The 124,131-nt window shown below is 26.4% G+C and overlaps 26 protein-coding genes across 26 annotated transcripts; 15 read left to right on the plus strand and 11 right to left on the minus strand.

The window, feature by feature from the left end:
* Positions 1-920: 920 nt before the first annotated feature.
* On the minus strand, positions 921-1,817 carry OCT59_000238 (uncharacterized protein; the record flags this gene model as incomplete). Its single annotated transcript, XM_025325923.2, has 1 exon — positions 921-1,817. The coding sequence occupies one exon, from the start codon at positions 1,815-1,817 to the stop codon at positions 921-923; it is 897 nt and encodes a 298-aa protein (XP_025178758.2).
* A 6,092-nt stretch (positions 1,818-7,909) lies between these two features.
* Positions 7,910-9,334, plus strand: OCT59_000239 (uncharacterized protein; the record flags this gene model as incomplete). Its single annotated transcript, XM_066138694.1, has 2 exons — positions 7,910-8,975; positions 9,072-9,334. The coding sequence occupies 2 exons, from the start codon at positions 7,910-7,912 to the stop codon at positions 9,332-9,334; spliced, it is 1,329 nt and encodes a 442-aa protein (XP_065988166.1).
* Positions 9,335-10,353: 1,019 nt separating this feature from the next.
* Positions 10,354-11,799, plus strand: OCT59_000240 (uncharacterized protein; the record flags this gene model as incomplete). Its single annotated transcript, XM_066138695.1, has 1 exon — positions 10,354-11,799. The coding sequence occupies one exon, from the start codon at positions 10,354-10,356 to the stop codon at positions 11,797-11,799; it is 1,446 nt and encodes a 481-aa protein (XP_065988167.1).
* A 4,757-nt stretch (positions 11,800-16,556) lies between these two features.
* Positions 16,557-19,088, plus strand: OCT59_000241 (uncharacterized protein; the record flags this gene model as incomplete). Its single annotated transcript, XM_025317202.2, has 5 exons — positions 16,557-17,648; positions 17,735-17,943; positions 18,010-18,638; positions 18,716-18,764; positions 18,830-19,088. The coding sequence occupies 5 exons, from the start codon at positions 16,557-16,559 to the stop codon at positions 18,882-18,884; spliced, it is 2,034 nt and encodes a 677-aa protein (XP_025178754.1). The 3' UTR covers positions 18,885-19,088.
* An 8,113-nt stretch (positions 19,089-27,201) lies between these two features.
* OCT59_000242 (uncharacterized protein) lies at positions 27,202-29,934 on the minus strand (the record flags this gene model as incomplete). The annotated part of the gene is made up of 6 exons (XM_066138696.1): positions 27,202-27,872; positions 28,188-28,736; positions 28,824-29,184; positions 29,260-29,441; positions 29,542-29,611; positions 29,698-29,934. The coding sequence occupies 6 exons, from the start codon at positions 29,932-29,934 to the stop codon at positions 27,202-27,204; spliced, it is 2,070 nt and encodes a 689-aa protein (XP_065988168.1).
* Positions 29,935-31,964: 2,030 nt separating this feature from the next.
* OCT59_000243 (uncharacterized protein) lies at positions 31,965-33,682 on the minus strand (the record flags this gene model as incomplete). The annotated part of the gene is made up of 1 exon (XM_025325922.2): positions 31,965-33,682. Exon 1 carries the CDS (start codon positions 33,603-33,605, stop codon positions 31,965-31,967), a length of 1,641 nt encoding a protein of 546 aa, XP_025178752.1. The 5' UTR covers positions 33,606-33,682.
* A 332-nt stretch (positions 33,683-34,014) lies between these two features.
* Positions 34,015-35,667, plus strand: OCT59_000244 (uncharacterized protein; the record flags this gene model as incomplete). Its single annotated transcript, XM_025325921.2, has 1 exon — positions 34,015-35,667. The coding sequence occupies exon 1, from the start codon at positions 34,036-34,038 to the stop codon at positions 35,665-35,667; it is 1,632 nt and encodes a 543-aa protein (XP_025178751.1). The 5' UTR covers positions 34,015-34,035.
* Positions 35,668-37,731: 2,064 nt separating this feature from the next.
* On the plus strand, positions 37,732-40,305 carry OCT59_000245 (uncharacterized protein; the record flags this gene model as incomplete). Its single annotated transcript, XM_025317201.2, has 1 exon — positions 37,732-40,305. The coding sequence occupies one exon, from the start codon at positions 37,732-37,734 to the stop codon at positions 40,069-40,071; it is 2,340 nt and encodes a 779-aa protein (XP_025178750.1). The 3' UTR covers positions 40,072-40,305.
* A 4,233-nt stretch (positions 40,306-44,538) lies between these two features.
* Positions 44,539-46,869, minus strand: OCT59_000246 (uncharacterized protein; the record flags this gene model as incomplete). Its single annotated transcript, XM_066138697.1, has 2 exons — positions 44,539-46,691; positions 46,770-46,869. The coding sequence occupies 2 exons, from the start codon at positions 46,867-46,869 to the stop codon at positions 44,539-44,541; spliced, it is 2,253 nt and encodes a 750-aa protein (XP_065988169.1).
* A 918-nt stretch (positions 46,870-47,787) lies between these two features.
* OCT59_000247 (uncharacterized protein) lies at positions 47,788-48,948 on the plus strand. Its single transcript, XM_025325920.2, has 3 exons — positions 47,788-48,089; positions 48,185-48,298; positions 48,373-48,948. The coding sequence occupies exons 1-3, from the start codon at positions 47,920-47,922 to the stop codon at positions 48,776-48,778; spliced, it is 690 nt and encodes a 229-aa protein (XP_025178747.1). The 5' UTR covers positions 47,788-47,919; the 3' UTR covers positions 48,779-48,948.
* A 379-nt stretch (positions 48,949-49,327) lies between these two features.
* Positions 49,328-50,128, minus strand: OCT59_000248 (uncharacterized protein). Its single transcript, XM_025317198.2, has 2 exons — positions 49,964-50,128; positions 49,328-49,896 (listed from the first exon to the last, which is right to left on the minus strand). Exons 1-2 carry the CDS (start codon positions 50,095-50,097, stop codon positions 49,422-49,424), a joined length of 609 nt encoding a protein of 202 aa, XP_025178746.2. The 5' UTR covers positions 50,098-50,128; the 3' UTR covers positions 49,328-49,421.
* A 4,064-nt stretch (positions 50,129-54,192) lies between these two features.
* OCT59_000249 (uncharacterized protein) lies at positions 54,193-56,617 on the minus strand (the record flags this gene model as incomplete). The annotated part of the gene is made up of 7 exons (XM_025333259.2): positions 54,193-54,218; positions 54,290-54,387; positions 54,450-54,495; positions 54,587-55,254; positions 55,329-55,525; positions 55,600-55,906; positions 56,019-56,617. The coding sequence occupies 7 exons, from the start codon at positions 56,615-56,617 to the stop codon at positions 54,193-54,195; spliced, it is 1,941 nt and encodes a 646-aa protein (XP_025178745.2).
* Positions 56,618-59,006: 2,389 nt separating this feature from the next.
* Positions 59,007-59,719, plus strand: OCT59_000250 (uncharacterized protein; the record flags this gene model as incomplete). Its single annotated transcript, XM_025310789.2, has 2 exons — positions 59,007-59,018; positions 59,153-59,719. The coding sequence occupies 2 exons, from the start codon at positions 59,007-59,009 to the stop codon at positions 59,717-59,719; spliced, it is 579 nt and encodes a 192-aa protein (XP_025178743.2).
* Positions 59,720-60,841: 1,122 nt separating this feature from the next.
* OCT59_000251 (uncharacterized protein) lies at positions 60,842-62,698 on the plus strand (the record flags this gene model as incomplete). The annotated part of the gene is made up of 1 exon (XM_025325919.2): positions 60,842-62,698. The coding sequence occupies one exon, from the start codon at positions 60,842-60,844 to the stop codon at positions 62,696-62,698; it is 1,857 nt and encodes a 618-aa protein (XP_025178742.2).
* A 4,132-nt stretch (positions 62,699-66,830) lies between these two features.
* Positions 66,831-67,177, plus strand: OCT59_000252 (uncharacterized protein; the record flags this gene model as incomplete). Its single annotated transcript, XM_066138698.1, has 2 exons — positions 66,831-66,843; positions 66,915-67,177. 2 exons carry the CDS (start codon positions 66,831-66,833, stop codon positions 67,175-67,177), a joined length of 276 nt encoding a protein of 91 aa, XP_065988170.1.
* A 106-nt stretch (positions 67,178-67,283) lies between these two features.
* On the plus strand, positions 67,284-67,896 carry OCT59_000253 (uncharacterized protein; the record flags this gene model as incomplete). Its single annotated transcript, XM_066138699.1, has 4 exons — positions 67,284-67,338; positions 67,432-67,503; positions 67,623-67,675; positions 67,756-67,896. 4 exons carry the CDS (start codon positions 67,284-67,286, stop codon positions 67,894-67,896), a joined length of 321 nt encoding a protein of 106 aa, XP_065988171.1.
* Positions 67,897-68,317: 421 nt separating this feature from the next.
* Positions 68,318-69,196, minus strand: OCT59_000254 (uncharacterized protein; the record flags this gene model as incomplete). The annotated part of the gene is made up of 3 exons (XM_066138700.1): positions 68,318-68,556; positions 68,711-68,738; positions 68,813-69,196. The coding sequence occupies 3 exons, from the start codon at positions 69,194-69,196 to the stop codon at positions 68,318-68,320; spliced, it is 651 nt and encodes a 216-aa protein (XP_065988172.1).
* A 1,103-nt stretch (positions 69,197-70,299) lies between these two features.
* On the plus strand, positions 70,300-70,638 carry OCT59_000255 (uncharacterized protein; the record flags this gene model as incomplete). The annotated part of the gene is made up of 1 exon (XM_066138701.1): positions 70,300-70,638. The coding sequence occupies one exon, from the start codon at positions 70,300-70,302 to the stop codon at positions 70,636-70,638; it is 339 nt and encodes a 112-aa protein (XP_065988173.1).
* A 1,134-nt stretch (positions 70,639-71,772) lies between these two features.
* On the minus strand, positions 71,773-72,624 carry OCT59_000256 (uncharacterized protein; the record flags this gene model as incomplete). Its single annotated transcript, XM_066138703.1, has 4 exons — positions 71,773-72,032; positions 72,143-72,307; positions 72,499-72,516; positions 72,615-72,624. 4 exons carry the CDS (start codon positions 72,622-72,624, stop codon positions 71,773-71,775), a joined length of 453 nt encoding a protein of 150 aa, XP_065988174.1.
* A 277-nt stretch (positions 72,625-72,901) lies between these two features.
* Positions 72,902-74,144, plus strand: OCT59_000257 (uncharacterized protein; the record flags this gene model as incomplete). The annotated part of the gene is made up of 3 exons (XM_066138704.1): positions 72,902-72,991; positions 73,060-73,761; positions 73,848-74,144. 3 exons carry the CDS (start codon positions 72,902-72,904, stop codon positions 74,142-74,144), a joined length of 1,089 nt encoding a protein of 362 aa, XP_065988175.1.
* A 201-nt stretch (positions 74,145-74,345) lies between these two features.
* On the minus strand, positions 74,346-75,983 carry OCT59_000258 (uncharacterized protein; the record flags this gene model as incomplete). Its single annotated transcript, XM_066138705.1, has 5 exons — positions 74,346-74,359; positions 74,437-74,481; positions 74,547-74,822; positions 75,354-75,411; positions 75,483-75,983. The coding sequence occupies 5 exons, from the start codon at positions 75,981-75,983 to the stop codon at positions 74,346-74,348; spliced, it is 894 nt and encodes a 297-aa protein (XP_065988176.1).
* Positions 75,984-79,060: 3,077 nt separating this feature from the next.
* OCT59_000259 (uncharacterized protein) lies at positions 79,061-79,878 on the minus strand (the record flags this gene model as incomplete). Its single annotated transcript, XM_066138706.1, has 2 exons — positions 79,061-79,473; positions 79,875-79,878. 2 exons carry the CDS (start codon positions 79,876-79,878, stop codon positions 79,061-79,063), a joined length of 417 nt encoding a protein of 138 aa, XP_065988177.1.
* Positions 79,879-85,762: 5,884 nt separating this feature from the next.
* OCT59_000260 (uncharacterized protein) lies at positions 85,763-89,169 on the plus strand (the record flags this gene model as incomplete). Its single annotated transcript, XM_066138707.1, has 5 exons — positions 85,763-85,984; positions 86,119-86,185; positions 86,503-86,678; positions 86,763-87,096; positions 87,167-89,169. The coding sequence occupies 5 exons, from the start codon at positions 85,763-85,765 to the stop codon at positions 89,167-89,169; spliced, it is 2,802 nt and encodes a 933-aa protein (XP_065988178.1).
* A 9,539-nt stretch (positions 89,170-98,708) lies between these two features.
* OCT59_000261 (uncharacterized protein) lies at positions 98,709-100,956 on the plus strand (the record flags this gene model as incomplete). The annotated part of the gene is made up of 2 exons (XM_025333253.2): positions 98,709-99,116; positions 99,256-100,956. 2 exons carry the CDS (start codon positions 98,709-98,711, stop codon positions 100,954-100,956), a joined length of 2,109 nt encoding a protein of 702 aa, XP_025178734.2.
* A 6,013-nt stretch (positions 100,957-106,969) lies between these two features.
* On the plus strand, positions 106,970-108,511 carry OCT59_000262 (uncharacterized protein; the record flags this gene model as incomplete). The annotated part of the gene is made up of 1 exon (XM_025325916.2): positions 106,970-108,511. The coding sequence occupies one exon, from the start codon at positions 106,970-106,972 to the stop codon at positions 108,509-108,511; it is 1,542 nt and encodes a 513-aa protein (XP_025178732.2).
* Positions 108,512-111,332: 2,821 nt separating this feature from the next.
* OCT59_000263 (uncharacterized protein) lies at positions 111,333-112,470 on the minus strand (the record flags this gene model as incomplete). The annotated part of the gene is made up of 3 exons (XM_066138708.1): positions 111,333-111,349; positions 111,412-112,092; positions 112,296-112,470. The coding sequence occupies 3 exons, from the start codon at positions 112,468-112,470 to the stop codon at positions 111,333-111,335; spliced, it is 873 nt and encodes a 290-aa protein (XP_065988179.1).
* Positions 112,471-124,131: the final 11,661 nt, after the last annotated feature.

Below are 124,131 nucleotides of genomic sequence, written 5' to 3' on the forward strand. Positions count from 1 at the left end.
AATAGTAGTTGTAATGATTCTACATGTAATATTTCATTCATCAACAGAGATCTCAATTTAAAAGGTTTAATAACCTTAATAATTTGTTGAACAAAATCAGAATTTAAAGAACGACAATAAAAAATATGAGCAGATTCTAAAACATTCAATTGATTAAAGACCTCTTGTAAGACAGTAAGTATATTCTTAAAATCAATGTAATGAAATATAATTGTACTTAATTGCTAATTCGGTTAAGATCAGCAGTGTCCTACTATGTAAAATTGGGGAAATTGGTGCAAATAATAAAAATAATTATCATATGATCTAATAATCCAATTTTGATGAACTTTTTTTTGTTCTGTAAGTCTGGATTACCTTTATAAAATAAAAATAATTTCATTGAAATTGGACCATTAGGTTGTGAGATAATCACAAAAACATATTTTACTGACAACGATCAGATTCCATTAATAACAAAGCAGACAATTATCTCCTGATTCAGTGATCCAATTTCGATAAACTTTTTTTTGTTATTTAGATCTCAATAATCTCTACATAATAAAAAATTTTTGTCAAAATTGGGCCTCTAGATCGTGAGATAATTGCGAAAACATATTTTGCCAGACGATTTTTAGATTCATGATATGGCAAAATATATCTTTGTGATTATCTTCCGATCTAGCAGTCCAATATTGACAAACTTTTTTTTATTGTGCAGAAGAGGTTAAGACCTAAAAGACAAAAAAAAATTATTGAAATTGGATCACTGAATTAGGAATCAATTCTTTTTTTATGATTTACTAAAATTTAGTCATAATAATAATATAAAATACTTTTTCACGATTTTCTTATAATTTAGTATTTCAATTTCAATAAATTTTTTATTTTATTGAGAAAATCAAGATCTATAAAACAAAAAAAAGTTCATTGAAATTGGATCATTGGATCAAGAGATAATTATTTTCTTTTTTTGCCCCGATTTTACATAGTAAGACACTGCCGATCTTAACCGAATTAGCAATTAAAGTATTTGAACAATTAGAATTTTTTAATGATAAAAATGAATTATAATTAGCATTAAATTCAAATGAAATTGTTTTGAGATTATGCTGTGAAATAATTATTTGTGATATACAATTTTCAATTAATGATAAATCATTAATATTATCGGTGCTGGGTAAATAACAAAAATTAATTGATGAGATTGAATTGCAATTAGAAGAAAAAAATTTTAAAAAAGGAATGATATTTATAGTAATTTTAAATGACATATCATAAAGCAATAATGTTAAATCTTTGATATTGTAAGTGAAATTTGGATTTTGTAAAATCAATTCCATAGTATCATCACAATAGCTATCCAAAGTAGATATTGCATATTCAAAAGAATGTAATATTCCTTCATTTTTAATGAAAATTTCAAGTAACGACTTACAAATTAATTCTCCTACTTCATTAAGATCATCATCATCCACTAAAATATCAATCCACTCTTTAACAGAACGATAAGTACCCTCATAATTTAAGTATTTAATGAAACTAGGATAATTGAACAATGTATTATTTGAACGTAATAAATCATATTTAATTCCATATTCATTAAATTTTGCTTTATCATCTTCATTTGATTTACTTAAGTAAATTTCAATGAAGTGGCAATTTTTGGGATCATGCTTTGAAAATGGATCTTCCCATAATAATGGAACCGCTAAACGACACCATAATCTATTAACTAAAATACACGAATATAATGTTGAAAAATCATTTCTGAAATGTTGTATAATTTCATTTGTTAATTCGGGTAAATCCCCTGAAAATATTTTTGAGCATACCATGTTTGTGAAGGAAAAGGAGTAACTTTCATTTTTAAAACGGAATAAATTTATCAATTTTAGTTAGGTTTGTTGTACTACCCTATAAAAAGGCAACAATAGAACCATTAATGTGTAAATTCATTCCATTTTGGATATTCCGGCATGCTGATCTCATGTGATCGAATTTTTATTCAAAGATCATTTGATTGAGTAGACGATTTTTACTATAAACAATTTTAATAATAAGCATTAGACTTAGGAACCGATTTTATTTTTGAAAATTGAATTTAAAATGGGTGTAACCCTATAATAAATAAATGTCCAGATAATATTGCTGGAAATTAAGCATTTTTTGTCCTTAAGTAATGAGCATTCTGATTAGAATTTTCATATGCCTGGAATATGTTCAAATATGCATAAAGATTTTTTTTTATCAAAAATTTCCTATTTTCTTGTACAAAAGTATTTTGTGCAGAAATTAGAAAAAAATTAGTTATTCATGCGCCACATTTCTATGGCTGATCGATGATCGACGTTATTGTCACGGGAATTTTAGACATGGGAATTTTTTTATATATAGTTTATTTTATTTATTTTATAGTTTAATATATATATATTTTATATAGTATAGTTTATTTATATAGTTTCAGTTATTTATATGATGTGGCTTATGGCTTAGTGGGAACCAATTATGGCTGTGATAGGCGACTCGTACGATGGACGATTTAGCCGGAAGATGAGTCGTATTTTGGACGATTCGGACGAAGGGTGAGTTGGCCAAAGAACTAATCGTCCCAATTTTCGAACAATATTTAAGGGAAGAATTTCCGCTGAGGTTTTAAGGGCAGTGATTTTCGGTTATTAACACTTAGATAGAATCTTGGGAATATTACAGAGGCAGTAATATTGTGAAATTCTTTTGTATTTGTTAATAACCGATCACTCCAATTTTTATACATTTCGTTATTGTTTTTATTGTCAATTTATTTCCGATTGTTATACATTCGATAAAAATACACTGTTTATAGTTTTATTGCCAATTATTGACGAACCCTCTCAATTTCTTTATGATTTATTGCCGATTGTTGTCTATTGTTAGCCGTATTCTATAAATTAGCCTGCATATATTTCTGTTACAACACTTCCGAACTGCACAAATCGGTGGTAACATTATTATGAGTCTTTAATCAAGTTGGACTACACAAAAGGATGTACTACTGTATGTATAAGAAGAACACAAATTTCGAGCACATTTAGAACATCTTCGTCAATAAAATTTATATAGTTTGTCCAAAGCTCCGCATCCGTTAAAACAAAAAAAAAATGATGCAAAATAGTAACATATAACGTCAATCTCGCGTGGATCATGTGATCCAACTAAATATTGAAAAATTTTAAAATGTAAACTTCCCTAGTACTTCCCTCCTTCCTCTCTTTTTCTCTTTTATAATATGGCATGTTCAAAAATTTTTTCAGGAGATCTACCTGAATTAAAAGTGAAATTATACAGTATTTTTAGCAACTTTACCCTCATGTAATATTTTAGTTAAAAGAATCTTTTTAAAAACTATCGCTTTATTGAAGAAATTTACTTAAAAATAAAATACAAAATTAAATAATTTTATTAATTATATATATTATAAAAATATTAAATATGTATTAAAATTTATTTTTATTTTCTTAATAATGAATTCAAGTTTTAAGATTATCAATTATTTAACCTAAAGTAGAATGTATCAATTCAATACTTATAGCTAGATCTAAAATTTCCAAACATTACGTGTCACCTTAGATTACTTCTATTCTCATTGACACACTTAAAGGAAGTTATCATACATTCAATATATTTTGATGACGATTTTTATATTAGATAATTTTAGTGGTTTAAATGTAAAGCTTGCTTTTTCATAATCAAACATTACACGGAGCGCTGTTCTTTTAGTAATTAAGTAATCAATATTCACATTAATAAATTGAAATACAACATCTATTTTTTAAAATAAAATACGCAGGTCTTTATTTATTAAAATTATAAATGATTACTTATAAAATCATATGTACTAATATATAAATCAAAGAATTTTTGAACAATAATATTATATAATTTAAATTCATTTACTTCGTCTTTTGAAAAAAATCCAAATTCATCCATAAATAAATCATTATTCTTAGAATATGATTTTAAAACAGCCAAATATTTAACCCTTTCCTCCTTCATAATATATTTCTTTATATAAATTGTAAAATCTTCAAACCTAGTATATTCAACTTTACTCTTAATTAATAATTTCTAAATATAAGTATTTTGTGAATTTTTTAAAAATATTTCCAGATCATTTGTCTTAAAAGCAAGTGATAAACATAAATATTTTAATTTAGAAGGAAGAACCTGTCCTAAATTTTGTAATACAGTTGAACTTAAACCAGTATAATCATCGTGAAAATCTACTTCAATAGTAAGGTAATTAATATTATATCGATTATTTTCAATGAATGGATAAATATTATTATCATCAGATATACCCAGATTAAAATATCTAATCTTTGTACAATATTTCATAATTAATTTAAATGACTGTCGTTGTTTTTCATCATATTCATTATGCTCTCTATATCCGTAATGAAATCCAAAATTTTCTAAACAATCACTAAATTTTTGTAACAGTAATTGTAATGATTCAACATGTAATATTTCACTCATAAACAAAGATCTCAATTTAAACGGTTTAATAACCTTAATAATTTGTTGAACAAAATCAGAATTTAAAGAACAACAATAAAAAATATGAACAGATTCTAAAACATTCAATTGATTAAAGACCTCTTGTAAAACAGTAAGTATATTTTTAAAATCAGTGTAATAAAATATAATCGTATTTAAAGTATTTGAACAATTAGAATTTTTTAATGATAAAAATGGATTATATAAAATAAAATTAGATTCAAATGAAATTTTTTTGAGATTATGCTGTGAAATAATTATTTGTGATAAATGTGTTTCAATTAATGAACTACTACAAGCAGGAAAATTAACAACAATAGATGAGATTGAATTGCAATTGGAACATAAAAATTTTAAAAATGGAAAAATATTTCGAGATGAAATAGCATTAACAATTAATATTAAATTTCTCATATTGTATGTAAGATTTGGATTTTGTAAAACCAAGTCCATATTATCATCAGAAAATCCAAAAGTATAATGATTAATTCCAAAAGAATGTATATTCACCTCATTTTTAATGAACACTTCAAATAAAGACCTATAAACTAAGTTTTCTAGCTTATACCTTAGCTTATTATCATATTTAACCACTAAGGAATCAATCCAATAATTAATAGAACGATAAGTTCTATATGTATCTAAGTATTTAATAAAATTAAGATAATTGAATAATGTGTTTGAATGTAATAAATCATATTCAATTCCATATTCATTAAATTTTGCTTTGTCATCTTCATTTAATTTATTTAAGTAAATTTCAATGAAGTGGTAATTTTTGGGATAATTCTTTGAAAATGGATCTTCCCATAATAATGGAATGGCTAAACGACACCATAATCTATTAACTAAAATACATGAATACAATGTTAAAAAATCTTTTCTAAAATACTGTATAATTTCTTCTGTTAATTCAGCTAAATCTCCTGAAAATATTTTTGAGCATGCCATGTTTGTAAAGGGGGAAAAAGTCAAAAGAGTTTGCTTTCATTTAAATTTATCAATTTTCGGAGTTGTACAATTTATTTATTATTCCATAAAAAGACAACAAATGAGCCAAAAATAATATGTGGATCATTCCTTTTTTTAAAAAATAATTCCGTTAATTCCGGCCTAGTGATTCGATCCGTATCCGGGCCCATCCGGTCGAACCCGAATAATTTTGATATCCAGATAATCGCGGTTTTTATCCGGATAAATATCCGGTTAAAAAATATCCGGTTTTGACCCGAAATCCGGAAAATAAAAAAAATAAATAAATTTTTTTTTTTAAATGTTAAGATTAATTTTCTTTTTAAATTTTTATTCAGTGAAGGATTGAAATCAATTCCCAAAATGAGAATTGATTCTCGGGTCAATCAATCGTGATTTAAGTTTCAATTCTAAAATTCGGTTTATGATTTTAACTTATTGATAATAAAGCCATTTTGTGCAACAATCTTCTTGATCACGGACAAAAAAAAAGTTCACATTTTTTCGAAAAATTCAAACCTACAGCATAATTTGGGCAAAATTCATAGTGCTGACGAAAATTAGAGTTTCTAACCGTAATTGATTTACAATTTAATTTATGGAACTTAATAGTAACTTAACTAAAACTTATATCATGAATTTAATTTAATATATGCCATGAATTTTCCAATTTATAAAAAAAATTAATATTAATTCTATCCGGATTTCGGTTTCTATCCGGATATATCTCATAATTTCATCTAATAATTCAGGTAAATCTCCTGAAATCATGTCATATTGCAAATGACGAGAGGAAAAGGAGAAAATTGTTTAATCTATGTCGGTAATATAAATTATCGGAATCATCAGAATAATCGGAATTGTAATTCCGTTAGTCGTAAAAAAGTAATATGTCGAATAAGGAATAACTCATCATAAAAACAAATATATAATGCTATTATTATTATTTAAACATTGTTCCTTGCTTTTTATTAAAAAAAAAAAATAAATAAATAAAAAAATGCCCAAATACAAATTCCCTATATCCATTAGAAAGTCTGTATGGAGTGATACAAAAACAATCGGTATTCCAGTTTTGCATAATTGTTACAAAAATTTAAACGAAACGCACGATTTTATTTACTACTTTTTGGCTTAGTCGCAGTTGATCATAATTGCCGCAGCAAGAATGATTATTCGTAACTAAGTTTTAAGGTTTGTATGATCTCTAATTAATTTTTTTGTTTTTACTTATTTTAATCTATCATCAAATTCGGATATATTGTAATACATACTGTATATTGAAACTTAATCCACTTTAATATTTTCCTAATTTTTGCCAACCGTAATTATATTAATACTTTACTCATTTATAAAATAAAACGTCAAAGAAAATCAATTATAAATTAAAAGCTTACGCCAGAAAATTTTATAAATTATTCTTGAATCGCAACTCTCCCGAGAATTTTTTTTCGTTCAATCGGACTTTCATCAAATAAATCAAACTTTTATTCTTTAGTTATTTGTCATCCTAAGATATAGTCATAGCTATTCCATTTTTGTCCTAGCTTTTTTGGTTATCCGTCGATGATTACTTTACCATAAGCTTTCACATATCCGACATGATGTCACTTAACCATAAAAATCACTATTCATGTGATCAAGCATCACGTCAGACGAAGTTAATAAATTAATTTTTACAAATCGTTATTTATTAAAAATTTATGGTCATATCCCATAAGCCTAAAATAGCGTCCGTCACAATTCACAAACGAGAATTTATTTCACCACTGAAAGCAATATAATATTTTTTATTTAATTTTATATAAGCTTTAATAATTACAGTATATTAATTAAATAAATTACGTAATTTATAAGAGTAAAGCCTGCTTTAAGTTTATGCTTAAGGTTAATATATTATTGAGAAAAAATTGATACATAGAAAAAGGAATTTTTTTATTAAAATTTTATTGTCAATTCTTCGAAAATTTATTAAAATGTCCATTGTAAATTATTAAAATGTTCATTGTAAATTTATACAAAAAAAATATAATTGTTCAAATAAGTTTTTTGTTATAAAGAAAACCAGTAAGAAAAATAAAATAAAAAAAATAAAAAATAATCTTTTTTAAAAAAAACTTGGCAAGTCATATGACCGATACCAACTCGACGGGTCAACCTTCAAAGCTTCAATCTAACCAAATATAATAATAAATAATAAATACTAGATTGTTTTAACTATAATAAATATGGAATAGATCAGGCGCATTTGATTACCAAATTGTCATTTAATAATGTGCGGCTATTACGTCTTAATGACGTTGAAGTAACTGTACGTCATAGACGTAATTAAATTTGCAACATAATACAAATTTGCGAGCAAAAGTATTTAAAATCCTAAATCATATTTTCAAAAAAAAAAATTTTTTTTTTTCAAAAAATGACGAGAGGGTATTCATTAGAAAAAGATTTAAGATTACTAATAAATAATCCTAAATACAGCGATATAGAAATTTTATGTGAGGATGAAAAGAAATTACATGGTTGTAGAGCTATTTTAGCAGCAAGATCTGAAGTATTTGACAGATTACTTTATAATGGAATGAAAGAAAGTCATGAAAATAAAATTTCTTTTCCAAAGATTAACTCTGCCGGAATGGAGATTATATTAGAATATACTTATACGGGATCAGTTGAAAAGGAATCTTTAACAAAAGATAATATAGTTGAAGCATTTTACGCTGCCGACTATTTTCAATTACCAGACCTTCAGGATTTTATTACGAAAATTTTCGAAAATACATTAGAAAAAAATAAAAATGAAAATTGTTCCCCAGAATTACTTTCTAAATTCGCAGAAAAAATACCATTAACAGAAGATAATAGTTTACTAAATCTACTAGTTGAAGCAGTAGCAACTATTCCATTAAATACAATTGGATTTGATCGATTGTCTATTGCAGGTCTTAAATATCTTTTATCTTGTACACATGAAAAAGATGCTCCTTTTGTAACTCCAGAATATGAAGTTTTTCGGTATAGTGCTATTCTTGCTGCAAAACAAGTTTCTAATTGTGCATATAAAGCTTTAATGAAACAGTTACCAACCTTGGAACAAATTAAACTAATAGAAAACCCAATGCAAGTAGAAAATGAAAATAAACTTGTTACCGATCATCAAAAAGTTGCTAAAGAATTGGAGCCTCTAGTTAGTTTCATTGATTTTAAAAGAATTGAAGGTCAAATTTTGACCGATATCATTGACCCGCTAGAAATTATCTCAACAAAAATAATTTTAGATGTTTATCGGCAAAGAGTAAGATCAAACATTTCCAATATAAATAATATTCGAGGGGTACCTATACCAAATTATTCCAATTATGTTTGGGATGAGACAGCATGTGGTTCAAGACTTATTATTGAGGATAACGGAAAAGTTGTATATGCACAAAATAATTGGTTTGACCTCCAAAGTGTTAGAGCTAAAGTGGCATTTGAAAATAAAGGTATCTTCGAATGGGATGTTATTATTGAGAAAAATTGTGTATATGCTTGGGTTGGAGTATGTTCGTTAGAAAATTTTAATTATGAAACCTTTGCAGGATATCAATCTACTGGATGGGTATTAGGTTCCGATGGTAGTTATAGTCATGCAAGTAATAGAATATACAATAATTATCCATCATTTGGTGATGGCTCAAAAATTACAGTTCATCTGGACATGAATAAAAGAACTTGTGCTTTTACGATCAATGGTACAAAATATCCAGCGATATCAAGTTGGAATAATTTACCATCAAAGCTTTATCCAGTAGTAACATTAAAATACCCTGGTCGATTTCGAATTCAGCCTCATCAAAAATAGAATAAAATTTCTGTCATTATTTTTAGCTATAGAATTTGGGAATTAAAAAATTTTTTTAGTAAAAATGATATTAGCTTTATTGTTATTTTTCTTTCTTACTTTATCGACTGAACCACGTTCCCAGCGTAAAAATCAATAAAACTTAAAATTATAAGAATAAATACTTTCTCTACAAGTTTGATTAGGGTTGTTATAGAAATAAATACTTTTTCTACAAGTTGATTAGGGTTGTATACCTTGTAAAAGTTAATCTTAGCAAAAATTGGCATTCAAACTTAATGTTTACTCCCTAAGTAAACTTGCGGAAAAAGTAAAAATGTATATAGGATTCAATTTTTGGTGTCTTTATCTAAGTTTTATTATGCAGCCAAATAGGATCATGTTGTTTTAACATTCTAATATTTTTTAGATAAATTATTATTGCGTAAATATCTTTGATATTTTTATCGCATTACGTTATATAGATTAATTATCACATATTTACTATGCCTTTCATATGGAACATGATCTTGGACGTCTGCATAATAACACAGTTATTAGGTATGGTGGTTAAAATATCATTCGAACTGCTTCGCAGTTCGGTGATATTTCAACCCCCCTACCCAATAACTATTACTTATTTTATAAATTTTCTCGTTAACCGGATTATCATCTATTTTGGAAATGATCTGCAAATTTTGATCCCGTGCCGATGATTTACGTTGGTGAAATATTTTGATCAGCTCATTTAGCTAAATGATTTAGAATGTAAATATGACATAAATATTTTGATGGGCTAATTCATGAAAGCAAAATTCTATTTTTAGTTCGATTATTCTCATTTATACATGAATGAATTAATGAAAATTTTACGTAATATTTAATACTACTTACTTATTAACCGCAGTTTACTTTGTCTAATTACTAAAATTGGCAAGTCTAACTTTTTAAATTTTGTACCCAAACCTTTATATATAAATATCCCTTTCAAAATAATGTTTTTCTTAAAAATATATATAATATATATTTAACTTTAAAAAATGACGAGAGGAGATTCATTAAAAGAAGATTTAAGATTATTAATAAATAATAAAATGTATAGTGATATAGAAATTTCATGTGAGGATGAAAAGATATTGTATGGTTGCAGAGCAATTTTGGCTGCGAGATCTGAAATGTTTAACAAATTGCTTTATAATGGGATGAAAGAAAGCATTGAAACAAAAATTTCTTTTCCAGAAATTAATTCTTCTTCTATGGAAATTATATTGGAATACCTTTATACAGGATCAATTAAAGAAGAAACCTTAACAAAAGATAATATAATTGAAACTTTTAATGCTGCAGATTATTTTCATTTATTAGACCTTCGGAAATCTGTTGAAAATATTTTCATAAATAATTTAAAAGAGAATTACGCAAATAGTTGTTTACCAGAATTATTGTCTAAAGTTGTAAAAACAATGTCATTAACAGAAGATAATATTTTTCTAGATTTACTAATAAAAGCGATATCGGCTATTCCATTAAATACTATCGAATTTGATCGATTATCTATTGAAGGTCTTAAGTGTCTTTTATCCTATACACATGATAAAGAAATTCCTTTTGTAACACCAGAATATGAAGTTTTTCGATATAGTGCAATACTTGCAGCAAAACAAGTTTCCAATGATGCGTATCACACTATTATGAAACAGTTACCAACCTTAGAGCAATCAGAACAAATGGAACAATTAAGCCACTTAAACTCATTACAAGTGGAAAAAAAGCTTATTGCCGATAATCAAAAAGTTGCTAGTGAATTGGAGCATTTAGTTGAATTTATTAATTTTAAGCGAATCGAAGGTCGAATATTAGTTAATATCATTGAACCGTTAGAAATTACTCCAAATGAAGTTATTTTAGACGTTTATCGACACAATACATTATCAATTAATTCAGATTCAAATGATATTCGAGGAATACCAATATATAGGCTTAATGATTCTGACCTTGTTTTTGATGAATCTGTATGCAGTTCAAAACTTACTATTGAAGATGGTGGAAAAGTTGTTCAAGCATCGGCTAATTGTGTAAAACATCAAAGTGCAAGAATTAACATGTTATTAGAGAATAAACGTATTTTTGAATGGGATGTAATTGTCGAAAAAAATTGTAGGTTTATATACATTGGAGTATGTTCATCAGAGAATTTTAATTATGAAGGATTTGCAGGAAGTCAACCTACTGGATGGGTAGTAGGTTCATGTGGTTCATGCTGTAATTCCGGAGTCTGGACAAATAATTATTGTCCATCACTCAAAGATGGTACAAAAATTACGGTTCACTTAAATATGTATAAAAGTACTTGCGCTTTTACGATCAACGGCATAAAATATCGGGAAGTACCGTCATGGAATAATTTACCATCAAGGCTCTACCCTGTAGTATCATTACTTTATCCTGGTCGACTTCGGATTCAGCCTCATCAGAAGGAAATTTGATCTGATTCGAGGTCTTATTGAAATTTTTTTTTTCTACATCTAATGAAATGAAAACTTACAGTTCAAATTCCAAGAATATTAAAAATATTCATCAAATTTCCTCATATATAAGGTTGTATAAAATTCTTAAAACTTTAAAATTACCCGCTCCTTTTCATCACCAACAATCTCCAAAACCATTTTCAGTAAATATTCAGCTATTTGGATGACCGCCATTAGAGTTGTCCGTTGGACTCCATCACCCTCATCAATGGAGAGTTTGTCCGTCAGGACTATTTATTGTACGGAACTAGATAAATTTTTAGTACCGGTTTAACCCATGTATTTTTCCTTCCTTCCATCTACGTCACTATAATTTAGCCCCTGCTTATTTCCTTTTATGTTTTGTATCACATTTTTTGTAACGCTTTATTTTTAGCAACACATTTTTTAACACTTTGACACATTTTTGTAATTATTTATATATATATGTAAACGTATTAAGCGACGGACCCTCAACGGTTTCCGTTTTCCTAGTTTTATTAATTGTGAAATGGGACATGAATAATTTGTTGGTAAATGCAATTGTCGGTGCATACAGTAGGATATCGGGTTTGACTGTACACAGATTACATACAAATTCCAGTCGAGCTTTATAGTCCAAAATTGAATTGTTTTTTATTTAAATTTATTCCTTTTTTTGTGTTGTAGATAATTCTGTTTTTATTAGAGTATATTTGTACTGTAATTTTATTGTTGTTTATTAATAATTTCTTAAATAATAAAAATTATTTTAAATGTTTTTACAGAAAAATAAAATTAAAATCAAATTTTTGTACATAAAAGCTAACTATTTTCAGACAGTATATTAGTCCAAAATACTACCAGTTATATTGTACTGTCACAAGTAATCTTGCAATGATACTTTTACGTTGATCTGGTTTTTAGGTAACAAAAAAATGAAAGCCAAAGATTAGTTTCATAATTTTATGCAGAATTCCATCTCGAATATAAAAATTGTTGATCACATTTCCCAAGCGAAAAATTATTAAAAAAAATGCTAACGTAATATAAAATGGTCAAAATTAAGTAAATATTTTGCCCATAAATTTTTTTGAGAAAATTATCCATTATACTTAAGTAACATTTTTATTAAATTTAATACTTCAAAAGACAAATTTGAGCATAGAAATAATAATAAAATTTCAAAATAACTCATCCAGATAGGAAAATACTAATCCTATATTCAAAACAATAGGTGACATTTCCCCCACCATTATTTCGCTGGGGACTGTAACAATAACGATAACTATACTTAGATAGACTATTATTGTAATGTATTAGACTAACAAATAGACTTTTATTGCGCTGAATTTAGTTTTGCTTTTACGTTGAAAAAATGATGTTTGTTGTTAGTAGTAAAGTTACATACAGTAAAGTATTAGGATAAAGAAAGAATTATAATTATCATTAGCTGAATGTACAAGTAATACAGTGCATTACCTCTATACTCGATCAGTAGCCTATAGTAATAATTAGTCAACTTCAAATTCTTAAAAAAAAAATTTTTATTAAATATTTAAAAAAATTAACCAATAATTTTAAAAGTTTATAGCTTAAGCTTTAAGAATTATTGTTTAGTTTATCAAAAAATAATAATGGTCGAGCCTTAGCATGATAATTTAATTATAACGTCTAAACTTGAGACTACAATTTTTGTGTAAAAAATTTTAAATTAACGTAACATGATGTATTACGTAGATTATAATCATTTTTGTGTAAAAAAAATCATTTTTTTTATTTTTTTAAAATATGCTATGAAAAAAGAAAATTGCTAAAGCTGCGGAGGTAAGAGTTAAGTTACGAATAAATCATGGAAATATATGGATATTTATAGAAATGGAATTACTGGAAAGGTAGATGAATATGCTGCTGTTAAAAAGTATAAATCACATCGTCATGTACCTGATACAATTTAAAATGAAATTACTAAATTATATTTTAACAGTAAATACTAAATAATGTGATTTGCAAATACTAAGTTATGATTGGCTCTTATTAATGTCATGTGATGCATACATAATTTGAAAAATTGAGAATTTTTTTTTAATAAATCGATTCCTTTTTATGTATAGAATTTGTTTTTTTTGTTTGAATAAAATCAGATCACTAGATTAAATTTTATTTTAATTTTTCTAAAAGTTGAGTATAGAGGTAACGCACTGTAGGAACTTTTTATATATATAATTTATAAATATGAATCAAATAATGTTTAAACCGTTAATAAAATTCATAACTTAAATAAGAAATTATTTTATTAACCTTAGAGTCAAATATCATACATAATATAAAAAGTATAATATACATTTGATAACTCCTTTCGACCATATATAAATATTCTATAAAATGATTTCTCACGCCAAAAATCATGCTATTTAGTGTATATTTAGTAACATGAGAAATAAAAACAATAAAAACTTGTAATAAATTTAAAAATATGTAAATAATTTTTAAATAATTCAAAGAACGTAAATTTAAAAAGGGATTTAATTTTACTCATAAATCATAATATAATTTGTATAAAATTTATGGGTGGATTAAAACTGAAGGCGGAAATATGATATTTTATGAAATTCAGGACTGTAATTTCTTTATAAAAAGAAAGTAACTCTGAGTAGGGATGGGGTCTGTTCGATTACGTAATTTCGAGCGGTTTTTGGAACCGATCAAAATCCTGTGGGTTTCGAACTTATACGAGCCAAAAATCTTATTGGGAATAGAGAAACACTAATATTTTTACAATAAATAAAAAAAAAGAAAATTTATAAGTCAAAACAATTTTTAATAGCTTTTAAAAATTGAACCGAACCGGTTCAAAATATGATCAACATCAAAATTATGATGATCATGAACAACTATTGATTGTTAACCAATCAAAATTTTTTTAATGTATAATCAACATATGTTCAACTTGTGTCTTTAATTTGCTCATATTTTTCTTAATGGGAACCGACGTGGAACCGACGGCAAACCGAAATGGAACCGAACGAACCGTCCCCATCCCTAACTCTGAGACCAAGTTATTGATAATTATATTATAACGGAATATTTAATAATATTCACATTTCCAACTAAATATTTTCAAGATGAACCGAAATTTTATTTTTGTCTTAAGTCATGATATAAACCAAGGTCCCGTAGGTATAGACTTTTAATAAAGATTTACTACTACTACAGAAGATGTTTCGATACCAAGAGTCTTCAAGCAACCATTAGAATTATTATTTTTTTTAATAATAACTGAAATATAGTATAATTTAAATCTTTCTTAAAGCTTATTTAGAATTTAAAAGAAGATAAATAGTAGGCTTTAAATAATATGAATTTTTATTAAAAACTTATTTAAATTGATAAATCTTATTTTAAAAAAAATTTAGCGTTTGTATATTTTGAATAAATTAAATATCCGAATAAATAAATATTAATTAATATAAGTAAATTAGAATGTTTATTTCTAACTTTCATAATTATTAGCTGTAATTTGTTCGTCGTGTTTACAGCAGGATTAATGAGTTTAAATCATGATGAAATTTCTGATATTAATTTTATTATTTTTTTTTTGGCTGGATATTTTTTAAAAAAATATTTATTTCGATTACATCACAGAAAAAAATTAGGAAAAAGAAAGTAAAAAAAATTAACCAAGAAAAAAAATATTATTAGCGCTTGCCGTAGCACCGCCGATCATTGACCAAACCTAAGAGGTGAAAGGTACAAAGAAAAAAATATTACTATATAGAAATAAAAAACAAGTAAAAATAAAAAAATTTGTTTAAGGAAAAAAAAATGGCTTAAAATAAAAAAAAAATAGATATTCTTTCGGCTTCTTGTCAAAAAAATTTTTTTAAAAAAAAAAATCAACGTTCTGCTAATGGAAATAAACTAAACTTTTTCGTTAGTATACTTTTTTTCGTCAGTATTATAAAAAGTCTGATCGAAATTTCATTAACTGGAACTGGATTACATTCATGACCCCATTAGTATATCATGCGTTTCACATTATACAATTCAATTTATTTATACGGGTCAGGGAATTTTGTTAATATTTTAACTTTCTATAAATAATATTAAAATGATATACTAGTAACAGCACAAAAAATTGGCATTACGAATATTTTTTTTGATATATTTAAGGGAATACTCTACCCTTTAAATGATGTTTTTGCTTTAGCAAAATCATAAAAAAAAATTTGATAATTTACGAGATTTTACAGTATTCAAATTTATAATAGTATTTATTATGACGAATCGACGAAGCTCTGGAATAAAATTTTTATACGTCCAATTGGCCTTACAAAATAATTTTTAAACCTTATTTCATATTTAGAATTCTTTTTACCCATTATTGTTCTAATTCTCTTTGTTTCTTTTCACTTTTTTTTTCATTTCCTTTCTTAATTTGTGTAACATTTTTGTTTCCATTATTACCTTCTATGATGAAATGATATTTACGCCTAATACCTAAAAATATTTCCGCTAGTTGATCTTACTAACTAAATAAGTAAAAAAAATAATGCCGATGCGTCATCCTTATGCATCTGCTCTTCGATAAAGTATTTCTAAATTTAAAAACGAACTTTCCATAATAATTCAAAATTCCATAATTAAACAATCATTTCAAACTATATAGATAAAAATATAAATAAATATCAATAAAATACGTTCAAATTTTCCAAATTCATTATTGTTATCGATACTTGATTAATTAATATAGTAAAATGGAACTCGTAAATACAAATGATGAAATTTTTTTTGACCCAACACCAAGATTAAAATCTAGTCCTATACCAATTAAATTTATTTCTTTTAATAGTAGTGATGAAAATTGCTTTAATTGTGGAGAAACATATACTGAGACACATTTTGCTCAAAAATATTGCAAAAAATGTTTATCGCATTATATTAATGATATAACTGATTATAATGGTATATGCTTGGACGTACATTACACAATGGAATTGGAATGTAATAAACATGAGATAATCAAGACAAAAGTACCACAAAGTATTCAAGAATGCTGTGGAAATTGTTCGATAATTCCATTATTTAAGCAAATAGAAGGATATTTAAGTAAATATAATTATCTTGATAACAATAGTCTCCGCATATACAATAAGGTGATTGAAAGTGGAAAACATTGTCAATTATGTGGAAAGTCATTAGATAAATATATTACAAAAGAATTTAAATTATGCTCAGATTGTTATCTAATTTCATTTGAATGGATAGAATCAACCTTGGTCAAAAAGAAAATTTTAATTCTTTACTTACCATGGTGGCACAATGGTTTGTTATGTATAAATTGTAGGTCAGAATTAATATTTACATCAGATTGTCAAAAGTATTGTGACAAATGTCTTATAATTTATATTGGGTGCAGATATTGTTTAACAACAAACATTATTTATGGACTTACAGACCAAACTCAATGTAGAAAATGTAAAAGAATATCACTCATTATATACAGTAATGTAGATAGAGATCTCGTTGTTTTCCATCTTAATGATAATTATATATATGACAATTTAGATTTTGATTATATTGCAAATATTGTAAAACCAATTGATAAATATTTTGAACCACAAACTCTATTTAGTTCTATTATTAAAAAACAAATTGTAAAAAATGAAAATATAAAGACATATGGGTGGATACCATATTCTCAATTTAAAAATATAAAAGAAATGACAAAAGGGGGATATGGTATTATATATAAAGCAACCTTGTTAGGTTATAATAAAACACTAAAAACAGTCATTTTAAAAAGATTTGAAAATTCTAAAAATAATATTAAATATTTCATAAATGAGGTGAATATTTTTAAATATTTTCGTGAACGATTTTTTACTAAATTATTTAGTCTTTAATCCTTACTTAAAATTTTTAAATTTAATAGTTAAAATCAAATCAACATTGTTCCAATAAGCTGATTTATAATTATATAATTGATATTTATGGCTTTACAATGGATCCTGAATTAGGTGATTATATATTAGTTATGGAATATGCGTCAGAGGGAGATTTACATAAGTATTTACAAAAGAACTTTACAAATATTGCGTGGAATAATAAAAAACTTTTTATTTTACAGCAAATTTTAACAGGGTACTTATATTTTAAATGCATTCATTATATTCTTAAATTAAGTTATTAACATTTTTTTTTATTTAGGCTTGAATATATTCATAATAATGAATTTATACATCGAGATTTCCATAGCGGAAATATATTATTAGATTTTAAATGGAAAATTGGGGATCTGGGATTATCACAATCTGTAAATAATGAATCATCAAATGATGAAATATATGGAGTTATACCTTATATTGCACCAGAAATATTTAAAGGATCTGCATTTTCTAAAGAAGCTGATATTTATTGTTTGGGTATGATTATGTGGGAACTTACGACGGGTTGTAAACCTTTTGCTAATGTTAAACATGATATTCATCTTATTTATAAAATTCTTGATGGAGAACGACCCAAAATTACAGAAGATACACCAGAATGTTATGCTAATTTAATGAAAAGTTGTTGGGATCCTGATCCAAAAAAAAGACCACCGATAAAAGAAATTTATTTAACTCTTGGTAATTGGATTTATGAAAGTAAATACAATGAAGAATTTGTACAAGCTGAAGAAAAAAGAAATAAACTGATAAAATTAAAGAAGATTGGTCCTGAATTTGCTGAAAAATATCACCCAAAAGCCATATATACAAGTAGGCCATTAAGTGCTTTAATTTCTAAATGTTTATCCACAAATTCATCATCAACAATTTCATTTGTTAATAATCAAGGTACTACTATAAAAAATTTAATTGTAATTAAAAATATTATGTACAGTAATCTTTAAAATGCATGTTATTTTCTTTAGATTATAATTATATTTCGAAAGAAAACGAGCTTGATATAGACATTGAAAGGTATTTACAATTATATTTTTTAAATGATACACTACTAATTAAATTAATATTAATTTGTAATTTAGTTTATCATCGCAAAATTTAACAGTTCAAAATCCTTCAGCCTCATTAAAAAAGTGAAACAATGAAAAATTAAACCTTGAAACATATGATAAAATAGTGGTAAATATACTTGTTGTTTATTTTTTTAAACTCAAAATATTTTAAAGTAGAAAAACGTATTAAAACCAGTAGTTAATATTCGTTGTATTACATGTATTAGGCCTTTTAAATTATATTATATTGATTTTTACGTATTTATAATAAATATCATTTATTTTATTTAAGAAATATTCGTGATTAAACTAAATCCCTAAAAAAATAAAACGTAAAAAGTCACAAATCCTTTAACTGCTTAGTTAATTGTAGATATTCCTATCAACTAATTTTTACTAGTAAATTTTATTACCATGTGTAAGATTATTATTATTAAACAATTTTAATTACAAATTTTTAAGATCAACTTTTATTATAGATAAAGTCTAATATCGCGAATAAATTTTTATAATTTGTAATAAGATTGGAAATTTTTATTGAATACTCGAATCTAAATTTTAGCTAATAAAGGGACTTTAAATTGTACTATCATCGAAATATTAATATTTTTTTCTTAATATAATAAAAAAATCAAAATCAACATTAAAAAATTGAATAATTTAAATAGTATACTAATTCATTAAAAGTTTATTGCAATACTGTAATATTTACTAATAACTTAAAATTAATTATAAGCTAAGAAATTTATGAAATCTTACTATTCTAATCTTAGTGCTATAGATAATTTTTCGGTATCTAAATGTTTTTGAAAAAATTCTTTATCATTTGCATCAATATTAGGATTATTGTGATTTTCATAGAAAAAATGTTTCGTTACTTGTTTTGTATACCATCAATAACTAAGGATCATAATTTATTTTATTTGATATTAACTATCTTATAAGTTTCTTAATAATTTAACGTAAAATCAATATTTATAAGTTTAAATAAGATGCTATTGTAAAAAATTTACGTCGCTTCTTGTCATACTTTCTTGAAGTTAAAGATGATTATTCTTTCAACTTGTTTTAATAAATTCATCTATAACGAATGGAATAATCTGTCGTGGTTTTACAATATTTATGACATAAATTTACGTTAGGATACTTAATTTTCGTCTAAATTAATATACGGTAGTATTGCTTATTTATAAATTTAATAATTTGAATAATTTTATTAAAATTATTTAAATTACAAACTAAGAATTTTGTAAAACATTTAACTATTCTAGTCTTAGTGTTTAAATAATCCAAGATAAAAATAAATGATAATAATTTAAAAAAATGATTCAAAATCCATCTAAAGTTAAAAAGTAACAAATTGTAAATTAACACCCAAGTAGGATTTTAAGGCGATTTTTTACTTTAAAAGGCAAAAATTTTGGTTGATCATTTCATTTCAGTCAGATTTTCACCAAAATTTTCTATTCCGTTTTTGAAAATCATCCACATGCATAGTTGCCATGGATACAAAAAAAATTGCCTTTTTCGTAAAAAACTCTCAGTTTAATCTTAAATATTAGTACAGTACTGTACATGTACATGTACAAGTACAAGAGCAAGAACATGAACATGTACATGTACATGTACAGAGAAAGTGAACATTCACTATGGAAACTTTTTGCGCTGAGTTTAACTGTGCTGCTCAAAAAGAATGTTAACTTGACAGATCATGAAATAGTATGTTGATCATTTTTTATTAAAATGTGAAAAATTTTTTTTTTTTTAATTAAAAATGTCAAAAACTTGATTAAAAAACAAAAAAAAATTAAATTTTTTAATTAAAAAAGTCAGACTTGACGTTTTTTGTTATTAAAAATAAAAAAAAAATGATTTTATTAATCAAAAATGTCAGACTTGACGTTTTTTGCAAAAAAAAATGATTTTTTTTTAATTAAAAACGTCAGACTTGACGTTTTTTGTTATTAAAAATCAAAAAAAAAATATATTTTTTAATTAAAAACGTCAGACTTGACGTTTTTTGTTATTAAAAATCAAAAAAAAATATATATATTTTTTAATTAAAAACGTCAGACTTGACGTTTTTTGTTATTAAAAATCAAAAAAAATATTTTTTTTAATTAAAAACGTTAGACTTGACGTTTTTTGTTATTAAAAATCAAAAAAATATTTTTTTTAATTAAAAACGTCAGACTTGACGTTTTTTGTTATTAAAAATCAAAAAAAAATATTTTTTTTAATTAAAAACGTCAGACTTGACGTTTTTTGTTATTAAAAATCAAAAAAAAATATTTTTTTTTAACTATAAACGCCAGACTTGACGTTTTTTGTTATTAAAAATCAAAAAAAATATTTTTTTTAATTAAAAACGTCAGACTTGACGTTTTTTGTTATTAAAAATCAAAAAAAAATATTTTTTTTAATTAAAAACGTCAGACTTGACGTTTTTTGTTATTAAAAATCAAAAAAAATATTTTTTTTAATTAAAAACGTCAGACTTGACGTTTTTTGTTATTAAAAATCAAAATAAAATATATTTTTTTAACTATAAACGCCAGACTTGACGTTTTTTGTTATTAAAAATCAAAAAAAATATTTTTTTTAATTAAAAACGTCAGACTTGACGTTTTTTGTTATTAAAAATCAAAAAAAAATATATTTTTTAATTAAAAACGTCAGACTTGACATTTTTTGTTATTAAAATCAAAAAAAATGATTTTTTTTTAATTAAAAACGTCAGACTTGACGTTTTTTGTTATTAAAAATCAAAAAAAAATATATTTTTTAATTAAAAACGTCAGACTTGACGTTTTTTGTTATTAAAAATCAAAAAAAATGATTTTATTAATCAAAAATGTCAGACTTGATGTTTTTTGCAAAAAAAATGATTTTTTTTTAATTAAAAACGTCAGACTTGACGTTTTTTGTTATTAAAAATCAAAAAAAAAATATTTTTTTTAATTATAAACGTCAGACTTGACGTTTTTTGTTATTAAAAATCAAAAAAAATATATTTTTTAATTAAAAACGTCAGACTTGACGTTTTTTGTTATTAAAAATCAAAAAAATATTTTTTTTAATTAAAAACGCCAAACTTGACGTTTTTTGTTATTAAAAATCAAAAAAAAGTGATTTTTTTAATTAAAAACGTCAGACTTGACGTTTTTTGTTATTAAAAATCAATAAAAAATATTTTTTTTAATTAAAAACATCAGACTTGACGTTTTTTGTTATTAAAAATCAAAAAAAATATTTTTTTTAATTAAAAACGTCAGACTTGACGTTTTTTGTTATTAAAAATCAAAAAAAAATATTTTTTTAATTAAAAACGTCAGACTTGACGTTTTTGTTATTAAAAATTAAAAAAAAATGATTTTTTTTTAATTATATTAGTGTACTTTTGGATATAATGGGTGAGTTTATTTTAAAAGCATACTAATACTACTAATAAATTAATAAAAGATTTTTTTATAACAATAGATTGTGTTTAGTGAGATTTATGAAAAAATTTTATGAAATTTTTTTTAATAAGAATAGCTTTGTATAAAAAATTTTCTAGAATTTTTTTTTAATAACGATATATCAGCATAGTAGTAATAGTACAATAGGGTTAACTATACAATAAATAGATGTAATAAATTTTTTGGAATTTTTTTTTAATAACAGTAAATTGGTATCATATAATAGATGATATAATAAATTTTTTTTGGAATTCTTCCTTAATAACAATATATTGGTATAGCACAATAGATAGATATAATAAAAATTTTCTGTGATTTATTTTTTAATTTCAATAGATTGGTAACTTATTAACGGAAGTTAATAATTTTTTTACAGTTCACAGTAACACTAATATTACTTTTTTTTTTTAATCGCAGCGCATTTGCAGTTTTATTAAAGTAGAAAAATAAAAGAATATGTATACATAGTATGATTCTAAAAGCTACTCTAATATAATTAAACTACAAACCACTCGTCATACGTATAGTACCCCACGTGTGCACTGTCGAGTGATCGTTAGACTCAGTAGGTAGACAACATTTGTAATGCGTTATCTTAGCCAGACGGCCCTATCTTCAACATAGTAACACTAATATTACTAATAAGTAATGATAATAAAAGATTTTAATTACATTTAATAAGGTTAATAAAAAAATTTTTTGAGATATAATAGAATGGTATAGTACAATAGATAGATATAATAAAATTTTCTGGGATCTATTTTAATAATAACAGATTGGTATAATACAATGTATAGATATAAAAAAATATTTCTGAATTCTTTTTTTTAATAATAGATTGATATGAATATATTTTCTGGGATTTTTTTTTAGCAATAAGTCATTATATCAGTATAAAATTTTCTGGATTTTTTTTAATAACAATAGATCAGTATGGTATAATGGATAGAAATAAAAAATTTTAAGGATTTTTTTTTTAATAACAATACTAGATTGGTATAGTACAATAGTTACTAGATATAAAATTTTCTGGGATTATTTTAATAACAATAGATAGGTATAGTACAATGGACTAATTTAATAAATTTTTTTGTGTTTTTTTTAATAACAATAGATTGGTAATAGACAACTGATTATTAATTTGTTCAATTAATAATTGTTTTTTAGTAAGATTTTTTCCAGTAATACTACTACTAATAGGTATTAATAGTTAGTTTAATGAGTTAATAAAAGATTTTTTATAAATAGATTATATTTAATGACATATAAAAAAATTTTGGGAGATTTTTTTTAATAACAATAGATCAATACAAAAAATTTACTGAGACTTTTTTTAATAACAATAGATTGGTATAGTACAATGAATAGATATAAAAAAATTTTAACTTTTTTTTTAATAATAGATTGATATAAATATATTTTCTGAATTTTTTTTTAACAATAGAGTCAATAAATCAATATAAAAAATTTTTTTGATAACAACAGATCAGTACTATATTATAATGGAGAGATATAAAAAATTTTTTAGATTTTTTATTAATATAATAGATCAGTTTCTGGAATTTTTTTATGACAAATTAGTATAGTACAATATATAAAATTTTCTGGGATTTATTTAAATAACAATAGATATGATAAAATTTTTGGTGATTTTTTTTTAATAGCAATAGATTGGTAATAGACAATTATTACTGTGACCAAAACTGATCTGATTTACCAATTCATTATCAGTTCAGTTTTTAATGTTTTCACAACATTTTTTATTGTCTATTACCAATCTATTGTTACTAAAAAAAATAATCACCAAAAATTTATCATACCTATTGTTATTAAAATAAATCTCAGAAAATTTTTTTATTAACCTTATTAAATGTAATCTATTGTTATAAAAATCTTTCATTTATATTACTTACTAGTAATATTAGTGTTACTGTGAACTATAAAAAAATCTTACTAAAAAACAATTATTAACAAGTTAATTGTCTATTATCAACATATTGTTATTAAAAAAAAATCCCAGAAAATTTTTTTATACCAAACTATTACTAAAAAGAAATCTCATTAAATTTTTTATAAATCTCACTAAACACAATCTATTGTTATAAAAAAATCTTTTATTAATTTATTAGTAGTATTAGTATAAAACTCACTCACTATATCCAAAAGTACACTAGTTAGTAAAATGCAAATTGTTGATCAAAACTTTATGTTGTACCCCACATAAATTTTATGACCTTGAGGCGTAGTATATTACTACCATTTATTATTGTACTTTCTATGCTTAGTATTATAATTTAAAAATTAATAATTTACTTTTTATTTATTTTTTTTTTTCAGCGAATACAATTTGTGTTTGACAAATTTGATTGTCATATTTAATGAATAGATAGTATCCTTGATTATTGATTAATATTCAAAATAATTTGATAAACAAAATCAATGATTGTAATTCAATAGACTATTAATTTGTTGTTATTTTTAAATCTTATTTAAAAAATTAAATATAAACATGATTGATGAAAAGTCAATTTAGTTATTTTCAATTGAATTTATTTTAAATAAACAACGTGGCGAATCATATCTAAGGGAAAAATTTCTTAATTATTTTTTTTTTAAGATGTAATGATGGAGTCGCAAATATAGGTTTAAATAAAAATATATGGTTTAATAAAAAAAAATAAAATTGAATGAAAGAAACTATTACGTAACAATTTAGTGTAATAATAAACTAGAAAAACGGAAACCGTTTAAGTCCTTCGCGTTGCATAACTCGCAAGTGTTACGTGATCTACGTGTCATTTATTTATTTGGCATATTTCGGGTCAAATAGGCATGTTCAAAAAAAGGAAATAAAATTGTCGATTGTGACAGGGACAAAAACGGGGGTTAAACCAAATTTTGCTAGTTAGATAGGCATAATAAAAGGGCAAATAAAAAGCGTTAGGATGCAAATCAATTAATTAATCGGCCTGGTTGTTCCGATATTTGTCGCATAATACATTTACGTAATAATTATATAAACATTTTTTTTTGAAAGTTAAAACAGCTGATTATGCAGCTGGACATGTAGTAACCTTGTAGTAACGGCGGATTATGACGTTTCTAATTGATAATTTTTGTTTACATTACAGGATGAACAAAATATTATTAAACTTATTTCATTTTTTATAAATATTTTAAACGAAGACATAATCAATTTTTTAAAAATTGGGTAAATTTTCATTCAATAACATTAAAACTAGATAAGACAATAAAATTTATTAAATATTAATACTAAATTGATTCAATTTTATTTTATTATTTTTTTAAAATCATCATCATTTAAATAATTTAATGCCGATTCGTCTAAGAACGGCACTGCGTTGCTAAATTTGCCAATTTTGTGCTAGAACACAATCCTCAAAAAAGGATATTTTCATAGACGACATATTAACTGTAAATAAAAGTCATATGATATACTGAAAAAATACGTTCATATGCAAAATAATGAATTTACTATGTACGCGCGTCACATTTACACCTTAAAATATAGGAAATTTTAATATTTTATTTTGATATATTGCGTTATTTACATTAGAAAAATATAATTTTTAGCTTTCAAAGTTGTTTTTAAAGATTTTTTGAATCTATTCCACGCATGAGATGTGAAAAACGCTTTTTTTTATTATTGCTATTATTCCCGAATTTTATTAGTAACGCAGTGCCGATTATTTTAGACGAATCGGCAATTAAGTAAATTGTGATTAAATTATAATTGAATTTTCCCATATTAATGGTATTGCTAAATGATATCATAGTTCACCTGAAAATATCTTTGAACAAGTCATTGTAAGCAAAGAAAGTAAAAAGAAGTCGGATAAATTATATTAATGTTCAAATGTTGATTTCAATATTGTCGTACAATTTTAATCAGGTGCGTATTTGATGTACTTTTTGAGAATCAAATCATATAATTACCCACACTTATAAACAATAATTTAATTTCAAAATATTTCCTGACTTCTCTTTTTAATTTATGTTTGCTTAACTGTATACACTATCATACACATATGCAATAACAAATAAAAAGTATTTGGAAAGGTACTTTTATTATTTATGTTATATATATCAAACACCATAAATAAATTTCAATTGAGTAAAATTTTTTCGTATGAATAGTATTTTTTTTCTTCATATGAGTAATTATATTTAGTAATATTAATACACTCTAACATTGCATAAGCTAAATATATTTATATGAGTAATTTTTTTGCATAAAATAAGTTAAGTCAAAATTGTATTACACAAGAGGCAAGAAGAAATGTATTAGTTATATATAAAAATATTTTAAAATTATATGTTTAATATCTAAATGAAGTTACATTACATTAACTTTTTTTGGTTTTCTCAATATTATGTTGCCTGTTGCCAAGGAAAAGTAATTAACCCATCTGATTTCAACCCATTCTGATAATAAAAAACATAGGATGCTTTATGTCTTTTATGGATGTACTATCAAACATGATGAATAACTAAAGTGAATTAATAAATGAAGAACAAGATCCAATCATTTGCTAAATATCACAAAAACAAAAGCATCATTACAATACAATAAAAAGAATATCAATATTATAAACTTGCTTTATACAAATATTTTTTACAAATTTAATATTTTAATCCAAAATATTCAGCATCTTAGAAGCTAAAAAATAAAAAACTGAAAAAAAAATTTAAATAGAGTATTACAAATAAGGTATCATAGGCCATAGCTTACAAATTATGAAACAAATTATTAGTAATTAATTTAAACTACTTTAATATATATTTGAATATAATTATTGAATAAATTTTATTGTTGATACATAACAAATCAACTACTTTTAAGTATAAAAAAATTTGCTATAATTTTATTTTTTCAATTTCTATTCTATATTGTTAAAAATATCGAAATCAGGTATTGCATTAATTCTGACTTTTTTCAGCTGCTTTTTTGTATAATTCAATTGATTTAATTTCATCTTTTTTGGTTCCTATCCCATATTTATAACAAAATGCAAGTTCTTTTATTGCATTAATCAAACCTTTTTCAGCTACCTTTTTATATAATTCAAATGCTTTGATTTCATTTTTTTCAGTTCCTATTCCATTTTTATAGCAATATGCAAGATTATATATTGCAGTAATTTGATCTTTTCCAGCTGCCTCTTCAAATAATTCAAATGCTTTAATTTTATTCTTTTCAGTTCCTATTCCATAATAATAGCATTTACCAAGTTCAGATGTTGCATCAACCAGACCCTTCTCAGATGCTTCTTTATATAATACAAATGCATTAATTTCATTTTTCCCAGTTCCTATTCCATTTTGGTAGCAATACCCAAAATCATATATTGCACTAATCTGACCTTTTTCGGCTGCTTCTTTGTATAATTCAAATGCTTTGATTTCATTTTTTTTGGTTCCTATTCCTTTTTGATAACAATATCCAAGATTGTATATTGCATTAGTTTGACCATTTTCAGCCGCTTTTTTGTATGATTCAAATGCCTTATTTTCATTTTTTCTAATTCCTATCCCATTATAATAGCATTTTCCAAGTTCATATGTTGCATCAATCTGGCCCTTCTCCGCCGCTTTTTTGTATAATTCAAATACTTTGATTTCATTTTTTTTGGTTCCTATTCCATGATTATAACAATATGCAAGATCCTTTATTGCATTAATGTGACCTTTTTCAACTGCTTCTTTGAATAATTCAAATGCTTTGATTTCATTTTTTTCGGTTCCTATTCCATAGTAATAGCATCTTCCAAGGCTATATTTTGCATTAATCCAACCTTTCTTAGCTGCTGCTTTGTATAATTTAAATGCTTTAATTTCATTTTTTCTAGTTCCTATTCCGTGTTTATAACAATATGCAAGTTCTTTTATTGCATTATTAATCTGACCTTTTCCAGCTGCCTTTTTGAATAATTCAAATGCTTTGATTTCATTTTTTTTTGTTCCTAACTCAAATCGATAAAAATATGCCAAGAGAATTAAATTTTGTTGTTTTTTCTTATTATCTAATAAATAATTAAATATTTCATTTACATTTTTATTTTTTAGTAATATATGTTGCTTAACCAATTGAATATAATCATTTTTATAAATTCCTTTTTGAATGGCTTCTTCATAAAGCAAAACCAATTCATTAACTATGACTTCATTTTCATTTAATTTAATATTATTTGTTATTAAATCCTTTTCTTCAATTTGCATTTTATCATATTCATCAATTAATTTATCAAATTTAGATTGTAATGAATAATTAATACTTAAACTTAATGAATTATCATTGATACTACTATTATCATTATTAATTACTATATTACTTTCAATAATATTTACAGTTTTCTCATAAATTTCTGTTTCATTTGTGTTCAAATTAATTAATTTCAGATCAGAAAATACTTGCCGCATATCTGGTCTATCATCTGGGTTATTTTGCCAGCATTCTAGAAAAGTATTCGAAAATTAAAAATTAGTAATAATGAAATTAATTAAACTAAAACAATTTATTAAAATGTAATAGATAATTATACTTTTATAAATATTAATATAATCAATTGGAGTATCAGAAACTGGAGTTTCTCTTTTTCCATTTAAAATTTCTAAAATTAATTTTGGTTTCTGATAAAGTGCATCATAAGATTCGAACGGTAATTGTCCAGTTGATATTTCCCATAGAAGTACGCCAACACTGTATACATCCGATTTCTTACTTGCTTTATAATGACAATTTTTATCATTGTTATTTGTTTGCTCTTTAAAATTTTGTGGATCGATATAAGGAATCATTCCAAAAATATTTTCTGGGGTTGATGATACTTCCGCTATTCTACGTGAAAGTCCAAAATCTGCTAATTTGATAATATTTTGATGAACTAATATATTATCTGAATGCTATTTTATAAAATAAAAAATAAATTTAACATGTTTACATTTAAAACGTGAATAAAAAATTATTTTAATACTCACTAGATCGCGATGAATAATATTTTTTTGATGAATACACGAAATTGCATCGGCAATTTGGATAGCAAATTGTAATTTGATGTTCCAATCTAATTTTGAGAAATTATATTTCAAATAATTTCTTAATGTACCACTATCCGCATATTCAAGAATGAGCAAATAATTTAAATTCATATTATTTTTACCTAAATTAAATAAATAATATAAATTTATTATTTAAAAGTTAATATGTATAATCATTATTTAACTAAAAAAAGTAAATCTTTTAATAAAAAAAAAACTTACTTTCTTTTTTAGTGATACCAAAAAACTTTATAATGTTTTTATGAAAATTGAATTTATGCAATAATTCTATCTAAATATTATTTTAATGATTAGCACAAATAAACTGCGGATATTCTTTTTTTAATATTAAATAATAAAAATATTTTGATTTTATACCTCATTAGCAATTTCTTTCATAAAGTTATTATTTTTCAAAGATTTTAATGCGACAACAGTATCAGAACTCTCCCAAGTAGCCCGATAAACTTCTCCAAAACCTCCAGTACCTATACAACTTATATTTTGAAATTCGTTATAATCATGGTAATTAATATAACTTTTAGCAATTCCATCCTCGATCCATTGAGCCCATTTATCCGCATAAGCATTTTTTCTATTGGGTACGTTTGCCATTTTTTCTATAAGAAATAAGAAATCGAATCGAATTTTTGTTGATCAGACGATTATATATGATTCGGTGTATCACAAATGAAGTCATATGAAATGTTGAATAATGACGGACTGATCAACAGATCTGCACAAATAACTTGATAGAGTTAAAAGATTATTTAAATCTGTACATGATATCATAATTAAATAATAATAGCAAATTCATTCTCCAAGTTAAGTTTAATGAAATATTAATTTATACCATAGCGATCATCTCCTAGAAAAAGGTGTTAGAACTTGAGTTGGCTCAACACGGGCGTATTGTTTGTGTTTCGCACATTAATTTATCCTTTGTCCATGCATAAGATCGCATGTATCTGATTGGATACAGTAAATCACAATAAGAGAAATGACTGTAATAAATAAAGATAATATTTAAAGAGACAAACATTGAAAAGATTTGTAAATAAGAATAAAAGAAGCGAAAAGGAAGAATAGCTAAATATCTAGAATTTAAAACTAGAGTAATGTAAAATTCTGATGGAAAATTTAAAGTAATTTTAATTATCACACCAATTAAAAGACGAGAGAAAAACTTAATAATTCTGCATCGAAAGACATTGTTGGGATGATTTTGGTAATCTGGCAATCAACTCTCCAACTCATCAACCCAAAAAAAAAAAAAATCGAAAGCTCTTATAGTGTCTATGTAATATCCATGACTCCATATATAAATTATAAATTTATTATATAAGTTTTATAGATCTGTCACTACCTTTTAAAAAACTAAGTTTAGCCATCCTTCAATACCATCTATATAAAATATTTAAAATTTTTTATTACATAAATTTCATTATATAAAATTTTATTACACGAATTTCTTTAATTAAATTATTAGAAAATTTAACCTTTTTTATTTAAAAACTACTTTTTTTAAAAAGAAAAAACTCTTTTATTCTTTTAAAAAAAAAACAAATGTTCTTTTAAAAAGACAAACAATTTTTTTCTTTTAAATCGGTCCTGATTATTCATTAACTTTACTTTTCCTGAAGAAAAATTCATGGACTTAGTTCAATTTATTCATCATTTGGGAAATTTCCTTCTCCTTGTCTTGCCATCGGCCTCCTGCTCCTTAATCTTTTTGATTTCTAATCCCTTCCCCGCCGACTTCAAAACTTATTCCATAAGTTAAAACATATTCCCCGATCAAAATCCTTTCCTTTAAGCCTCCTTTATACTTTTTTCTCTCACACTTCTTATTCCGTTCTAATGCTAACATTGATCTGACCCTGACCCTGACCGCTGGATTCTTTGATTCTGCTGATAATACTGTAAAAAGAAATTAGCGATATTATAACCAACATCATCGCAGAACTACAATACCCACGAGCTAAGGCCACACAAATTCAATTTTTCGGTTCACGTAACATTGAAATTTAAAATTGACCCGGGGACCCGGGGTTTATTGTTTATTAATAAAAAAAAGTTTATATATAAAATCGTGACATCCGATTGGTTGATTTTAAAGGGGAGAGTAATTAAAGAATTTACAGAAGTTCTCAGCCACGTGATAAACTTACCCTCCAATAAAATTACGTACTGATCACGTGATAAACTTTTTATATATAAACTTTTTTTTATTGAAATTTGAAAAAGTGACCCGACCGGGTGAAGTGAACCAAAAAATCGAATTTGTGTGGCCTAATTGCATAGTACTATACCGCTCCAAAAAATTCCCAACCAGCCCACTGTAAGACTGCGGTAAAAGTGTAAAACTGGTATTCAAAGCAAGCATGATATGCCCCAGCCGTGCATGAAAAAGAAGTATTAAAAATAAATATGGGAGAGGAATGATGAGAGAAGGAAGGAAAGAAGAGTGAGTGATGGAAGTCATAAACTCATAATCAAATAAATATGATCGCCTGAGATTCTTACGTCACGTCAATGGGCACTTTATTAAAATCTACAAATCAATATAATATATTGTATAAAAAAAAATAAAAACAACAAAAATTTTTATTTAATATTTCCAAATCCGATTTAATCGGAATACATTAACTACTAATACATTTTTCTTTTAAATAATAAACAAATTCAGTACTTGAAGAATAATAATTTTGAACCTTAATATTATATAATTCAAATTCCTTTACTTCATCTTTTAAAGAGAATAAATCAACATCTTTCACCTTAAAACCTAAATATTTAACTCTTTTCTTTTTCATAATATATTCTTTTATATAAGGTAAAATATCAACACTTTCACGCATCCTAATTTTAATACATAATCTATTGATAAAAATATTTCGAGAATTTCTTAAAAATATTTCAAAATCACTTGCATTTTCAATAAAAAAATTTAAATTTAAATATTCTAATTTAAAAGGAAGGATTTGATCTAAATTTTGTAATACAAATAAATTAGCATCAATATAATAAATTGAAAGGTAATTAAGATTTTGAACCAAATTGAATAATAATAATGAATAAATATTTTGATGATCAAATCCGAGTAACTCAAGAAATTGAATCTTTTTACAATATCTTGTAATTAATTCAAATGATTTTCGTTTTGTATCATTATTCATTAATGGCCCAAAACTAACATTTTCTATATAATTACCAGATTTTTGTAATAATAATTGTAATAAATCAATATTTGGTAATTCCTTCTTCATAAATAAAGTTTTTAATTTAAAAGGTTTGGTAATATCAAGAATTTGTTGAATAAAAGAATTTAAAGCTTTACAATCAATAATATGAATAGATTCTAAAACATTTAATTGTTCAAATACTTCATTAAAAGTATCATTAAAAACAATTTTACGAAAAGTAATTATTCTTAAAGTATTGGAAGAATTGGAATGTTTTAATGAAGTAAATAAATAATTTATGGGATTTCTACTTGAATCAAAAACAATTTTTTTGAGATTGTTTTGGGAATTAATTATTTGTGATAAATGAATTTTATTAAAATTCTTCGGATTATAACCATGACCATAAAAGTTATAATAAAGTGATGAAATTGTATTAATTGATTTTAAATAAGGAATAATTGTTGTTATATTTATACGTGCTGAGTAAATGGTTAAATTTAAATTTTTGATATTATGAATGAAACTTTGATTTTGTAAAATTAATTTAAAAGCAATATTAAAATAATCACAATCATCATTTGAAAAGATAAAAATATCAAAAGTATTTAAATTTGCTTCTCTTTCAATAAATATTTTAAATAATGATTCATATATAAATTTAAAAAGATCATATTCTGGATATGATTGTAATGTAATTTGATTTGATTGATTTCCAATTTCTCCAGTTGATAAATTTCTAACTGTTATAGCCCACAATTTAATAATTGAAATAATATCCCATGTATTTAAATGTTTAATGAAACTAGGATAATTGAATAATAATGTATTTAAAGGAAATAAATTTTTATTAATACCATAATCTTGTAATTTTTCTTTATCATTTTCATTTAAACATTTTAAATAAATTTCAATGAAATGATAATTTTTAGATTCTTTAATTGAAAAAGGATCTTCCCATAATAATGGAATCGTTAAACGACACCATAATCTATTAACTAAAATACATGAATACAATGTTGAAATATCATTTCGTAAATATTGTATAATTTCATATGTTAATTCGGGTAAATCTCCTGAAATTATTTTTGAGTATGTCATATTGTAAACGAAGAGAATTATTAAATTTTAAATTATGTCAAATTAATTTAATGACTGAATTAAGATTCGTTCGAGGGGCATTAATTGTAAATTATGATTCAAGAGATACTAATGCAACAATATCTTCGGATAAAATAAACAAAGGTGCCGTCTCGAAATGGTAAATTTTATGTTCCAGAATTCCGATTACGCATGTCGCACAAAACTTCTTAATGTTGATCATTCTCGAATTGTACAAATAATGGTCAAACTGCGGTGGCGTTGATTTCGTGTAATGTTGATCAGCAGAAATCACGTAGAAATGACTTAGCCACATACGTAATATAACTTACGTAAATCAATTGTAAAACATAATAATGTAACGAAAAACAAATAACCATCAAAATTATTCCCCTTTTTTTTCTTTCTTAATTAACTTATTTATAAAATTATGGCATGTTCGAAAATATTTTCGGGGGATTTGCCTGAAATAACAAGTGAAATTTTAGAACATCTTCGTAATGATTTTTCAACATTATATTCATGTATTTTAGTTAATCGATTATTATGTCGTACAGCAATTCCATTATTATGGGAAAATCCATTTTCAATACCTACACAAAATTGTCATTTTATTGAAATTTATTTACATTATTTAAATGAATCAGATAAAACAAAATTAGATGAAATTGGATTTAATAGTAATTTAATTCCTTCAAATCCATTATTTAATTATCCTAATTTTATTAAATGTTTAAATACATTTAGAATGGTATTTTTTATTGAAAAATGGACAGTTAGAGCCATATCAACATATAAAAAAACTAATAATTCTTACACTTATTCAAGTGCAATAAATTTTAAAAAATTTTCAAAATTAATTTATAGTTCATTATTTAATATATTTATTAATAATGATGTTAAATTAAATATTTTTGAAACTGAAATAATTACTGATAAAAATTATGAATTTTTTGAAAATGTTATTGAAATAATTTTACAAAATCCAAATTTTATTTATAATATTAAAAATTTGAAATTACATATTTATAATATAAGTGATGTAAATTTATCAAAAATTAATTCTTTTTTAACATTTTTATCATCAAATTGTAATAATATTTCATCACTTTATTTAAGATTTCAAAATATGTTTATTAAAACTTTTTCTCATATTATTAATTCACAACAAAATCTTCAAAAAATTTCTTTTTCTTGTAATATCGTTCCTTTACATTTATTATTATCATTAAAAAATTCTAATTATTCAAATACTTTAAAAACTATTGTATTTTATAGTGTGGATTTTAAAAATACAGTTAATTTAACTGAAGTATTTGAACAATTAAATGTTTTAGAATCTATTCATATTCTTTATTGTCATTCTTTAAATTCAATTTTTGTTCAACAAATTATTAATTTATCTAAACCATTTAAATTAAAATCTTTATTTACAAGTGAAATCTTTCCTATTGAATCTTTTCAATTATTATTACAAAAATCTGGTGATTATTTAGAAAATATTGGTTTTGAATCTTTAACAAATAGTAATGAATTATTACTTCTTATTAAAACTTATTGTACAAAAATTTCTATTTTTGAATTACGTGGTCTTGATAATCAAAATACTCATTCTGCTCTTAATTTAATTAAAAATGTTAGTCTTAACCTTAATTGCCTTTTTATTGATAATTATAGTAATTATGATGATTTAAGTTCTATTATATTACGTAATTTAGGAAAGATTTTACCTTCTAGATTAGAATATTTAAATTTATCTTTTAAAATTAAATTGGATGATTTTAAAATATTTTTAAAAGATTCTCAAAATATTTTTATTAAAAGATTATTAATTAGAAATAGGATGTTTAAAGAAAGAGTAAATATTTTACCTTATATAAAAGAATATATTATGAAAAATAGAAGAGTTGAATATTTAGCTATTGATGAAATTCTTAATAATGATAAAAAAGAATTATATTCTTTAAAAGATGAAGTTAAAGAATTTGGTTTATATAATATTAAAGTTCAAAGTTATGATAATTTAAATATTTGTTGTTATAAATATATAAGAGATATTTAATAGAATATAGATTTTTTTTTTTTTTAATTATACTGTATTTCTTGTTTGTTGATTTTGTGATTTTAACATATATTAATAAAGCTATCATATTAACTTTGGTAAAAAAATTTTAAAATCTTTATAAGATGAAAAAAGGACAAGGGAAAGAGAAAGATATTTTGATAAAAAATTTTTTAATGTCTTGGTAAAAAGAACGAAGGAGGATAGAAAAAGGTAGGAAAAAATATCAAATGGAGAGACATTCATATTCGAGATGTATTTATCACAAATTTCTTTACTTTTTTAAATGTTACAATCGACAAAATAATAGACCATCACTTTAATGCCTTCCCGTCATAAAAACATGCATAGCGCCTCGCGCAGTCTGATCCGTTAATTTGTGTATTCTCGTAAAATATTACAGTTTAAATAATCGTGGCGTAGATATAAAATGCTTGCTGTGTCAAAAAAAAGAGATATTGCCATCTTCCATAATTATATTGTTTACCAACAAAAATAATGTTAGTGGTAAGAATGTGTTTGACATGAAAAATCCATATTCTTTTTATTTTATGTATAATAAAAACTATCTTTCGTAAACGTTTACAGTCTCATACCAAAAAATATTTTTATATATATATCTTATTATCTTATCCTTCTAAAAAGAATGTCACGTTTTAAAGTATTTGATATTGTGCGTTAAAGTTTTTCAATAAATTCTCATGTTAAATACCAAAATATTTATATTTATGTAATATATTAGAGCTCCTTTACCATCCTAGAGCTTAGTTGATTATATCTCTTATTATCTTAACTTTCTTAACAATTATGTACTTGTCTTCGAAATATTAAGCAAGTAGAGATCTTTTAACGTGTAAAGCACTATTCGGAGGTTTTTCCTATTTTTCTATAAGGTTTACTATTCTGGAGGAGGAAGGTTATTATAACATGCAGTCAAGAGCTTTAACATCCAAAGTTCGCTAAGTGCTAATTAAATAGCGAACACCCATACTCCTGCTATTGAAATTATATTTAGCGGTTCAAACTCTAGATATTACAACTTTACGGCTAATGACTAGAGAATGTTGTCAAATGCATTATTTTTATGGCACACATTAAAGTTTAACTAATTTAGCAACTTCATCACTAAACTAACGGTGACTAAGTGTTTCTTGCACTAAACTACAGCCAAACTTAGTGATAACTTAGCTAAACATGATTTACTTAATGATTTCTGCGATTATTTATAATGCTTTTAATACATTCTACTAAACTAATAATTAGACTCATATTTATCTGAATTTTGTTTGCATTTGTTATGTTTGTTTTCTTTTTGTTTGGAATCAATCTAACTTTTCTTATGATGTAGATATGAAATTTTACATATTGACTTGCATAGAGTCAAGGAATTATACGAGCTGGAGTACTTTAGCAGGACTCTTGCAATATTTGACTGAAAAAGAAAACTACACAAGGGACGATTCCTCAAGTAAATATATATACAAAAAAAATGGTGGCTTAATCTCGGAATATATTTCCATTGAAATTAAGGGTGGGCTTCCCGATACGTCTATAGGTATACTATATACCGTATGTATGCATTAAAAAAATATGATTATATGAAAAGGTAATTAACCACATTATGAGTACGAACTCGTGAAAAAGGAGTCTGTAAGAAAAGTAAATGAAATGTACAGGCCGAATAAAATTCCCCATAAAAATCTAGCCGGGATGAAAGGATCATCGCAGATACTGTTAAAATGCACATGTGACCTTATTACGCTCCGATCGAAATTTAAATTGGTTAAATTGATTTCAATATTACTACTAGTAGTTGACCCGGCTACAGAACTACCTATGGCTTAGCCATCACACCAATTGAAGGTAATATAACTATAAAAAAATTTCATATCGCCATAAAATCTTGACGGTCGTTACACAAGCAGCGCAATAATTTCAAAAAAAGATGTGTGTTTTTGAAGGTCTATTTTGTACTACAAATAAGGCGTTTCTGTTAAATTAAAATGGATAGATTTATCTCTATTTTTTCTCACAACAGTTTATATCAATATTTCAACAGCAACGATGGAAATGGATGAATTATTGGCATGTTTTTTGACGGAAAGAAAAAGCAGACAACTTTTAATAACAGAGTATGAAGCATGGTTGAATAATATTGTACAAATGAGTAGTAAAAAATTGGAACATCTTATCACAACTAACAACTTCGGATATAGACAAAATATTCAAAATACTATCAACCTTGAGTTAAATAATAGAATATCCATAGCAAATTTAGAAGTAGATAAATTACATACTGGAAAATTTTTGTTATGCCAAGTGATAAGCAAATGTGTTAAATTGAGTCCCCTTTTTACGCTCGTAGAAGATCCTGAGGGTAATGTTGAACGAATCGCTTTATATAATTGGGCTGAACAATCAGCTATTCCCGTCAAAAGTCGGAAAAAAGTACTTACTATTTTTGAGGCATCAGAGTTTTTACCTATAGGTACCAAATTAGTGATCAAAAATCCATATTATCAAATTGCTTCCAGTTTTAATGCTATAATTAATCCAAATGGTCCTAGTACTTTTATTGATTTTGACGCCATTATTCGTTCAGATAATCCTAATGACGTTATTGTTATCAATCAGAATAACGAGCTTCTTAACAATATAAAGTGGTCCAATAATCTGAAGCAGAAAATAAAAGAAGCCAATAAAAAATCAGCGGTTGATGATAAAATTTTGTCAGCCGACGACTTTCGTCAAAGTGGGAATAAATATTTTGTTTCAAATGATTTTGCTGCGGCTGTTGATGAATATTCGAGTGGTATCAAACTAGATCCAAATAATGCCACATTACTTGCCAACCGTGCAGAAGCATATTTGCGATTGAATCAATTTGATAAAGCTCTTAATGATGTGGAGATCGTTCTCAAAAATGAACCTGATCATCTGAAAGCAGCTTTTCGCAAAGGTAAAGCTCTTTGTGGTCTTAAACGTTATCAAGAAGCCATCGTCGTACTTAAAGATTTGGATCTAAAGATGCAAATCAATACCGATAATTCAATTACTCCAGTTAAGCAAAGTACTAAAACATTATTAAAACATGTGGAAATGTTGGATTCTGAAAGCCGGTATGGAAAATATGATTATATAAAGATTATTGACGAGTTTTGTGAGAAGGTTAAAATTAATCAAGAAAATGATGATTGGGTCTGTGAAACAGGACCGAGATTAGACCATGCAGATTTCCTAATTGGTGATATCGAGGTTCGTCCTGTAAAAAAAAAAGGAAGAGGTTGGGTTGCTAAACGAGACATTCCCGAAGGTACTCTCTTAATAGCATCTAAAGCGTTCGAAATAGTATATGGAAATGAGGCTCCCTTAAGCTACAGAAGCATTGATTTTACATCCAAAACCATGATTACAGCTACACATTCAGAATTAGTGGCCCGTATTGCTCGAAAACTTATAGCAGAGCCAGATCTTTGTCAGGAAGTATATAAGCTTTATGCTGGTCCAGAAATTGAAAATCTTGGCGAAAATTCAGTTGATGTGAGGAAAATTGAAAAAATTATTAAATACAATTTTTTTGAAACAAAGGATCAATGGGGTATTATGAATTCCACAAAAGAAAACAGTCGATTAACCAAAGATTCCGGAGCTGGGTTATGGATCATGCCATCCTTTTTCAATCACTCATGTGTTGATACAAATGTTGAACAGTTGATTATTGGAGATATGATCTTTTTAAGAACTTGTCAGCCTGTTTTAAGTGGCAAGGAGCTGGTTCTTAGTTATTGTAGTCCATTAGGTTCATATGATGAACGATCTAATAGCCTTAGATTACATGGTATTAAAAATTGTTCATGTCGACTTTGCAACTTGGAAAGATCTGAATCAAAAAAAGTCAAACTTCGGCAAACCGAAATTCTTAGAACTTACGAGAATTCTCTCGGGCCTCAAGTGAAATCATCACTTTTCAGCGCTAATTTTAATTCTTCTCTCATAAAAGAATTAACCAAGTCGATTGATGAATTAAAAGATCTGCGAAAAGAACATCTGGATCTAGAATTTCAGTCATTTAATATAAAGGTTGACTTGGCTGCAGCTTATGTTAGAGATGGAAATCTCCGCCGATCTCTTCCTGTAGCGATTGAGGTATACAAATTTGTGAAAACAGCACAAGTGCCACAATTCTCTAGTAATGCTGCCTATCAAGTTGCATCCCGGTACGCTAGACTCGATAAAATGAAGGAAGCCAAGGAATGGTGGGACGTGGCACTAAAAGAATTGGCAGAACCTATAAGAGGAAAATTTACCAAAGAAGAGACAAAATGGAGAAAGGAAGCAATGTATTTAGCAGAAAAACTATCACCAAAAATGGTTTCTGGTGCTAAAAATAAAGGACTCCTATAAGAATCACATGAATTCGTTTAAATCCCTTTCCTTAAATTAACCAATATTTTTTATGATCTGTCATAATTTCTAAGAATGTATGATTTTAAATTAAATAAATTATTTATAAATTCTGGAGTTTTTTATATAACAAATGATAACTTAGTAGAAGCATTTAATTCATATTTAACTAAAAATCCGCACAATCGCGTCTTTTAGGGTTATTGCAGATTAGAGTCTCTTCAAGGATCAATTTGATAGAAATTAAGAAATTAAGAAGGTTATTAATATACTGTATATATACAGTAGACGGTACACTTTCCAACATATGTATTATTGATTGGCATAAGTAATAAATTTTTTATAAATTAAAATTTATAAGTGCAAGTAATGATAAAGTTTTAGAATAAGTTAGAATATATAAACTGAATTGTAGTTTAAGAAAACCTTTTTTTATATGTCGAGTTGTATATACTGTTTACTTTTTTACTAACTTTTAAAATACAGAATGAATTTTTATATTATAAATTTACTATGTAATTCAATTGATGATTATAGACCATTTTCTTTTGGAAGTTTTCAATTTTTAAGGCCGATATTATTACTTTTATTCAAAAATTATTTGACGTACATCATGTGATCTAACTATTAAATATTTTATTATTCATTACGCCTTCGCGTAACTAATATTACACGTGTTAGATCACTAAGAATTTGATTACAAATTGATTAATTGCTTAATACTCACTCGTTTACGATATAAAAAAAAAAAATTTATTTTTTGTATTTCATCTTATAAATTTTTAAAAAGGTGAGTGATTTCAAAATACCCATTTTATTCACAGCTTAGTAAAACTAAAATTAAAAAACTTTAGCATTAAGTTCTTAACTGAATTTTGGAGGTGTTAACTTGACAATAGTTATTATTTATCCGGTTTTTTTTTATAATTAGTTAGAAAAACTTTAGGTAAACCTTAACTAAATCGTCAGGATTTTTAACCTGATGGTTGTTACTTATCTAAAATTCTTTTCTTACTAATAACTGAAAAAAACTTGGATGAATTTAATTAATATCAATTAACTCTTTCTAAATCAGTTTCTAGAAATAATGATTATTAGTTTTTTCTTTCTAATATGGAAGTAACCTTTTTTTTGATATTGGTCTGCCGATTCCGGAGGAGAAATTGGCTATGAACCTTCCTTGTTCAAAGAAAGCTTTTTCTTCCTAGCTAATAACTGTGTATAAATTGTTTTGATATTATTTACATACATTATATATTACTGTAATATATGATTAATACTTTTTTTCTTTTCTTGTTAAGATAATCTAGAACGTCTTTTGAAAATTTGTCGATGAAAGATATGAATTTCATAAGATTCGTATAAAGTATGGGAAGATGAGGAGTCAAAAAGAAGTTGGAATTATACCAATTTTTTAATGTATTTATTTATTGATTTATTTTTTTCGTTTCATGTTTTTTATGTTTTTTTTATTTCCTTATTTTTTAGCTTCAGTTATCTAAGAAACGTGATAATTAAATTTTTTATAAATTAAATTTGAATATAAAATCGTTAAATTGTTTAATTAATTTGAATGAAACAAAGCAAAATCATTATTCGCGTGACGACTTCTCGAAATTAATTACGGAGAAGATTTGATTACACTAAATTTATATGTTTCGTTACATCTAGAAAGTTGCAAAAATTATTTTAGCAATGATCTGAATTCGCGTGAGAACATAAATCGAAAAAAAATTTTATCATCTTTTAAAAGACATGAAATATCAATCATCTGGTTTTCTTACTAGTTAAATCGAAAAGTATCACGAAGAATTAAAAATTTAACCAATTCTTATTCGAGTTTATCTTATAAGTAATAAATTTATTCAAAGCTATTTAACTTAAAAAATTTATATTTATTTTCAAGAATTCAAAAAATTATACTGAAAATATTTTAATAATATATACAAAGCATATATTTATATTTGAAGATACATATTAGAAAAAGATTTTATCATATTAAGTTCATATAATCAAAATTGCATTTGGTATAGACGTACTTAATGACATTCAATTTATACTAATATTAATTACTGATGCAAATTACGTGTAATGTATTTAGCGAATAAATTCACTTGTACTACAGTATATAAGTCCGATGTTCTTTGCATTCCCCACATTTTTGTATCTCCTGCTTATTAATATAATACCTTCCCTTATATGCTATCCGTGGCAAATACCTCCATAAATATTATTCCCTAGGCTATTATACAGACACCATCGCGCATCAAATCGAATTCTGATATCCTTAATATGGACCGTATTACCTTAAGGGCATAACTCTTTTATTGTAAATAGTAAATACTTCTTTCTCAATATACTGTAGCAATTTATTGAATCCTCTCGTCATCAAAACTAAGTTAAGGTAGTGTGAATTAATCTGTTATATTTCAAGAAGATAGTCAAATAGAAACTGGATAATATATACACTGCATACCTTTTCGTGTAATTAACATACTTTTCCTCACAAGCTAAAATGTATTATCTATAAAATTAACGTTCTTTTCCTTTTTAGGCGTCTTTATATACACCTTACACTAATATCTGGGAGAATACCCACGCTATGTATTGGACTCTTCCGACTCCTTGTACGCAAAAACTCTGAGATAATCTGCGATGTTTTTTAGCCAGCATAATCGGTGCTGCTCTTAAATAGAAGATCAATTCAAAAAAGCTCAATAAAAATGTATCTTAAGCGATTAGAAAATAAGAGGATTCTAACATTTCACAATACCATTCTGAAAATAAAACAACTTGATCAACGAACTTCATGGTCAATCATTGTTCGTTAATGTTTGCTGAAATGTTGAATGTACGCTTGCAAAGTTTGGCTTTATGATGTAGTATTTTTTTAATTTCCTTTCGTATAGTCTCAGAAGTAGCATTTTATCTGATGAATAACAAAAATTACAAAAAATTACTCAGATAGCACTTATAAAGAAAAAGAGATTCATAAAGGTTAACTTACATCATCATTGAATTCCATATTCATAATCCAAGGTGGACATTGAAGAACAATAATATTCCTGGGTTCGTCAACATCATTTATCGTTACTCCAATATCCATCACCTTTCATCGCACATGTAGGTACTCACGCGTTCTTTGCCTTGGATATTTACCGAATTTAATATCGATGTTGGTCAAATTTCTAAAGATCTCGTCTCGGAAACCATACTTGTTAATTAGTATAGTATATCCTTGCACCTACTTTCCTCGGAATGTATTGAGTAACGACGTAAGGTTAAGCCATAAGAACATAGGTATTTACGCAAAATAATTCTTTATGCTAAATAACTTCTGTAAATAAAACAATAAGAGGTCATTAACATTTCAAGCCGGTTGATAACGGTAAAAATCTACTTTGTAATCTCAGTATGCCAATACGAAGTCGGTAATAACGTGTCAAATCAATGTTCGAGATGGATTCATTTACCTAGTTCACTCTTCAATGTTTTTGCTGAAGTTAATAAACAGTGTTCAAACAAAATGTCAATAAATTCCAGAAATGCATAATAATTAATACTTTACTTGGCTTTCTCCTCAATAACTTGTTCTCTGCAAATAAAATGTCAGTTGGATCTCCATAAAAGATATATTTCCTTCGACCCTTCATCTTTCCTATACAAGATAAAAGTGACAATTAATTTGTACTGCGTGTGAGTAAGAAACTAAACTCAACCTGAAACAACAAGTACGCATTGCCAATAAGCAACTAGAAAGTTGGTTTGTGACGGTGCAAAGTAAGTGTGCATTGCACACTAACACAATTACGGTATGCTCACTTACAATTACGCAAAATCTCTCATTGCCAGTACGCAACGAGCAAGGTAGTTGGGGATGGTGTAATACAACCAGTCAATTCGAAATTTTTGTCCGTACATTCTGTCGATTTCAGACGTTTCGGTATAGTGCTTATGGATAGTTTTTATTTCACAAATATAACGAAGGTTTCTCCGCTCTACTTCCAATTTTTTTTTTCGTGTGAACAAAATGAAAGTTGATCTATTTTCTGTTAGAACTAAAACTGCGTCACTTATAATTTGTAGAACATTGAGCACATCAAATTGATTGGTTCAGAAACGCGTCTTAAATGAATATATTTTTTTTTCTTTTGATCAAATAAATGAATTTTGTACAATAAAATGAAAATAAATAAAATAAAAAGAAAAGAAAAGAAAGTGTAAAAAAATTATTTTCGCAGAAAATAAATTTAAATTTTAATATACAGGAAAAAAAAAATTAAAAAAAAAATTACAAATATGCTTTTTAATAAAAAATTACAATTCCTCTAAAAAAAAAGAAAAAAAAAAAGAGGAAGAAAAAAAATTATTCAACCATTTTATTCCCTCCCTCATTTATTTATAATACTGTTCTACAGTAAGTTAATATCTATACGTAAATTAATTCTATTTTTTCCTTTTTAATAACTACCTCCTCTCTCGATAATCACCGTAATTGTAAGTATAATCATTACTGCGTGTATTGATTAATCCGCTTCTAGTATAACTACTTCTACTACTCGTGGTATTATTAGTAGTAGTTGTAGTATTAGAAGAATTTCTATTTCTTCTACCACTACCAATTCTTCTTATTCTATCAACGAAACTTCCAGATCTAGAAATCGTAGGATTAGAGCTATCTCTTCTGTTACTACTATTAAAATCACTGCTGGGAGGAATATTTGTAGAATCATTACTATGTGGGCTATTTCTATTAGAATCATTGATATTTAATTGAGTAGGTGAAGGATTATTAAAAGGAAACGGTGGAGAGTGTGAAGAAGGGGAATATGAAGTATTATATGGGGGAGTATACGAAGGATTATAAAATGGAGGAGTATGTGAAGGAGGATTGGGAGGATTGGGAGGAAAATATGGGGAATTATAAGTTGGTGAATGTGAAGGATTAATATAAGGTGAATATGAAGAAGCAGCATTCATGTTAGCGTTTGAAGAATGATAAAAAGGAACAGGTGGTTGATCATGTTCATTATAAGTTGATATAGGATCTTGATGTGGATAATATCCTTGTTGAGGAATGAAGCCATGTTGTGGGACCACACCGGAATATACATCATTTTGTACTATTTGTGGTTGATTAGGTGAATACCGTTGTTGTAATGGAATGTTATAACCAATAAATTCGTTATATACATTATTATTATTATTATAACCACCGCTACCGCTACCGCTACCACGACCACTACTAGCATCATAACCATTATTACTGCTATAATTACTATAATTTTGATAGTATTGTTGTCCGCTCCCTCTTCGAACTTTTTTATTCATTTGTGCCATTTGAGGTGCCATTTGAGGTGAATGTCTATCATAATACATGCCATCCAATCCATCACTGCCTCTATTAGAACTAGTTTGACTAGTATTAATCGAATTCGTAAATGAAAATTGTGCCGAATTTTGAGAATTTTGAGTATTTTGATTATCTTGAATATTATTATTTTGAGATAGAAAATGGTCACTACCAGGAGTAATAATAGCAGAACTCGTATCATTAGTTTTATTATCATCATCATCATCTTTTTCATTCTTTTTTTTCTTTCTTTTATAGAAACATATAAAGGCAGTAAGTATAATGACTAAAATTATAAATCCTGCTACTGAACCTACGATAATTATGATAAGAGTATATGATGGACTTGATGGTTTTGGAGGTTCAAAAGTATCTACCCAAGTAAAATTTCTTGTATCTAATAAATATAATCCTGATGAAGTTTCTAATGGGTTTGTTAAAGAATTAGTTATATTACCAAATGTCATAATCATATAGTCACCGATCACGATAGATGTAGAATATATAAGTGGAGGTGGTTCTTTTCCATACGTTTGTGGTATAGACCAACGAAATTTTCCTTTTTTCGTATCTAAGACGGCTAAAACGGGTGAGGCGGATACCCAAGTTTCATTATTTACCCCTCCATCAATTACTCCACCATAAATTATTATTTTTTCGTCACTAGTTAAAGCAGCTTGATGACCCCTTCTTGGACCAATTTGATCTCCATCGGCTTGTGTAATACCCCATAAAGACTGTTTAGTATCAAATATTGATAATTGACTCATGTCAACATAATCAGGTAAACCCTTATCATTAATTTCCCATCCTCCAATATAAATTATCATACCATTCTTTAATAGTGTAGCCGTATAATCACTACGTTGACGTGGTGTAGTGAAATCATTAGCTGAAATATTTAAACTCCATCTTAAATTAATTGAATCAAATATATTCATATCTTTAAATACATTATATTCATCTTGACCACCAAATAAATATGCTTCACCATTATTATCAACAGGAATTTGCATTTTTCTTCTTAATGATGGAACAACTCCAATAGGTGGTATATTCCATGACTGAGTTCTCGTATCAAATAAATAAATTATATTATCATAAATGAGGGAAAAATTTGTTGGATTTTTTCTTTCTCCTCCATAAAGAAATATTTGATCCTTTGAATTACCTCCCGCGAATGATTGTGCTTGTGATATTCCTACTGGAATAGGTGATTGTACGATTGTCCATGGTGGATTATCTATTCTGAATGGTTTTGAAACATCTAAAAAAAATGTTTGTGTGGATAAACTATTATTTTCTGAACCTGAACCTAATCCTCCAAAGAAATATAATTTTGTACCAACTAATGTACTTGAATGTCCGTATCTTGGTTCAGGTAAAAGTGGTTCAACAGGTGTTAAAACTAAACTTATTATGAATAAATATATGTATAGTTCCATAATTAACCATCATCAAATTTCTCTTATAAATACAGCGTTAATATTAAATTTTTACATTAAAATAAAAAAAAACTAAGTATTCTTGTTTTGGAGATAAAATTTTTTAGTTTTTATTTTTTAAAGTAAAGAGAAAAAGGAAGAAAAAAAAAATTTTTTTCGTTAAAAATAAATTTTTATATATCCCTTAATCATAAAAGGTTTGTGTTCAGACTTTTATAATTACATGCAGAGTAAAAGGACTCTCATTATTATAATGGGTCCTCGGTTTTTTATCAAAAAATCGAAAAGGTAAACAAAGGAGATCAAAACTTAGAAATGATTTTCTGTTTATATTTACATATTTAATGAAATGTCATTAACGGGAAGTTTTTATTAACGGGAAATATAGGAAAAGTATATATATAAACAATACATGATTTAATAAATTTGTATTTACTATATAAAAAAATATCACAAACAAAAAAAATTCGGATTTTTTTTTTAATTTCTAATTATTATTATTTTTTTTTTTCACGGGCGTTATTTTTGGTCATAATTATGTTGAATGTTGATCAAATTATCCTTTTTAATTTATTCTTTACACATTATTTTTATTAGTTGTTTCATTTTTCTTGATCTAACAAATATAAAAAACCTTATCAAAATTTCCCCATTAGTTAGTTGAAAAGCCTCCGGAATTCGGCACCGATAATATTTCTGAATTTGGGTATTCTTTTGGATTTTTCTTTTTGACATGTGACATTTGTGTTACCATTTAACAAGTTTAAATAGTAAATAAATGAATGGATAATCTAAGAATAACATTTATTAATTCTTTTATTGATTTTATAAATGTCAAAATACGGTTTTCAAAATTAGTTGTTGTGTTGCTCAAAATGTTTATACAATAATATAGCATACTACGTATAATTTATGTATTTTTTTTTTCCTGTCAGATTTTGGGACGGCAATATTGGGGATATTTTACTATTTACTATATTTTCTTTCTCACACTCTCTCCCTTATTTTATGTCTCTTTTTTTTTATTATTATTAATGTCATCATCTTAAAATGAAGTTCAAAGAGAAAATTTTTATCTTAATATTTATTCTCTTTTCAATAATAATAACCCTTACATTTTTAGTACAAGAAAATCCTTATGATGTATTACCAGAAAAAACAATATATGATCAGAATCCAGTTTCAACTAATCATACAAAAGAGGATAAAGAACTTCCAAAGTATGAAAAAAAAAAAATTTATTTAATTAAAAATAGTCAAATATATTAATTAAATACATACATAAATACATATTTTATTATGCTTAAATTTTTAGGGAAGCAAATGTTTTAGAAAATGTACAAAAATCACAAAGTCCTATTAAGCCAATCGAGACGAGACCTACCCATGTATCTACTGCTACTATGGATAACTCTTCAACTATTAATCTGTAGGTTGAAAGAAAAAGTTATATATTGTATATAATTATACATAATTTCTAACAACTTTAATTTTTAATTTTAGACATATTAACGCATCGCCTACAAATAATGATGTAGCAATTGCTACCATTGATGATTCAAAAAGTATTGTAAAGATTGCTACTATTGATGATTCAAAAAGTGTTGTAAAGATTGCTACTATTGATGATTCAAAAAGTGTTGTAAAGATTGCTACTATTGATGATTCAAAAAATGTAACGATTGCTACTATTGATAGTTCAAAGGATTCAAAAGATTCTTCTGGAGCAGTTGCTCCTGTTGATAATTTAAAAAATAAAAATAATTCTTCTGAAGAAAGCGCCGGTATTGATAGTCCAAAAGATACAAACAATTCTTCCGCAGAGATTGCTGATGTTGATAGTTCAAAGGATACAAAGAATTATTCTGCAAAGAATGATGATGATGATAATACCTCAAGGGAGTTGTAACGATCAATGCTATTAATAGTTGAAAAGATATAAATAATTATTCCATAACGATCGCTGTAATATTCCTCCTATATAGAGTAATTCATATCAAGATTAATGGAAATTCCATCTGATGTACATAATTACCATAAATAAATAAATAAACACGTTCTATATATTCAATACCGTAAGCAGTGTGTAAGCACAATACAGAAAAAAAAAGGATATGGAATTTATAGATAAAAAATTATGCCATACTATCGAGTAAGATGGTTCGAATAGCGCTCATATTGCGCGATTTTAATAACTTATTTTTGTCTCTTATGCAACATAAATACAGTATGGTAGAGTATAAATGGAATTAAATAGCATTTGTTAAATACATTTTTACAAATAATTTTATTGAAGGCAGCCATGATTTTTTGGCGACAGAACAAATCAACGTTCGAATAAATGTATAAAATTGCTGGTCTGAAATTTGATGTGCCTCATCTTCAAAAGCGGGTATTTTGTACGTTCAGGAATTTATTTTTAAAAAATGGTAAAATAATTTAAACAACTCAAAAAAGTAAACGTTAATCTCCAATGACAGTATACGATATCAATTTATTGTTTTAGATGAATATACATAATTAAAAAATTATAACACCACAATTTAATGTTCTTAAACATAAAATAATAATACAACTAGTTGTACCAGTAGAGTTAAGTAGAAACTGGTGGTAGCGCTTCTTATTATTGATGATGGCGATCCTGCTATTGCTGATGATGATGATAATGTGACTTTGGGTGTTTTTGATAGTGGTAATGAAGACGATGTAGTTGTAGGTGATGGGAAAACAGACTCTGTAGATGATGGAGATGATGGTGGTGCTTTTTTAGGCGCGGGAGGAAGTGGAGGTGTTTTTTTGGGTGCAGGAGGGGGTGGAGATGGTGCTTTTTTAGGCGCAGGAGGGGGTGGAGCTGGTGATTTAGGTGCAGGAGGAGGAGGTGGTGGTTTATTAGATGAAGGCGATGATGGTGCTTTAGCAGCAGTGGCTGGTGGTGACAGCTGTGAGAACGTTGATCCTTCAGAGACTGTAACTTGGCGTGATTGTAAGCGGTTCTGTAGTGATCTTATATTTGGCTTTCTCCAACCCCTAAAAGTTATTAAACTATTTTTATTCATACAATATATTCATTATTTTTTTTTAAAAAATTCCTTACCTTGATGGTGAATTTCTTTTGACTAGTCCTAGTTTTTTAGAATTGTCATGTGAAGTTTTTCGGGCTGATATCAAAATTAATAAAGTTGAAAAGATTATTATAAGTAAATGGATAATTTTCGTTTGAACTTTCATATTTTGTGAAAAAGAGAGATGAATTATTCAACGAGAATAATTAAAAAAAAAAGAATAAGAAATTATTTATATTATAGATATGTTCGTGACAAAATAATTACGTAAAAAATTTTTTGGGAAATTTAACAACAAAAGCGAAACCAAATTAGGGAATATAAAGTAATTTGCTTATTCTCATTCTGCCTAAAATCCTAAAAATGGTATTTTTTAAGAAAATATTATTTATGTTATACGAGTAAACGTGTACATCATTCATGTTTTACAGACGTCAAAGTATTATGGTAACTACTTTATTAGGATGAATGTAACAAAACCTGTAACGAGGCGATCCAGTGATTGACGTACGTGATATGCATACTAACTTTATTAATTTTTAGATCAACATTTAGATAAATTTCAATTGTGGATAATTTTTGATAATTTTTACACTTTTTCGATCACGAATCATGTGACCTGTATTGTAAGTGAATATATTCAGGAATTCAGGAAATATGCGCTAAAAAAACATTATTTTCGAATTGTGTATTATATTCGAAAAATTATTTATTACATTTATTAAATATTTCCACAAAAGAAAATAAAAAGAAAAATCACAGTTTATAACACACTTCTAAGATCCTGCTTTCGGATATATGGTGCACTAGCACATGAAGGATGATGTCGTTCTTAAGTTGCTTTGGCGTCTACACAAGCAAAAATGGATGTTTAACCGGAAAACACTATAGTAGTGTACATTAAAACCACTATGAAACATAGTCCTATACCTAGTAGCACTGTTTTATTTATACACTTTAAAAACGATAATAAATATAATATAAAGTATCATATAGAAAATTAATTATCATTATGGAGTAAAAGTGAAATATTGGCATTACTAATTTTTAAATTATAAAGAAGTGAAATATTGGTGTTGCTCTTTTAAAATAAAAAAAAAGTGGAATATTGTAAAAAAAAGAATCACAAATTGGTAATAAAAGTTTCTGAAGGAACGAATAGAATTAAAGGATGATAAAGGTTATCCTGGACCAGTCAAATGTGATTGGTTTATTTTTTACCACAATTTTTAGATCTTTTACTTATAATACCAACCATTAAACATAAGAAAATATAAATATAAAACCTGGCGAATACCAGCTCATCAGGGACGATCGGATGATTTCAGAAGAGTTGGGAAAAAACCATGAATAAAATTCACGATTAATTAAATCCGTGAATAAATTAATGAATACTTTCGGGATAAAAAGTTGTTCCTTAGTTACTTTGCAATTCTAGATTTTATTTATCATCGGCGAGCATGCTCACCGTAGTACAATATTGATCATGTAATATTATCCGCAGCACAAAAATTTCTCAACAACTGTGACCTTCGGGTCACGGTAGTATAAAAGAATCAAGCGGCTATATTATGAATACTTTATCGACTCATGCTGCGAGAAGCGAGCGGACGGACAACAGGAATTTTGTGTCACCATATCTAAAATTCTATAATCCATCATGAAAATTACTTTTATCATACGAAATAAATTTTTTTTTTTTGCTCCAATAATCTTTTATTCTGTTTTATACCTACTATAAACTGAAAACTAACAAAAAGATGAATGAATAAATGTAATAATTCTCTAATTAACGTTTGTTGCTGACTTAGCCAAGTCTTTAAAAAACTTGTTGTCACCTGATCACCACGTTGAGGTGCAGCAACATTGATCAGGGGGGAATAACGAAAGGGAAAGGGGAACGAAAGGGAAAGGGGATAACGAGAGGGAAAGGGGAAAACGAGTGGGAAAGGGGATAACGAGTGGGAAAGGAAAAAACGAAGAGGAAAAGGGGAAAACGAGAGGGAGAGGGAAGGGGGATAACGAGTGGGAAAGGGGATAACGAGTGGGAAAGGGGATAACGAAAGGGAAAGGGGATAACGAAAGGGAAAGGGGATAACGAGTGGGAAAGGGGCGAAAGGGAAAGGGGATAACGAGTGGGAAAGGGGCGAAAGGAAAGGGGCGAAAGGGAAAGGGACGAAAGGGAAAGGGGATAACGAAAGGGAAAGGGGATAACGAAAGGGAAAGGGGATAACGAAAGGGAAAGGGGATAACGAAAGGGAAAGGGGATAACGAAAGGGAAAGGGGATAACGAAAGGGAAAGGGGATAACGAAAGGGAAAGGGGATAACGAAAGGGAAAGGGGATAACGAGCGGGAAAGGGGATAACGAAAGGAAAAGGGGATAACGAAAGGAAAAGGGGATAACGAAAGGAAAAGGGGATAACGAGTGGGAAAGGGGCGAAAGGGAAAGGGGATAACGAGTGGGAAAGGGCGAAAGGGAAAGGGGATAACCAGTGGGAAAGGGCGAAAGGGAAAGGGGATAACGAGTGGGAAAGGGGATAACGAGTGGGAAAGGACGAGAGGGAAAGGGGATAACGAGTGGGAAAGGGGATAACGAGAGGGAAAGGGGATAACGAGTGGGAAAGGGGAAAACGAGTGGGAAAGAGGGAAAGGGAATAACGAGAGGGAAAGGGAAAACGAGAGGGAAAGGGGATAACGAGTGGGAAAGGGGAAAACGAGTGGGAAAGAGGGAAAGGGAATAACAAGAGGGAAAGGGAAAACGAGAGGGAAGGGGAAAACGAGTGGGAAAGGGAAAACGAGAGGGAAAGGGGAAAACGAGTGGGAAAGGGGAAAACGAGAGGGAAAGGCGATAACGAGTGGAAAGGGGAAAACGAAAGGGAAAGGGAATAACGAGAGGGAAAGGGATAACGAGTGGGAAAGGGGAAAACGAGTGGGAAAGGGAATAACGAGAGGGAAAGGGGATAACGAGAGGGAAAGGGAAACAAAAGGGAAAGGGAAAGAGCAAGAAAATACACAAACATACACACACAAACCCCTACACGCAAACCTACACACAACAGCCAACATACCTAAAGGAAAACGTAAGAATAAAGAGGAGACCTAGACAGAGAGAAGACAGACCTAAAAAAAAGAAGATAAAAAGACCTAAAAAAAAAGATAAATATTATTTAAATTATATACTCATGACAAATCCCACATTAAAAGATTAGGTGTTATGTGTCATAAAAATTTTTTTCGCGTTAAGTAAACTTTTATTCATATGACCAATACAGTGACTGTATGAGTAATTATATCTAACATCGTTACGCAGATACACAAAAAGGAGATATACAATAAAAAAAGGAAAATGCAGGGGTGAAAAGAATGACGTACATGGAATATTACATGGGTTGTATATCAAATTGTCTATAGAATGTCTTTTGAACAATAATTAATACATCTCTAGACTCTAATATAGGCTTTAATACATAAATATTGTTTAATTTTAGATGCAAATTCCTTAATTTCATCTATTATCGTGCTCCGTATATTAAATATAATTGCCGATAATTTTGTTATTTTTAAAAAATCAAAAATAAGCTATAATTAACGTTAAGCTATAATTAAGCTAACGTCAATGGGCCACACGATAATATCGTTATTGTGCTTTGCGTTGATAAATATACTATTATCAACCAATTCTAGTATTCTGATTGGACAGATTTGACCACTACGTGACGCTATAATTGGTTAATAATTGTGATATTAATCGTTGCAAGCACAATAACTTATAATTACAATTAGAATAAAAATTCCCTTCATTAAAATGGAGTTTTAAATTTCTCATATTACTAATGAAATTTGGATTTTTTAAGATAACTCAAAATAGAATTAAAATATTCGCTACCTAACGACGAGTATATGGAATATTAGTATCATATTCAATAGATATTTTAAGTTTTTAATCCAATTGAGAGACAAGTATTTTGTGTACCTAAACGTTTGATAAAATTAGAATAATTAAATAATGCATTTGAAGAATTGTCGCAGGAATTGTTTAAACTCAAAAATTTTTTTTATAATTCCAATTCTGTTTCACTTCCTAAAGCTTCTTCGAAAACGATGATTTTTGTCATATTTATATGTTAACGTTTAATTTATACTTTATTTAAAAATAATTAATAGAAATATCACGGAAATATAAACACTATTTATCTACTCAAAAATTAATTGTTAAGTTATAAAATCCAACACAGAAAATTATAGAACAAGGTAGTGAAGTTACTTATCAGCTTTAATATATTTGCCTATTTTGGTTAAAAAAAAATTTAAAATTGTCAACGTGACGTACTATAAAGATTATAAAAAATTTAATTACCTTTTTTTTGTGTTTCTTCATCAAACTTACGCTTTCTTGAAAATTCTACAGGTACGGTTGTGCTTTGAGAAACGGAGTCCGTATTTTGTGTTAATGAACTAAAAAATGCATAATGAAATTTATATTTTTCATAATTTATACTCATTATATTAATAATTACCTTCGAATATTATTTATATCATATTCATATTCTTTTGTAATATATCCTATAAATTAATAAAAGGTCGTCCAATTAATGTTTCATGTCTTTTACATTAATAGTTAATTACTACTAATAACGAATATATTGCAACATACCAGTTTCAGAAATCACGGAACTTAACGCTCTGCTTGTATAAATTGCTTTTGGATGAGATTTTTTACTAAATTCGGGTCCAAGTTTCTTTAATTGTATTAATTCTAATCTTTTTGCTTCAGCATTTATAAATGCTTTCTCAATAATACTATTTTTAGTTGTAAAGCACTGTTCATAAAACAGTCCATTGTTAAAAAAAGCTTTGGTTATAAAATCCAATTCATTACCCCATTTGTTAAAAGAATTAAGGATTTCAATTATTTTGCCAATAGTTGGTCTTTTTTGAGGATTAGAATCCCAACATTTTATCATTAAATTGGAAAAACAATCAGGAGTATCATTTGTAATTTCAGGACGTTTTCCATCAATAATTTCATAAATTAGATTAACATTATGCTCAACATTAGCAAATGGTTTACATCCTGTTGTAAGTTCCCACATAATCATACCCAAACCATATATATCAGATTCTTTTGAAAATACACCACCTTTAAATATCTCTGGTGCAATATAAGGTATTACTCCATATATTTCATTGTTTAATGAAGAGTTATTTGCAGGTTGTGATAATCCTAAGTCTCCAATTTTCCAGTCTTCCAGTATCATTAATAATATATTTCCACTATGAATATCACGATGTATAAAATTATTATTATGAATTTTTTCAAGTCTAAAATAAAAAATTTAGTAATTAATAAATTAAATATAAATAGCAAATACATGCATTAAAAATTCTATAAATACCCAAGTGCAATATCCACTAAAATTCTTAATTTTTTTCCCCATTTTATTTCTTTAAAATTCTTTTGCAAATAACTGTATAAATTTCCACCATATGCATATTCCATTACAAGCATATACTCTTTTGTTACAGGATCTTGTGTAATACCATAACATTTAACAAGATATGATTCATCATGACAATGATAAAATGATTTTAGCTAAAGTATAAATAATAAATATGTTAATATATGTTATATAAACAATGCAAAAATATTAAATATTAAAATTTTACCTCATTTAAAAAATATTTATTGATACCTCGTGAATTGATTAATCTTTTTATGGCAACATCACTATCACGTGTACCGTTTGACCAAGTTGCTTTATAAATTGTACTAAATCCTCCTTCTGCTATTTTCTTTAAATTTTTAATTTTAGAATATGGAATCCATGTTATTCCTCTTAAATAAGATCTTTTAATGAAATTATATACTTTTAATGGATTTGAACTTGTATAATTATTTATATAATTAGCAATCAAATGATGACTATTATCATCAATTCTAAAAAGAAATTCATCTATAATACAATTTCCACTACTTATATTTGTAATATCAATAGTAATTAATGATATTCTTTTACATTTCTTACATTGAGATTGGTATGTAATTCCGAAAATAATATTAGTCGTTAAACAATACCTACACCCACTATAAACTATATAGCAATTTGTAACACCATTTTTGACAATAAGATTCTGACTCTTGTTGTATGTATTCTAGTTCTAGTTGACAAATTACACATTTGTTAGAATTATCCCACCATGGTAAATTTAAAATTGAAATAGGTTTTTTAGTTAAAATTGATTCTACCCAACCGGAAGAAAGCCGATAACTATCTTGATTATGTTTAAATAACCATTCTTTATCACATAATTCACAAACTATTTTATTATGAGTACAATAGTAATCATTGAATGACGGGGTATTTGGGATTATTTGTCTAAAATATGAAACCTCAGAACAATATTGACACCATTCTTGAATGTTCTTTGTATGATGTTCAATACACTTAGCGCACCTATTTGCTGCTATATTCGTATCCAAGTATGTATCATTACATGTATTATATGTTACGTTTTTAATATACTGAAATAAACAATTTCTGCAATATTTTTGTTCAAATTCAAGTGTCTGGGAGTATTTATTTTTACAATAAAAACAATTTTCCTCCTTTTTCTTAAAGGGGATAAACAAAACAGGTAAAGGACTAGACTTTAATCTTGGTGATGAATTATTATTTGTGTTCATAATAATATATTTGAGAAAGTAGCTTATAAAAATCTGAATGTTTAAATTATATAATAATATTTATATATATTTAGGAAAAAAATTTTCCTCAAAGTTTTATACCCGTCTTATTAATACTATTAAACTTCGTTTATTAGACAGCTACCGTTCGGACACTTAAAACTCGCGTTGAATAAATATCGAAAAAATGAAAAAATGTAAAATGTGTCAGCTCTGTTGGTAAAGCGCCTTTTTGTCAATATTTTTCCATTCTGCTATAACATATAAAAGGAGTGACAAATTTTATAAATACTAGACCCTAAATAGGAAGTGATCGACAAAGAGTGTTATGACATAATCACACAAATTAATTGCATCGGTTAAATAATTTTCCGTAATTTTTTTGTAATCTCCAAATAAAGCGAGAATCAAACTTTTAAAAAATTTCCAAATTAAGTAAAGATCTTTCCTTGTTTATCAAATTAGACTGTTGTGTTTCATAATTAGAATTTTCTGATTTCTATAAAGAAAAGGTAACGGAATTTCATTTTTTTAACCTTTGAAAATGACTGCGGATGGCGCAGTGAAAAATCTAAAATAGGAAGGTTATGAAACTGACGGAATGGCGAGTGAAACTGATTAACGATACAAACGATCTGCATTTATCACGTGGGAAGGGATAGGTTGTATAATCAATTGTATAGATGATATAAATTTCTTTCTATTTGAGAAAGTTGAAAATTTTTAAATGAAAAAGGAGCTATTTTGAAAAATGCTACAAATGCTTAAAAATATTAAAAGCTATTTCAGGAAATCACGTTTATGAGATTACTAATAATTTTAACAATTAATGGACATTATGATTTAGAAAAATAGTATGTAGTTCGTACGTCTTGCAATACACTCCTTCTTTAAAATATGAAAATAAAAATATAAATAGATATTTTTATTTGTTATACTAGCTTGTAATTTATTTATTTAAAGATAAATGCACATAAGAATAATCATATTTAAGCTTTTTGCAAAATGTATTCATTCTTTATTAAATTTTTGAATTTTTTTGAATTTTCTCGCAGAACTTAAGTAAAAAAAAATTGAAGCTGCAAAATACCAAATTACCTATAAAAAAATTATATAGGATTTCTTGCCTACATTATAATCCTAATTCCTTTTTCGTTACTAAATGAGCTAATTATAAAGCTTTAGCTTCAGCAACAGCTTTTCTAACAGAAGCTTTTGATAAAATTTGAAGCTTCTTTTCTTTCCCTATAAAAAAAAATTCTGGAAAAACCTCTGATAAATGATCATTTTTCTAGTTTTATTCCGAAAGAAACTCAGACACGTGATCATTTACTGAAAAATTTTTCTTATGGTCTCAAAGTAATTTTTTGCGCAAAATATTTCACGACCGTTTGCTTGCTTTCAACACGGCTCTTTTAACAGAAAAAACACTTAAAAAAAGTTCTTACAACATTTTTTTAACAACACGCCAACCCAAGAAACACTTTATTAACTCTTTTTTACGTTGAGTACATGCACTTTAACTTGAAATAAAAAGTTATAAAATTTTAGGAGCAAATTTTTTCACGACTGGCCTCGCCTAGATAGTTCTCTTATCCTATTCATAATACCTTTTCTTTTCCTTTTATCGTTATGAGCTCAACCACTACACCTACTAGTCAAGAAAAAAAAATAAACAAAAACCTACCCGGAACATGTTTTACTGCGCCCCTATAAACCAATAAAAACTTTATCCCATCTTCTTCTCCCGGGACACAAGACAGGTGACACTCGAGGTCACCATGTAAAAAAATGGTTCTGCGCACATGATCCGGAGAATGAGCCAAAATCATGTAGATCGCTTCCATTTGTGGATAATGCCGACCAGCATTACATATAGAGCTAATAGTACAGTAGTAAATGTGTGCCGCTCTTCCTCTGACCTATCTGACCTATATATATTATAACTCGGGGTCCTATAGTTATACAAATATATATTAAATTTACGTTTATAATTTTTGCGTTAAATTATTTATGGTAATTTTTATTTTATCAAGATGTATTTTTTATTGGCAAAAAAAAATGTTATAAAGTTATTTTATGTACTTTTAGTTTTATTATTTTTAAAATATAATAAACTATTAAGATACTACATTTTACTTACTTTCGCTATAATAGATCATGTATTTTATTGTAAATATAATTAACACTAAATAGTTTGTTCTTATACATTACAAATATGAAATATTATTAAACATGCTATGTCAAAAGAAGAGTGTCCTTTTTCTGATTTAATATGTAAACCCTTATGTAACTATCACCTTCTGATATAAGAGATACTATATAATGCCCAATTTTACAATTAAAATATTTTCAATGTCTTCACTGTTGATAACTTAATACAAAACTCATGTTTAGTTCAGTATTTTTTTTCTTCATAAAGTATTAGTATTATTTATAAGAGGTTAAGGAGTTATATTATATCCTGCATAACTAATTGTCGTGTCAGATTTTCCCTTTTTTATTGAATGTGATCTTGTAATATTAATATTTTAGCATGAAAAACGTCTAGCTAATGATAAAAAACAACGAAAGAATCCGCTAGACGAAAAGCAGATAAAGCTGCGGCTATCTAAAGCTTCACATAATCAACAATCAAACGACAACCCACATCAAGTTTCCCTGCCGGTCGACATGGCCCAAGGGAACCCGATGAACATCTACTCTAACAACGCTGGACCATCAATGTTCATAGCTAACCCATCATCATCATCTACAACTACAATATCATCAACATTTATATTTAATAACCCATCTTATACACAAACCACTTCCCTCACTACCATTTCATCACCCTTAACTAACATCAATGCTTTCACACGTGTTAGCGATGTTATTTCCAACATGCAAAGTAGGTACAAATTTCGCCTGAACAAAAAAGACGCTAGGTACCTAAAGAGAAACAACATCTTTATCAAGCGCTCTCTGTCGCCAAGTGATAGCGAAGATGAGAACACTTTTAACCATAAACGGTCTAAAGAAAACATCATTGACGAACCTGACACTCCCGTCTCTGGATCTAAAAGGAAAAGTGTTTATCATCTCCCTTCGTCCCTCCGATAGACCACCTTTCAATAGTATAATACCATAGTTTTTTATTAAAGTACCATTCCGTCTATGGAAGTATTTATAAATAGAATGAATGAAAGATCAATACGGGAGGGATAGTAATAATCGTGAAAGTATTAGACAGGATTTTTTGCTACCCTTTGTTATTTTTTCTTTTAATACTACGGATAGAACTGTTATGCCTAAAATAGTTCATGTTTTGTATTAGACGGGACGATCTCACGTGTGGGATCAGGTGTCAACTTCTTTAATTTAGAGTAATTGCTACATATTGTTTGTACCTCTGTTTCTGTAATTATGTTAAAAATAAAAATGAAGATAAAATTGTTGTTCTTTACTATCATTTTCATGATAATCTAAATTTAAATAATTATTATCATAAACTTTTTGGTGGTTTTTGTCTGTTTTGCCTCCTTCTTTTTCTTTGCCTTTACTTTTTTTATTTGTTGTACTCTCCATTTTGCTTAAATCTACACTTTGATTCTAAACTTCCAAGATAAAGACTAAAATTATTAAAGTAATTAATTTGTTGTTATCATATATATCCTTTATTAATCTAATTTTATACATACGTAATAGTTTTATTCTCAACTTGTTTATAATTACTCCCATCCAATAATATAGAGTTATTTGTTGAAAAAAAGACTATTAAAAACATAGTAAATTTCGATCATCTGCAGATGTATGGATAATGTAGTGTTGTAACGAAAATTAACAGATGAAAAGGATATCTAGGCAAGGATACCAATCATCTGGATCAAAATAAACTTCATTATGAATCAATGTATTTAGCGTTTTATGCCCATGCATTTTCTTCTTTCTTTTTTAACAACCCCAGCTTCTGATGTATATACTTATTACAATATATAATAATACATATATGTATGTATGATAATATGATTTAAATTTTTATTACATACAAATAACACATAATTATGATCTTATTAACAAATATATATTCTGAACCATTTTTTGAGTCAATATAATAAAAAAAAAATTGTGTTTAACAATTGAAGAACAGTGATATGATATGACAATATTCTCTATTGAATAAATGACAAATAACTAGTCATTTTGAAGTTATTTGATTAAGTGATTTCTGCATCATTGGTAACTATGCTTACATTACCCGTTTATTTAAGTCCACTTTTTTCTTTCCCTCTTTCTCTTCTTCCTTTATTACAATATGGCAACTTCCTTTACAATATGGCAAGTTCAAAAATACTTTTAGGATATATGCCTGAATTATTAAATGATATCATACAATACTTGCAAGATGATTATAGAACATTACACTCATGTATTTTGATTAATAAATTATGGTGTCGTTTAGCAATTCCATTTTTATGGAAAAATCCATTTTCAATAAAATATCCTAAAAATTATTGTTATATTGATGTTTACTTACATAATTTAAGTGAAGATGATAAAACAAAATTAAATGAATATGGAATCAAAATAAGTGTATTTTCATCAAATACATTATTTAATTATTCTAGTTTTTTTAAATGTTTAAAAACATGCGACTTTAAATCATCTATTGAGGATTGGATGAGTATTAAGAACGAATATTTATATCAGCCCTATAAAAAAAATTCTGGAAAAACTCCGATAATAAATGATCATTTTTCTGGTTTTTATTCCAAAGAGACTAAGACACGTGATCATTTTTTTGAAAAATTTTTTATAGGGCAGTCATCTCAACAGCAACTTTTAAGATTAATTTACACATCTTTAATTGAAAGATTTGTTAAGAATGAAGCAAATTTACATACTTTTGAATTCAATGGAAATTACTATGAAAATATTATTTTGGAGATAATTTTGCAAAATCCAAAATTTATTCATAACATCAGAAATTTATTTATTACTTTTATATCTAATAATGAGGTTACAGCTTTATTAAAATTATTACTTTCTAATCACAATTCAATTTCAAAATTTCATTTTCAATTTCAACAAATTAATAATAATATTAAAATTAATGAATTAATTAAAAATTATTCATCTCAAGTAATTAATTCACAACATAATCTCAAAAAATTAATTTTTGAAGATTGTGATACTAGTACTAATGTAACTCACTTAAATCATTTATTATTGTCATTAAAAGATTCTAATTGTTTAAATACTTTAGAAACAATTATATTTTATAAAATTAATTTTGAAAAAATCACTTCTTTAAAAGAAGTATTTGAACAATTAAATGTTTTAGAATCTATTCATATAATTTATTGTTCTTTTAAAATTCATAGATTTGTTCAACAAATTATTCATATTACTAAACCATTTAAGTTGAAATCTTTATTTGTGGGTGAAAGAATTATTGAACGTAATTATTATTCAGAGAATTATGATATAACATTAATAATTAATTCAATGCAATTATTATTTCAAAAATCTGGAAAATATTTAGAAAATATTGGATTGTTTTATTCTATTGATTTTAAGTATGCTGAATTGAAGGAATTGAAGGAAAAATCATTGGAATTAATTAAAAATTATTGTAAGAATGTTAAACATTTTAATTCAGATGTATTTAGTATTCAGAGTGCTCATTTGGTGTTGAATTCAATCAAAAATTTCAAACAAAATCTTAATTATCTTACTATAGAAAGTAGAAATAATGAGTTTTCTTCAATTATATTACTGAATTTAGGTCAAATTCTTCCTTGTAGTTTGGAATATTTATGTTTGGATTTTTATAACGCATATAGTAGTATTGATTTAGAAGTATTTTTAAAAAATTTAAAAAATACTTTTATTGAAAAATTGATATTATCGATTAGTTCATGGAGTGATGATATTTTACGATGTATAAAGAAGTATATTATGAAAAAGAAAAGAGTTAAGTACTTAGCTATTAATGTAACTGAACAAGTATTAGCAAATGAAGCGAAAGAATTTAAGTTATATAATATAGAATTTACGTCTATGTGCAAAATTTATAATTACCTGCCTGATTTGCTATAATTTAAAGATGAACAATGTGCAAAAATTAAATAAATCAGCTAGAAACGACTAAAATATTTTTTAAAATAAATTTTCTTTCCAAATGCTCAGGCAATTTTTCATTTAATAATTTCTATTTATGTTGATAACCGCCGTTATACATAAATTAAATTGGGCTAATCACTTTATTTTGATTGGATTTTTATATGTAAAAAAAATAGTTCTGTAAATCACTAGCAAGGAAATATTAGAAGTAATCATATAATAAATATCAAAAGATGCGTAGTGTTTACGTGATAAAAATCATTATGTTATTCAAGAGATATGAAGAAAAAATTCTATTCAAATTTCCAATAGCGTTCAAAGCGTCCTATAGAAAATCTGATGAATACACTATATAAAAAAATGGATAAATTTACATTATTTGATAAATTTGCAAGAGTCAAGATTTAGGTAATTTTCTTTTTAGATAAACTTAATTATAATAATAACTCGTAATTATTTTCAATATTTTTGATTGCTTGATCTATATATCTTTTATTTTATCGTAAAAAAAAGCTCCACATAGTATATTCAGTTAGCTCAAGCTAAAAGGTTTGAAAGCTGTTATTTTTCATACAAATCACATAAATGATATCATTTTATAAATTTCTATAATATCTAGTTATTCTAGTATTTGCATTACTATTCAGAAAAACATAAGAAATAACAACAAACAAGTGTACATACAAAGTATATACAACTTAATAAAAATCTTCATCAATATAATAATTGGGTGAATTTAGACTTATAATAATTAATACTTTGCTGTAGAATTAAAGTACTAAAATAATATCATAAAACATATATATGAGAAATACAGCTTTGATATATCATTTCTACCGTTTGCTGCTTATCTATAATTTAACATGTCAAAGGTCAAGTCCGTCCACTACACTGCCTGTAAGAACAAATCAATGATTAAGACCAATCATAATATTTAACCACTAATTTTTCTTTTTTTAAAAGAAAAAATTAGTAACGCATTTTATTAATTATTTGAATCATAAAAGATTACATAATTGTACAAGATACCAATAATAACTTATCGATAACCCTATAACTAACCAATCTATCTAAAAAACTATGAACTAAAAATTACCAATAAATTATGTAATCTATTCTAATCCCTACCTAATAACTAATTTTCATAAATGACATACTGAAAATACTGTATAGATCTATTATCGAAAATACTATTCATCATTTTATAATTTTATTGAATTTTTTCCGTTAATGCTTTTGTTATTTTCTTCTTTTTTTTTTGTTTATTATTATTATTATTTATTCCTTCTTTTGTATCCTTCCTAACTCTCTTGTCGACGACTTCCTCACACCTCTTAATCCAAATTTTAACTTTTAGTTGATTATATATAACAATAGACCCATAAATTAAAAATCACCTTTTTTTCTTCCTTATCTTATTGAATCTATTATTATAAAAATTACCATTCCCTTGTTTTGTTTAGAAAAATTAAAGATTTTTCAAATAAAATACTTGTAACGGCAATATTATTATTTCTTACAATAACTGCTTGATCAGTATCTCCTGCGTCCAACATCTGTTCTTCATAGGACACTATAGTTCAATATTACTTCTCTTATCGTAAACTCGTTTGCTTCACATGTCCAAACATGATCCCAATCCTCCACTTCTTTTTCGCATCTTATACATATCTCGGAATCTATCATATTTACCCCTCTTTTAAACAATTTAACATAAATCGGTAAGTCTTTCAGCAAATTTTTAACCTTATATGCACGTTATAATGAATCTTGATCACTAACAAAACATAATGACTTATTCCAATCTAGTTCATAAGAGAAATTATAATAAAATAAATCTTCATCTAATTCACTATTTAGAATCTCGTTTTTGTATTTCACCTTTGTCTTCAATTTAACTCCATTCTCTGAAATCTCCTGAAATTAATAATTTATTCCAATACAGATTTGAATTCATTAACTAACAATCCAATCATTATAATAGAACAATCGGGAAGTCTTTCCAATGTGAAATTAATCATCGAGCTCATATAATTCACTAATTGAATCCTAAATTCCTAATTTGTTAGCTTTAATATATTCTTCATTATTAAACACTCCCAATGTTTTATTCATTTTTTCCAACCAATTTTCTATCCACGTCAATTCTGTAAAATAACGTTCGTCCAATCTCTTTCTTTTACTCGCTATGTTAATAAAATTAATAATCATAGATTCTATTTTTTCTGTAGTTTTAACATATAAACAATTATTATTGTTTAACAATAAAACCGCCATTATTAATCCATGTAATATGATATCAATTGTGTCCCTTGAAGTAATAATTAAACTTATATTAATTTCGTTATTGCCGTTATCTAACAGCTAAATTTTCTCTAATTATTCACGAAATTATGTCTTTATTTTCTCTTTTACCTCCTACTTAGTATTTATTCTTTTTTTTCTAAATTATTTAACCAAAAATTCTTAAGTTAAATAAATTCTAAAAATTTAATACTTTTATATCAAATTGAAGTGTGACCGAATTTTCATTTAATTGATAACTTACAAATTTAAGATATAAATTTCCATTAAGTCTTGATGAAACAATCTATATACAGAAATATATAAAAGTTCAAATTCAAACTCTATAAAGGATTTTTCAGAAAAATGATCACGTGTCGGAGTTTCTTCGGAATAAAAACTAGAAAATGATCATTTATCGGAGTTATTTCCAGAATCCTTTTTATAGGGAAAGTATGTAAATCAACTTTAATTAATGACAAGAAATAAAACTTGACAGGAATTTTAACAAAATGTAGGTATTATAGAATTATAAACTTCAGTTATGTATCTAAACGTTTAATCAAACTAGGATGATTAAATAAAGGAATAAATTACTAATAATTCCATACTCATTTAATTTTATCTTGTCATCTTCATTTAATTTGTGTAAGTAAATTTCAATAAAGCAATGGTTTTTGAAAAGATTCTTACTTGAAAACGGATCTTCCAAACGACACCATAATCTTTTAACTAAAATACATGAGGGTAATGTTGAAATGTCATTCTGAAAATACTATATAATTTCACTTATCAATTTAGGTAGATCTCCTGAAAAAATTTTTGAACATGCCATACTATAAAAGAGGAAAAAAGAGGAAGGGGGGATGTTACGTTTTAAAATTTTTCAATATTTGGATCACGTGATCCACGCGAGATTGCATCATTTTAATTTACGGCCCAGCTTTCGCATACCAATATTTTTGTCAAATTTTATGTTCATTCAAGAAACTTTGTTCCATGTTCAGTGAAACACGACAAATCTCATTTATATCAAATTAACCCGCCCCTAGAACTTTAGCGTTCAATGTTTTTAAACATCAAACAGTAACTCCTTATAACAACCCTTCCCTTCAGGATCATGTACCTTCAGAACAAATTCAGACTAATAGTTCATCTCATTCGTCTAATATTAATATTATTTCTTCTTCACTGAAGATCCCGAAGAGAAACGAAAACATATCATTGGGTTGGTGTTAGAGCGTTTTCCTCATCTATCCTTGAAGTATAGTGAGAGTTATGGCGATAGATTTGTGTTTAATAGTTCAGTACCTTGTCCCATGTGTAATAAAGACCATGAAGGCGAAAATATAAAGAATGATATAAAAGGTGGATGGGGTTCTGATATGTATTTTGGAGAACGGGTTTATTATCCCAATAGTATCTATAAAAGCATAGAATGTGGACCGATCACCTCATTCATTTGAAATATGTCGGTAAAATTCTTGCCGAAGAATAGGGGCCGTATGACGTGCGATTCGCATATATATTCGCATGTTTTTTTTCGACTTGATTTGCATTTATTTTTGCGTCATGTCTCTTCCTTGTTCACGCTAATATCATATTAACAAAACAATATTCGAATAAAGATATTTTTTTTGGCAATCAATATTTCGCATATGGGGTTTAGCTAATCCTTCGTCATTTTTTTTATAGATTTGCAAGGGGTTAATGAATGACGAAATGCAGTACGTAATTGCTGGTGAAAATCTTGGGAATGTTTTCTCCTGCGAAATTTACAAGTGATATAAAAATCCATCTTTAGCCCCGATAATTCACTACGTTCATGATCAGTATATGTAAGTAAACATTATTCTGAAAAAGACCTAGATAATTGTTACTTTATATGGAACTCCAAGCACATGTCTAGCCCCCGGCTGTGGAAAGAATGTGGACATCTTAGATCAAGCTGATGCCCTTGGCATCGTTTCCAATTTGCCATTACTTGGTTTGCAAGGCAAACCCTCTCAATCAAGTGGAATCTCACCTTTATCCAAGTCAATGGGCGAAATATTTACCCTATCTTCACCACCTATACGGATGGGGGATGAGGGTACAACAACTCAACAGGTTAAAGTACTTTGGGTTGCGCCAAATGTTATAAAGATCTTTCTTCATATCTCCCACCCGTAAGCTTTTTTCGATTATCCCTCAACTTCAAGGCCCTCCGAAACCGCTAGTATATTTAACCTGCAAGCATATCGTGCAATTACAATTGCACCAATAATCCACGAAAGCTATGCCCTATGTCCATCATATGGAAATTGACGATACAGAAACTCCACAGAAAAAACGTACTAGGGAGTAATCTACCGAAAAATCCTCGAGCAAAAAAGCTAAAAAGTCCGGTGGGAAAAAGGTATCGAGTACGCTAAAGCAACTTATAGAAGAATTATTAACCGATATTCCTGTTGTTGGTGGAATCTCGGAGGAATCAAGTTGTGCAACTGATGCCAGGGGTATTTTTTTACGACTCTCCAATAAGATAGACAATGCCGAAACAAAAAACTAAGATGCATCTCGTGACCTTATCTCCAGCTGCTTTGATTTTGGGAAGCTTTATTTAATCGATATAAAGAGTTAAAACCCACCTACGGTAAAGAAGGAGCTCGAGCTTTGGTCAAAAATGAGGTTAGAAAAGAAATTTCCGAGACTAAGTTCTCTGATAATGCTTAGAAAAAAAGAATGGAAAGAGCTCGAAAAATGTTTAGATCTTCAATACTATAGGCAAAGAAAAGATAGCACGAGTAAAATCAACCCCTCCGGGTTTCGTCTTAAATCTAACTGTAGATGAAAGCGATTATATAATTGCTGAAGTTTTAAAAGGAGCAAGTTCCAAAGGAACCGCGTAATACTACGCCTCGGCAATCCTTTTTTCTCATATTTTATTCGTTAACATGTTTGGGTTATCATCCCATCTTTGATTAAGGGTGAAAAATAGTGTTTTCTTGCGAGCTGTACTTTAAACATATATTAATAAAGCCGGATGTATCAGAAAAAAACAATCGCATTTAAAAATGTATTTATTAATTAATATTTTAAATAATACTTGTAAAAGTACAAAACATTGTTACTATATAATGCAATTACATAGAATTCCTAATGTTTAGATCAAATTTACTAAGTTTTGCAGTAATAAAAATTTCTTCTTCAAGTGAATTTACGCAAGGCCTAATATATTTTGTGTACAGATTGTTCGCTATTAAGAAGATAAAAAAAACATCTTTAATCAATTATTATTGTCAAATTTCCGCTAATCAATACGTGTGGTGCTTATCTCAAATATACTATGGCAAAAAAACGATTGGCAAAAGCCTTAATGCCTAAATCAGTTTTTCCAACAACTTGTTCAGTATCTAAAGGTACTGGTTCATGGCAATGACTGATAGCATCATAATTGGAGGAAATCGGACCTTGAATAATGTCTTCATAATGTTGTGGAGGTAACGGTTTATTGTTGTTCCCTAGGCAAATAAAGCCTTTTACTGTCGCTTTCCATACTTCTAAATCATCTAAAATTTTATATGTAAGATTTCTATCGAGGTCTGACCAGTCAAAAACTAGGAGTGAACCATTCCTTCCAGCGTATTTAATGGCATATTCAATATCTGGAGTGGCATATAGTCCACCCCCAAAATCTTTTCTCATGGAAACCCGACCTCTTACCTCCATAAACCCTTCTAAAAGAGTTTCTCTAATATCATGAGTATTGATTCCGCGATAGAGAAATTTTTTTGTATGACCAAACTTGTCCATTATTTGACTAACCACATTGAGCGCTTGCTCTTCGGGTTTATATATGTATTCATATATGAATATGTTTTCAGGTATGGTGTTTCGAGGTTCTCCACCCAAAATTTGCTTTGTGCTCAATGACTGAATTTTTTTATTCACAAATTTCGGGATTTCTCCACCATGTGTTTGAATATAATCAAGTTCGGGGTAAAGGTCAATATGTCGAAATGGAAGACCGTAAATAATGGCAACACGGGCTATAAAAAGAGTTGAAGAAACCCCAAAAGGGACTTCAATGGGTTCATTCCATGATGCTACGTTATCTTCACCAAATCCAAGCTCAACGAGAATCTTTTGTACCCGATCAGGTGAAAAAGTTTCAGTTACACTCTTAGATAATTCTTGAAGTGAGAGCATTTCGAAGAGTTTTTAAAAGTTTGAGAGTTTTAGAAGTTTTTAAAAAGAAGTTTAAGAGAGTTTCTGAGGGTGTATATATACCTTTTGATAGACTCTTGATTGATTGATGGCTTGTTATCATTACTCATTAGATTGCATATTTATTTTTCGGTCGTACGATTGATCGTATTTGACTAATATGGCTTTTTGTGTGATCGATCTACTTGCAACAGTGTTGGACTATGACCTAGAATGATTCTATTTGCAACACAGACAGATTTAAAAAACAAAGCGCAGTAAATCAGTGACTTCGATTACCAAAGCCTTTCTCCGAGCCTGAACTCGTTTAATAAAAACTGACGTAGTTTGAAGGAAGCATTGACGAAAAAATTATTGAAGCCTGGACGAGACAATACGCAATTAAGGTATGAATATGTCGGCTGTGGCTATACATTTGCAAGAAACGACTTCAAGAGTTGCATCTATTTATTTTGTTCGGAAATTTTGAGGACCTATTAGATGGAGAACGTAAACTTTCGGTGAGTTTTACTAAGGTCAATAACTGTTAATTTATTTCTGACTCTGCATGTTCTATGCATAATTGGCGACTATTTTATTCTATCCAGAATATCAAAATAAAATCGGATTAGAGGATATTGTGTTAGTAGTTTAGATGAACAACTGATGTGGTCTGTAGGCATTAGTATGGAAACTCTATTTCACTTTGTTTATGTATTGCCGAACTTGTAATTTATTTTTTACATCAATAAATCAGTAATTCCGATGAGGATATTACCTCGTTTTTTATCTACGCTAACAGACTTCTGAATTATTCCACCTTATATAAAAAATTATTATCGAACATACAATCCATTGATTCATTGAGAGAATTAAATTCCAAGCTCTTAGCTGAGATTGCCGAGCTTAGGAAGGAGAATGCCGAGATTCCCGAACTTAGAGAGAAGTTTCTAAAGTTTGCTGAGGTTGAGGCTGAGAATGCGAGGTTGAAGCAAATTATTAAAGAGAATGCAAGGCGTGATTCTGAGAATGCTGAACTCAAGTCTAGAGTTGGAGAGCTTGAGGCTAGACTTGCATTATTAGAACAGAGTTCAGCAGTGGATGGGATGGCGTTGCCATTTCAAAACGGTGAAGAAGCGATGCCAGTGGTGACAGTACCAACTGTTGATGTACCCGATTCTGTAATAGACAAACTCAATAATGAAGTAGGACGAGCACCTAGTGACCTTGATGGTAACGATGAGGAAATGGTCGATTTCTTGGATGATGTGTATAAGAAAAGCATTAGCAATAAGATTAGAGAGAGGAGACGGGAAAAGAAACAGAGAGATCAAGAGGCACTCGTAATTTCTCAGTACGTGACTAAAATTCCTGAGGTTACGGACATATTAATTTCAGAGCAAGACCACCTTTCTTTATTCGAAATCTTTTTATTGGAAATATAGATTTCATCAATTCTTTATTAATTTTAGCAAATAATTTCAAATCACAATCTTCATTTCTTTTTTATACAGATGGTTCGTTTAGTAGAAAGACTTCTCCTGAAACCAATACTCATATAGGTTTCGCTTGGGCTGAGGTTTCTAAAAGCATTGTCTCATCTAGTATCTACGGCCTTTAATCCTTCCTCTGCAAAAGCGGAAGTCTACACGTGTTGACAGCATTACTAGTTTGTCCCGAGAACTCTAAAATTATCTTTCATACTGTTTCGCAAAATGTCATAGACACTTTCAACAAAATCTCCAACAAACTTATCTCTATTAGAAGAATTCTCAAAATCAGCAATAATATAGCTTGGCGTCTTATTAACACTATGATGTCCAACAAATCTCTCAACATTACTTTTACAAAAGTTAAAGCTTATTCCGGAAACCTATTTAACGACTTATGGTTAAGTCTGCTCTTACTTTATTGCCTATTGAGATTAATCCTACATGTTTACCGGGTACACTTATGATGCCCTTATGGGACTCGATCGATCCCATCGATCGCGATGTCAGAAAATTTACTCAATCGATCACAGATAGCTATACGTTTGACCAATTTCTGGGAAACACCCCATGTCTGAGAAATTTGATATTAACGCCATACATTGGCCGCTCACTAAAGATTGGCTCCACTTGAACAACACCGATGATATTTGTAGTGAACGCAAATCAGCATACGACGCCTTCAAGATCAAAAGTCTTAATCATATTTTACCTTGCGGAGATGTACTATTAAAACACTACCCGCCCTTTATCCATCTTCTGGCATTCCATGCCCTATCTGCAACGCCTTACCAGACACTAATACTCACTTGGGACTCTGTACAAACTTGAGACCTTTCATCAACGCAACATTGCGCTCCCATGTCGCCAAGCTCATCACGTTACTTACTACACATACGTCAAATGTCGGAATTCACAAATTATCACAGACAGTGTGAAAGAATTCGCCTTTCACATCTGTCTTAGATGACAGTCACGATATTTACTTAGTTTACACCAATTTTATGCAATTTATCCCTCAAAATTTAGCAGACACTGTTCATGCGTATACCAATAATTATTCTTTCACAAAAAAAGTCATTTTTGAATTTATGACTTCTTTACAACAAACTTTATACCAAACCATTTGGATTCAACATAATCGTAATCTTCATGATTGAGAAAAGCGCGTAATATCTCTCGAAAAAGAAAACGACATAATATAGCCGCTGATAAAGGTTCATCATCGCACTCTCTTGATGATACTTTTGCAACTACTCCTCCGATCGTCCCTATACACCCATTTTTATGGACGAATCCGCCTATTGCGTCACGAGGTTGTGCACCGATTCCTTTATGGCTTGTTCTCTCTACATCCAATTTTTACATTCTGGTGGATGTTCTTCTTTTTTGTATTTTAAAACTTATATAGATTCTTTGGCTTCGAATAGTTCTTATTTTTCTTATTTTTCTTTTTTACTTCTTATTTTCTTTAATTTATTTCGACAATGCAGGTTTTGCCTGAAGTTGTCTTTTTCAATAACAGGCAGTACGATCCTTGCGAGGGTTGAGTTTATCCTAGTATAGTAGCACGTTGTAGTTTCTTTTGTAAGGGCTCCCGAACTAGCATGACTCCCATCATTGTCTACATTTTAAAGATAAAAATAAAATAAAAAATGTTTAACGGTATTATCAATGTTTTGGACAAACTATATAAATTTTATTAGCTATAATTTTATTGACTTGAACATTTGCAAAGCTAATAAATGTTGAGTAACGTTATCCATTTATGGAACATGTTCTAAATGTGCTCAGAATTTGTATTCTTATACATACAGTATTTGTGTAGTCCAACTTGATTAAAAGATTCTTAATAAAGTCGATCATCGATCGACCATAGAAAGTGGCGCATAAATAGCCAATTTTTTTTTAACAATTTCTGCATAAAATACTTTGGACCATAGTCTGTACAAGAAAATAGGAAATTTTTGATAAAAAAAAAAAAGCTTTATTATAAAATCGGTTTCGAAGCCTAATGATTATTATTAAAATTGTTTATAGCAAAAATCATCTCAATCAAATGATCTTTGAATAAAAATTCGATCACATGAGATCAGCATGCTGGAACATCCAAATGGAATGATTGTTGCCTTTTTATGGAGTAGTACAACAAACGTAACAAAAATTGATAAATTTATTCCGTTTTAAAAATGAAAGTTACTCCTTTTCCTTCACAAACATGGCATGCTCAAAAATATTTTCAGATTTACCCGAATTAACAAATGAAATTATACAACATTCCAGAAAAGATTTTCAACATTATATTCGTGTATTTTAGTTAATAGATTATGGTGTCGTTTAGCGATTCCATTATTGTGGGAAGATCCATTTTCAAAGTATGATCCCAAAAATTACCATTACATTGAAATTTACTTAAGTAAATTAAATGAAGATGACAAAGCAAAATTTAATGAATATGGAATTAAATATGATTTATTACGTTCAAATAATACATTGTTCAATTATCCTAGTTTCATTAAATACTTAAACTATGGGAGTATTTATCGTTCTATTAAAAAGTGGATTTTTATTTTAGTGGACGATGATGATTTTATGGAAGTAGAAGAATTAGTTTATAAGTCGTTACTTGAAATTTTCATTAAAAATGAAGGAAAATTACATTCTCTTGAATATGCAATATCTACTTTGGATAGCTATTGTAATGATACTATGGAATTGATTTTACAAAATCCAAATTTTACTTACAATATCAAAGATTTAACATTATTCCTTGATGATATTAAAATTACTATAAATATCGTTCCTTTTTTAAAATTTTTTTCTCATAATTACAATTCAATCTCATCAATTAATTTTTGTTATTCATCCCACATTGGTAATATTAATGATTTATCATTAATTGAAAATTGTATATCACAAATAATTATTTCACAACATAATCTTAAAATAATTTCATTTGGATTTAAAGTTAATTATAATTTATTTTTACCATTAAAAAATTCTAATTGTTCAAATACTTTAAGTACAATTATATTTAATTACATTGATTTTAAGAATATACTTACTGTCTTACAAGAGGTCTTTAATCAATTGAATGTTTTAGAATCTGTTCATATTTTTATTGTTGTTCTTTAAATTCTGATTTTGTTCAACAAATTATTAAGGTTATTAAACCTTTTAAATTGAGATCTTTGTTGATGGATGAAATATTACATGTAGAATCATTACAACTACTATTACAAAAATGTGGTGATTATTTAGAAAATTTTGAATATGGATATATGGGTGAAGAATATGAAGAATCAAGACCACTATTACTTGAACTTATTATAAAATATTGTACAAAAATCAAACGTTTTAATTCAGATAAGCCTGATAATTTTAATGTTTATCTGTTAATTGAAAATATTATTATGATATTAGTAATTTATTCATTATTTATTTTAGATAATTTAATATAATAAATTTATTAATAAAAAAATAAAATAATAATTTTTAATTCCATTACTTCCATTACAATTTTTATCTTAAAATGACTCAAAATAACATTAAAAAATTATCTCCAAGTTCAAAATAAAATAAGAATAAATTATATCTATTTTGCTTTTTTATATACTAAAAGTTTCCATTTAAAGTAAAATGTGTTTAATTGTAAAATGTGTTTAATTTCTTCCATCTGTAATAAAAAAAAATAGTTTAATTAAAATTAATAGATCAAATCATCAAAAAAAAACCACATGCAAAAGTAATTACCTTTATAATTAATATCAAGTTTAGTAAAATCCATTCTTAAGGAATCTGTAAAATAAAAGAATAATTATTATTTTAAATAGATTTAAATGATTATTTTGAATTAAAATTACCTGAATATTCTAAATCATCATTGTCCGCATTTTTGGGTTCTGGAAGATTTTTAAAATCTAAAAGTTTGCTTGTATAAACTGCTTGAGGATGTGTCATATATGAGAGAATACTAGTAGACGATGATGATGATTGGACTGTTGAAAACGATGATTTATTATTAATTTCATCTGCTTCTTTGATTTGCTTATAGATCACAGAATCTTTATCAACAGCATGATAGGATAATTTCGATATTAGCCTAAATAATTCATCTGCATCAGGTCGTTTTAAAGGATCTGCATCCCAACATTGATTAATAACATCAAAAATTAATTGAGGTATTTTATAATTAGACTTTGGCCTCAATCCCTTACAAATTTTTATTGCTAAGAATTCATCATGAGCTATATCATGATAAGGAGGGAAACCTATACAAATTTCATGTGCAATAATTCCAAAACCATAAATATCACTTGCTTGAGTATATTCTTTTCCCCTTAAAACTTCAGGAGCTACATAAGGTAATACTCCATATATTTTTTTATCACTATTTTGAGAGGATTTGACATTTGCCTGTTGACATAATCCAAAACCAGTAATAAAGGTTAAATCATTAAAATCGCTTAATATATTCCTACAATCAAAATCATGATGAATTAATCCTTCATTATGAATATCTTTAAGACCAGATATAGTACCCAATAAATTTTGCAACTTTCGATCCCAACTCAGTGAAATGAAATTGTTATTTAAGTGTTGTCTTAAATTACCATTTTTTAATTCCATCACCATTATAAAATTATTTGTTTTTGGATCTTTGGTAATACCAAAACAACGAACTACAAAACCATTTGAAATTTCACATGCTAAAATATTTGATTTAACCTTAAAACAAAATTATAATTAGTTTAATATTTACAAATGTTTAAATAAAGATTTAAAAGAAAATATCTTACCTCTTTTAAAAAATCTGTTGTAATGTCTTGTGAGTTATGCAAAAATTTTAAAGCAACTTTTGTTTCGCCTTCTCTTACCAATTGATTATTGTCATTATCCCAATATAATATAAAACCATCTTTCCAAACTGCTTTAAAAGTAGTACCAAATCTTCCTTTTGCTAAATATTCAACATCTTTAAAATTATCATATTCAATCCACTCTATAACTTGATGATTATTTTTAGCATTTAATTGTGCTTTTCGAATAAATTCATCAACATCATGATTTCCACTTGTCCAATTTTTGAAATTTGGTTTAAAACTACAATAATTGCAAAGTTCAAAATTTATATTAAGATGGTCACAATTTTTACATAAACCATGTTTTTTATAATGTTCTTTTAATTCTTCGTCTTTTATTAGTTTATCAATTAACGATTCCTGTTCTTCAGTCAATCTCCAATATTTGAAGTCTTTTATTTGTTCTAATACATCATCGCTTAATTTAATTTCATCCATTTTAATAAATAATTTAGTAAACAAAAAAATATGTTATTAATTCGTATGTAAAAAAGTTACTAGTAAAATAATAAAAGAAAAAAAGAATGAAAAAATAGTGGTGAAACGGACTGAAACGTGTGAAACGATTGAAATGAATGAAACGTGCAATTATTTTAAGATCAGCAACAAAATTATCAAAAAAGACTAGTTAAAATACACCGATCGACAATTAAATTTATTCAATTTTGGGGTTTTTATTTAAATTCTCCATAATAGGTAAGTTAAAACTAGGCTAAACTTTTACGCGATATAATATATGAGAAATGGTTCGACTGGTTCGTGAGTCGTGACCAGTCATATAATTTATTGATGTAATTAAAAGCCAATCCATTCTAGAATATTTAGCCAAAGAGAGAATTTGGGAATCTGGAATTGTTTTAAAGTGTTTTGAAATACAAACCTTTTCACAACATTTATTAAATTTCAAGTTGCTTTATAGTTTGATATCGTATCAATCGTATCATTAACAATACGTCGTCATATATATTAATTTGGCTTATTTGTTTATGATTTTTATTTAAAATATACTGTATATAACAAAGTAATTTCGCAAAAAATAATTTTATATTTAAATAAAATTAATCAATTTATTTACCTGGAAATAATTTAAGAGAGTATTAAAAATACAAGAAGTATGAGAAGAAACGTTAATAAATATTATTATTTTAATATTCTAAATTTAGTTAGTTAAAAGTATTAAATAAAGATAATTTTATTGGTTACTAAAATATACATTTGATTATTCTACATCAATCTTTATATAAAATCGGGGCAACAAGTTAATAAACTATTAACTAAATGGGACTATGCGAATGGTGGAAATTTACATAATTATTTACAAAGGAATTTTAAAATATTACGTTACGAAGAATTTCATTCGGGTATTTGTGTTTTTAACGTATTTATCAATTCTCTATGTAATAGTTATTGTGGATATCAATGATTTTCACGGCGCAAACTGATTTATCTCACGGTATCCGTACCATAAAGCCCTTTAATATGCTTGTTTTGGCTAATAATGATAGACTTTTCATTCTAATATTGATAGACTTTTATACCCCATCTTTTTAAATAAACACCACCCGTGAGAATACCAAGAAAAAAAACACAAATTTTAACTAGGAACAGTGGGATAAATTTAAATTTATTAACCATTTAAATTTTTTTCATTTTAGACTTAAAAATATTTACAATAATGGTGGAAATATGTTATTGTCAAATGCGATTTGGAAAGAGACCCGCAAATAGTACTTCATTAAATAATGAAATATATATGGAGTAATACCTTATATCGTACATTTTCAAAAGAATCCGATATATATAGTTTGGGTATGATTATAGAATTTGTAACGAGATGTAAACCTTTTTCTAACGTTGAACATGATGTTAATCTCATTTATGAAATTATTGATGGAAAACGATCTGAAATTACAAATGATACACCTGAATGTTACGTTAGGATTCTAATCCTTTAAATAGACCAACTATTAATGATCTTTATAATACTATTAATATATGGAATAATGAACTGAATTTTAGAACTGAAAAAAATATCATTATGAAGGCGTTTAACTGCAAATTTTTCGAGAAAGCGAAATAATGATGAATTAAAGATTGAAACTCAAAAAAAGTAAAAAAAAAAATAGTAAATAAATTTGAATAAATTCATTTTAATTAAGATCCCATATAAAAAAATTGGATACGTTTTTTATAAAGTTTTTATACGATTTTTTTTTCCTTAGAAATAACGTATCATGAATGGATACGGGAAAATGCACAATTCCGTATCACTAAAAATATGGTTTGGATATATACGGAATTTACATGGAATTCGTATGGAATTTACATGATTTGATCACTGATTTTATCATTAAATTTATATGTAAAAATTGTAAAAGATTGTTTGAAATGTTAGAATATCAAGAATTCCTACTGAAAAATATATTCATTATGCTATTATGCTAGAAACTGTAAGTGAATGAACGAATTTATTGCAGAAAATTTTATTAGTTATATAGTTAAAACTTTTGTTTTTTCAGGTTGCCGCAGTTTGATGATATGGTCAGCACTACAATTTTCTTATATCTGTTCTTTAAAAAAATTGCAGCACACTTCATGAAACTGAAAGCGAACGGTAAAGAATTATTTAAATTTTATGTTCAAGAAATTTTTCAAAAAAAAAAAACTTAGAAATGTATTTAATGACAAGTATAAGTATTTATAACTTAAATTGGAGGTTCACCATCATGTAAAACAATTTTATAACTGAATTATTATTTTATTAATAGTATTTTCATTAAAATTCACTATTATTTAATATAATAATAGATTAAGATGAAAATAATTAATTGATGGATTTATTTTGAGAAGTATTATGAACATATATAAAAAGTTGTATTTTGTATTATATAATATAAAATAAAGGCTCATCTTTTTTAGAAAAAGAAATTTCTAAAAAGATGTAAAACTTATTTTAGTTTCTCAATACTACGGTCCTACCAATAAGGACTTCCGAAGAGGTGTACTTATGCTCCACCCTGAAAAAACTCAACAACAATAAGTAAAGGGATCACTAGTTGAAGGAAAGAAATTAATGAAATATTGAAAAAGAATTAATTTTAGCAGCTTTTATATTTTTAAACATCAACTATACTGCAAGTGTAGCAAAATTTTTCCTAATTATTTAATTATAGTTTAAGAGGTATGGAATTGTTACTTATTACTATTTAAAATATTAAATTTGATTAATCTTTTAACAAAAAAAATCTATTATTATTGTAACAAGCTTCTGTAATCTATATTATAAATATAAACCTCAAATAAACTTATATTTGTTAGCTATTCATTTGGTACAGCTAGCAAGCTTTAAAATAAGTGTTAATTAAACGAAAGCATTAAATATTAACTATCAGATAATGCAGATTTCGTTATGGCACTGTCCTCAAATGCTTGTCAGGATTAATTAGCATTTTAATAAAGGTTTTACCACTTTTAAATATACATTATTAAATTGGGTAACATCAAACAATGTTATTTTATTTAGTAAAATTGTAAATAATATCATCCAATATATTAATATATAAATCAAAATATCTTTTAACAATAATATCATATGATCTAAATTCCTTTACTTCATATTTCAAATCAGCCAATTCACGTCTAACTTTAATGGCCAAATATTTAACCCTTTTCTTCTTCATAATATATTCCTTTGTATAAAATAAGATACCTTCGTATAAATCTTGCGTTATATCATTAATCAGAAATTTATTAACAAAAGTATTTTGAAAATCTACTAAGAACATTTTAAAATCATCTGCTGTAATAAAAAAAAGTTCTAAATGTAAATATTCTAATTTAGAAGGAAGAACTCGTCCTAAATTTTGTAATATGATTTGACTTAACTCTTGATCGTCCAAATCAATAGAAATATAATTAATAGTTTGTCCTATATAAAAAAGTAATTATTAGGTAAGGTAAAAAAACGTTGTATCAAATTTCCGTCATGTTCATAAGTTTTAAAAATTGCATTCTTTCCATTCTTTCCAATTTAAGAATAGATGATTGATTATAATTAGAGAATTTTGCTATTTTAACCAAAAGATTTTTCCCATCATACAAGGTAATAAAGTAGCCTATAAAGAATTGTGTTTTTAGTACGTTTTAACCCATTTTTATTTTAAACCTTTACTTTTTTAATTATATGAAACCTAAATACACATTGCTTAGTATAAATTGTTGAATACATGAAAATTAATTTTGAAAGAAAATAGATAGGGTTACCATGTTTATTTCTAAAATGTTAATAAAATGTTAGCACATATTTATACTATTTAGCTTTATAAATACCCATGAATATGTAAATATATTTTTTTAAGAAAAATACTTACGGACAGTTCAAACACTTAATTTCTTGGTGAGTTATACATTTTATGTTGTGATGGGAGTTCGTTTTCTTCGAAGTTCTCTAGTAAAAGTTCACTTAAGGAATTTCGCTTTCCAAGAGAGGTTTTTCAGTTTCACTCATTTCTTATAAAGTTAGATCGGGATATCATACTATACTATTTTGGATCTGTAAAATATTGCTTTCCTCCGCTTATTTCCGTCTCTCCTTTTTATTATTGTTTAGAATACTTTAGGGAATGTTTAAGAGTTACTTACTACCTTATGATATTATTTAATTTTTTAATAAAAGAAAAATAAATAAAAAAAATTTATATACATCGAAAATCAGAAGATATTTTCGTTAATATTATTCTGTTCTTTTTTTATTCCAAATAAAAAAAAAAAGAAAATTTATAAATCATTTTTCATTTTCTTCTTTTTCTTCTTATTTATTCTATTTGTTTTCCTTGAAAAAAAAGATCGTTATTTCCAAATTAATAATAAAACGTATTTAATAAAAAACGTTAAAAACATACTTTTGAAAACTTTTCCCACAAAAAAAAAAAAAAAGATTGGACTTCTCTTTTAAATTAGTGCAATAATAGTGGGTATCATATCCTAAAAAGTCTTTTATCACGATCAAGTAAAAAATGATTTCGAAAAAATTCCATCAATACCTACACTAAAATTTTATGTGGGCTATGATTAAGAAAAAATCTCAAGATATATTCAAGTTATTGGGGATTTCTCATGAAGTAATTCTTAATTTTATCACGTTTTTAAAATGAATTTTTTTATGAACGAACGCTGGACCATAACTTTCTTTTATTTTCAAGATGTTGAATATATAAAGAAATTTTAACAAATTAGGTAAGTATCTTTTTTATTTATTATGGCAAAAAAAATAACCAAATAGCAGCGCAAAGTATAAATAACAAATAAAAAGCTTTTTTTTTTATTTTTAAAAAAATAAATATTTTATAATAAAAACCCTAAACCTTTTTTTTAGACGTAACGCAAGCAAAGAAGTTGGCAATGCTGCGTTTAATCGAGTCTTGTTACATGATGTCATTGGCGATAATGTTTTCAAATTATTCAACTTGCTGATGGATTATAATTCAAATATCCCTATAAATATTTATGATATGATGCAACGTACAACCATTCAAGTTGCTTTCGCTTATAAATTTGGTCTAAGTTATTAATGTCCTAATTTAAAAGAATAACATATTTATACATATTTATTTAAATATCAGCGTCGCTATCACCTCGCTAAATATCCTGTGGTTTAATTTTAAAAAATATTTCATTAATTCGTCTAACAATTCCAAACGTTTACGCCATTATTATTCCTCCAAAATCTTATAAGTGTCAATGTTTGACACGTTCATCATGATCCTAAAATTTGGAAAAATCCAAATCAATTTAACCCTTGAAGATTTTTAAACGGTGAAAAGAGACATTTGGACTCCTTTCAGTGACGATCCAAGAAATTGGTATGTAATCAAATCGTATTTCCTTATTAAAATGTAAATCGTATAAGATTCTAAATGAACTTTACATATTATATAAGTGCCGGTCAAAACTTCTCTTTAATGGAATATACATGTATATATATATATAATGCCGTATCCATAATACGTAAGTAATTTTTTAAAGAACCATTTTTTTTATTTAGTTAAAAATATTTTTATTATTTTATTTTTTAAATATTTATATCAAAAATGTAGATTTTAATAGACTTTACGTTAATTACTCATAAGTCATAATATAAAAAAGTCTAGCCTAACTTTATTTTAATAGTAAATCAATAGCCATCTATTATTAAGAAGTCATGAAAAATCTTAATAAACGAACGTTGCTTATTACAGTAATATGCTGCGCCACAACTACAACTTCGTTCAACTTTCAATTTATTTGATCCTTTAGTATTCTTTGTTGTATCCCTCCTTAAAATTCTATAGTTTGAACATGCTGTTATATTATAACTGCAAGAAATTATTTAATTTATGTTTTATTACTTTTGGAATAAATTTAATAATATTATTTATTTATCTAAGCAATTTATATAAAAATTTTAATTTAATTTTCTGGTTTCATTATAATTTTTTTACCAACAGTTGAAATTTCCTAATTACTTTAAAGGTTAATTAATTGAATTATACTTCCATTTATTTAATGATTAAATAACTTCTTAGTTGAATCACAATAATTCAATCGTAAAAGAATATCACTATCAATAACAGAATGTATTAAAAGATAATAAATAATTGCTGATTAAAAAATCTTATAAAATATTGTAGTTGCTTTTTGTGTAACAATATTTTTATTTTTGTGATCATCAGCTGATTTAAAATTTGTCGATCACTGCAGTGCAACATATTAAAGGCGTAAATTTTTTTTTTTTTTAAAAAAAACTATTCATTTTTTACATAAAATTGACCAGTAATCTAATATGGAAGAATTTAAGCTCAGCGATGATGTATTTGAGCAAATAAAAGATTTTAACCATTGGGAATTAACAGATGAACAAAAATTGTTAATTGATAAGTTAATATTAAATGAAGAATTAAAAGAACGTTATAAATGTAATGGTTTGTGCAAAGAATGTAAACAGCCTAATACTGGTAATGGTTGGTGTAAGTCATGTAATGTTAAGCATTTCCAACAAAATTTCAACAATTGGACTAGTGGAAATAATGAAGTTGATAAGTTTATTCAAAAAACACAACTCAGAGCTAAACGTTATGAAGAAATTTTAGAGTGGATTGAATATGATAGATTTGAAAATGTTGAATATTTGGCTAAAGGAGGATTTGGAACTATTTATAAAGCAATTTGGAAAGATGGATATATAGAAGAATGGGATTCTGAAAATAATCAATGGGAGAGAAAAGAATATTGGATCCAACATAAAAATTTTCCTGTTGTTTTAAAATGTTTACATAATTCTCAGAATGTTACATCCGAATTTTTAAGAGAAGTAGGTTACTTATTTGTATATAATTTTCAAACTACTGTTCCAATATAAATGTTAAACTTACTATTATTTATTATTATTATTATGGATTCTTTTTTAGATTGAATCACATACCATGATTATTTCAGATGGTGTAACTCGATGTTTTGGCATTACTAAAGATCCAGAATCTAATAATTTCATGATGGTAATAGAATACGCAGAAGAAGGTAGTTTAAGACAATATTTAAATAATACATTTAATTCAATAAAGTGGGTAGATAAGTTGAATATTTTACAAAGGATTGCAGCTGGCCTCTTATCCATTCATGAAAAAGAATTAATTCATCGTGATTTTCATTGTGGTAATATGTTAAAAGATAATGACTATACTATTATTACTGATTTAGGATTATGCCAACCAGCAAATGTAAAACCTTCTCAAAATGAATATGAAAAACAAGTATATGGAGTATTACCTTATGTTGCGCCTGAGGTTTTAAGAGGAAAAGAATATACTCAAGAAAGTGATATTTATGCATTTGGAATTATTACATATGAAGTCTGTACAGGGCTTCCTCCTTATCATGATATTGCTCATGATAAAATCTTAGCTATTAGCATTTGTCAAGGGCTTAGGCCAAAATCTGATTATAAAATTCCTCAACTAATTTTGAACATAATTAAACAATGTTGGGATGCTGATCCTTCAAAACGACCTAAAGCAAATGAATTATATGATTCATTAGATAATTTATATGATAAATTACTTGATGATAGTGATGATAGTGAAATCAAAAAGCAGGTTGAAGAAGCAGAAAGAATTAATGAAAAGATTACTTCTACTTCATTACCATATAATGGTACTACTCTTTCATATACTACAAATCCTCAAGCAGTTTACACAAGTAGACTTTTAAACTTTAAAAATCTACCAGAACCAAAAAATGCTATTGATAACAAAGATGACAATAATTCAATTGGAGAATATTCAGGTAATTAATGTTCTAGTTTATATTAGAAAAAGTATTCTTGAAATACTTATAATTTACAATTATTTTTTTGTTTTCTAGAATCCATAGAAGCAATCGATTTCACTAAACTCAATCTAGGTACTCATTTACATTAACTTGCTTTTTGCATGATAATTTTACTAATATTGTTAACAATTTATTTTAATTCATTCTTGTAGATAAAGACAACTAAGAAAGGAAATTTACAAATATTCAGAATATAAATTTCTTTATTCGTATATATTATTTTATTATTTATTTTCTTTATCATTTTTACAGTATGTGTATTTTATTGGATTATATTTGTTATTATTAAAATTTTATAAATAAATTTTTTATAATTAAACCATGTTGAACATCGAGTAATACTAATCATAAAATATCACGTCCAAATTCAAGAATTCTAAAGAGGAATACACAAGGAATATTAAAAGAGTTAAACTATATGATGTTAAATTTGAAAATGTGACTATAGAATCAAGAAAAATATAAATAATGTAATTTATTACTTCGTTATAATTTTATAGTATACAGTACATATAGTGATTCATCCTATTTATTTTTATAATAAAATATAATTGTATTCAAATATTTGAACAATTAGAATTTTTTTAATGATCGATCCAAATGTAGTTATTTTTCAAACAATGAAAAATTGGCGTAACATAAATATTTATATCTAGATTACCTAACCCGGGTCAAGCAACTGACTTGACGATGAAGTCAGGACTCAAAGCCATAGTGCGGGCAAAAATTGTACTGACCAGCATTACTGATCACGTATATTTTAATTTGATCAACCACGTGACTGAAAGGCACATGCCCGTCATTGTAGTATCTCTTAAATGATAGCTATTGTTCTAAATTCCGCGGAATTTTCAGGATTTCCGCAGAGGATTCCATGGAATTTCATTGTATTACAGTTTAGATCGGCACATGAGTAGTGGTAAATCGCAGCCAAATTTAGCTGCAAAACACTTTAAGGGATAACATTCACAAGTAAAATTTCATTTGCATATTTTATTAATTTTTATTATACAGTAAGTATTGATATTGAATAATTTGGACAATTCCATTATAAACGGATTCGTTACATTTCTAATATTACTTTCTATAGATTCTTTATAACATATTTTTACTTCTATTAAACGCGAAATAATGAATTTTCAAAAAAGATTTTTCTCCATTTCATTAACTTTCATTACCAACTCACTCTAATCAAACCTTCATATAATCTTTGTGCCTCGTTGAACCAAATAATTTTGTTAATTCTGAAAGACCGCAGTAAGCACGTGACTGTTTTGAATTATCATTCGGTACAAAAAAATACGAAAAATAGTGGTGAAGGCTTAAACAAATTTATTATTAATTACCTCGCTTTGCTCCGGACAATAAAAAAATTTGAATACCAATTAAAATACTTGTGGCGATATATTTTCAGTAATTTCGAATATATTTTTAAATTTTTATTTTTATAATTTATATTGATTACAATTTTTATACTACTACTTAGGCAAACTTCAACAATGACCATTATGCAAGTTATGGTTTAATTTACATCATAAAATGTAATATTGTCATTATTGTTATTGAAACTTTATTTGGTTTCAATTATTTAAATTCTCGCACTGATCTCACATACTGCATACTCGCATCAATCTTTACTATAATTAGATGTGGTCATATGTAATATCATATATATTGTATGCATGGTGCAAAGCATGCAAAGCAAAATGATATGCTTACAACATATATGCATCACTCAGCATGACATGAAACATATCAACTAAGCATTATATAATCACTTTTTTTTTTATAAATTGTTAATTTTTTTTTTTCGTATCAAGTTCCTTAAAAGATACACAAGAAAAAAAAAAAAAATGTCGTTGGCAAATTCATCGGACCGAAATGGTTGGATTACTGATATGTTGTACAAAGAACATATTACATTTCACGAATTTCATACTTTTGATAACATAAAATATATCGGGGATGCTGCGGCCAGAGCTTATACAGTTAATTCAAGAATTTATAATAAACCCATGCTTATGAAACCTATAATTTTTAATCAATCTTTTACCATTCAAGACTTTGTGAATGAGGTATATGTCACACAATTAATATTATATTATTGTATTTTTATACGTTTTAAAAAATAAATTTTTTTTTTTTAAAAAAAAAATTATTATTTTTATTATATTATTATTTTTATTTATATTATTTTTTTTTTTTTTAGGTAATACAACACCGAAAAGTCGAGTTGCACGATAATATTATACGTTTCTATGGTGTAACTAAAGAAGGTATGCTCTTACTATAATTTATTTAATGTATCAAATAATAATGTTTCAAAAAATTTTTTTTTATTTACGACGGATTTTTTAATGGACAAGAAAATATTTGAGAAAAAAAATAATACAACATCCAAATGTATTTATTACCTAGATTTTATCTTAAATATTAACCGAAACAATAATAAGCCGATATTAAACACAACCTTGAATTACGTGTTAAAGGAATTACGTGTTAAAGGCGCAGCAAAATTTAAGAGAGTACTCGATAAAAAATTAATTTTGCAAATTTCAATTATTCAAATTTTATTACGCTCGTTAACGATTAGATCGAGGACAGTATCAATATATGCTACTTCTGGAAGATACTGATGAAGGAACACTTCGTGATTACTTGAAGAAATCGTTTTTACAACTTAAGTGGGACGTTAAATTAAAATTTGCAAAACAGCTTGTGAGCGCGGTAAATTGTTTACACGAAAATGATATCGTTCATCAAAATTTAGTAAGTCGATATTTTTTTTTTTATATTATTGATTAATTTTCATATTCATTGAACATTACTAACGTAATTATGATTCGAATCCAGAATCCTGAAGATATTCTTATTAAAGGTGGAAATATCAAATTGGGCGGTTTCGGTCTTACCAAAAAAATAAAAAAGTTAACGAATGCTGTTTCAAGAATTTATGGTGTTTATATTCAATATGCTGACCCAGAATATTTGAAAAATCATCAAGAATTTATTAGAAATAAAAAATCGGATGTATATAGTGTTGGTGTCTTACTTTGGCAAATTTCAAGTGGAAGAGTTCCATTTGAATTTGAATTACCTGATTTTAGTTTAGTTCAATTAATAATTGAAGGGAAAAGAGAAATTTCTATTAAAGGAACTCCAAGTAAATATATCGATATTTATACAGGTAAGCAAATAAACTATCGTTAACTATTTTTTTTCTTTATTTTATTTTAACATTTTATATATATATTTAGCTTGTTGGGAGGGAAATCTGAAGGATAGACCAAGTATTAAACAAGTTTTAAGAAACATTGACGAGGTAGAAATAACTAAAGACGTAACAAAGGGATTAAATTATTTTTTTAAAAATGATATCTCATCCTCCAGGACAACAACCGGTAACGACAATCATGTTGATCATGATTGTTATATTTTAAATAGGAAAAAATCAATTTCTTCAATATTATCAAGTTCTTCATCAACAATATTAGATTTATTAACCATGTATAAGACGAAATATAAGAATGATGATAATAAATCCTGTATTATTATTGGTTCGAGTAATTCTTCAGCCGTCGATTCTGGTTCAACATTAGTAGAAAATTCCAACGAAAAAAATTCTTTAGATGAATTATTATCTAAACCTGGAACAACTTTAGAAATTAAATATACTTTAGAAAATATGAACAAAGATATTAATGAATTAATTTTACAAAAATTATTATTGGAATTTATTTATCAATTTTATATATCAAATAATAAGGTCATTAATTCAGAATGGTTAAATGAATTTATTAAAAATCATCGTGGTATTAACGAACATTTATCATCAAAATATTTATTAGAAATGATGTTAAATCATAAAAATCAAAATTATTTTACAAATTTACTTGGTTACTTTTATGAAAATGGTATTGGATGTGATAAAATGGATTTTATGAAAGCTTTTGAATATTATTTAAAAGGTTCAGTGGATGATGATTATTATTTTGATATAAAACAAAAATCATTTAATTCAAATTTTTATAATATTAATAAATATGATAAAAATTCTTTTATTAGTTTGAAAATTATTCTTATATCTATTGGACAATATTTTTTAGGATTATTTTATTATAAGGGAATAAATGATAGTATAGAACAAGATTTTGAAAAAGCATTCGAATGGATTTCGAAATCTTCAGAAAATGGAAATCTTGTAGCTCAATGTATGCTTGGATACTTTTATGAACATGGAATTGGAACACCTGAAAATGAAACAAAAGCATTTGAATGTTATATAAAATCGGCTGAAGGTGGGAATGCATGTGGACAATGTAATATTGGATTATGTTATGATAACGGATCATTAGGAATTGTTCAAAATAAATATGAAGCGTTTAATTGGTACTTAAAAGCAGCTGAAGGTGGCGATTCTTCTGGTCAATATAATCTTGGTTTATGTTATGAAGAAGGAGTTGGTACGATTAAGGATGAAAGTAAGGCTTTTGAATGGTATTTAAAATCTGCTGAAAACGGAAATGTATCTGGTCAATGTAAAGTTGGAGTATGTTACGAAGAAGGAATTGGTGTTGAGAAAAATGAATATAAAGCGTTTAAATGGTATTTAAAATCTGCAGAAGGGTATGATATTTTGGGACAATATAATCTTGGATTATGTTATATGAAAGGAATAGGTATCAATAAAGACGAAGAGGAAGCATTTAATTTATTTTTAGAATTTGCTAAATCAGGAAATAATCTTGTCCAATCTTGTTTAGGATATTGTTATGAGAATGGAATTGGAACATATAAAGATGAAAGTGAAGCAACTAAATGGTATTTAAAATCTACGGAAGGTGGAGATATTTTAACCAATCATAATCTTAAATTATGTTTTAAAAATATGAAGGATAAAGATCAAGCGTTTAAATGGTATTTAAAGTTTGCAAACCATGGAAATTCACTTGCTCAATATTATTTAGGAGATTGTTTTGAAAATGGTTTAGGCACGATAAAAAATAATGAGCAAGCACTTGAATGGTATTTAAAATCTGCTGAAGGAGGTAACGAAGATGGTCAATATAAAGTTGGTTATTATTACCAAAATGGTATTGGTATAATTAAAGATGAACAAGAAGCGTTCAAATGGTATTTAGAATCCGCAAAAAATGGAAATTCTAAAGCACAATCTGCTGTTGGAATTTGTTTTATGTATGGTATTGGTATAAAAAAGAATATTTTTGAAGCAATTATGTGGTTTCAAAAAGCAAAATAAAAAAAAAATATTAAGGATTAAATTAAGTTTAAAATTAATAGTAAGACATGATATTTGATTTTAATTAAGATTTTAGTTTAAAATTAAGATGATAAAAATAATTAAGATAATATTAAAACAAAAATAACAAATGTAATAACAAATGTAATATATTTAAGTTACAATATTTGACAATAAATTCATAATTAGTAAATCTTTAATATACAAAATTTATAAATGCCTTGAATCTATTAATAATAATTAAAATATACAGTAAACTGTTAATATCTTTTTACATTATTACTCATATATCGTTTCGAATTTGCCTTAGATTTTAGCAGGAAGTGTTATATACAGTACTTCTACGCTTGATGACATCATGTCAGATGTCCGTGTATTGTGTAAATTCCAATTATTTCGCTCATCTAACCTTCATTTCGTCAATATTTTATTTTATTGTAGGTTGATGAGAAAAACAAAATCTATTCATAAAGCACATGGCTTTGTATAACTCTTCAATCTTTCATAATGTTCATAATGTTCAAACTCAATGAGGTATTCATCAGAATTCATGGAACAAAACATAAAGATCTTGAGGAAACAAATTTAAAGAAATTACTTACATTATATGATATTATATACAGCGTGAATTTGCCAAACATAAAATAAACACAAAACTCCGAAAACCACATTGCAAATAGTTGGAATATTTGAATGTTATAATCTACTATTAATGTCCAGCAATTCAGATATTATATTATTATGCTCCGGGATTACCGTATGGAGATGCCTTCTTTTCATTAGATCTACCGAATACCAAGAGTCTGAACTAAATTCAGCAATCAGCCAAAAATTTTATCACATAGAACGTGAAAAATCTTTATCAAAAGCTGATTTTTTTATACTATTTACAACTTCAGTACAATCTGAATTGTAGATGGGAAAATTCTTAAGAACTGTACTTTTAATTTTTATTTTTATCTTGTTTATATTTTTTTTTTGTAGTACAAAATTTCAGTAGGACCCCTACTGACATAGATGAGAGGAGACAACGCGTCGCAACCTTAGTAGCCTTCATTTAGTCAGAATTTTAAAATGCGTATAATTTGCCAAAAATAAAATTTTCGATAGTTAGACTTTAACTTTGCGTAATTTTAGTTGGATTTTAAAGATAGTACGATATTGGATTTGCTTATTTTGAAGATATTACATATATCACGATAATCAATAAAAATAATTTTTTTCCTTTTAAAATTCTTTTTTTATTGCAAAATGTTTCGTTGGAAATATCGTAAAGAGCGATTAGCTAAGTATGAATATGTTACCCACATTGTTCATTCAAATAAAAAAAAGTAGCGTGTATATGTGGAAAATTAAATCGCAAATATAAAAATGATTATTTAAATAGACATGCGGCAAACCAGCTACAGATTCAATGGATTCAATGGATGAAGATTATTTTTTACAGATTGATGATGAAAGTGACGAATATAAGATTTTAAATTGATTTAAGGTTAGAGGATTACGAATTTACGGTGCGTATTTTATAAAAATTTCAGGAGTCAGGAGCTACAAATGCGTACTGATCATAGTAATAGTAAATTTTTTTTTGCTGGATCTCACCTATATTAGTAATGTTTAGGTCCTATTTCAGTGGCGGGACGCATGCCTTTGCCACTTGTTCCAATATTAACGTTCATAAACATATATGGTCCTTCGCTTCGCTCTCCAGACAATAAAAATTTTTTTTTTCAAATAATCAAAGGACTACGCTCTAAGACTAATATCAACGACATAGATGATAGATGTACGAAAATATACATTTATACAACGTCTGTATAAATTTTTTAAACTAGAACTACCTAAAATAAGATAAAACAAAACACTAAACCTAACTACCAAAATACATATACCCTGTAAAAAAATTTTCAAGAAAAATGATTACATGTCTGAATTGAAAAATGATCATTTATTGGAGTTTTTTCCAGAATTTTTTTTATAGGGATAGTGTTAAACTAAACTGTATGTCTGTATCGATAAAAACTTTTAAACAAGAAACACGACAAAAATCTAAAAACTAATAAAAAACTAAAACTTATAAATAATACAGCCCATCCTTCTAGAAAAATCTCGTAGTTGTGACAAAAACTCTTTTCCTAAGTGACAACCAAATATATCTCTTGATCTCTCAGGAACTGCATGGTACATATACCATCTTCTTACTTCATAACAAAATTTGTATAGTGTACTATTGTACTGAGTACTGACGCTTGATATTCTTGTTGAATTTTATACTATATCTGAAACCTTTTTTCGTTTTCCAGAATATTCAACTCTTTTTGTAAAACGTCTTTGGTCGATATTTCTCAACAAAATATATAATAAAAAGAGTGAAAAAAAGACTCAAGTTGGTATAGTTTTAACTCTTTCATAGAACTTTTTGTTTTTCCATGACCGTAAGGTTTGTTGTACAGACCCCAGGTTCCCATTGGATCCGACGTAGAATTAGCTCGGATTCCATGTAATGACGGCAGAGGTCCGGATGATTACAAATGATTACAAATCAAAAAATTCCAGATGTTGATCAATCGAATCCGGGGCGAAAATTAGTATAGCCGATCAACAATTTCGGACGCCTACTGAAAATTGGCTGCATTTTGCATAAATAGTATTACACAAGCAACTATATCTCTATAAAAAATTTTTTGGGGAAAACTCCGATAAATGATCATTTTTCTAGTTTTCATTCCAAAAAAACTCCGATATATGATCAATTTTCTAAAAAATTTTTTATAGGGATATATATATACTTGAATAAAGGCGTTTGGAAGAATTCTAATAATATTATTCAGTAATGGCTCAAAGTAACGATAAGGAAGATAAAGGTAGGTAAACTTATTCGGAAAATCTAATGATAATATTACAGCTTGTAAATCATAAACATATAACTAGAGTAACTTGGTAATTATTAGTGAGTTATAATCATTATACTGTCAGATTGACTCGAAAATTTTGGGTCGGGTCATCAAACGTTTTTATAATTAAATATAAAAAAAATTGATTTTTTTATTAAAAACGTCAGACTTGACGTTTTTGTAATTAAAAAACAAAAAAATGACTTTTTTAGTTAAAAAACGTCAGGCTTGACGTTTTTGTAATTAAAAAATCAAAAAAATGACTTTTTTAGTTAAAAAACGTCAGGCTTGACGTTTTTGTAATTAAAAAATCAAAAAAATGACTTTTTTAGTTAAAAAACGTCAGGCTTGACGTTTTTGTAATTAAAAAATCAAAAAAATGACTTTTTTAGTTAAAAAACGTCAGGCTTGACGTTTTTGTAATTAAAAAATCAAAAAAATGACTTTTTTAGTTAAAAAACGTCAGGCTTGACGTTTTTGTAATTAAAAAATCAAAAAAATGACTTTTTTAGTTAAAAAACGTCAGACTTTACATTTTTGTAATTAAAAAATAAAAAAAAAATGACTTTTTCAGTTAAAAAACGTCAGACTTGACGTTTTTGTAATTAAAAAATCAAAAAAATGACTTTTTTAGTTAAAAAACGTCAGACTTGACGTTTTTGTAATTAAAAAATCAAAAAAAATGACTTTTTTAGTTAAAAAACGTCAGACTTGACGTTTTTGTAATTAAAAAATCAAAAAAAATGATTTTTTTAGTTAAAAACGTCAGACATGGCATTTTTGTGATTAAAAATAAAAAAAAATGATTTTTTAATTAAAAACGTCAGATTTGACATTTTTATGATTCAAAAAATTATTTTTTATGTTAGATTTGACAATTTTGTAATTAAAAATCAAAAAAATTGATTTTTTTAGTTAAAAACGTCAGACTCGACATTTTTGTAATTAAAAAATCAAAAAAATGATTTTTTTATTAAAAACGTCAGACTTGACGTTTTTGTGATTAAAAATCAAAAAAAATATTGGTTTTTTTTAATTAAAAATGTCAGACTTGATGTTTTTGTGATTAAAAATCAAAAAAATATTGATTTTTTAATTAAAAACGTCAGACTTGGCAGTTGGCATTTTGTAATTAAAAATCAAAAAAATATTGTTTTTTTTAATTAAAAACGTCAGCCTTGACGTTTTTGTAATTAAAAAATCAAAAAAATGATTTTTTTGATTAAAAATGTCAGACTTGATGTTTTTGTAATTAAAAAATCAAAAAAAAATGATTTTTTTGATTAAAAACGTTATACTTGACGTTATTGTAATTAAAAAATCAAAAAAAATGATTTTTTTGATTAAAAACATCAGACTTGACGTTTTTGTTATTAAAAAATCAAAAAAATGATTTTTTTAATTAAAAAACGTCAGACTTGACATTTTTGTGATTAAAAAATAAAAATTAAAAAAATATTGGTTTTTGTTTAATTAAAAACGTCAGACTTGACATTTTTGTGATTAGAAATCAAAAAAATATTGGTTTTTTTTAATTAAAAACGTCAGTCTTGACATTTTTTGTTAAAAAAATAAAAAATGAAGAAAAAATAAAAAATGAAGAAAAAACGTTTTTGCGTTATTTTATTTATAATTTTATATGGAAAAATGCCAAAACGTTTTTTTCTTAATAGTAATGCAAAAAAAAAAGTTTTTGGCATTTTTTTTAATAATATTATATGAAAAAACGCTGAAACATTTTTTTTACAATTTTTTTATTTTTTTGCAATATTTTATGAAATTTTAATGATCAACAAAAAAATGAAATTATGCAAATATTGAATGATGCAACAATTTAACAGGGACTTTTAGTGGCACAGGAAGAGTTTTTGCGAAAAGTTGGCATTAGAAGTTTTTTTCATTGACATTGACATTGACATTGACATTGACATTGTCACTGACATTGACATTGTCATTGACATTTTTTTAAAGTTATATAAGATTAATCTGAGAGTTTTTTACCAAAAAGGAAATTTTTTTATAAAAAGGGAAATGATTTTCAATTTCGAGGCAATTCAGCAGGTGTTTTAATAACAAATTGAGAAATGATTTCCATAGAAAATCTCGTGACAAAATTTATAATAAATTTAAAATAAATGATCAACAAATGATCAACAAAATCGTTACTAGTTTTATAAAAAACGCCCAATAATATCTTTTTATTGTTTTAAATTTTAGAATTTTAAATAACTGTATTTATAAAAATTATTTAACTATTTTAGCTCGTAAGTTATAGGTTATTTGTAGTTTGAATAATAGTTGAATACTTAATCCTATTATATTTTATGTAACCAAATAATTTATTTTATTATTAATGATATTATAGTTGGTAAGATAGTTATTTATTTCTATTATATTTTATAAATAACTAATTTTTTTCATTAATATAATTGTTTAATAATTATTGATGTTATAGAAGGCAAGTATTAATTTTATTTTAATTTAAAATATTTACATATAATTTAAATTAATAATTTTATTTAAATAATTAGATTGTAAGTTACTGCATACATTTAATTTTCATATACAATTATAGTATTTTATCTAATTAATCAATTTATTATAATTACTTTACTTAAAAATTATTAATGCTACAGGGTGTAAGTTATATGTTATTTATTAATTCTGTTATATTTATAATATTTACACAATTTAAACTAACTAAATTATTTATTTAAAAATTACCCAAATATTTTTTTAGTTGGTAAGTTATACATTATTTATTAATTTTATTATATTTGTATAATATTTATATAAACTAACTAAATTCTTTATTTAAAAATTTATTCAAATATTTTTTTTTTTAGTTGGTAAGTTATACATTATTTATTTAATTCTATTATATTATATAATATTTATTTGAACTACTAACTAAATTCTTTATTTAAAAAATTAATTATTTAATAATATAGAGAGTAAGTTTTTATTATATTTATATAATATTTACATATGATTTAAACTAATTAAATTCTTTATTTTCAAATATTTTATTTTAGTTGGTAAGTTATACATTATTTATTTAAATCTATCATATTATATAATATTTACATGCAATTTGAACTAAATTTTTTATTTACAAAATTAATTATTTAATAATACAGAGAGTAAGTTATTTATTTAATTCTATTATATTTATATAATATTTACATATAATTTATACTAACTAAATTCTTTATTTAAAAATTATTAGATTGTAAGTAATTTATTATGTTTATATAATATTTACATATAATTTAAACTAATTAAATTTATTTTAAAAAATTATTCAAATATTTTAGATCGTAAGTAGTAATTTATTATATTTATGTAATATTTACATATAATTTAAACTGATTAAATTCTTTATTTAAAAAATTATTCAAATATTTTAGATCGTAAGTATTTTATTATATTTATATAATATTTACATATAATTTAAACTAACTAAATTCTTTATTTAAAAAATTATTTATTTAATAATATAGGGAGTAAGTTATTTATTTAATTCTATTATATTTATATAGTAATATTTACAAATAATTTAAACTAAATAAATTTTTATTTAAAAAATTATTAAAATATTTTAGATTGTAAGTAATATTATATTTATGTAATACTTATATATAATTTAAACTAATTATATTCTTTATTTAAAAAATTATATAGGGAGTAAGTTATTTATTTAATTCTATTATATTTATGTAATATTTACATATAATTTAAACTAACTAAATACTTTATTTAAAAATATTTAGATCGTAAGTAATTTATTATATTTGTATAATATTTACATATAATTTAAACTAACTAAATTCTTTATTTAAAAAATTATTCAAATATATTAGATCGTAAGTAATTTATTATATTTTGTAATATTTACATATACTAATTTAAACTAACTAAATTCTTTATTTAAAAAATTATTCAAATATATTAGATCGTAAGTAATTTATCATATTTATATAATATTTACATACAATTTGAACTAACTAAATTCTTTATTTAAAAAAATTATTCAATTTTAGTTTGTAAGTTATACATTATTTATTATATTTATATAATATTTACATATAATTTAAACTGATTAAATTCTTTATTTCAAATATTTTAGATCGTAAGTAGTTTACTATATTTATATAATATTTACATATAATATATAATTTAAACTAATTAAATTCTTTATTTGAAAAATTATATTTCTTTAGTTGGTAAGTTATACATTATTTATTTAATTCTATTATATTTACATTTAATTTAACTAACTTTTAAAAATCAATCAAATATTCTAGATTGTAAGTAATTTATTATATTTGTTTTAATAATAATATTTACATATAATTTAAACTAATTTTAAAAAATTATTTATTTAATAATATAGGGAGTAAGTTATTTATTTAATTGTATTATATTTGTATAATATTTACATATAATTTAAACTAACTAAATTCTTTATTTAAAAATTATTCAAATATTATAGATTGTAAGTAATTTATCTTATTTATATAATATTTATGTATAATTTAAACTAACTAAATTCTTTGTTTAAAAAATCTATTCAAATATTTTTTTTAGTTGGTAAGCTATACATTATTTATTTAATTCTATTATATTTATATAATATTTACATATAATTTAAATTAACTAAATTCTTTGTTAAAAAAATTATTCAAATTTTTTTTTTAGCTAGTAAGTTATACATTATTTATTTAATTCTATTATATTTGTATAATATTTACATATAATTTAAACTAACTTCTTTGTTTAAAAAATTATTTACTTAATAATATAGGGAGTAAGTTATTTATTTAATTCTATTATATTTATATAATAGAATTTTTCTAACTATCACTGGGGTGATGATTACCCCAGTGATTTGAAGTAAAAAACTATATAATATTTACATATAATTTAAACTAACTAAATTCTTTATTTAAAAATCATTCAAATATTGTAGATTGTAAGTAATTTATTATATTTATATCAATAATAATATTTACATATAATTTAAACTAACTAAATTCTTTATTTAAAAATAATAATATAGGGAGTAAGTTATTTATTTAATTCTATTATATTAATTGCAATTAATTTAAACTAAAATAAATTATTTATTTCAAATATTTTTTTTTTAGTTGGTAAGTTATATATTATTTATTTAATTCTATTATATTAATTGCAATTAATTTAAACTAAAATAAATTATTTATTTCAAATATTTTTTTTTTAGTTGGTAAGTTATATATTATTTATTTAATTCTATTATATTTATATAATATTTACATATAATTCAAAACTAACTAAATTCTTTATTTAAAAAATTATTCAAATATTTTAGATCGTAAGTAATTTATTATATTTATATAATATTTACATATAATTTAAACTAATAAATTCTTTATTTAAAAAATTCTTTATTTAATAATATAGGGGGTTAGTAATTCTATTATATTTATATAATATTTGTATATGATTTAAACTAATTAAATTCTTTATTTCAAATATTTTAGATCGTGAGTAATTTATTACATTTATATAATATTTACATAATAATTTAAACTAACTAAATTCTTTATTTACTAAAATATTTTAGCTTGTAAGTATATATTAAATTTTTTAATTGCATTTAATTTATTATAATTATATAATTTTACTTATAATTTAATTAAATCTTCTTAAAAAATTTTGTTAAACTATCTTAGTTGGTAAGTTATCAGTTATTATATGTTATTTATATAAGAATTAAAATCAATTATTTATTGTATTAAAATTTTATAATTTTATTTAGAGTAAGTATAATTAATATTATTCAATATTAAATTTTTAATTATTTTAAATTTTAATTTAATTTCATTTTTTTGTATTTAAAGATTTGGTACTAGTGGAAGTAAAATTGTGGATCAATTTATTTCTGAAAATAAATTAAAATGGATTCCTTATAATAAATTTAAAAACATTGAATATCTTAATAAAGGAGGATTTGGTACTATATATAAAGCTATATGTAAGATTGAAGATAAAGATTATGAAGTAATCCTTAAACATTTTGACTATCTTAATAATTCAGATGAAAGTTTAAAAGAATTTTTAAATGAAGTATGAATAAATAATATTTTTTTTTAATTTAATTATAATTTATTTATACTTATTTGCTAAATATTATTTTTTATAGTGGCAAATAATTGATTCAAATAAAATTATTAAGATTTATGGATTTACAAAAAACCAAATACTTTGAATATATATGGATTTACAAAAAATCCAGATATTTTGAATTATGTATTAATAATGGAATATACAAATAAGGGTAATTTAAGAGGATGCCTAACAGAAATAGCAAATAATTGGGAAAAAAAATTATTTTATTTGTATATTATTATTGTTGGTCTCAATGATATTCATGAAAAAGGTCTTATTCATTATAACTTTCATGATGGTAATATTTTATGTAACAAATATAAAGAAAATATATATGGAATTTATATTAGTGATTATTTAGGATTATATCAACTTGCAAAATTGTTTTTAAAAGAAAATAATATTTATTGTATTATACCATTTATGGCACCTGAAATTTTAAGTGGTCAACCTTATACTCAAACAAGTGATATATATAGTTTTTCTATGATTATGTGGGAATTTACATCTGGAATTCCACCATTTAATGATAAAGCACATAATCTTCAACTTGCTTTAAGTATTTGTAAAGGTAAACGTCCTAAAATTATTGAAAATACTCCACAATGTTATGTGGATTTGATGAAAAAATGTTGGGATGAAGATCCATTAAAAAGACCATCTACATTACAGGTTTTAAATATTATTAAAAGTTGGATATTCCGTTCTGGAAATATCAATGAAGAATCAAAAAGCAATATTACGGAATTTATAAATGCACCAATTGAGCATAATAACCATATTGTAGAATCTCATCCACAAGCATGCTATACAAGTCATTTACTTGATTTTACTAGTAAAGAATTAAATAAAATTCTAGAGGAATTTCAAGAATTGGAATCACTTAAATTGAAACAAAAAGTTGGGGATGCTGAGCAGAAACTTCTTAAATTAGAAAAAATTGCAGAAACTTATTATCAAAGTTCTCTAAATGAGTTAAAAGAAAATCGATTAGCATATCAGAATATGCAAATGGAATTAGCTAATTTCATTACAACAGAGGAATTCAAAATTTGAACAAGATAATCAAAGTTTAAACTATAATTTAACTGTACAAAATAAAGAATTTGCAGAAAAAAAAAATACCTTACAAACCCAAATTATTTATTTGCAAAATGAAAAGCAAGCTTTAGCTAACAATTTAACTGAACAGTTAAAACAAATCAGTCAATTAAATCAAGAAAAAAACAATCTGCAAAATGAGTTAGCTCAATCAAAAGTTAACATTCAAGAATTACAGTCTCAGCAAGATCAATTTAAAAATAAATTAATTCAATCTCAAATTGATCATAAACAAATAGAAGAAAAAAATCTTAAGCTAGAAAATGAGTTAGTTAAGTTACAACAAGGAAATTCTCAATTTGAGAAAGATAACCAAAATTTGAGACTTGACTTGGCTGTACAACTTAAAATATCTGCAGAAAAAGAAAATACTTTACAACCCCAAATTACTTACCTGCAAAATGAAAGACAAGCTTTGGCTGAGGATTTAACTGAACAATTGGATCAAAATAAACTTGCTAGCCATCAAGTTCAAAATCAAATTGACCAGTTAATGCAAGATAAAAATTGTTTGGAAGAAAAATTAACTCAAACAGAAGATAATATTCAAAAATTAGAATCTAAACTAAGTCAATCTCAGGCTAATTATGAAAAGTTGTGCAATAGGTTAGATGGCCTATCACAAGATTACAAGGTTACTATTAAATTGAAAGCCAAGTCAGAAAAAGAAAAAGTTGAGTTGGAAAAAGAAAAAGCTGAGTTGGAAAAAGAAAAAGCTGAGTTGGAAAAAGAAAAAGCTGAGTTGGAAAAAGAAAAAGCTAAGTTGGAAAATGAAAAGGCTAAGGTAGAAAAAGAAAAAGCTGAGTTGAAAAAAGAAATTGCACAATTGGAACAAAAATTATATATTGAAGAACAAATCAAAATGCAATTAACCCAAGCTTTTGAGATGAAAGAAGTTAAAATAAGTGAATTTGAACAAAAATTGATTAATCTTAATTATGAGCGTATTAAAAAGTTAAAAGACAAAGAAAAAGAATTGACCAAAATTAAAGAGAAGTTAGTAAGTAAATTGACTAGTGGAGAAGATACTAAGGAAATTCATAAAGAAAAAAAAGCTAAACAAAAAGTGATAGATGAACTTCAACAAGAATTATTAACAACTTCAGCTTCTTATTATGCTAATAGGAAAAAACAGATTCTCAATCAAGTTAATAATTTTCTAAAGGCCAAGGGTAATTTTCTAACTTTACGGGAAGAAGCTATTGAAAAACTGCAAGATTGTTTTAATCAATTAGAAAGTTCTATTAATGAAGTAAGAAATACTATTGGTTCTACCAGAGATATGAAAATCTCTACATTGACTGATAAATATACTAATAAATTTCAAAGTATTCTCATAAAATATAATGATGAAGTATTACAGCTAAACAAAAATTATTATTCCTTAAAGTATGTTGTTCAAAAAAATAAAGAATTGGATGTTAGCCTCACAATTGAAAATATTCTTAAGTTGAATAATTTCAATCTTGATAAATACAAAATTTTTAAAATTGCTACTAATTCTAAGGAAGGAACTGTAACCCAATTAAGTTCTAATATGATGGCAGAAGATATAAATACATTAAGAAGAAATTTGGATGAATTGAAATTAGAATTAAAGCAAGAAGAAAAAGAATTAAAAAATTTAGCAGCAGAATAATTAATAGATTACTGTTCAGTTCTTGATCAATTGCAATTAATTCATTGAGATGAACATATATTCTAGGATTTATTGAACATTATAGTACTCATTTTTTTAACAAAAAGAAAGTTTGTAGTCTTAGGAATTTGGAGAATTTTTTTTTTTTATTAAATTATAACTATATTTATATACTTTTGTTTTTTCATCAAGAGGCTTCAATAAAAGATCATTAAACATTTTTGATGTGATAAGAAATTTCTTTTATATGATATGAGTTATTTATTAACCATTTATATATTGTAAATGTTTTGAATCAAACAAGTCAAACGAATATATCTGATATATATAGTATATATAAATCATTTTATCTTTGATATTAATTCACCAACATAAATTTGCTAATATGCTTTATTTAAAGATATTATCATATTGATGTACTTGTTAAAAAAATTTATACATGATGTGGCTTTATTAATATTTTATTTTAAGTACAATAGATTCTCTCGGATTTCTTGATAGATTAGTTTCTTCTTGTTGAATCTTGTCAATAACTATAATTGATTTTCATTTCATAAATTTGAATTAGCATAAATAATTTTAGACTTACTATTATAGGCTATTGACTAGGTATGTAATTTGTTCAAAAAATTTTATCATTGTTTTTTATTCTAATAATACTGATAATATTTATAAGTTTATTACTTTTTTCAATTTTAATACTGTCATTATTTTTAATCATAGTATGTTAGTATATGATAAAAAATTAGCATTAAAATATAAATTACATTCATTAAATAAAGAAATATTATAAATTTTGTCTTGAAATAAGGAAAGAATGCTTAGAATTACTTTGGAAAGGAAATAAAATAAATAGAAAATTAAAATTCTTATTATCCTCTGTTATGCCTATTACAAAATAGTAAATAAAGAAAAGAAAGCACATGCATTACATAATTTAGCTGACTTTGAATTATATTAACATCTTGCAATCATAATTATCCTAATAAATAATCAAGAGATTTTTAATGAGGCTTAAATATAAAATAATTTGCTTTAAAAAAATCTATTATAAAGACAAAATACACTAGCTTATATAATCATGATATTTGTAATAGTGCAACCGCAACTCTAATCTCATTTTTTTTTTATTATAATAACTGAATTATATAAAAACAACCTATTATAATATAGACGTAAACATCTGTTAATAAAGCATCTATCTAAAAAAAAACTATACTAATAAAATTAATCTAAATACTAAAATTAGAAGCATAATTAGAAGATCTAAACGTAACTAAAGTGTAATATTTCCACAAATCTTCTGTACCTATTTCATACCAGATACTTTTAGCTACTATATCGTTATTGATATAATACCCTGTCCATCTTTATAAAGCATCATAAATAAAGAGTTTTCAATTTTTTCTCATCATGTCCCAAACGAGGTAACAAAGATTGATGTAATTTACTCACTTTTTTCATCTGTTTCGTTATGCCCTGCCTTAATTCTCATTCATTAAAACTTTTACATCGTTCACTCCACATGAATTTTCTAGCCATATCATGTATATCCTCTACAAAACTTGCTATAGCGTCTTTAAAAATTTTATCCTCTATCTCTAGAAACAACCTTTTGTTAACTATTCCTTTAATAGCTTCATGAAAAATTCAACCATTAAATACCACTTTCGACTTTTCATTCAAAATGTGCAATAGACGTGCATGATAATTATAATAAATCCTAAAATCCTTCTCATTTAACTTAGCTTTTAAAGATTCAAAAGCTTCATTAATTATTTGAATAATAGATGTATCTGCCTGACTACATATCCAAATATGTGTCCATGTTTCAATTGTATAATTACAACGTATACATCTCCCACTTTGATATGATTCTGGATTACGTTTATTTAATAATGTAAAATTTCCAGAAAATTTTTAATATTATAAGCATTATCAGAATTATTCCAATCTGTATTTTCTTCATTAAAAGCTTTCATAATAATTCTGATTGAACGAACCCAGTCAATCTTTTCTATCGAATTATTGAATCTATAATATCGACACACGTCTAAAAATAAAAATTCTGCTTTATAACTCCATTGATTATATAATTTATAAAACTCCCTTGGCGCCTCTTTAATTAATTCCTTTTCCCAATATAAATTATATTTCCAGTCTATCTCCTGATTCAACTTTATTATAATCAAATTTCTATCTTCTTTCATCATTAACGCAACTTTACTCAAACTATCAGCCAATTCATTTCCTAAAATACCCGAATGACCTTTAACTTTATAAAAAACCAAATCCCATTCTAATTTTATCATCAACCATTTTAACCATCTCCATAATCCAATACTTTTAACGTTCCATATCCTTCTGGTCGACCATATTCTATTATCTACTATTAATTTGTACTCTAATCTCATTACTGCAATTTCTTTATCAATCATACACTGTATTACAGCTGTCTGAGAGTATGAGAGTATGCTACAAGTTTTGAGCTTTGGTATGTACAATACAAAACCAAACTTTTGTTAAATCTCAAACTATATCAAAATTAGTATTATGTTAGCAAATAAGAAATAAACGTATGACTGGATTTTTCTAATAATTACAAATTGAATTTGACTATAAGTGAAATTTTTTTTTCCTGAAATACTAATGAAGGTATTGCATTTTATATTATTTTGTATAAATTTTATAAAATAATTGATAATAACTAATTTTATTTATTGATTCTCAATAAGTTTGCTTAGATATTTTTAGTTCATCATTAAAATTAAGGTGAGAATATAACTTATTACCTACTTTATTTATTTTTATGATGTTAAAATAAATTAATAATTTTTTTAAATAGTAGATGGTGATGTTGACAGCTAATCAAATCAAATTCAAAATTTTATACCCAAATATTGTTTTTTTTATTTATTTATGATTATATTAAGAACCGTGTTGATTTTTTTTTTATAATATGTTATATAATTTATTTTTATAGTTTCATAATTATTTTTATTCCTTGCTTTGGCAATATTGTTATTCTCATAACATTCAGTTTTATGAGATATTATTTTTACTTCTTCTAGTTTGATCAATAACCTTCTATCTACGAGTCATCTTGCTTAAAATAATAAATTAGCTATCATAAAAATATCCTTTGAAATAAAATTTGAATTTTCGCAGAGAATTGACATGACAATCCTTATTACTTAGTGAAGGAATGCATTACTAATTTTTTTTAAAAAAAGACTGAAATTATCCAACAAAATTATTATGAAACTAAATCTAAGAAACTCCTTGATATAATTATTATGACAGCTAATAAAAATGTGAATTTACAACTTAATCAGAATTTGCAACACTATTTACAACAAATAATAAGAATATAAATAATATAATTGACACATCCATCGTTAATACTTAAATATTAATCCTTTGTTGCTTTCTTTGATGTAGATAAAAATGAAGTTAATATAGGAAAATATATAAAAAAGATTTTGATTTAGAATTAGTTAAAATCAAACATTATCAAGTTAATATATCAATATTTATCTACTTCAACAAAGATGTTCATTTTTTTTATTACAACCATTTTGTTCAATAATTATTACATTTTTTCATAGGATGATTAAAAATACAAGATGTCTCATAATTATTATAACAACAGTCTTTATATTTAGAAATAAAGATGGTACATACATTTTATGTAATACTTGTAATATTTATGAAAAAACAAAATTGACATATGGAAAAAAATATCATTCTTTTTATATAACAGATTATTATAATAATATTATTATTAATATAAAGAATAATGAAAATTCAATTTTAAAATATATTGAACGATCAAATAATATAAATACTATGCGAAAGATGTGAAAAACAAATGCCATGATCAGATAAATATTGGATGAGTAAGTTTGCCGTTTATGGATTGGTATCAGATAACTTCGCGAGCCTATCAATCTTTGAAATCATTTGAATGCTGATACTTACTACAGATTAAGCAACGTTTATTATAACTTTCCATCTGTGCTAAAGTTGTCAAAGGCCAATGGAACGGCGATCGCACAGGATTGATAGTTAAAACGATAGATTTGAGAAATTATTTTTAAAGAATGTTCCGTCCAAATTACATATACTCGTTAATTAATCTGATATTTGTAGCACACCTACTGTAATTCGCCTAATTCAGCTTAGCCATATAAAATCATTATTTTTTAGGGTGATTTATTTTATTAAAGAAAACAAGAATACTCTAATAACTTATTTTACCTTGTATAATTAGACTATCAAGGCATGACTGATCTTGAAAGATGAGTGATTTACGTTTTATTTTCAAGAAAAATTTTTGGACTTTCTTTCAAACATTAACATTATAATCAATCGTCAAAGTAACATTAATAATGTTTACGAGGAACTATTGATTTCATCTGGCCCATTCATTATTATTTATTACTATCACTAAAATTTTTATAGGCTTTCATGAGTTAGCTGTAGAATTCTACCTTCTTATATGTTAGAGAACGGAACCATCTCATGATTGTAATGCAAATTATGTAAGAATTTATTCATTATAATTCATTTATTTTATTATTTATTATTTATTATCAGTGAAAATAGTACCGTGAATTCCTTATTTTCCAAAAATTTTACGGATTTTCTTCCGACAAATTTTTTGTATATACGTATATAGATATATATATCATATAATATATAAAAGGTATCATTTTTTTTAACGTATTATAAAATGTTTGTTAAACTATATTTCCAAAACGAAAGTTTCTAATGAAAAATAGATACCAATGATTAACCCAAATGTTAATAGACAAATTTTAAAAAGGTACATCTTTCGAAAAAAGACGGAATTTTCAAAAAGAATGGTTAAAAATTTACAATCGCAAAGTTAGGCAAATCAGAACGAGAAAATAAATTTGGAAGTGAAGGCAATAGTTTCTATTTAAAATGGGTTGTTTAATTAACACATTAAATGTAAAAAATTTTTTATTTGTAGGTTCGATGAATTTTTAAATCTTCTCATATTGATGCAACAAATTATGAAATTACAAAGATGGAATTTTCGTGAGAATTATAAATTTGCAAGATTTGAAAGAATGAATAAAAATAATATTACTAGGAAATGACAGTGATTAGACGTCTCCAGAGAGTTTTTAGATTAAAAAAACCTCAAAAAATTTTTTCAGTGGGCATACGAATCTGCAGAATATACAAAGGATTTGAATTTTGAAGCATTGTCGACAGTCTCCGATTTTCCTTGGACGTACAGTACTTATGAGATGGTAAAGAAGTCGTAGCCTCTCAAAAAACAAACTTACGTAAACGCAAGGTCAAATTGTTCTGTAGCGTTCAAAATTGCTTGAAAAGTAATTTCGGACACTTTTAAAATTTCTGACATAAAATCTGGTAATACTGTAATTCTTGCTGTAATCTGATTATTTTTGAATTATTGGCTGATATTAGCAGTTTAGCACAAATCGCAACAAGTATTGCTTTTAGTACTATTCTGCTTCAAGAAATCATATGTATTATCAGTCGTTACTGTAAGAGATCATCATTTAGAAAATAATAAATGAAATACAAATTCACTTATTACAATATCATACTCAAAAATATTTCAGAAGATTTGTCCGAATTAACTTGTGAATCATAAAATTTTAAAATTTTTCAGAATGATTTTCAACATTAAATATATGCATTTTAGTCGGTAGATTATGTATCGTTTAGTGATTCCATGTTAAATTCCTAATTTTTGAAAATTTAAAAAAATGTGTAGATCATCTAAATAAATAAATTCTGTGTAACCTTACGACCGTGACGTTAACCAAAAATTTAAAAAAGCGAGATTTATATGCCGATCATATAATCCGGCTAGTGTTATGTTATGTTAAAGTTGCACCTAATTTTTGAAACATGTTACACATAATTAGCCAACATTAATTGTATGAATTGTGCGACAATATTGGAATCATTGCTCCGAAAACCTAACTTTTCACTTTCAATTACAAAAATGTCATGTTCAAAAATATTTTCAGGAGATTTACCTGAATTAACATATGATGTTATAAAATATTTTCAGAAAGATTTTTCAACTTTATATTCATGTATTTTAGTAAACAGATTATGGTGTCGTTTAGCAATTCCATTATTATGGGAGGAACCATTTTCGATTTGTACCGATAACCATATAATTATTAAAATTATTAAAATTTACTTGAATAATTTAAATGATGATTTTAAAATGAAATTATATGAATATAAAATTATTAATAATTCATTAATACCTTCAAAGAATATGTTGCTGTTTGATTATCTCAAGTTTTTAAAATATTTGAATACACATAATTTTATTTTATTTGTTGAAACATGGTTAGGTAATGCTATTTATAATTTAAAACCCGAAAATATATTATATGATTCTGAAAAAAAATTTAAGAGATTAGTTCATATGTCATTCTTTAAAATTTTTATTGAAAATGAAGTAAATTTAAATACTCTTGAAATTGAGATTTCAGGTAATAGTAAATATGATACATATCTTGATAATAATCTTGAGTTAATTTTACAAAATCAAAATTTTATTCAAAACGTTAAAAATTTGAAACTTCATATCTACAAATATGAAGAAAATACGGTAATTAATAATCATATATCGCAAATAATTCATTCACATCAAAATCTTAAAAAAATTTTCTTATTTAACTTAAGTATTAATGATTTATCTTTATATCAATCATTATTATCATCAAAAGATCATAATTGTTCAAATACTTTAAATACTATCATTTTATATCAAATTAAATTAAAATTAATGAACAATCTTGATAAAATATTTGAACAATTAAATGTTTTAGAATCTGTTCATATTATTTATTGTTCATTTTTGAATAGTAATTTTATTCAACAAATTATTAATTTAACTAAACCATTTAAATTAAAATCTTTAATTTTAAATGAGATACCACAATTTGAGTCATTACAACAATTATTACTAAAATCTGGTGATTATTTAGAAAATTTCGGCGGGCGTGAAATTTATTATTTTAATCATGATATATCACAATTAATAAACTATTGTAATAATATCAATTTTCTTTATTTTACTGAGTATGATGAAAATAAGAATTCTACTTATCAAAAAATCAATTCAATTGAAAATATTAAACAAAATCTCAATTATCTTTCAATCAAAATACGTTCACCAATTAGTAGTTCAATCATATTAAAAAATCTAGGACAAATTCTCCCTTCTAAATTAGATTACATAAGTTTGAATTTAAAAATTGAAAAAAGGGATTTTAGAGTATTCTTAGAAAATTCTCAATATAGTTTTATTAATAAATTGGTAATACTACAAATGGGTGATGATGATATTTTACATTGCATAAAGGACTATTGTATTATGAGAGTCAAGTATTTAGCTATTAGGGATCTTAAGAAAGAATTGTTTGATTTTAAAGACGAAGTGAGGGAATTGGAGTTACATAATATTAAAGTTCAAAGACATATTGATTTAGATATTAGAATTTATGACTTTATGAAAGAATATTGATTAGTTAAAGAATATTTGATTAATTATAAAATGACAATAATGTTGCTTTACATACAGTATTTACTTTAATAATGGTATGATGTGACGCGAATTTATAAATACTATTCAATCATTTTTAGAAATGAACCTAGTCCACTGGTTAATTCTATTATATTTAAATTTTAAATTGTATAGATAATATAGCGTTTTTTTTTCTATCCTATAATTCAATATGATTTTACTTAATTCGTATTTTTAAATCATTTTTTTGTTTCCAAATATTTCAAACAATTTAAACTCGCTAATAATCTAGGAATTTAAGACCTCATTGCGGATAAATGGGTTTATTTACTATTATTAAAACAATAATTAAAGGAATAATATTAAATACAGACAGATTTAATGTCATTAATTATGATATAGTTTATTAAAAATACTCTTTAATACAAACGTGAGTTTACAACTTCAGAAAGTTCATGTTCGATAAGCCTTGTTCATTCATCATAGCTGAAGTTTAATTGATCAGGTGAAGGTTTTCAAATTTAAGCTTTAGCTACTTTATTTTAGAGCTATTGACATCAATGATATAAATAAAATAAAATCATGTATAATCACTCTATTAAATAAACTACACGTAAATTTCACATAATACATATTAGTAATAATTCATTTCTTGACTAATTAATATACTGTACTTGCATATAATAAATTCCAAATTAATAACGGTTTCTGTTTTCCTAATTATATTTTGAACTAGTTGTAAAGGATTTTAAATAGATAGTTGCGTACGTACAATATAAAAATTTTTTTCTTGAATATTTTATTTGTTCGCTGCATTTACTTTTTATTGGCACTTTTTATAATACTATGGGCTAAATTTTAACATCTAAAGCTAAAACTAAAGTAATTATTTTAGCGATAATTTCTTTAATTCGTTAAATATTTTTGCATAATATGTATATCCAGAAACTTCCAGTCAGTGAATGATATATTGTAACGTTATCTGTATATTTACAAAATTCTTCATTACTTAAATTTGATTTGTCCTGTTTGTGCAACATTTTTTGAGTTAATAGATAGTATATTTAGGTTTTCGTTGTATAAACTAATACAAATGATTTTTGAATTCTTCTATTGATCGGTAATCAATGTGCTAAAAAAATTGACAAAAATCATAATGATGAATTTGAGACATTTATTATACAGTATATTTATCTTACATAATATTATAGGACCCCGGAAAGGTGGGTGCAACCAAAAAAACTTCTAAGCATCTCCTTCTAGGCCGGAGTTATAATAATTAGTATCTAAATAAGGAATAATTTCCTGACTGGGAATTGAATGTTCGGTTACCTGAAACTCTAACAAATATATCGATCAAAAAAATAAATTTGGGATCAAATTTTTTCGTGTATAGAAATATAGAAAAAAAATTAAAAGTATTATCATACTTTCAATTTTTATAATTAATATGAATTTGGAAAAAATGAGAAAACTTGTACAATGGTTCTTTTTTCTTTTAAAAAAAAAAAAAAGTTTCAACGTATTTTACAAATAAACCCATTTAAGCTGCTACCCTTTATTCATTTGCATGACCAATAGGTTTAATTCCAATAATTTATTCAAAAAAAAGATCATAAATAGAATGCCAACTTATAAATCAAACATTCGGATATCAAGAATATGCAAAAAAATTTCGTTCATCGTTCGTACACCCGTCACGTGAGTGGTAGAGCAAATATTTACTTTTCGCAAAGATCACACTGTTAAAGATATGATCAATATCAAATAAATCTTTATTATTCCTTCATAATATTGTTACGATGAAAAACAATGTGACGAAGTCACGTGATATAACCATTGATCGGGACGATAAATTATTGTTGGATGATCTATGTTCGAAATGTTTGATATATTAAATATATTAAATATATTGCACATATTATACATATGGTATGTATATATGGCACATATCAAACATTTTAAACATTTTTAGTTTAGTGTTTTTACTTATAAATAGACACGATGTTTTTCAATGTAATTAGATAGGTATCCAAGTCAATAAGATATTTACCGATATTAAATAAAAACACTTTTATTATTAATAATATCTTTGGTTATCTCATTGTTAATTATTGTCATATACACCTAACCTTTTGATTTTTATTGTCATTTATTGTCATAATCCTTTATTTGTGTCCGATCATATTTGCCATTTGGGAGTGCAATACTTTATTCACATCTGATCGGATTTGAAGTTAATTTGGTTAATTGTTCTTGTTTATTAATCTTGCATTAACTATTGTTATATTACATATACACATATACCTTCTGCCTACATCAGTAATATTTTTCAGAACAGGATCCATAATTTTCTATAGAATCCCTAAAGATTCGCAAATTCATGAAATCCTAAAAATTCTTTGCTAATTTTTAAGAATCTTTTAGAAATCTATTAATTGTCAGATTCTTTAAAGATCCTTAAATAAAAAACTCTAAGGATTTTTTTAAAAACTTTTTCAATTAATTTAATATGAATATTATTGTTAATATTATTAATATTATGATTACTTTATTATTAAATGTTATATATTATATTGGATATTAATATTTACTATATATATTTTCAAAAAATAAACTTATTTACGAAAAATTCATTATTAAAATCAAACTATTTTACCATATGCACTAAACCTGCAATGGATTCAAATGGTATTAAATCATAATGATTTACAAATTTCATATGGGACATTCATACATTATGGGATATCGTTTAGAATAGTAATCATACCAATGTACTAAAGCAAGAGACAAATAAGGATGATTAGGAAGGAACAAAACTTCAATTAACATTAATACCTGTAAAATAAATAAAAATATTAAATAGTGTTTAGTTTTAATTAAAATAAATATATAAATACTTGCCTTGCCATAACATAATCCACCTTCAGTTAAGTAATCTGTATTACCCATTGCAATTGCAACATCACTAAATCTTGCATAACCATGAAATTTACTTGTTGCATATATGATTTCTCCATTTGACAGTGTTCCATTAGCATAAATCTTTAAATAAATTTCTTCATTTGCTGATGCATTAGATATATCATCTAAGTATATATCTAAACAAGCAATTAAATGTTCCATTCCTTCAATACACAATTCATTTATATTTTCTTCATGCTTAAGCTTTTCTTGAAGAGTATATATTTCACTTATTGGCAATTCCCAAAGAAGTGATTTCATAGAATTTAGTTTTAAACTTATAGTTTTTTCGTAATGGTATTTGTAATTATTTGTCGTCAAATCTAATAATATATTTAAGTTGTTAAAAAAATCTTTTACATTTATTTGGCTGAAAATTGCATTATAACATACTGTCTTAAACATTTGATTATGTGTATTTTTTTTATTAGACATTCTATATGGATTTTTAACCCAATTTTTGTGAAGCATTTCATACGTCTCAGTTGTCAGCCCATTTAATGCATCATATTGCCAAATGGTATAAATAGTATGATATCTCCACATGTGAAGCTTTGGTAACTGAAATCCACTAGGAGAGAATTGCGCAAATATATTTACAAAATCATTAGACCAATCTATTATTTCATGCTATATAAAAGCAAATTAGTAAAAAAATCATATGTAATATTATACTATTATTATGTAAGAAATAATTATACTTCAAAGATTTTTAAATCATCTTCATTAAATTTCTTTTTTTGTGACATAATATACATCTTAATAAATTTAATTTAACATATAATAAGGTTTTTACATAAAGAAATAGTATATAAATTACTATCTGTTTGGTTATTGATTTTATTGCCTGTTGTGTACAGCTCATCAAGAACAAATACAATAATCTTCATAACATCTCGCATTTCACCTCCTGTAAATTTTGTACCTTGTTGATAACCTTTTTTTAATATTCTTAAATTATTGAATCGTGTAATAGTAGCCAGTCGATTGTCCATAGTGCTCTATATGAGCCAAGCCAGCTCATGAGCTTTTAAGCTGAGCCAAGCCAAGCTAAACCAAGCTGCGGCAGTTATAGCTTGGCTTGGTGCTGGCTTGGCTTGATTTATTGAAAATTAAAACTAAAGTTTCAAAACGTGTAATAACTTCGCCAATATTGCTCTAAATTTAATGAATTTACTACCATTCGATTCCTCTTGATGAGACGAATCTAATGGTAGTAAAATCGTTAAATTTGGAGCAATATTGGCGAAGTTATCACAGTTTGAAACTTTAGTTTTAATAAATTTTATATGATTTTGAAAATGAGCTAGCTTGTGAGCTTTTGGAACAAGCCAAGCTAAGCCAAGCTGAGCTAGCCCTTGGCTCGGCTCAAGCTGGCTCATGTAGAGCTTTAATTATCCATTTTACTGATTATTTGATTTCCATACTGATGCATGAGCATATCTCTTATGATATAATCAAGCATATATGGAAATAATCCAATTTCTTGTAAATGCATACGATCTAGTGCTGCTGCATCATATATGTTCATTATTCTAAAAAAATTGTAATTTTAAATTAAATCAAAAAAAAGAATCGTCAAATAAATTCAAATAAATTAATACCTAAAATTCCAGAAAAAATTATCATATTCGTGAATGGAACAATTTTCTGCATTGTGAGAAGCAATAGCTTCTTGCATGTTTTCATGATTATGCAAATCTATCATATCCTGTTCAATATTCATATTATTTAATTGATCACCAGGCGTAAGACATTTATAGCAAGGACATCGTATATGATATGACTTGTAAGTACAACAAATATCCTGTACTTCTAGCATATCTGCAATTATAATAGACAAATAAATGGTAAAGTGCTCAACTTTTCCATTTATTGCTAAGTATATACCATCCTCCTTAGGAAGTAGACCTAATAAATATTTCAAAGCACGATGCTTCAAATCCCATTGCTTCAGCTTAAATTCCTTTGAATTTTACAATTTATTATCTCACGTAGTTAAATAAGGTAAAAATCTGATAAAAACTTTTGCATCAGGTAAGTTGCAGTGTAAATTTGGAATATTTCCAAGGGTTAAGAAAATAGGATACTCAGATTTTTGCCCAAGAGTGTCAAGAGTAGTTCCATCAATATAAATCATAACTGATAAAATTTTGCTAAATGAATTATATCTTTCATGCCACCACTCTGTGGTATACTGTTCAGAATAAACACATACAAGTGATCTATTCTAGAATAAAATTATTATTAATCTTTTGAAATATAATACACCAATATATACATTATAAAAATACTTACAAGACCAAATCAAAAAGAAAATCTTAGTCAAATCAGAATTCGAAACCAAACTTTTGATTGCATCATAAATTGGCCTATAATGTAATTTATAAATTTCTTCTTCAAATATAATGAGTTCTTTTTCTTTAAATTGTAAACCTTTAACATCCATATTGTCAATAATTGTACGCCCTTTTCTGGTAGATCCAGGAAGTTGATCAGTACAATGTTTTTTTAGTATATGTAATATAGAATCAGCAGTTGCGTCAGAAAGATGATATTGTGTTACAGCCATCATAAATTCTTTGTACATTTCACTAGGCCATAAATCTTATAATTAATTTTTATATTTATATTAACATAAATTTTCTTAAGTTATATATTATAAAAACTTTATATATTTTATTCTTTAGGAACTTTTTTTCTTATTTAAACACCTTTTTTTTCAATACAATACATATATAAAAAATTTATATTGAGCTAACTTTTATAGTTTCAACCTTCAGATGCAACTTGTTGGTAAAAGGTAAATATTACTTTTAAATATATAAATATATGTAATTTTTTATGAAAAATCAGTTTACTTAATAATTTTCTTAATAAAATTTATGGTAAATCTAAATTTACAATTTTAGCAAAAATTAGCCAATATTAAACTAGGGTAATTTGGTATTGTTAGTAAGTTATAATATAATTATTGCATTATTCAGTAATTATTTATATATATTTTAAGTAATATAATAGGGTTTATATTAAAAAGTTGATTTGTATTTTGTATATTTATCAAATAATAAATTTTATGGTTTATTTTGAGTTTATTAGTTTTATTAAAGAAATATTATATTTAATGATCAAAATGAATTAATCCTGTAACATGTTAAATGATAATAATATAAAGATAAATATAAATATAATAGTTTGTATTGATTTTAATAAAATATTAGATATGATGATAATGTTAAGTATACATCAAGGTTGCATGGGATGATCTCCCTCCTGAATCTCCTGAATAATAAAAATTGATATGAAAATATAGAAATATAATATGGACGAAATTATATTTATTTTGTAAAAGATATTTTGCGATGTGATTTTAACATGATTTATATAAAGAAAAAAACTCCATTAATCCATTTATATTTTGAAACAATAAAATGATATATCTTTTTTTTATACTGTATATTCATACTGTATGCTTATAAAAAAATAAAATCTCCATATTTTTTAATATTCCACATTTTAAAGTACTTAATTAAATTCATATATTTATTATTAAATTCAAATAATAGAATAGCATCTGTTTTTTAATACTAATATATTTCATTAATTTATAATGTTCATACATTGCATTTATTTATTAAGTTTCATTTATTCACATTTATTGTTAACCTTTTGTATACATGCAATTTACTTTATATATACTGCCTATTATCAGAATAAGTATGTTAATTATGTAATCATTTATAAACTTAATAAATAAACGCGTTAAAAAAAGAATCAGAATAAGTAAAAATTGGCAAAAAATTGGATAGCCAATTTTTGGCTACATCTGTCCAATTTGTGACTTTTACAGCCGATTTCATAGATCGTTACTAGTGTATTACCAATATAAAAATGTAGATTCCATAATCCATATACAATTTTTTTGTATGGTAAAAAATAAAAAAAAATTTATATTGTAATATTAAATTTAATTTTAAATAATAATGCTTTATTAAGTAATATTAAATAAAAATTTAAATTTTAAAAATACACTAAAGAATGTAAATTTATTTGCAATTCAGTATAGTATGATCATAAAAAATATAAATTACTCCACTGCATTTTCATGAAAATTGGATTTTGACTGCTAAACAACTTTTAATTAATAAAAGAAGTCGATTTCCTTTGACCAAAATGTTCAAAATACTGTTAAGCCAGTTCTTGTATGCTTATAAAAATAAGCGTATGGGTGTATGGTAAGCAGAAGGATAATTGAATAAAATAAGTGTTAAATAATATTAATGAACGAAAAGTGAAAATAACTATATGTAAATATTAATAAATATATCACTGTCGATCAATTTACGAAGGTTACACAATAAAATAAAATGTAAAATTCAGTCAAATGCGAATACGGTATTGCACACACGGGCATATACACTCAGACGCAATATTGACTCACAAAATATAACAATTATGAAAAATAAACAATGAGATAATTTATTTAATAAATGCTTTATTAAAATATAACAGAATTATCTATCTTCAATACATAGAAAAATAATGCATCTATTTATATGTAAAAACACTAAGCTAAAAATGTTTAAAATGTTTAATATATGCCATATATACCATATGTGCAATATGTGCAATATATGCCATATATTTAATATATTTGATATATTAAACATTTCGAACATTGATCCTCCCGTTATATGACGTTGATCATTCAACAATAATTAATCATCCCGGAAATTACCATTGATCAACGATTATATCACGTGACTTCGTTGCATTGTTTTCATCGTAACAATACGTCTGAAGTGACAAAACAGAAAAAATAAAATTCATGAATGAGTACCGTTGTGAAAAACGTGAATACCCCTTCAAGTATTAACTGTACCTTCATGAAAATTAATATCCAAGCAGATTATGACCCACTGAAAAACTTTCAATTAATATAAGAAGTCAATTTACTTTGACTAAAATGCTCAAAATACGCTCTGAAGTGACAAAACGGAAAAAATAAAATTCATGAATAAGTATCATTGTGAAAAACGTGAATAACCCTTCAAGTATTAACTGTACCTTCATGAAAACTAATATTCAAACAGATTATAACTCGCTGAAAAACTTTCAATTAATATAAGAAGTTGATTTACTTTGACTAAAGTGCCTAAAATACGCTCTGAAGTGACAAAACAGAAAAAATAAAATTCGTGAATGAGTACCGTTGTGAAAAACGTGAATAACCCTTCAAGTATTGACTGTACCTTCATGAAAATTAATATCCAGGCAGATTATGACCCGCTGAACAACATTCAATTAATATAAGAAGTCGATTTACTTTGACTAAAGTGCTCAAAATACGCTCTGAAGTGACAAAACGGAAAAAATAAAATTCGTGAATGAGTACCATTGTGAAAAACGTGAATAACTCTTCAAGTATTAACTGTACCTTCGTGAAAATTAATATCCAAGTAGAATATCACCTGCTGAACAACATTCAATTAATATAAGAAGTCGATTTACTTTGACTAAAGTGCTCAAAATGCGCTCTGAAGTGACAAACCGGAAAAAATAAAATTCGTGAATGAGTACCGTTGTGAAAAACGTGAATAACTCTTCAAGTATTAACTGTACCTTCATGAAAACCAATATTCGAACAGATTATTACTCGCTGAACAACTTTCAATTAATATAAGAAGTTGATTTACTTTGACTAAAGTGCCGAAAATACGCTCCAAAGTGATAAAACAGAAAAAATAAAATTCCATTGTGAAAAACGTGAATAACCCTTCAAGTATTAACTGTACCTTCATGAAAATTAATATCCAAGCAGATTTTGACCCGCCAAAAAACTTTCAATTAATATAAGAAGTCAATTTACTTTGACTAAACTGCCCAAAATACGCTCTGAAGGTAAAAAAAATTTGTAACTTAGTACTATCATGTAAAAATGTAAATAACTCCAAAAATATTCACTGTGCTTTCATGTAGATTAATATCTTAACAGCTTCAAACTTGCTGAACTACTTTTAATTAAAGAGCAAGATTTACTTTGGCCAAAATGCTCAAACCATAATTTGAAATATGTGTAAACAAACTATAATATTTGTTTATATTTAAATTCTGAGTTATTTAATTTAAATATGTTTGTGTTTATATTTAAGGAAAAAAAATAAAATTTTACTTCTATTTTATTAGGTTTTTGTAAATGAAAAGACAAAAAAATAATCAGCTGAAAAAATAAAAAAATTCTTTGTTAATAACCGTAATACATGATCATATGTTGCAATATTAAAATCGGAAATCCTATATTTAAATTGGTAATACGTATTACATATATGACCGATAGGCCAAATTATATTTCCTGCTATTACAATTGTAAAATAATATTAAAATTATGAATAAATTAAAAGTTTTTCTAATTTGAAAAATGCAAATCTTTCTGAATTACTCAAATTTTCAAATCTGTTTATTATAGTATAATCAATAATTAATTTTCACTGCAAAATCTCCTAGGAATGGATAAATAAATACATATAAAATTTACTACCCAGTAAGGTTTTTTTGGATGGTTCTAACCTCTACTTATTATTTATTTTATTTATTTTATTTTTTTTATAGAGAGAAATTGTCATAATATATGTATTATTTTAAAATTAACATTTTAAAAATTAAATTGAAAAACTATAATTTATTAATTAACAATAAAATGTTTTTTGTTAAAATTATTTAAAAATTTTTTAAATTATAGTGAAAATGCTACAACAGTAAATAATATTATAATAACGAAATTGATCAGCAAACAAATGAAAACATGCAAATATTGAATGATGTCTCAATTTAACAGGTATTTTCAATAGCACAGGAAGAGTTTTTGCGAAAAGTTGGCATTAGAAGTTTTTTTCATTGTCATTGTCATTGTCATTGACATTATCACAGAATATTTTTTCTTATTTTTATTTTTTATTTTTATTGTTTTCATTTTATTTATTTCTATTTTTATCTTTTAATTATTTTTAGTTATTTTTAGATAGATTACTTGTAGTTGATTTTGGTTGTTTATAGATTAGATAAAAAGCGGAAGCTTAGCGATGTAAAATGGCTGAATATAAGTAGCTGTATAGACAAATGTGCCCAGATCGCCACAATTGGCCGGAAGGCGATTATGGTAAAATGACAGTTCTGGACGAAAGGACAGAATCGTATTAATATTTTGACGTTATAAAAAGGGTTGGTGTTGGAAGGAATTTTAGTTTAGTTCAGTTTGATATCATAAAGTTTTATTGTTATAAGATAGATATCAGGATATTACAGAGCGCCAGTTGAGGCAGTAATATCGTATTCTTTTTATTAATGAATAAACTTGTCGATTTGCTTCCGAATTATTGATACATATTTTATTACGTTGTTTATTATCATTTTATTATCATTTATTAACAATTATTAATTTTCGCTATACATCGTTGATTTACTATATACACTTATAACTAATTGTTATCATAAACATACTATCCGATTTACTCCTAATCCATTATATCATTTATTATTGCCTATAATCGTTCATTATCGACTATTCATATATACACATTTACTTTACCGATTGTTATATATCGCCATATTACCTTACCACTCACATACTGATCCTTATTTTTCTTTCTGTTACTACCTACCAAACGTTATAAATCGGTGGTAACAACATTATCACTGACATTGACATTGTCATTGTCATTTACATAAAGTTATATAAGATTAATTTGAGAGTTTTTTACCAAAAAGGAAATTTTTTTATAAAAAGAGAAATGATTTTCAATTTCGAGGCAATTCAGCAGGTGTTTTAATAACAAATTGAGAAATGATTTCCATAGAAAATCTCGTGACAAAATTTATAATATATTTAAAAATAAATGATCAACAAATGATCAACAAAATTGTTACTAGTTTTATAAAAAACGCCTAATAATATCTTTTTATTGTTTTAACTTACAAAATTTATATAAATATTTGCTAATTTTTTGTATAAATACAATTTTAATTGCAAATTACATGTTTTAATAAAATAATATTTTAAATATTTACAATATTTAACAAATTTTATAATTTGACTAATTTTTAAAAGTTGTTTATAGTAAAAATACTTCAATAATTATTTAATTTTAATAAAATTTAAAGTATAATCTAAGGTTGCTTGGCGAAACTTGGAAGTTTAGACAAGTGTTGAAATCAAAACTAGTTTAAACATTTTGTTAAAAAGTAAAAAAATTGCGAAACTGCGAAACTGCGAAAAGTTTAGACATATTTTTATATAGTAATTTAATGAAGTTTCGCCATTTACTATAGTAAATCATATGAATTAGTATATTATGTATATCTTTTCCTATAAAAGTTAGAATACATTTATCTGAATTTACCGAATTGCAGAAAAACATTTGATCTGATTTTCGTGTACAGTCAACTCCCTCTATAGTCACTCCCGTTATAGTCACATTCTACTATATAGTCACACCAGTTGAATGTTCAAAACACTTTATTATTAAAATCTATCCTATATAGTCACAATCTATCTATAGTCACTATCACACCTATCCTCAAAAATCTTATATTAAAAAGAACTGTTTATAATCACAGTTATATAAAGAATATATTAAATAACTTGGCATCTAATAATCGTACAAAGTTGTATCATAGCTTGTTAGAATCGTCTCACTGAGACGAATCGAATAGTGGTAGTTTTATCCTTTCCTTTGCTAGTGTTTACGGCCAGACCACCCATTGCCTCTTATGAGACTAATCTCGGATCTGTGTTCTATCATCTTCACTGGGCAACCATTATACCGAGTACTTAATTCCTCAGGTAACAGCACCACTATAGAAGACATCCCCCATCGGGCCATTTTAGGCTGATCTGAAGCTAGGTACACGCCGCCTACTCATCCTATATCCATTGCATGATACTGATACTCAATTTATTTTACGACCTTTAGAGAGCATCTACTTTCATGGAGGACTTTTGACAGGTAACATCAACCATCTAATACTCTTCCATACCACCATTTTAAGTACTAAGTCTCACTCAAAGGCCACTACAGCCCGCGATTACCTAGCACCGATAGTACAGTTGTTTACCCCAATTGGTATACTTTGTAGTGACCACTCGGACAGGAAGTAGCAGGCTTCTGTTCAGGATCATCCCTTATGGTGGGTATCAACCACCAGGGATCACCAACCAGGACCCAAGAAGTGGGGAATCGAACCCCATAACCATGCTATCTGTTCTGTGCACAAACACCTTTGGCTTATTCCTAAGACCTAACAGAAGGTCAAACTACCACTAAGACATTGCACCCTCAGCTTTACCATCTAGGATGATCATCTAGCCATTACTGATCCCAAGTGGTATCGTGGAGTGACCACCTGAACAGGAAGTCCCCCCAAGGTATAGTAGTGACCTCAAGGACAGGACTGCGCACATACCAATGGCCTCATAGGGAACGTTAGAAGGACACCATGACCCTTAATTGAAATGTGCGGCCTAACCGTACACACTAATTCACCATGATGCAGTCCAACTACACTAATCCCTGTACCTTCACGCTATTGGTTGTAGCGTCTGCAGTAAAATTCTTTTTATTTCCGTGGTCATGGGAATCGAACCTGCGACCTCACCATACTCAGGCTTAATGAGGGTCTCAGTGACTAACCACCGAGATAGGGTGACCAACCCTAGTTTTATCCTTTTCCTTTGCTAATGTTTACGGCCAGACCACCCATTGCCTCTTATGGAGACTAATCTCGGGTCTGTGTCCTATCATAGTTTTATCCTTTTCCTTTGCTAATGTTTACGGCCAGACCACCCATTGCCTCTTATGAGACTAATCTCGGGTCTGTGTCCTATCATCTTCAATGGGCAACCATTATACCGAGTACTTAATTCCTCAGGTAACAGCACCACTATAGAAGACATCCCCCATCGGGCCATTATAGGCTGATCTGAAGCTAGGTACACGCCGCCTACTCATCCTATACCCATTGCATGATACTGATACTCAATTTATTTAACGACCTTTAGAGAGCATCTACTTTCATGGAGGACTTTTGACAGGTAACATCAACCATCTAGTACCCTTCCATACCACCATTTTAGGTACTAAGTCTCACTCAAAGGCCACTACAGCCCGCGATTACCTAGCACCGATAGTACAGTTGTTTACCCAAGTGGTATACTTTGTAGTGACCACTCGGACAGGAAGTAGCAGGCTTCTGTCCAGGATCACCCCTATGGTGGGTATCAACCACCAGGGATCACCAACCAGGACCCAAGAAGTGGGGAATCGAACCCCATAACCATGCTACCTGTTCTGTGCACGAACACCTTGGTTGGTCTAAGACCTAATAGAAGGTCAAACTACCACTAAGACATTGCACCCTCAGCTTTACCATCTAGGACAACCATCTAGCCATTACTGACCCCAAGTGAGGTATCGTGGAGCGGACCACCTGGGAACAGGAAGCCACCCCCTCAAGCATAGTGAGTAGCGACCGCGAAGGACAGGGACTACGCATACCAATGGCCTCATAGGGAACGTTAGAAGGACACCATGACCCTTAGTTGAAATGTGCGGCCTAACCGTACACACTAATTCACCATGATGCAGTCCAACTACACTAATCCCTGTACCTTCACGCTATTGGTTGTAGCGTCCGCAGTAAAATTCTTTTTATTTCCGTGGTCATGGGAATCGAACCTGCGACCTCACCATACTCAGGCTTAATGAGGGTCTCAGTGACTAACCACCGAGATAGGGTGACCAACCCTAGTGTTTTATCCTTTTCCTTTGCTAATGTTTACGGCCAGACCACCCATTGCCTCTTATGAGACTAATCTCGGGTCTGTGTCCTATCATCTTCAATGGGCAACCATTATACCGAGTACTTAATTCCGCAGGTAACAGCACCACTATAGAAGACATCCCCCATCGGGCCATTATAGACTGATCTGAAGCTAGGTACACGCCGCCTACTCATCCTTAATCCATTGCATGATACTGGTACTCAATTTATTTTACGACCTTTAGAGAGCACCTACTTTCATGGAGGACTTTCGACAGGTAACATCAACCATCTAGTACCCTTCCATACCACCATTTTAGGTACGAGGTCTCACTCAAAGGCCACTACAGCCTGCGATTACCTAGCACTGATAGTACAGTTGTTTACCCCAAGTGGTATACTTATGTAGTGACCACTCGGACAGGAAGTAGCAGGCTTCTGTCCAGGATCACCCCTTATGGTGGGTATCAACCACCAGGGATCACCAACCAGGACCCTCAAGAAGTGGGGAATCGAACCCCATAACCATGCTACCTGTTCTGTGCACGAACACCTTGGTTGGTCTAAGACCTAACAGAAGGTCAAACTACCACTAAGACATTGCACCCTCAGCTTTACCATCTAGGACAACCATCTAGCCATTACTGACCCCAAGTGGTATCGTGGAGTGACCACCTGAACAGGAAGTCCCCCCCAGGTATAGTAGTGACCTCAAGGACAGGACTGCGCACATACCAATGGCCTCGCCAGGGAACGTTAGAAGGACACCATGACCCTTGTTGAAATGTGCGGCCTAACCGTACACACTAATTCACCATGATGCAGTCCAACTACACTAATCCCCGTACCTTCACGCTATTGGTTGTAGCGTCCGCAGTAAAATTCTTTTTTATTTCCGTGGTCATGGGAATCGAACCTGCGACCTCACCATACTCAGGCTTAATGAGGGTCTCAGTGACTAACCACCGAGATAGGGTGACCAACCCTGTTTTATCCTTTTCCTTTGCTAATGTTTACGGCCAGACCACCCATTGCCTCTTATGAGACTAATCTCGGGTCTGTGTCCTATCATCTTCAATGGGCAACCATTATACCGAGTACTTAATTCCTCAGATAACAGCACCACTATAGAAGACATCCCCCATCGGGCCATTATAGGCTGATCTGAAGCTAGGTACACGCCGCCTACTCATCCTATACCCATTGCATGATACTGATACTCAATTTATTTAACGACCTTTAGAGAGCATCTACTTTCATGGAGGACTTTCGACAGGTAACATCAACCATCTAGTGCCCTTCCATACCACCATTTTAGGTACTAAGTCTCACTCCAAAGGCCACTACAGCCCGCGATTACCTAGCACCGATAGTACAGTTGTTTACCCCAAGTGGTATACTTTGTAGCGACCACTCGGACAGGAAGTAGCAGGCTTCTGTCCAGAATCACCCCTTATGGTGGGTATCAACCACCAGGGATCACCAACCAGGATCCAAGAAGTGGGGAATCGAACCCCATAACCATGCTACCTGTTCTGTGCACGAACACCTTGGTTGGTCTAAGACCTAACAGAAGGTCAAACTACCACTAAGACATTGCACCCTCAGCTTTACCATCTAGGACGACCATCTAGCCATTACTGACCCCAAGTGGTATCGTGGAGTGACCACCTGAACAGGAAGTCCCCCCCAAGGTATAGTAGTGACCTCAAGGACAGGACTGCGCACATACCAATGGCCTCATAGGGAACGTTAGAAGGACACCATGACCCTTAGTTGAAATGTGCGGCCTAACCGTACACACTAATTCACCATGATGCAGTCCAACTACACTAATCCCT

This window comes from Rhizophagus irregularis, chromosome 1, assembly GCF_026210795.1.
Source record: "Rhizophagus irregularis chromosome 1, complete sequence".
Taxonomy (NCBI): domain Eukaryota; kingdom Fungi; phylum Glomeromycota; class Glomeromycetes; order Glomerales; family Glomeraceae; genus Rhizophagus; species Rhizophagus irregularis.

Excerpts from the sequence above, each read along its gene's own strand:
- OCT59_000248 (XM_025317198.2), bottom strand. The coding sequence starts at position 50,097 with ATGAAAGTTCAAACGAAAATTATCCATTTACTTATAATAATCTTTTCA. Across the intron at positions 49,897-49,963 it reads AAAAGAAATTCACCATCAAG|GGGTTGGAGAAAGCCAAATA; the intron begins GTAAGGAATTTT and ends AATAACTTTTAG.
- OCT59_000247 (XM_025325920.2), top strand. The coding sequence starts at position 47,920 with ATGAAGTTCAAAGAGAAAATTTTTATCTTAATATTTATTCTCTTTTCA. Across the intron at positions 48,090-48,184 it reads GAGGATAAAGAACTTCCAAA|GGAAGCAAATGTTTTAGAAA; the intron begins GTATGAAAAAAA and ends TTAAATTTTTAG. Across the intron at positions 48,299-48,372 it reads AACTCTTCAACTATTAATCT|ACATATTAACGCATCGCCTA; the intron begins GTAGGTTGAAAG and ends TTTTAATTTTAG.